At 40.9% G+C, this 121,896-nt stretch overlaps 1 protein-coding gene across 1 annotated transcript; it reads right to left on the bottom strand.

Annotated features, from left to right (window-relative positions):
* Positions 1-21,524: 21,524 nt before the first annotated feature.
* Positions 21,525-107,966, bottom strand: LOC126210122 (protein crooked neck). Its single transcript, XM_049939266.1, has 14 exons — positions 107,841-107,966; positions 107,616-107,705; positions 107,374-107,528; positions 106,788-106,990; positions 95,266-95,434; positions 93,198-93,330; positions 88,144-88,305; positions 80,527-80,655; positions 76,672-76,884; positions 58,307-58,453; positions 46,402-46,596; positions 38,683-38,943; positions 26,616-26,897; positions 21,525-21,723 (listed from the first exon to the last, which is right to left on the bottom strand). The coding sequence occupies exons 1-13, from the start codon at positions 107,877-107,879 to the stop codon at positions 26,628-26,630; spliced, it is 2,166 nt and encodes a 721-aa protein (XP_049795223.1). The 5' UTR covers positions 107,880-107,966; the 3' UTR covers positions 21,525-21,723; positions 26,616-26,627.
* Between the last annotated feature and the right edge of the window lie 13,930 nt (positions 107,967-121,896).

The raw sequence follows: 121,896 nt of genomic DNA on the forward strand, positions 1-121,896 counted from the left end.
ACATATTTCTGTAGTATTCAAAGTTTGCTAACAGCTCTCTGACATGTCACATTTTTCTTCTTTTTTTGTATACTTGTTTAACAAATTACTGATGTGCAATAGTGGTTTCAGGTATCTGCAGTATTTGGATATACTGCTAATAGACCCACAGAACATTCATGCTCAAAGCTTTGGGGGAAGGGTGACATGTAAGGAATATCAATATTTTGTTGAGAGCTCTGGAAAGTCTATGGCTCTGATGGCTTAATATGGAAACATGTATTTTTAATATTATTCAGTAGTGAGGAGATCCAACCTGTTCCGAACATTGCACATTGTATTTGGGGGGGGGGGTCTCTTAAACTGTGATTTCCTTGACTATATCAGAGAAATGTTATTTAATTGACATTTAGCAAAATCATTAAAATTCTTAAGGGATGTCTTCCTGCAAGAATTGCAAAGATTACTGTTGTTTCCATGGAGACAACAAAAAGCATGTTGCTTTTTCATATCCAAAACTTAACCATATGAGGAGGGGGGGGGGGGGGGGGGGGAAGCAAGCCCTACTTTTGGTGTAACCATTAACTACATATTTCCAGTAATATCAAATTAATTCAATGCTTTTGCACACATTCTTTACATACTGCTGTGTATGTGTATGAGTAGAGACATTGTTACTTTGAGTTGCTAACAGAATTTTTGTGAGCCCCTAACAGTGTATAGCATTATCACCAAGATTTAAATTGTTGCTATGCAGTAAAAGCTTCTTTTGATTAGGTGTCTCTGAAGAATTTATTTATCTGTGATCCTGTTAGCAGAACAGAAAGCAAGTGTCCCAGTTTACCATTTCGCTTCAGTTTTCCCAGCTGTGAATATGTTCTCAGGTAAGATATCATGAAAATTCAATTTAATGTGGACTCTGAAGCAACTCCAGAGGTGAAATTGATAGAGCTGGATATGAACTACAGACCAACTTCATAACCCAACACACATTGATTTACTACTTCTGTTCATCAAGGCTTGTGTAGTTGTCACAGCAGTTTCAGTAGGTCTGACATCCAATACTTGTGGTCTACCTAGACAGCAAAATTGTAAATTTAAATTCACTTCCTATAAAAATGGCAAAATAATTCCTTCGTGATGTGAATCACAGGAATATTTTACATGTACTAACCTGCATTTTGGCCTACTGTACTGGCATTTGCTTAGCATCTAACACCCTGAACTCCTTTGGTGCTCTTGTCAATTTTACTGGTGGACCACCACCATCATTTGCATGACATCTTCCTCATAAATTTATTATTTGTGTAGACTACATGTAAGCAATGCAACACCTCAGCAACAGCAAAATCTGAAGAAGTGGTGGATCACTTATACTGTCCGTGGGCTGGTTCTGCCTCTCATAGCATATTTTCCCAATACTCTATAAAAGAGATCCACACCACTCATGTGCTGAGTCAAATAATTAACCACATTTGGGGACAGTTTTGTTGGTTCATAATCACAACCTGTTTCAGGCAATTACAATTCCGTACTCAGGTGTATAAGACTGCAAAACGGGAAAAGAAGAAACACTAATAAGAGATTGTGTACTCTTGTTATAACAACAGTAGGGATTCACTGTCCAACTATAAATATGAAGTTGATATGAATGGATAAGTAAGAATGAAAACGTGGGTGTCACACTGGCCACAAAGTAACGTAGGAGAAGTGAGCAGTCAAAGAAAGCAAAAAGGGAGAGAACATCGCCGAACAGTGTGAGGCATATGGCATCCACGCACTGAACAGGTGACATATGGAATGACACAGTGACAGAAGGCATGACACAGTGACAGAAGGCAGCTGCACACAAAAACTAGTGATAATCATATTATAAGATAAAGTGATGCCTTCTTGTGCCAAATAGCATCAGAGGTGACTGACTAGTCTGAATGTTAACAAATGGTTAATACATAACTGAATATAATTAAATGTACTTCATCAAAATATAAAAAGTGGAAAATTGTGTACTTGGGCATACAATGAGTGCCAAACCATCCGTTAAAAATTATATAAAAGAATTTAAAAAATATAAATAGCCACAAATGAACCAGTAGTGTTGAGCTGCATATAAATAAAATTAGCATTATGACATTAAATATCCATAAAGAAAATACAGTATCAATTTGGTAACTAAAAGAGATGAAAAGAAAAAAATAAAATTACTTTGTGAGGAATATTGATGACGTTTGGATACTATTTCAAAAAGGAATAATTGTTTAGAAGATACATATTCTTCGACACTGTTTGCTTGTTAATGGCAACTGAAGTTGTCGGAAATTAGGCACAGCGTAAACCAATTTCCTCTAATAAGAAATTAAGGATGCAACATTTATGATGACTAATGCCCATTACCTTTCAAATAACTACATAAAATGGACTTAGAATTATTAAGGTCCATGTTCTCTGAATCTGATGCTAATAGTATGTCCCATCTGACTGATGTAGAGGCATTGGAAATCATTACTTACCCCACATCATCAGTCAGAGCACACTTTTAACAAAAGATTCAAGAAAGATCAGGACCTTAATAATTCTGAGACCACGTTATCTACTCACATGAAAGCGAAGGAGCACTCTATTGGTGACATAAATACCAGTTCAAGTATCCTTAGGCACCATAAAGGTCACATTGCAAACCACTCTGAAGCATGTGTATCTTCTAAAGAATTATTCCTTTGTGAAACAGTACCCAAACGTCAGCCATATTCCCCTCACTTTCCTCTCAAAGGAGTTGTATTTTATTTTTATCCCTTTCATTTTAGTCATCTGATTGATACTAATCTTCCTGTGTGGATACTTAAACATTATCTCCAGCTTGCTACTATTGGCTCTTTTGTGACTTTAGTATATTTTTTAAATGTTATCTTCTATGTCAGTTTTAACAGATCGTTGGGAACTGAAAATTTATGCCCAAGTATCTGATTTTTGTAAAGGTTTTTTTAAATTACTGCTACCAGTCACGAACTTTAACTATTGCATTACTTATTTATTTAGCGATATGTTTAGAGGGAATACCTCATCTTCAGGCTAAATGGCACTACAAAAACAATTTTACTATTATGTCATACCGATGGTACATTGTTGTCGCATCCGTAGTTTCCTACGAGCAGATCAGAATGGGAGCTAGATGCTAATCCCAGTAATGAGGCGGCTTGCCCAACTCGAAATCCTGGTGCTGGAAATTCTTTGCAGGTAAGGGAACTTGGTGGGATAAGGGACATATACTTCTGACGAAATAACTGAGACAAAACACGAGGTAGGATAAGACCACTGTTGAACCCTAAGCGGCACCAACAAATTGAATGTAAGTTGTGCAATCCTGCATGTACCCTATGCAGCTAAGTGTCACGAGAAACAAAAGTCCCGTCCCAAGGGCAGAGTAACTCAGGTCCAGCATCTGAGGCAGGTGTCGAAGGAATCTCCCAGCGGCCCTGCTTATATAGGCTCGTCTGATGCAATCCCCCATGATCATGCACATCTTTCGTGTCCTGTCAACCTTACAGAACAGTCTGTCATAGCTAGCCACGTAGCTCCAGCGTCCCTTGCCTCAAAAACACAACCCCTCCTGCTTCCCAGCGCCCTGGATGACTTTAGGTTGCTTTCCTACATTTTCATCTTATGCATTATTATGCATTTCTACTCACATTCGCGACACTTCCCACCACGAGGGGAAAATTTTGTAGTCTCTCTCCTCAGAGACTGCAAAATTGTGCTATCAATGTGTTAGCTTACGCCTCTAGCATTCGACTTTTTATTAAATTGTAAATTTACATTTTCTTTATACATTTGTTTTTCTTTAAAGTGTATTCATGTTTTTTAAAACCATTTGTTTAGCAAGAGGCACCCGATACTTACACGTTTCAATGGTATTTTACAAAATCCTATTATGAATATACAAATTCATTAACTCAGTAATTCCTTTCTTTTCAGTAGCATTTAAAATCATCTTAAAGTTTACATATAGTTATTCATCCTCCACATCACAATTATTTAAGTACATAACACATTATCTAGTCATAACACACTAGAAATTTCTACTTTCTGTACAATCATGAGCACATCATAATTTCTTTGTTTACAAGGGCCACACAAACAATATTTTCTCAAAGGATCTATACAAATCATGGGCACATCTTACTTTGTTTTCAAGGGCACACGAATGATTACATCTTGAGGCACACACATAATATCATCTCCATTATTATATTAATACAATCTTATTCTTTTATCTCTTGTCTGATCTTGACATTAACATTACTGGTGATCGTCTTTTGATCTCTTCCAAATATCTTGTTGCTACTATCCTTCTTCCATAACTCATATGGACACACTCTCCTGCCTCGTATCTGATAGGCATTCTTTCTAAAATGATTTCCTCATTCTCTCCTACTTCCCTATGAGCAGGTTAGTATCTAACCATTTCTCTACTTTGATACTGATTTTATAATTTTATTTCTTACACAGATTTTACAACAATCGTCTCTCATACTCTTAAACATAAATTTATATTTATCTACAACATTTACAGTATCTGCAAATACATAAAAGGATTATTACAATTACGATACTTGAGTCCATATAACTCCACATGGACATACTGCTTAGTGAAAATCTGCTAAAAGTGGTATTTTGCTGATATAAAATTTCATTCTCCAATTCATCTAACTTATGTCTAGCGGCATTTGAGTCATCTAACTGTCTTACATGTTCGACTGGCAAATTTAAGGTAAGCTCTTATATTTTGCTTTTCTTCGTTAAAATGCTGTCTCCGTATTCAGATTTGGAACAATATCATCATTTGTTACATTTGTTCAAATTATGTGCTCAGATTGTATTAATATTTGAGCACCATAACCTTTACATTTTCCTAGAAATTTTAACTTGCCATGAACAACTACATCCCTGGGCTCATTATCACTACATAACACTGTAAGACCTTCATCTTTAGGTGCTACAAATAACCATTCGTTACCTCTGATTTGTGTCTGTTGTTGTTGTTGTTGTGGTCTTCAGTCCTGAGACTGGTTTGATACAGCTCTCCATGCTACTCTATCCTGTGCAAGCCTCATCATCTCCCAGTACCTACAGCAATCTACATCCTTCTGAATCTGCTTAGTGTATTCATCTCTTGGTTTCCCTCTACGATTTTTACCCTCCATGCTGCCCTCCAGTACTAAATTGGTGATCCCTTGATGCCTCAGAACATGTCCTACCAACTGATCCCTTCTTCTAGTCAAGTTGTGCCACAAACTCCTCTTATCCCCAATTATATTCAATAGCTCCTCATTAGTTATGTGATCTTCCCATCTAATCTTCAGTATTCTTCTGTAGCACCACATTTCGAAAGCTTCTATTCTCTTCTTGTCCACACTATTTATCGTCCATGTTTCACTTCCATACATGGCTACACTCCATACAAATACTTTCAGAAATGGATTCCTGACACTTGAATCTATACTCAATGTTAACAAATTTCTCTTCTTCAGAGACGCTTTCCTTGCCATTGCCAGTCTACATTTTTTATCCTCTCTACTTCGACCATCATCAGTTATTTTCCTCCCCAAATAGCAAAACTCCTTTACTACTTTGTGTCTCATTTCCTAATCTAATTCCCGCAGCATCACCCGACTTAATTCGACTACATTCCATTATCCTCATTTTGCTTGTGTTGATGTTCATCTTGTACCCTTCTTTCAAGACACTGTCCATTCCGGTCAACTGCTCTTCAAAGTCCTTTGCTGTCTCTGACAGAATTACAATGTCATCGGCGAACCTCAAAGTTTTTATATCTTGTCCATGGATTTTAATACCTACTCCTAATTTTTCTTTTGTTTCCTTCACTGCTTGCTCAATACACGGACTGAATAACATCGGGGAGAGGCTACAATCCTGTCTCACTCCCTTCCCAACCACTGCTTCCCTTTCATGTCCCTCGACTCTTATAACTGCCATCTGGTTTCTGTACAAATTGTAAATAGCCTTTTGCTCCCTGTATTTTACCCCTGCCACCTTTAGAATTTGAAAGAGAGTATTCCAGTTAACATTGTCAAAAGCTTTCTCTAAGTCTACAAATGCTAGAAACGTAGGTTTGCCTTTCCTTAATCTTTCTTCTAAGATAAGTCGTAAGGTTAGTATTGCCTCACGTGTTCCAACATTTCTACGGAATCCAAACTGATCTTTCCCGAGGTCCGCTACTACAAGTTTTTCCATTCGTCTGTAAAGAATTCGCGTTAGTCTTTTGCAGCTGTTAATTATTAAACTGATAGTTCGGTAATTTTCACATCTGTCAACACCTGCTTTCTTTGGGATTTGAATTATTATATTTTTCTTGAAGTCTGAGGGTATTTCACCTGTTTCATACATCTTGCTCACCAGATGGTAGAGTTTTGTCATGACTGGCTCTCCCAAGGCTGTCAGTAGTTCTAATGGAATGTAGTCTACTCCCGGGGCCCCTTGTTTCGGCTTAGGTCTTTCAGTGCTTTGTCAAACTCTTCATGCAGTATCATATCTCCCATTTCATCTTCATCTACCTCCTCTTCTATTTCAATAATATTGTCCTCATGAACATCGCCCCTGTATAGACCCTGTATATACTCCTTCCACCTTTCTGCTTTCCCTTCTTTGCTTAGAACTGGGTTTCCATCTGAGCTCTTGATATTCATGCAAGTGGTTCTCTTTTCTCCAAAGGTCTCTTTAATTTTCCTGTGGGCTGTATCTATCTTACCCCTTATGAGATAAGCCTCTACATCCTTACATTTGTCCTCTAGCCATCCCTGCTTAGCCATTTTGCACTTCCTGTCAATCTCATTTTTGAGACGTTTGTATTCCTTTTTGCCTGCTTCACTTGCTGCATTTTTGTATTTTCTCCTTTCATCAATTAAATTCAGTATCTCTTCTGTTGCCCAAGGATTTCTACTGGTTCAAATGGCTCTGAGCACTATGGGACTTAACATCCGAGGTCATCAGTCCCCTAGACTTAGAACTACTTAAACCTAAGGACATCACACACATCCATGCCCGAGGCAGGACTTGAACCTGCGACCGTAGCAGCAGCGCGGTTCCGGACTTAAGCGCCTAGAACCGCTCGGCCGATTTCTACTAGCCCTCGTCTTTTTACCTACTTGATCCTCTGCTGCCTTCACTATTTCATTCCTCAAAGCTACTCATTCTTCTTCTACTGTATTTCTTTCCCCCATTCCTGTCAATTGTTCCCTTATGCTCTCCCTGAAACTCTGTACAACCTCTGGTTCTTTCAGTTTATCCAGGTCCCATCTCCTTAAATTCCCACCTTTTTGTAGTTTCTTCAGTTTTAATCTACAATTCATAACCAACAGATTGTGGTCAGAGTCCACATCTGCCCCTGTAAATGTCTTACAATTCAAAATCTGGATCCTAAATCTCTGTCTTACTATTATATAATCTATATGAAACCTTTTAGTATCTCCATGGTTCTTCCATGATTCTTGAACCAAGTGTTAGCTATGATTTGTGTCCATATGCTTTCATTTAATACTACATACCTTTGGTTACAATCTTGGTAACTGGTTGTAGCATTCTAGCCTCACACATCTCATGATCATAAGTAGACAAAAGAACAAATGTTTGCTTACATATTCTGTGACTTTGGTCTACTTTTTTACATAACAATCGCTCATAGGTTAACTTTACATATTGTCTTTTCACATCATCTATTAACAGTACCTCTTTCTCTGGAGATACACGAGGGCTATCCACAAAGTACATTATATTTTGGGATTAAAAATAAGTATTGGAATTTTTTTTATTATATACAGATGAAAGCCACACTTAAATACTACTTTTCTACATAGTTGCCATTTAAATTAAGGCACTTATCGTAGCGATGGATGAGCTTGGAAATTCCTTTCGTCGTAAAATTCGGCCGCCTGCGCCTTCAACCACGTGGTTACTTCTTTTGGGACAGAAAAGGTGTGATGTTTGTGGCTTTCCTGGAAAGAGGCACTACAATAAACTCTCAAAGGTACTGCCAAACTCTGCACAACCTCAGAAGAGCAATACAAAACAAGCGCAGGGGAAAGTTGGGCTCAAAGATCTTGGTGATTCATGACAACGCCCGGGCCCACATGGCAAATGCCACTCGTGAAGTTCTCGAATCTTTTAAGTGGGAGTTGTTTCCTCATCCGCCGTACAATCCCGACCTGGCACCGAGCGACTTCCACTTATTCCCAGCAATGAAGAAGTGGTTGGCTATGCAACGTTTTGATGACGACGCACAGCTTCAAGAAGAGGTAACCACGTGGTTGAAGGCGCAGGCGGCCGAATTTTACGACGAAGGAATTTCCAAACTCGTCCATCGCTATGATAAGTGCCTTAATTTAAATGGCAACTATGTAGAAAAGTAGTATTTAAGTGTGGCTTTCATCTGTATATAATAAAAAAAATTTCCAATACTTTATTTATTTTTAATTCCAAAACGTAATGTACTTTGCGGATAGCCCTCGTATATGTTAACAACTATTTCTTGGCGTCTACTTCAACTGGTAGAGGCCACATTTTATACATATCAAATATACTGCTATCTATCGGGAATGTTTAATACATAACTTAATATGTTACCGGCTATAAAAACATCAAGGTCAATTACCTTAAGTAACTGATAACCGTTGTTCCCTGTTAGTGCTATTGGGAATCTTTCGTCTTTTATATAATCTTTTATTAACTCCAAATATCTAACTACTCGCACAGGATTAATCAAATGCGGTTCTAAAATACCTTTCTGTGTGTTTACAATTGCTGTGATTAACAAATCATATTCCCATTCTAGCTCATTGAAAATAGACAATAGCTGAATCAGCTGCTCATTAATGGTTATCAAAATAACTGCTCTCTGTAGCTGCATATCAGTGCTATTTTCAAACTGTAAAATGTTCTGACTGAGCCTTTTCATTCCTCGAGTAATTACCTGTTCATTTCTGGCTATTGAGCTGACAGTTTGATTAAAACTTGTTAACGTGGCCTTTACTATTGTGACTTGTTCTCGACTTAATTTTAACAGCTGTTTCTGTTCTCCCTCTAACACATCAATTTTTTACTTGAAATATGATACGCCATCTTCATCTAGAGTTGCAAATAAAACTTTACTTATTTCTCCAACAAACTTTAGTACTCCCTGTTTTCATATTCTTCACTTCTGTCCAATTAGACTGAGATTTTTCTATTTTTCCGATGCGCCATTCTAATGCATGTTTCGCACTGGCACATTCTGAGGCACTCATATTAAGTAAAACGAATCTTCTCTCACATAATGTCACAGCTATGGTAGCTAATACTTCAGTGTTTTCAAATTTCTTTTGTAACTTTAGAAAGTTAAAATAACTTCCAGTTCTCCATGTCACACTATGGAGACTGACAATCCTGGTGATGGTTGGTATTTTGTAAGGTGCAGATCCAGATGAAGTGCCACTGTTTGGACCGAAGTAATCCCGAAGGCTAATATGGCCATTCCAATTATCAGCTGTGTCATTGCCATCCTGTAATTAGAAAAATTCTTTCAAGCGATTGGCGTGTACCGTAAGGTACTTATTCTTTCTTATCTGTATGACCACATTTGGTCCTTTAGTTTCTTTTACTATGTATGGGCCTCGCCATTGACTATCTAATTTCCTTGACCTTCCTCTTCTGACACTTTCATCATATAGGAGGACTTTGTCTCTGAATTGGAACTCTATCGGATGCTGGTTTCTGTCATAATATTCCTTGTTCTTTAATCTAATTTGGTCATTATAGCTTCACACACACTGGTACATAGCTTGCATTCCCTCTTTTAGTTCAAGTAAGTAATTGTCATAATTATTTGTTATTTCTGCTGGGTTCTATTGTAGTACTCCCAGCACATTACACAACCTCACGAAGAACAACTCGTGCAGTGTGTACCCAGTTGCAGTATGCAGTGTTGTGTTAGATACAAATAACGCATATGGGATCCCTGTATCCCAATCAGTTTGTGCCCAAACTATGTAATGGTGGAGCATTTCAGTTAAGGTTCTGTGTGTTCTTCCTAGCGCTCCATTAGTCTTCGGACAGTAGCAAATGGTTTGAATTTTATCTGTGCGCAACACTCTGTATTGTTTCACTAACAAAGTAGCTGGCCATATCACTTAGTAATATGGATTGTATGCCAAACTTCAAAATGATCTTTTCTATTAGCACTCTTGCTACCGTTTTGAAATCTTGTTTCTCCATAGGTTCTGCGACCAGAAATTTTGTTAGTGCATCTTGAAAAGTAAGGATGTACTTATTGCCCTTGTCTGTGGGGGTCATTGGACCAACAATATCAATGTCACGCTTTTCAAATACAAGCTCAGGGGTAGTCGTAATTTCCATGGGCATTTTAGTTTTGTTCTGTGTAATTTTATTCCTTTGGCAGCTTTCGCATTTGCGAATATACTGCTCTATATTGGCTTCCGTGCCTTCCCATGTACAATATTCTTTTATTCTTTCATAAGTTCTTCCTATCCCCTGATGACCACCAATTGGTGAATCATGAAACTGTTTGAGAATTGTATTCTTCTCCTCTAAACTCAAATTAGCGGCCGATGCTTGCACAGCCGCCTTTTTTTGTGACTGCCTGTGTGTCTTTGCCTTCCACATGGCCTGAGTGTTTGGCCCTGCTTATCTCCCCTCCTGCAGCTGGCTCTTTTACGTCACCACATGCGACCTCAGAGACCACTTCTAAATTACTGCTCATCCCAGCTGTTTCAGCTGTTCCTGACCCCCTTTCAGTTGCATACCTGTCATCATCTACCTCGGTTGTTGCCCTCAAATTTCGTATTCTGGATAGGGCATATGATACCTGGTTTCCTTTACCACTTTTATACAGAATTTGGTAGTCATATTCTTCTAGTTTCAGTCTGAATTTCATTAACCTTGACGACGGATGGTAACACTGCTTACCCACATTAATGGCTTATAGTCTGTGCAAATTGAGAATTTTCGACCAAACAAGTACGGTCGAAAATATTTCACTGCCCAACATATAGCTAACATTTCTCTCTCTATAGTGCTATATGATCGCTCAGCTTTACTCAGTGTTCTTGAAATATATGCTACAGGTAAATCATTACGCATTGTGCCTTGACTCAAAATGGCTCCAATGGAAGTTTGGCTAGCATCTGTGGTTACTATAAATTCCTGTCCAAAATCTGGATGCTGCAATATTGGGGGATTTATCAGGTTTTCCTTCAACTGATGAAATGCTTCCTCCTGTTCCATTCTCCAATTATATACGAATCCTTTCTTTAGCAGTTCATAAAGGGGTTTTGCAATTTTACTATAATCACTTATAGAACACCTATAATACCTGCTGAGTCCGGGAAAACCTTTTAACTGTGTAGAAGTCTTTGGCTGCGGATATTGTCTCACTGCTTCGACCTTTTTTGGATCTAGCCTTAATCCTCCTGCTGTAAAAATGTGCCCCAAATGTGTGTGATCTCACACTTGTTGACCTGTAATTTTATATTATATTTCCTGAGTCTTTCAGATGTTTCTTCAAGTCGACTATTGTGTTCTACCAGTGAGGATCCAAATATTACTACATCATCTAGGTATATAAACACCTTTTCTCCCTGCAGTCCCATTAACACTGAATTCATTAGTTTTTGAAACTTATTTGGAGAGCTGTCTTTAGACCCACTGGCATCCTTTTATACTCATAATGACCATAGGACATACTAAACGCCGTTTTCTCTTGATCTTGCTCATCTAATCGCATTTGATAGATCCTTTAGCTAAATCAAGTGCCGAGAAGTATTTTGCCTTTCCTAGTCCGTCTAAGATCTCTATTATCGGAAGAGGATACACATTATTAATTGAGATCTCATTCAGGCGCCTATAATCGGCTACAATTTGCCATTTCTGTTTCGCACTAGCATCCATTTTCTTAGGAATCATCAATAATGAGAAATTCCATGCATTCTTGATTGGAACTATATCATCGTCTTGTAACATTTTATCAATTTCCTCTTGCAAGACCTCTTTTTGCCCGTACGGTATTCTGGAGGGCCTTGAACATACTATTCACCCTTCTGCTTCTGGTATTAATTTAATTTCATGTTTTGTAACATCTGTATACGTTAAATTATCTCCTGCCAAGTGGAAGATATCATTATATGCATGCATATTTCTGAAATGGTATTCCTTTCTTCACTATTTAAATGTTCAACTGTCAGGTTTCTCTCTCTCCACTTGCCGTATCTTATACACCACCTCAGGTGGCACTTTCTTTGTCACTAATACCAGACACTTCATAGATAGTCTCTCATGCGTTTTGTTTAGTACACTTATACAAGTGCCCTCCTTAACTCGTACCAGCGCTTCTGGTACATAAACACCAGGATTTTCTTCCTGTTTAGGATTAATCACCCCTGATTCATTTCTTGCATTGACTTTGATTCTAAGAATTCTCTCTTCTCAACGACCCATTACTATTCTTTGCCCCTTTTGTTCCACTCTTGTGGTTTCTCGTCCGCACTGACTTAACCTCTGTGTCACGGCACCAACGGTAACCGTATTTGCGCACTGTTTCGCAGTTCCATCTGCCATCGAACCAGCTCCAACTACATTCGTTAGATGTTTACTTCCACAAATGAACATTTACACTTTTGCTTGGTGGCTCCAACCGCCTTCTCACTTAATAGCTATCTCTCACGGCTACTGTCGCCATTGAACTGGCTCTGACCGTGTTCAATCTGACGTCTCGGTTTCGTGGCTCCAACCGCAACCGAACACATACATCTCTTTTTCTGCAGCTCCTACAGTGCTACCATTATAACTGTTTCTACAGGATTCCCTCCCTGTAGACTGACGTTCCCATGCTGTTCTTAACTCCGCCTCCCACTAATCAATACACATTTTGCTCCATAATCTATCACGGAATCCTGTCTTGTTAGGAAATCTTTCCCTAGCAAACCTTCAAACTGCAGATCTACCTCTGTCCCTATAACATGAACTGTATGTTTTACAGGCAGATCCCTTGCAATCTCCAATGCCAACTCTACTGAACCTTCAGTCTTTGCTATGGTATTACCGATTCCCCTTATCCTAATACTGTCTTGGGTTACATTTCAGTGTTCCATAAACTTCCCTTTTTTACTAAACTTATTTGTGCCCCACTATCTATTAAAAACTTCATTGAATTTCTTTTTCCTTTTGTGCACCCTAACTCTATAAAATTGTTTCTATTTGTGCAGTCTACAGTAAACACCCTACTGGAAGTGGCGCAATGCGACTGCCTTATTGCGCCTCCTTGTAGTTTACCGGCCTCTTATTCTTTTGTTTCACCAACCATGGGCATTCATTACACTGTCTCGCGTAATGGCCTCTCTGGCTGCATTTAAAACATATTACATCACTTGAATCTGTACATGGTGCTTTGTGACCTGACAAATTATACCGAGTACACTTAACCAGTATCAAACTTTCCATTTGTCTACAGTGCCCCTTAAATTCTCTATTTATCTCTGCTAGCCTGTCCGCCCTTTCCCGTTCCAAGTTCGCTAGCCTGTCTGTATTTTCTTTCTCTACCCGAAGCTTTCTATCCGCGTCTTTTTCGAAAACTCATACACATCTGTGCACACGACAGTCTTTTGCCATGTGCCCCTTTCCACAATTATAACACAATGGACTTTTAGTCTTGTCCATCCTTGGTGTTCTAACCATATTTCTCACGGTTGGCTTCTCTTTAGCCAATGCTATCGCGCTTCCCTCCATAGCAGCAATGTCAATGGCTTCAGTGTGTGTCATGGACTCTCCTCGAGCCCTCACTATTGTTTTGATTCTGTCGTCATAGAGTCCCTGTATGAACACGGCTCTTCCTAATTTCAACACTAGCACAATACTCCCAGCTAATTCAGCTTCTGCCATCACACCTCAGATGGCTTCTCTAAACTGACGCTGAAATGCGTCAATACGTGAACCCCACTGTGCAATGCTTTCACCTCTTTCCTGATGACTTGCAAACAGTTTACATGCAAAGTAATCGGTGTGTTTACAAGCATAATTTTCAACAAGTATAGCACATACATTGGACCAAGTGGTTGTCAAGTCTCTAACTAATACACTCCTGGAAATTGAAATAAGAACACCGTGAATTCATTGTCTCAGGAAGGGGAAACTTTATTGACACATTCCTGGGATCAGATACATCACATGATCACACTGACAGAACCACAGGCACATAGACACAGGCAACAGAGCATGCATGCACAATGTCGGCACTAGTACAGTGTATATCCACCTTTCGCAGCAATGCAGGCTGCTATTCTCCCATGGAGACGATCGTAGAGATGCTGGATGTAGTCCTGTGGAACGGCTTGCCATGCCATTTCCACCTGGCGCCTCAGTTGGACCAGCGTTCGTGCTGGACGTGCAGACCGCGTGAGACGACGCTTCATCCAGTCCCAAACATGCTCAATGGGGGACAGATCCGGAGATCTTGCTGGCCAGGGTAGTTGACTTACACCTTCTAGAGCACGTTGGGTGGCACGGGATACATGCGGACGTGCATTGTTCTGTTGCAACAGCAAGTTCCCTTGCTGGTCTAGGATTGGTAGAACGATGGGTTCGATGACGGTTTGGATGTACCATGCACTATTCAGTGTCCCCTCGACGATCACCAGTGGTGTACGGCCAGTGTAGGAGATCGCTCCCCACACCATGATGCCGGGTGTTGGCCCTGTGTGCCTCGGTCGTATGCAGTCCTGATTGTGGCGCTCACCTGCACGGCGCCAAACACGCATACGACCATCATTGGCACCAAGGCAGAAGCGACTCTCATCGCTGAAGACGACACGTCTCCATTCGTCCCTCCATTCACGCCTGTAGCGACACCACTGGAGGCGGGCTGCACGATGTTGGGGCGTGAGCGGAAGACGGCCTAACGGTGTGCGGGACCGTAGCCCAGCTTCATGGAGACGGTTGCGAATGGTCCTCGCCGATACCCCAGGAGCAACAGTGTCCCTAATTTGCTGGGAAGTGGCGGTGCGGTCCCCTACGGCACTGCGTAGGATCCTACGGTCTTGGCGTGCATCCGTGCGTCGCTGCGGTCCGGTCCCAGGTCGACGGGCACGTGCACCTTCCGCTGACCACTGGCGACAACATCGATATACTGTGGAGACCTCACGCCCCACGTGTTGAGCAATTCGGCGGTACGTCCACCCGGCCTCCCGCATGCCCACTATACGCCCTCGCTCAAAGTCCGTCAACTGCACATCCAGTTCACGTCCACACTGTTGCGGCATGCTACCAGTGTTAAAGACTGCGATGGAGCTCCGTATGCCACGGCAAACTGGCTGACACTGACGGCGGCGGTGCACAAATGCTGCGCAGCTAGCGCCATTCGACGGCCAACACCGTGGTTCCTGGTGTGTCCGCTGTGCCGTGCGTGTGATCATTGCTTGTACAGCCCTCTCGCAGTGTCCGGAGCAAGTATGGTGGGTCTGACACACCGGTGTCAATGTGTTCTTTTTTCCATTTCCAGGAGTGTAACTTACTTCTAGCCGCACCCACTATGCATGCCTTGACAAACTTCAGTTACACACCATGCTGTTCAGGGGCCACTAACTCTAATGCACTATCACAGTTGTCTAGAAATTCGTTCAGCTGAAATTTATTACCATCAAAAAGCTGAGGCAACAACTTTAACGCATCACTCAAAACTAACGTGTTGCCTGATTGGTAATGATTGTGCAATATTATTACTGGTTGATTTTGCCTGCCCTGACTGCGGCATTTTGTACAAACAAGGTTTGTCTTACGTTATTAAGTGTCTTTGTAATCTGAGCTGATTTGTGCACCACTTCTTGTTGCTCGTGTTGGCTCGGCAGCCACGCGCCTCGTTATCTACTTCCAGCAGCCCTCCCGAGGACCGATAACGCCGCCTCCCTCTCTGGAGCTGCGTCTTGTTTACGCCTTGTTGTTGACAGCTTCCTGCATGTCGAACCAGTGCCGTGACGGACCTTCCCACCCTGTCAAAGTTGTCTTTTTCTTTCTTCGCCTCAGTATGCACCTCGTCTCAGTTTGATTGCTCAAAGCCATTAGTCTTTTCTTGACTTCGGGCTGAGTACTGTCAAAAGTTAAAATCGTCCTACACGTATTCCTCAAATCCGTGGCCTGGTTAATCCCAGTACTGTGTGTAAGAACAGCAAGGCTAAGGCTTCCACAAAAAGTCAACACCCATTAGAAGGGATGCCCAATTTGTTCCAACCCCACACCTGGCACCGAAAAGTGTGGATCGTCTGTCGTGTCTATAGTTTCCTGCAAAAGCGGATCAGGATGGGAGCTAGATGTTAATTCCAGTAATGAGGTGGCTCGTCCAACTCGAAATACTGGTGCTGGAAATTATTTGCAGATAAGGGAACTTGGTGGGATAAGAGACATATACTTCTGATGAAAAAACTGAGACGAAACACAAGGTAGGATAGACCACTGTCGGACCCTAAGAAGCACAAACACATTCAATATAAGTTGTGCAATCCTGCATGTACCCTGTGCAGTTAAGTGCCATGAGAAACCAAGTCCCAGCATCTGAAGGAACTGTCAAAGGAATCTCCCAGCAGCACCAGCAGCCCTGCTTATATAGGCTCGTCTGATGCAATCCCCCGCGATCACACACGTCTCCCGTTTTCTGTCGTCCTTCCAGAACATTCTGTCATAGCTGGTCATGTAGCTCCAGCACGCCTTGCCACAAAAACGAAACCTCCCATGCTTCCCAGTCCCCTGGCTGACGTTAGGTTGCTTTCCTACATGTTCATCTTATGCATATCGACTCACATCCGTGACCCATTCGCGACATTGTCTTTTCATAAATTTATGAAAAGACAATGTAACATCAGTATGACCTTATTGTAAAATTGCTTTTGTAATGCCATTTAGTCTGAAGATGATGTATTCCCTCAAAACATGTCGCTAAATAAATAAGTAATACAATAGTTAACAAAGTTTGTGACTGATAGCAGTAGTTTTTAAAAACCTTTACATATTTCTTGGGACAATCATGGTCGAAAAATAGTCAAAATGGCGCCAAATACATAATTTTCATCTGTATTCACCATTTGTTAATGTTCAAATGGTCAGGCAACTCTTACACTATTCACCACTAGATTGCTTCACTTTCCCTTGTAATACCATGGTTGCTAGTTTTGTGTTTGGCTGCTGTCTACCACCACGTGCCAAGTGTGTCTCACAGTGTATCTGACATTGTTCGATGATGTTCTCATAGTATTTCTCTCCCTCTGACCACTCACTTTTCTTACTTTATTTTGTGGGTACCTCGTGCAACACCCATGTACTCATTCTAACTCAAAACCTCATATTTATAGCTGGACATTATATCCCCATATTGTTATAAGAAACAAGTGTTATACAATCTCTTTCATGGGTCATCCTTGAAAGTAGTGAACAATAATTTTTAAATCTCTTCATATTTATGTTTAGAGAAATCAAGTAAGTCATTGTAATCCAAACTTTCTCACTTTTCAAAGTAATCTCCATTTCTTTGCACTTATTTTCCCATTGTTCAGTAAGTATGAAAATACACTCACAGTGGAACTTCATTCCAGCTGCACATAAACACTGACACATTGCTATCTGAATATCCTCCACCATCTCATAGTGTTGGCATCACACTGGTTAATTTACAGCTTCCATCATCTGTCGCATAACTTGTCAAGAAATCATCAACTTCATTTTGATATCTCTGAAGAAGATTTTGCCAAATGGTTCTTCTCGGAAGTTTGTGGTCCTTGGTCAATAAATGTGAGACCTAAAGAGCACAAACTTTCCAATAACTTCCACTTTGAGTCATTACTTGCACCGCATTGTGTCCTACTGGAAGCTTAGCAGCGATTTCATTCACTGTGACATTCTTATCTTCTCTAATGAGCTCACCAACTCTTTCCTTGTTGCGTTCTGTGGACACAGTTGGCTGGCAACCACTATGAGGCTCATCAAGGATATTCATTTTCCCATCCTTGAAATGCTTTTCCCATCTCCTAACAGCTAGCATCCAGACAGACATCCCCACAGGCAAGTTGAAGTCTGAGGTGAATTTCAGCAGCAGATTTTCCCTCTTTAACATGGAATTCAATAACAGTGCACTATCGAAATGAATCATCAAAGTCCACCATTTTGGACGTACTGTCTGTGGTGCAAAGTCTTTAGATTAAGATACTGCAGTCATTTTCTTACATTGTTGGAATCTGAATCCAAGAATGGGTAACTCAAGACTTTCAGTATGAACCTTATATTACAGTTTTCTTGGTTCCCCTTTTGAAGTCTTGTACACCTAAAGTTGGGCTTATAATTGCCCGAAACAGGTCATGATTTTCAACCAATAACGCTATTTGCAACTGAAGCAGTTAATTATCTCGTTCTTACGAAGCTCAGTTGTAGATGTCCCAATCAAACATTGTCCACCCATATGTGTTATACTTTGTAACTGCATTTGTTGAATATGGGCAGTTGGATGAACACCGGAATCAGAAGATGCAGTGTAAATAGGTTTATTATCAAACAATTTCATTAAAGCTGATTTTTCATCAGTCCTTTACCTGCAAACGGTATCATCTGTTCATCTATACATGAACAAATTGGTAGGGGATGATTTTTTACTTTGTCAAGGAGTGGCTATACCTTCCAATAATTGTCACTTGATTTGGCTTTCTCTTTCAAAGCATTGGCATCAACCAGTTTTAGGCTATTTTGTAACAGGTAAAACAATCCCTGCTAATAGTATCTGCAGTCAATAGATAGTGTGTTCAATTTTCCCAGCATGTTCTCAGTCTATAGTATACCAGTAAGGCTATCAACATACTGACCCCCCAAAATTTTCTTAATATTGCTCCACTGCCAGCCATTGATGTTATTGTTAGTGTAACACAATGTAAATTCATAAAAATAAGCCATATCATCAGTGTTTGGTCAATTTATTGTGTGAAATATTCAGGTGGTGACTTCACAGTTTAAATCTCAGGCTTGCAGTTTCTGGTACTTCAGGATTAAACTTAAAAATAAAGGTAAAATATAATAAAGCTACGTAAGCTATCTCTTAAATATGCCACACAAGTTTGCCTCCAGCAACTGCTTATTCTGTCTTGTCTCCATTTGGCACCTCTGTGTTGGATCTGTCAGAGGCACCCCATCAGCATCTTATGTTTGTGATCTGAGAGCTTGCTCAAGCTCATCTTCTTCAGGTAACACAAACTCAGAAATATTTGGAACTTCCACTGGCAATAGTTCCACTATTTCTTTATCAGTTAGCACTACAGCAAACAAAACTGGGGGGGGGGGGGGGTTTACTGCGTTAATTTTTTTCGTTATTGTGATAAAATAAATGCCTAATTCATTTATGTGTAAAGAAACGATGTAATGTAACACAGAAAAATGAAAGCTCACAAAAGAACATTTAGCAAAGAGGGAAGAACTCACCACTATAACCAAGTAAGCAATAACAGATTTGTAGTAATGGGCCTGAGATATCAGGAATATTATCTCCAGGTGATCAGTTTGATCAATAAAGGCAGTTCCTATGTAAAGATACCTTTACATGGTAAATGAAACATTTGCAAATATAAATATGCTTCTAATCTAAATGTGTGAATATTTATCTTTCTTGTGTCCTGACATGCTGCATGCCTTTCTAACATTCAGTTTCAAGCTGCTGCTGCCACCTAGGGATATCACAAAGAAGTCTGAACAAGTGACAAAACAGAATGCACCAAATGTCTACTCTGATGCCTCCAGCATTCAGAAAACGCAAAAATAAATAAAATATAAACTGGAGGTATTATTATATAATACCTATGGACACTACAGGTTAGGCACATATTGGGTAGTTAAAAATTTAATACTAACTGTGTGGTTAATTTTATAAAAGGCCAGAGAGTATTTTAATGAGACATGTTCAATTATTTTTGGTTGTTGAAGATATACCAAACTGTTCATTACAGATAGTTTAAAGTTCTCTTTCTTGATCTGCTGCTAGGTGTTTGTCTGAACTTTCTGACTGCCTCCCAGAATTCTTAATGGAGCAGTTACCTGCACTGATTAAACTTTACAGATAAAAGATTTATTTTGAACATAAGCTGAATGGGAGCATCAATGTCTTTATTATTTCTCTTTTAACTTGATTTTGTGCAAAACAAAATCAATTCTTTTGTGGTGTCACTAGGATGTAAAATGGACAACTGCAACTGCCCTGTGAAACAATGAGGTGAATGAAAGATATTTACAAATTCAACTCAAGAGTTAATTTTTTTTTTGCTAACCTAAGATTAACTGATTTATACATATGTCCTTGGACCAATTATGCTTGTTCTGAGAGACCAAACACACATGCTAGTAACTTCGCCAATATTGGTAACAATAAAAATTGGATTTTATACACCAAAATTACATATTTTTGGCAATTTAATATTAGATACTGAGAAACACCAATTGTTTATAGAGTGGAAAAGTGTTACTTCACATTGCATTTGTATCAATAAAGTGTGGATAGGGTTAACTCAGAACTAAAAATTTATTGGACATTTAAGTACAGTGGACTAAAATTCTTCAAAATATGATCCTTCAGCATCAACACGGCGCTGCCAGCGCGCCTTCAACTGTTGGTTTCCGGAAAGCCTCGGGTGTCATGCTGTCAAGAGCTCTCATCGAAGCCTGCTGGATGGTGTCGATGGAGTCAAATAGCTTCCCTTTTAGGCCTGTCTTGATTTGGGGGAAGAGGAAAAAGTCACTTGGAGCCAAGTCGGGGCTGTAGGGTGGCTGCGGCAGTGTTGTCATGTTAACCTTACCAAAACTTCGGCGGTGGCGCGCGACATGTGAATGGGCGCATTGTCGTGGCAGAAAATCCAATCGCTCTCGATCGCCGGGTGTACACAGCGAACTCTATCCCTCAAGCAGCAGAGCACTCACACTAACACGATGGTCATTGTTTAAAAGTTCCTGACTTACTCCACATTTTCATCCGTTCGGCTTGATGATTGCCCCCCAGAGCGGTAGTCGTCTTCAACATTTCCATGGCGATCTTTGAAACATTTGTGCCGCATGAAAACCATTGCATGGGACATGACTTCTGCCTTAAAGGCCTCTTGAATCATACAGTGTGTCTCTGTGGCGGTTTTGTTCAGTTGCACACAAAACTAAATCACATAATGCTGCTCCATTTCCGCCTCTCCCACTTTTCGACTGAGGTCAATGAAACGCACTCACGCTGCAAGCGATGCACACTCTCCAGGGTTCCGGGGGCAACTGCCACAGCATCAGTTCATTCCCTGAGACCCCCCCACTACTTCCCCCACCCATCAGAACCGGTCCGCATGTGCTCCCCTACTCCGAAACGAATCAGTCTTGAAACTTCGGAATCATACCTTGTACATACACTTTCTTTTTTTTTTGGTATTAGGACAAATTTTGATTTTGAGGTACTACAAATAGGATTATCGCTGCCCCTTACATGAATGTGGTCTCACTTCACTCTATAAATATAAAATTTTATTTACAGTACACTTTTCTTTTCAGTTCATAAATAACATTAAATTTACTGCATTATAAAATTTGTACATCAATTCGTGCAATCAGTGCACAATGGTCTCCATTACATGAAGAGTCTGCCGAAGAGGTCAGCATGGCCTTTCTTTATAGTTGAGTTTTTCTTCGATTCTTCAGTGCCTAGAAAAACAAAAATAAAAAAAAAAACTTGAATTCTGAACTAATAATGCAGATTGATACATATTTAGAAAATAAGGGGGGGGGGGGGGTCCGATTTCTTCTCTTACATTCCTCTATTGGGAGAGGAAAAAGTGATGTCAAATTGGACAATTCTATTTATCCATGAGAATCTGACAAAATTCTTTAAATTGGAGATTCAGTCCTCTTAATTTATATCCACATTTTTTCCCTTTAAGCATCTGTGAGGCAGGCATGCTTCTGTCTAAATATTTATTTAGTTTGGCATAAATTGTGAGACTGCATATAATGGTAAAGGATCAGTTTTTGTGAAGTAGAGACTACACAATTTCTAATCATAATCATCAGCTTTCTAAGAGATGATCAGATGATGTGAAGTGGAATGATCTCATAAATTTAGTAATGTGGAAGGATGATCCATACTGAGATTTATTGATAAAGTTCTAAGGATGGGTAAATTATTCATGAAGGTGGTCACTTAAAAACATTGGTTCTACAAATTCTTGAGTATTATTTGTTGTTGTGTACTTAGGTTACTCTCAGATTTATTTACCAAGTGCAAGATGGAGAAAGTTTTACTCTGAGTCACAAAATGTTACTTTACCCAACGTGGCCAAAACAGTCATGCTGAATGTGAACACTATGTTGTAAATATAGGAGAGGGGGAGGGGGGAAGGAACTACACTAAAGGGATAAACTAAGACCAATGTGTGAACCATAAGAGGAAAAGAACCATGAAGCATCTGGATGTGTGGAATGCTGGTTACTGAAGAAATCTGCAAGTCAAAAATGTCAAGTTCTCATATTCTGGCAGAAGATATCAGTATGCAATTTGAAGAGACTGGTAACTGTGACAAATTGAATGCCGTGACAATGCTCCCATATATAGTTGACAGAAACAAACTCATATCACTAAGCAAATCTGAGAAGCAATGTTGCCTGGTGATCTATGACATATTACTTCTCACCACTATTTCGGAAATAAAATAAAATAAAAATTGTGATGCTGATGCAAAATCAGGACAACACACAGCCTCAGATTATAAGTAAAAGAGAATGCAAGACAGAAACTGGATGTGTATGACAGTTAACTGAAAAATACATACAGCAAAGTGAACACAAAGCTGACATGATTAGGCCGTAAGCAACCAGTTCTATTTGATGATTTAATTTCAACTGGTTGTGGCACTTTTTTGCTACTGGTGAAACTGAAGTACACAGAGAGTTGTGTGGGTTAGTATGGACAGAGGTTGTATTTGACAACTGGAAAAAATTATCAACTGATTTCTTTTACTGACCCCTGACTCGGGTGATATAGTTGCAGAAAGGTTCCAAGAAAATTTAAAACTCATTTCTACTATGTAGCCATCACATATAAAAATAGTTGGTGGTGACTTCAATCTAACCTCACAGTGGGTGAGAATACAAGTTCTAAGTCGATGGTAGGCATAAAACATCATTTTAAATTTTACAAAATGTTTTCTCCAGAATTATTGAGGAGTTAGTTCAGGACTCCACACAAAGTGTAAATGGTTGTGATAATATGCTAGACCTTTTAGTGGCAAACAATCCTGAATACTGTAACATCTAAATCCACCAAAAAGAAATGCAAAATATATCGATTAAAAAAAAAAGTTTTCAGTTCAAATAAATACCTAGCGGCTAAAATTATGAACAACTGAAATTGGATGCATCACATAGAAAAGCTTGTGGGGAAGATGGAACAGATCTGTTAAAGACAGTGCATACACTTTTTCATACATTCCATCAATCCCATCAAGAAAAAGAAGAAACTTCAGGGGTGCATACTGAGTCAAGGTTCATGTTTATTTCAGTTCAATTTAATCAAGTAAATCAGAAAAAGAGGCTGCTACTTTGAGGAGGCAGCAACCTTTTTATTATTCACTTATGCTAGATAGTTACTGTTGGTGGCTTAATAGTTACTTGATTACAATGATATTTTTCAAATCGGCTATTTAATAACTGTAAATAATACTGAATTCTATTTACAGTGCATTCCTAATTTTCATGCAGCTTTGGAACAAACACTGCTACTTGCCATGTCACTAACTTGGCCTCAATCTATAATTTGTAGACAGACTGGCTTATGAGGGATGTTTATAACATCTTTTCAGTTGGTGTGGCTTCGCAATGTCCTGCTCTGTGTTAAACAGAAACTTGCTGAATATCTTCTCATTAGAGCACATAACTCCACTCTGAACCCTAGACAAAGAGGCAAAGACTACATGAGAATTACTTTTGTGTCTTGTATTTTGATTGTGTACATCACATTTCAAATTAAACTAATTGTGTCAGCAACAAAACCCATTCAGGAGTGGCTGCAATAATTCCAGAATCCTTAAAAAGGCTTCTGCAAGATGTGGTATTATCTACTTTACACACTGCTGCTCTCTTCTGCAGAATGAACACTTTTCTTTAGGTGCACTGCTCCGCAAGATAATTCCATACAACACCAGGGAGTGGAAATATGTAAAATTCTTGCCTTTAAGTCCGCACAATGACAGATGCTTGTAAGGGCAAAACACAATTAACTTTAGCATCTTGATTAGTTTGTCCATGTGTTGACTCCACTCTAGCCTGTTATCCAGCTGGATACTAATGAATTTTACACACAATGTTTCTTTTAGTGTACGACTCAACTTCTTCTTCTAAAAGGTCAGAATTACCTGTTTAGAACCGAGTCCTTGTGAGATTAATCCTTTAACTGTTAGTTGTGATCCACTTACACCCCTTTTCAGCCATTATCTGAGCTATGTCTGCTAAGGCTGAGTTTGGATCCTTGATTGGTACAAGGAAAACATTAGTTTTTTAAACAACCTTCAAAATTTCTTGAATATCATTTGTGCACATTACAGACAAAAGGGGGCACATACTGATCCTTATGGAATCCCCACATTTTACATTTCTCCATTGTGAGGTTAGTTTTATGTCTGTGACACAGGTTGTCAATGATGTCCTGCACTTTCTGTCATGTTTGGTAGCTTAAGGGTAATCATATCTAGTCCGCACACTCTTTTAATACTCTTTAGAAACACCATTGTAGCAATCAGAATTCCTAGAGTTCCATGATATGGTGGATTCTGAATCCCCTTAGGGGTTGTAGTTTTGAAACCAGTGTCTGTTGGTGATGCCTGCAGTATCTGCACAAGTAAATCAGATTCATCTGAATTGGATTGCTTATTAGAGGGTGCATTATCTGCTGCCACTGTGAGAAAGTAATCACTGAAAGTGTGTTATCAAGGAACATGTCAATATACCAGCATCTTTAATGAAAAATTATCATTAGGTCTTATATTTCATTATACTTTCCCTAGTACATAATTCAGTGGTGTGTGTTTACCAATCTCACTGTAACACAGCAAGAAGGAAATACACTATGTGATCAACAAAAGTATCCGGACACCCCCAAAAACGTGCATTGTGCTGCCAGCCACCTTACTGCCAGGTACTCCATATCAGCAATCTCAGTAGTCATAGACATAGTGAAAGAGCAAAATGAGGTACTCTGTGGAACTCATGGACTTCGAACGTGGTCAGGTGATTGAGTCACTTGTCTCATATGTCTGTATACGAGATTTCCACACTCCTAAATCTCCATCTCCACTGTTTCCAATCTGATAGTGAAGTGGAAACATGAAGGGACACGTACAGCACAAAAGCGCACAGGGCGACCTCGTCTGTTGACTGACAGAGGCCGCCGACAGTTGTGTAATAGGTACACATCTATCCAGACCATCAAACAGAAATTCTAAACTGCACCAGGATTCACCGCAAGTACTACAACAGTTAGGCGGGAGGTAAGAAAATTTGGATTTCATGGTTGAGCAGCTGCTCATAAGCCACACATCATGCCAGTAAATGTCAAACGAAGCCACACTTGGTGTAAGGAACGTAAACATTGCACAATTGAACAGTGGAAAAACATTGTATGGAGTGACGAATCACGGTACACAATGTGGCGATCCGATGGCAGCATGCACGTGTGGTGAAAGCCTGGTGAACGTCATCTGCCAGTGGGTGTAGTGCCAACAGTAAAATTTGGAGGCAGTGGTGTTATGGTGTGGTGGTGTTTTTCATGGAGGGGGCTTGCACCCCTTGTTTTGCATGGCACTTTCATAGCACAGGCTTAGATTGATGTTTTACACACCTTCTTGCTTCCGACTGTTGAAGAGCAATTCAGGGATTTCCAGTTGCATCTTTCAACACAATCGAGCACCTGTTCATAGTGCACAACCTGTGGCGGAGTGGTTACACGACAATGACATCCCTGTAATGGGCTGGCCTGCTCAGAGTCCTTACCTGAATCCTACAGAACACCTTTGGGATGTTTTAGAACGCTGACTTCGTGCCAGGCCTCACCAACCGACATTGATACCTCTCCTCAGTGCAGCACTCCATGAAGAACACATGACTGAAGGTATGCCTGCGGGAGTGGAAGCTGTCATCAAGGCTAAGGGTGGACCAACACCATACTGAATTCTAGCATTACCGATGGAGGGCACCACGAACTTGTAAGTCATTTTCAGCCAGTGTAGTTTTGTACTTTATCAAAACATTGCAAACTATGCAAGCCAAGAGGTCGCCCCAAAACTCTTTTAGGTAGTTTCACATAAACACAGATGAAGCTAAATCATTGTTTGTTCAACATCTTATGACTAGGTAATATTCTGGGAAACTAAGACCAAGAAGTGACATCAGTGGCACCTACAAAGAGAACACTTACAAAGTAATTGTGGCAGACAAAATTAAAAAGAAGGAAAGGTATAACGAATATAGACTGAAACAAAATTAGCATATGTTCATCATCTTCTAGCAAAGTTCACATTCACTGTGAGGTGTCAATGGCTGCATACCTGCAAACACTTTCACGATTCATTTCGTGGCCCATCGCTGTCCTGGTCGCCTTCCCGTTCCTCCTCTTCTTCACTATCACTGTCACTGATGCTGTCATCAGCATCCAGGTTAGGATCATCAAGCCCTGCTTCCCCTGCTCCCGATTCGGCCTCCTCCTGTTGCTGCTGCTGTTCTTGTTTCCTCTTCCAGGCCTTTGCCATCTCCAGCAGCTTAAGGTTCGGTTTCGTCGCCTCATCTTCAGGGAAGATGTAGTCGAAGAACTCCTCCCAACCTTCCTCAGACTGAAAAAAAGGGAAAATCAGATCTTCCTCTCCAAAACTGCTACAAACAAGATAAAAATTGTTCCTTTTAATGTAATATGTCAACATTTTTGGGCACATTTTGTTTCACAAAATGCATCCTAACAGCCACAGAAAAATGAGGCTTGATTGATCCAATGTTAGCATACTGGAGAATATATTAATCACTGTTACAGCTACCATTTGACTTCCTTCAGATACTGAAGATTTCAGACTTAAAAGAGGGGTCAGCCATTCCATGTCACCAAATATTCTCAGCAGCCTTAGAGGAAGTTTTCAGATCCTTAAATCAGAAAAAGAACCATTTCATTTAGTTGCTGACATTGGCACTTTTGATGCAAAGATAAACTTCAACAACAAATGGGCAACCTTAAATGGTACTGTTTGAAAGCAGACCTGCGAATCAATTGAAGAGTGGAAATGAAAACTATTCTAAGTACTCTTCTGTTCTCGGTAGTCTGTTACATGTTTCTAGAATTGTTCCAACTATAACAACCATAGACAACAGATATGCATTCGATGAGTCAGTTGTGGACACCTAGCAGTGGACATGCAGCCACAGTGTGTCAACACTGTCACAAAACACAATGGAGCAATGAATTGAACATCAGCAATGAATTGAACATCTCTAAATAAAGTGTTGAAGACATTCTCCAGAACATTTTAAAGAAGAGAAAACTGTGAGAGAGGTTTATGCTACACACCCTCAACTCTTGAACAATTGGATATAGACACTTGTCACAACTTGCTTGAATTAAAAAATATGGAAAATTCTTTTCTGATAAATGTCACCACAGGTGACAAAAGTTAATGTCATCAATACAAGCCTACCACAAAATGAAAAAGAGCAGAACGGGTCCCTGATGGTTCGTCAAGACCAAAGAAGTTGCGAATGTGATGTGCAAGATTAACATGAAGCACTTTTTTGAGAGTTTCTCATTGGTGTATGAATGCTCTGTGCATTGCTCACATGGGAGAAGACCAAAGTCCCAAAAGCATTTTGACTGACAAGATATAGAAAATCCTAGCAGTAATCCAAAAGAAACATGTGGAACTCACATACACACAGACTGATGAATTCATGAAACTCTTCCAGCCAACCATAAGTTGCAACTATTTTACATTTAATGGTAACATTTATAAGCAGTCAAATGTTCTAACAATGGTATCATAATAGGGTCATTTCAAAAGTCCTGCACAATGCACATATGCGAATGTTACAGTGCCATGATAAAGCTGAAATTTAGGTCCGTTGTGATCGAGAGTTTATGTGTGATGGTTGCATATGTGTTTGCTCGTTCATGTGGCTGTATCATGAGTAATTCAGTTTTAAAATGCAAGCTGAAATGAGTCAGACTGCTTACACATAGTGACCAGCATTCCTATATGAAAATCAAATCCCTACATGGAAATAACCCAAAAGAAATTTACAAAACTTTAAGAGAGGTGTGTGGGAATAGTGCAGTGGATCATAGCACACTATCAATATGTTCTGCTCGTTTCCATGAAGGTCATGTCAGCACTGGAAAGTCATCAATTGCAAAAGACTATGCCTCTCAGATTACTGTTGTTGAGAGAGGACAGATGAAAAACATGAGAGGAAATTGAATATGAGGCCAGAATGTCTGTCAGTAAGAAAAGTTGGAGCAGATGGCAGGTCACAAAAGAATTGCTTCAATGTTACCAAACAGAAGAACAGTTTCTGAAAAGGATTGTGGCACTTGATGAAACCTGGATTCGAGATTTTGAGCCTGAACTGAAGTCTCAGTCAGCACAATGGAAAATAATCTAAATATATCCATCACCAATAATAATAGGTTAAACTGATTATGATGTTTGCGTATGACACAATTGGAGTCATGGCTACAAACAGAGTGTCCCAGGGGACATCTGTAATAGGTGCATACTACAAGCTGATTCTGCAAAATATTTTGCTCCCACAACTTTGTCAAAGAAGACCACACACACTTGTGGCTTATGTCCTCATTTTGTACGATAATGCATGACCGCGTACTGCCCTCCCAGTGAGAGAAATGCTTGATGAATATAGGTGAGAAATACTTCCATATCCACCATACAGTCCCGATATGAGCCCACCAGACTGATTTGTTTCCCAAACTGAACTAAAAACTCCATGAAAAACATTTTGATACAACTGATGAGGCTTCCACTGAGTCGACCCAAGTAATGTGACAGCTCGACAATGAATGTCCCTTATCTGAAACACAGAAGTTGTCAAAATGTTGGGCAGTTGTCATAAGCAAGAATGGAGATTGTACTGAAGGCCTCTAAAGGATTTTGTAAAATAAATTATTCTCTTCAATTCTATCTTACACTGTGCAGAACTTTTGAGATAAACCTCATGTGTGTGTGTGTATATATATATATATATATATATATATATATATATATAAAAAACGAAGATGATGTGACTTACCAAATGAAAGTGCTGGCAGGTCGACAGACACACAAACAAACACAAACATACACACAAAATTCAAGCTTTCGCAACAAACAGTTGCCTCATCAGGAAAGAGGGAAGGAGAGGGAAAGACGAAAGGATGTGGGTTTTAAGGGAGAGGGTAAGGAGTCATTCCAATCCCGGGAGCGGAAAGACTTACCTTAGGGGGAAAAAAGGACGGGTATACACTCGCACACACACACATATCCATCCACACATATACAGACACAAGCAGACATATTTAAAGACAAAGAGTTATAATAGAGGGAAACATTCCACGTAGGAAGCACTTCTGCCTCGACTGACATCTCTGCCCAAACTCTTTGTCTTAAATATGTCTGCTTGTGTCTGTATATGTGTGGATGGATATGTGTGTGTGTGCGCGCGAGTGTATACCCGTCCTTTTTTCCCCCTAAGGTAAGTCTTTCCGCTCCCGGGATTGGAATGACTCCTTACCCTCTCCCTTAAAACCCACATCCTTTCGTCTTTCCCTCTCCTTCCCCTCTTTCCTGATGAGGCAACAGTTTGTTGCGAAAGCTTGAATTTTGTGTGTATATTTCTGTGTCTATCGACCTGCCAGCGCTTTTGTTTGGTAAGTCTCATCATCTTTCTTTTTAGATATATTTTTCCACGTGGAATGTTTCCCTCTGTTATATATATATATATATATATATATATATATATAGAGAGAGAGAGAGAGAGAGAGAGAGAGAGAGAGAGAGGGAAACATTCCACGTGGGAAAAATATATCTAAAAACAAAGATGATGTGACTTACCGAACGAAAGCGCTGGCAGGTCGATAGACACACAAACAAACAAAAACATACACACAAAATTCAAGCTTTCGCAACCAACGGTTGCTTCGTCAGGAAAGAGGGAAGGAGAGGGGAAGATGAAAGGATGTGGGTTTTAAGGGAAAGGGTAAGGAGTCATTCCAATCCTGGGAGCGGAAAGACTTACCTTAGGGGGAAAAAAGGACAGGTATACACTTGCACACACACACATATCCATCCACACATACACAGACACAAGCAGACATTTGTAAAGGCACATTTGTATGTGCGGATGGATATGTGTGTGTGTGCGCGAGTGTATACCTGTCCATTTTTTCCCTTAAGGTAAGTCTTTCCGCTCCCGGGATTGGAATGACTCCTTACCCTCTCCCTTAAAACCCACATCCTTTCATCTTTCCCTCTCCTTCCCTCTTTCCTGACGAAGCAACTGTTGGTTGCGAAAGCTAGAATTTTGTGTGTATGTTTGTGTTAGTTTATATACACATATCATCTTTATCTCTCCCCATATATTTTTATTTTCATTTTCATTTCAGCCTCATGTTACACTTTCCACCTTCTAATACCATGTCACCCTCGCAACATCCTCCCAACGACCCCATTAAGTTTTATTTACATTCCCTCCGCAAACATGCCTTCGCCCTAGTCAGATTACACTCCCATATTCTATTTTCTCAGTCTTGTCTGACATTTGGCATCACCCCCAAAGGCCTCTCACTTAAAGTTCCCATCTCTGGCTGCAACCCTTCTTTCCATCAGTCCCTATACCAGTTCCAAACTGAACAATCCATTGCCCTCACCCACCTAATCCTTCACCTACACATCAACTCAGCCAATGAACACACCCGTCAACTCCTATCCTTAATAAAAGCCCTCAATCTTTCCTCTGCCACATCCACACCGGCTGTTCAGAGCATCCTCCTACAGGCCAACCGCAAATTAGAACAGCATGCCACCCTCCACCTCAAAAAACTATCCAATCTCCTGGTTTCCCATCTTTGGAAAGGCAACTCACTCACCCTTCACAACCTTTCCAGCAAACCTCAACCTCCTCTCATTGCACACAGACCCAGTCTCTACCATCTACTCAATCTCCCACTTCCAGCTCCACTGCCCCCAAAACCTCAAAATTCACTGCTTGCGTCAGTGTATGTGCGGTTAGATATGGGTGTGTGTGCGCGAGTGTATACCTGTCCTTTTTTCCCCCTAAGGTAAGTCTTTCCGCTCCCGGGATTGGAATGACTCCTTACCCTCTCCCTTAAAACCCACATCCTTTCGTCTTTCCCTCTCCTTCCCTCTTTCCTGATGAAGCAACCGTTGGTTGCGAAAGCTAGAATTTCGTGTGTATGATTGTGTTTGTTCGTGTGTCAATCGACCTGCCAGCGCTTTTTTATGGTAAGTCACATCATCTTTGTTTTTAGATATATTTTTCCCGTGTGGAATGTTTCCCTCTCTCTCTCTCCCTCTCTCTCTCTCTATAGAGGGAAACATTTCACGTGGGAAAAATATATCTAAAAACAAAAATGCGTGACTTACCAAAACGAAAGTGCTGGCAGGCCGATAGACACACAAACAAACACAAACATACACACATAGCTTTCGCAACCAACGGTTGCTTCGTCAGGAAAGAGGGAAGGAGAGGGAAAGACGAAAGGATGTGGGTTTTAAGGGGGAGGGTAAGGAGTCATTCCAGTCCCAGGAGGGGAAAGACTTACCTTAGGGGGAAAAAAGGACGGGTATACACTCGCACACGCACACATATCCATCCACACATATACAGACACAAGAAGACATACTCAAAGACGAAGAGTTTGTGCAGAGATGACAGTCAAGGCGGAAGTGCAGAGGCAAAGATGTTGTTGAATGACAGGTGATGTACGAGTGGCGGCAACTTGAAATTAGCGGAGATTGAGGCCTGGTGGGTAACTGGAAGAGAGGATATATTGAAGAGCAAGTTCCCATCTCCAGAGTTCGGATAGGTTCGTGTTAGTGGGAAGTATCCAGATAACCCGGACGGTGTAACACTGTGCCAAGATGTGCTGGCCGTGCACCCAGGCATGTTTAGCCACAGGGTAATCCTCATTACCAACAAACTCTGTCTGCCTGTGTCCATTCATGCGAATGGACAGTTTGTTGCTGGTCATTCCCACATAGAATGCATCACAGTGTAGGCAGGTCAGTTGGTAAATCACGTGGGTGCTTTCACACGTGGCTCTGCCTTTGATCGTGTACACCTTCCGGGTTACAGGACTGGAGTAGGTGGTGGTGGGAGGGTGCATGGGACAGGTTTTACACCGGGGGCGGTTACAAGGGTAGGAGCCAGAGGGTAGTGAAGGTGGTTTGGGGATTTCATAGGGGTGAACTAACAGGTTACGAAGGTTAGGTGGACGGCGGAAAAGACACTCTTGGTGGAGTGGGGAGGATTTCATGAAGGATGGATCTCATTTCAGGGCAGGATTTGAGGAAGTCGTATCCCTGCTGGAGAGCCACATTCAGAGTCTGGTCCAGTCCCGGAAAGTATCCTGTCACAAGTGGGGCACTTTTGTGGTTCTTCTGTGGGAGGTTCGAGGCTTGAGGGCATGCGGAAGCGGCTCTGGTTATTTGCTTCTGTACCAGGTCGGGAGGGTAGTTGCGGGATGCGAAAGCTGTTGTCAGGTTGTTGGTGTAATGGTTCAGGGATTCCGGACTGGAGCAGATTCGTTTGCCACGAAGACCTAGGCTGTAAGGAAGGGACCGTTTGGTGTGAATGGGTGGCAGCTGTCATAATGGAGGTACTGTTGCTTGTTGGTGGGTTTGATGTGGACGGACATGTGAAGCTGGCCATTGGACAGATGGAGGTCAACGTCAAGGAAAGTGGCGTGGGATTTAGAGTAGGACCAGGTGAATCTGATGGAACCAAAGGAGTTGAGATTGGAGAGGAAATTCTGGAGTTCTTCTTCACTGTGAGTACAGATCATGAAGATGTCATCAATAAATCTGTACCAAACTTTAGGTTGGCTGGCCTGGGTAACCAAGAAGGCTTCCTCTAAGCGACCCATGAATAGGTTGGCGTACGAGGGGGCCATCCTGGTACCCATGGCTGTTCTTTTTAATTGTTTGTATGTCTGGCCTTCAAAAGTGAAGAAGTTGTGGGCCAGGATGAAGCTGGCTAAGGTAATGAGGAAAGAAGTTTTAGGTAGGGTGGCAGGTGATCGGTGTGAAAGGAAGTGCTCCATCACAGCGAGGCCCTGGACGTGCGGAATATTTGTGTATAAGGAAGTGGCATCAATGGTTACAAGGATGGCTTCCGGAGGTAACAGATTGGGTAAGGATTCCAGGCGTTCGAGAAAGTGGTTGGTGTCTTTGATGAAGGATGGGAGACTGCCTGTAACGGGTTGAAGGTGTTGATCTACGTAGGCAGAGATACGTTCTGTGGGGGCTTGGTAACCAGCTACAATGGGGTGGCCGGGATGACTGGGTTTGTGAATTTTAGGAAGAAGGTAGAAGGTAGGGGTGTGGGGTGTCGGTGGAGTCAGGAGGTTGATGGAGTCGGGTGAAAGGTTTTGCAGGGGGCCTAAGGTTCTGAGGATTCGTTGAAGCTCCGCTTGAACATCGGGAATGGGATTACCTTGGCAAACTTTGTATGTGGTGTTGTCTGAAAGCTGACTCAGCCCCTCAGCCACATACTCCCGACGATCAAGTACCACGGTCATGGAACCCTTGTCCGCCGGAAGAATGACGATGGATCGGTCAGCCTTCAGATCACAGATAGAGTGGGCTTCAGCAGTGGTGATGTTGGGAGTAGGATTAAGGTTTTTTAAGAAGGACTGAGATGCAAGGCTGGAAGTCAGAAATTCCTGGAAGGTTTGGAGAGGATGATTTTGAGGAAGAGGAGGTGGGTCCCGCTGTGACGGAGGACGGAACTGTTCCAGGCAAGGTTCAATTTGGATAGTGTCTTGGGGAGTTGGATCATTAGGAGTAGGATTAGGATCATTTTTCATCGTGGCAAAGTGATATTTCCAGCAGAGAGTACGAGTGTGGGACAGTAAATCTTTGACGAGGGCTGTTTGGTTGAATCTGGGAGTGGGACTGAAGGTGAGGCCTTTGGATAGGACAGAGGTTTCGGATTGGGAGAGAGGTTTGGAGGAAAAGTTAACTACTGAATTAGGGTGTTGTGGTTCCAGATTGTGTTGATTGGAATTTTGAGGTTTTGGGGGCAGTGGAGCTGGAAGTGGGAGATTGAGTAGATGGTAGAGACTGGGTCTGTGTGCAATGAGAGGAGGTTGAGGTTTGCTGGAAAGGTTGTGAAGGGTGAGTGAGTTGCCTTTCCGGAGGTGGGAAACCAGGAGATTGGATAGTTTTTTGAGGTGGAGGGTGGCATGCTGTTCTAATTTGCGGTTGGCCTGTAGGAGGATGCTCTGAACAGCCGGTGTGGATGTGGGAGAGGAAAGATTGAGGACTTTTATTAAGGATAGGAGTTGACGGGTGTGTTCATTGGCTGAGTTGATGTGTAGGTGAAGGATTAGGTGGGTGAGGGCAATGGATTGTTCAGTTTGGAACTGGTATAGGGACTGATGGAAAGAAGGGTTGCAGCCAGAGATGGGAACTTTAAGTGTGAGGCCTTTGGGGGTAATGCCAAATGTCAGACAAGCCTGAGAAAATAGAATATGGGAGCGTAATCTGGCTAGGGCGAAGACATGTTTGCGGAGGGAATGTAAATAAAACTTAATGGGGTCGTTGTGGGGGTGTTGTGAGGGTGACATGGTATTAGAGGGTGGAAAGTGTAACATGAGGCTGAAATGAAAATGAAAATAAAAATATATGGGGAGAGATAAAGGTGAACTGGAAAGTAACTGGAGATCTGGTGTGAAAAAAGGCGAAAAGGTGTTGGTTACAACTGGGCTATGTTGGACTTGGGATGGTAGACAACGATGTGCACAAAGGTTAGGTGGTTGTGTTGCCGCCAAAACACGTTAAAGGACGGAGAAATTAGGGAAAATTTCGAAAAAACTGCGTGTAAATATATAAAAAGGAGTGGTTTTGTGGTGGCAGATTATGAAAATGAGGCTAACAATTGTCTGACTAAGAAATAATGACGTTAAAACCTGTGGGAAGCAGCTAAAAATTATCAGTGATGTGGGAAAAACGGAAATGGAAATAAAGCGAAAGTTATTAGAACTAGCCGAAATGGTTGTTTAATAGGTGAAAGGAACTGTTTGTGAACTAGAAATGGTGGATTTTATAGCAGCAGTAGTGTTGAAAGCGGAAAAAAAATTTTTTGGTTATGGTTTGGAAGTAGGTTACGTATTATTGAGTATATATAGGCGGGATAAAATTGTATAGTAGATTACGGTAAAAAGGAGAAGGTGAATAGAAAGTGAAACTACTGGCAAAAACAGAAAGAGAAAATAAGACAATAGAAAAGATTTCGAAATGCAACAGTGACAATAACAAACGTAATTGTTGGGGTCAAATTAATGATATGAATATAATAGAGGGAAACATTCCACGTGGGAAAAATATATCTAAAAACAACGATGATGTGACTTACCAAACGAAAGCGCTGGCAGGTCGATAGACACACAAACAAACACAAACATACACACAAAATTCTAGCTTTCACAACCAACGGTTGCTTCGTCAGGGAAGAGGGAAGGAGAGGGAAAGACGAAAGGATGTGGGTTTTAAGGGAGAGGGTAAGGAGTCATTCCAATCCCGGGAGTGGAAAGACTTACCTTAAGGGGAAAAAAGGACGGGTAAACACTCGCACACGCACACATATCCATCCACACATATACAGACACAAGCAGACATATTCAAAGACGAAGAGTTTGTGCAGAGATGTCAGTCGAGGCGGAAGTGCAGAGGCAAAGATGTTGTTGAATGACAACAAACTGGTTCCATCATACAAAGTTTGCCAGGGTAATCCCATTCCTGATGTCCATGCGGAGCTTCAAGGAATCCTCAGAACTTTAGGCCCCCTGCAAAACCTTTCACCTGACTCCATCAACCTCCTGACCCCACCAACACCCCGCAACCCTACATTCTACCTTCTTCCAAAAATTCACAAACCCAATCATCCCGGCCGCCCCATTGTAGCTGGTTACCAAGCCCCCACAGAACGTATCTCTACCTACGTAGATCAACACCTTCAACCCATTACATGCAGTCTCCCATCCTTCATCAAAGACACCAACCACTTTCTCGAACGCCTGGAATCCTTACCCAATCTGTTACCCCTGGAAACCATCATTGTAACCATTGATGCCACTTCCAAATACACAAATATTCCGCACGTCCAGGGCCTTGCTGCGATGGAGCACTTCCTTTCACGCCGATCACCTGCCACCCTACCAAAAACCTCTTTCCTCATTACCTCAGCCAGCTTCATCCTGACCCACAACTTCTTCACTTTCGAAGGCCAGACATACAAACAATTAAAGGGAACAGCCATGGGTACCAGGATGGCCCCCTCGTACGCCAACCTATTCATGGGTCGCTTAGAGGAAGCCTTCTTGGTTATCCAGGCCTGCCAACCCAAAGTTTGGTACAGATTTATTGATGACATCTTCATGATTTGGACTCACAGTGAAGAAGAACTCCAGAATTTCCTCTCCAACCTCAACTCCTTTGGTTCCATCAGATTCACTTGGTCCTACTCCAAATCCCACGCCACTTTCCTTGACGTTGACCTCCATCTGTCCAATGGCCAGCTTCACACGTCCGTCCACATCAAACCCACCAACAAGCAACAGTACCTCCATTATGACAGCTGCCACCCATTCCACACCAAACAGTCCCTTCTCTACAGCATAGGTCTTCGTGGCAAACGAATCTGCTCCAGTCCGGAATCCCTGAACCATTACACCAACAACCTGACAACAGCTTTCGCATCCCGCAACTACCCTCCCGACCTGGTACAGAAGCAAATAACCAGAGCCACTTCCGCATGCCCTCAAGCCCTGAACCTCCCACAGAAGAACCACAAAAGTGCCCCACTTGTGACAGGATACTTCCCAGGATTGGACCAGACTCTGAATGTGGCTCTCCAGCAGGGATACGACTTCCTCAAATCCTGCCCTGAAATGAGATCCATCCTTCATGAAATCCTCCCCACTCCACAAAGAGTGTCTTTCCACCGTCCACGTAACCTTCGTAACCTGTTAGTTCACCCCTATGAAATCCCCAAACCACCTTCACTACCCTCTGGCTCCTACCCTTGTAACCGCCCCCGGTGTAAAACCTGTCCCATGCACCCTCCCACCACCACCTACTCCAGTCCTGTAACCCGGAAGGTGTACACGATCAAAGGCAGAGCCACATGTGAAAGCACCCACGTGATTTACCAACTGACCTGCCTACACTGTGATGCATTCTATGTGGGAATGACCAGCAACAAACTGTCCATTCGCATGAATGGACACAGGCAGACAGTGTTTGTTGGTAATGAGGATCACCCTGTGGCTAAACATGCCTTGGTGCACGGCCAGCATATCTTGGCACAGTGTTACACCGTCCGGGTTATCTGGATTCTTCCCACTAACACGAACCTATCCGAACTCTGGAGATGGGAACTTGCTCTTCAATATATCCTCTCTTCCCGTTACCCACCAGGCCTCAATCTCCGCTAATTTCAAGTTGCCGCCACTCGTACCTCACCTGTCATTCAACAACATCTTTGCCTCTGCACTTCCGCCTTGACTGACACCTCTGCACAAACTCTTCGTCTTGTGTCTGCTTGTGTCTGTATATGTGTGGATGGATATGTGTGTGTGTGCGCGAGTGTATACCCGTCCTTTTTTCCCCTTAGGTACGTCTTTCCGCTCCCGGGATTGGAATGACTCCTTACGCTCTCCCTTGAAACCCACATCCTTTCGTCTTTCCCTCTCCTTCCCTCTTTCCTGATGAAGCAACCGTGGGTTACAAAAGCTTGAATTTTGTGTGTGTGTGTGTGTGTGTGTGTGTGTGTGTGTTTATTTGTGTGTCTATCAACATACCAACACTTTCTTTTGGTAAGGTACATCATCTTTGTATTTAGATATATTTTTCCTGGCTAACACCACAATCCCTGCAACTGCATATCATCTGAATATTCATAAAAAACGTGGCACACAGGTCAGTGCTGCACAGGGTAAATAAAATATCTTTTAGATGACCATGCAACAGGAAATAAAAAAAGTGGAAATATTACAGTTGCCAATGACTACACAGCTTTCATGGTTGACTTACTACTAGGCACAGTAAACACAAGACCCTCACACAACCGCATCACAGAAGAAGATAAAAACAAAACATTAATGTACATACATACTGTACACTGGCAATATATTACAAAAGGTATAAAATGTCCACAAATACCACAAAGAAATAATGGGATTTTCTACATCTAATAAACTACAACACAATCTAACATAAAACAAAGAGTAACAATGACTCATATTCAAATTCTGGAATATACAAAGAAATTGATTTGTGTGACAGGTCTTAATGCAATTATGAAAAAGCGAAGTATCTACAAGGACAGGACGCTGCTCACCCCGTCATCAGCCTGCACACGCTGCCGCTTCTTGACCCTGCGTGGCATGCGCGCCTGCACCCCAGCTACAGAGTCTGCATCACCATGACGCTTCTCAAAGTCGCGCCACGCCTCCAGCAACATCACCCTCTCCTCCTTGTCCTGGGCACTCCGCAGTGCCTGGTTTGCTCTCTCGAACACGCGGCGGGCAAGGGCTACAGCTGCCTCTGGATCTTCACCTCCGACAGCCGACATCTCAAATTGGGCATAGCTCATCCATACCTATAACGGCCGGAAGCAGACTGTATGATGCAGAAGGTCTCATACATTATAAAAAATAATATTTCAGTTAAAAGCTACTGGATTACTGATAACTGTGTGCCAAAACATGTAACAAAAACTAGGACACATTATGCACATGAAGAGACAGGAATAAATTGTTTTATTTTATGACCACTTCAGTGATATTTTTTGGATTTTAGTATTATTTATTCCCAACTGTGTTTTTACTTTTCTACAGCCAATTTTCCTTTCTTTCTATTTGTTTTTCTATAAAAAAGAGACAAGAAAGGCAATAAGGAAAAAAGTTTCACAAAAAAGTAAGGATGTTGAGATCACACACACAAGAAATTATGGCAGGATTGTGATCTAAACAAATGAATAACTAAATTAGCGTAGCTGAGAACAAGTTCATGTGAGTGAAAGAGTCATGTAACAATCAACATTGATGTAAATGTATTTTCAGTGAGGTTGCTCAATGTGTTTTGCGTTGTCAATGTCAGTGAGCAGTGTCATTTTGTCTACACAGAATATCTGAATATCTGACACTGACATTCAGTTGCATGTAAGCTAACTCCAACACTTATAATGGTTGACAATGAATCACTTTTCTTAAAGGTAAGGAATTTACCTTCTGTATTTTTGGGTGCCAATTCAATCACATGGAGATTTATATAAATTGAAAATTTCTTTGAAGTGTGCAAAACGAAGGTATTTAATCTTTATAATAAAGCCATTATTGTTTCATGAACATTTGCAATGTTACTTGCTAAAAAAAAGTTTTCTAGTCTACTACAAAGCCACCCATATATAGGATGTGCCTTCAAACCTCTGACATTTCAAAGTCCCAGGAGAACAAACTGCAATAGATATGATAATGACACTGCATGCACTATATGCTAGAGGATCTCAAAGAATTTATACTCCCTTGTCAGATGTGCTAATTATTGTCACCAGAGCACAGCATGATCACATGAAGGGAAAATGGCAACTCCACAACAGCATGTACACGCAGTAGCATTGTTAGCAGAAACAAAGTCACCAATTACTATGCAAAGAAATCATTGTAGGTTGTATGGATGTCATTCACCTGATGTGGAAACAGTGAAGTGCATGTCATAGTGTTTAGGAAGGGACAGTGGAGGATATCAGACAACAATTTCTCAGAAGTTCATGCAAGTCAACTGTTTAGGCATCTCCGCAATTTAAGGTATCCCGAGTAACATTGTTTTATTTAGTATATCAACATCTTTATATATGTCTACAAAGTGCAAATTCTGCAATATCTGATGTTGAACAACAAACCATGCCAACAACAATTTGCTGTGGATATGCTGCTGAATACTGACACAAATACCAGCTTCCTGGAAAGATGCTTTTTTTCATGTATCAGGAATGGTCAGCATAATATTTGGATTTGGGGCTCACTGCACCCGGATGCTGTCATTAAACATGTTTGTGATAGGCCTAAACTGAACGTCTGGTGTGTGGGCTAATGAACACATGACAGGATTGTTGGACTGTTCATCTTCATAGAAAACACAGTTAATGGGTCAGTGCATCTGGACATGTTGGAGCAGCTTATATTCCCTCAGATACAAGACTTGCAAACCATCATCATCTTTCAACAAGACAAAGCTCCACCACATTGGTTAATGGCTGTTTGCAAGTTCCCAGATATTAAATTTCCCAATTGCTGGATCAGACGCAGGTGATGCAATGCATGGCTACCACATAACACCAAACATTACCCACTGGATTTCTTCTGACATTCGTGACAGACCATGTGTATGTGACCAGAGCAAATGATATTCTTATGTTAAAATGTTGCATCACTGAGGCGATTGCAACAATGACTGAGGACATGCTATAATGAACTACGAAAGAAATTGGATCCAGGCTGCTTCATATTACATATGGTTCACATGTAGAGGTGTACACATGGTTACTAAATGAACTCTTCCGAGATGCTGAAACATGATGCAATTTCATTATCATAAATAGTGTAGGTTTTTTTCTGGGCCTTTGAAATGTGAGGGATTTGAAAGGGATACACTGTAATTCTATTAGATAGTAATGTCAAAGCCTTACATTTGTTTTGCAGGCCACTTCTCATGCAAATCTTAACAACTGATGATAAACTGACTGGTACCGGCTTTTGCAAATTTCATGGCTTCAAGAGATGATATTAATGCTCGTGACCACTTCTGCTACATCTGCAGTAAAATTGCAGTGAAAAAGCAGCAGCAGACAATCTCAAACTTTGTTGAAGTGTGTTTTTGTGTAGTTTGGCATAAAGACTGCTCGTCACAACATGTCATGTCATGTCATGTCATGTCATGTTATGTTGTACTTTGAGGTGCCAATGGTACGGTGGAAATCTTGAAATCACCAACATGAATTACTAACAATATTATGAAAAGGCTAGATGCCACTCACCATGTAGCGGAGATGCTGAGTTGCAGATAGGCGCAGCAAAAAGACTGCCACAAAATAAGCTTTCAGCCAGCAAGGCCTTTGTCAAAAATAGACAAAACACTCACTCGCGCATGTGCGCATGCGCCCAAACGCACGCACGCACGCACGCACGCACGCACACACACACACACACACACACACACACAAAGTGTGGCTTCAGCTGCCAGACTGCAGTCTGTCTGTGTGTGTGTGTGTGTGTGTGTGTGTGTGTGTGTGTGTCGTCTATTTTTGACAAAGGCCTTATTGACGGAAAGTTTATTTTGTGACAGTCTTTTCGTTGTGCCTACCCGCAACTCAGCATCTTCGCTATATGGTGAGTAGCAACTATCCTTTTGATAATGATGTTACATTCCATCCTGGATTTTCCATTGTTTAATCATGAAATACTTTCATTCTTGTAACAGACAAAGAAAACTTTAAAAGGAAATCTGTTATCCAAACACCGGATCTTCATTGTGTCCTGTGTCTCACGGATTTGATACCTGTACCTCTGTCACCTGACAGTTTTAGGGAACATGACATGTCACTTTTCTGATGAAGATTATGCAAGTCAAGACTGCCATTGGCCACAATTGTTTGTACACTCTGACTAAAGACCTGTCATTCCTAGAAGATGCTGCACAGCTGTTAATCTCTAGGCTGCATGAAAAGAACTTGTTGGGCTCTGGAATTTCTTTCTCTTGGTTATAAGAAACAGAATAAAATATTCTTCCCTTTCTTCTCTCATCACAATCACCTTTTATACTGTGCTGATGTTCCTGATCTGATACATGTGTTTGGAATTTAGCAGAATGGTAGAATTAATTCTCCAAATAGAAGTCTCACAGCTGTCCTCCTCCACTATGGGAACAAATGTGTTTCCACACCTGTTAGATACTCAATACATTCGAAAGAGAAGAATGATTCTTTAGCCTTTATTGTGAACAAGCCTAATTACAAAGAATACAGGGGGACATATGTGAGGATTTGAAGGTACTCTCCATGACCTTGGTCAATAGGGTGGCTACACCAAGAACCCATGCTCCCTGTGCAAATAGGGCAGTCAAAAAAAGAGGCAATGGTCTCAGAAAATTTGGCTCATTAGAAAAATGTAGTAATCAATACTTTAGGGTATCCAGGGAAAGCTTCTGCCACCACTTCACATAAAACTTTGCATTATGAAACACTTTATTAAAGACTTACCAAAAGACAGTAACATTTTCAAGTACGTGGCCACTAAGTTACCACAGCTGTTAGGATCTATTTTGGCTGTATGTGTTTTGTATGAATTTTCTGGATCTTCATTATTATTTTATATCTGATGTGACAGAGGGAAGCCCTTAGCCACAAGTTTCCCAAGGTGAAATTCCCTGAATTCCAGATAAGTTTTAGAATTTTTCCATAACAAATTTTGAGATCTCAAGGGTAAGTAAAGACATAAACTGAAAAAAAATAAAAAATAAAATAAAATTGTAAGGACTGCCGCATGTCTCCCTGTGTGAGCAAAAATCTTAACGACATCTTTTGTAATGAACTGTTGTTAGGCGGAGAAAGCACGCCAAATGGTGTATGGGTTTCATTCAGATCACTGTTGTTATTTTATTTCAATAAAACAAAACACATCTGGTGACAAAAGTACACATTTCCTTGGAATTGCAAGACAGATTTAAAATACCTTCACTGATTTCAGAAATAACCTCAGACAAAAGTAGGCCTCTTGAAAGATGTGTATAAGGCAGGGAAGAGTTGCGTAAACCAACACTATAGGTGACCACCAATAAAATGTTGGTTCTACTATGTTCGTTATTGTCGGTTCTTAGTCACTGTGTTATGACTATTATTTTACAGGTATTGTGTGATTTTTCTTTTGAGAAATATATGAGCACATAGCGTACAAACGGCCAGCGACTGCCGCAATTTTCTTCTTATCATCCATAATTTCTCATATATAAATTATTTTTGAAGTGCCAAACTGTGACAGAATAAATAAAATGTCTATAAAACACCACACTCTACAATGTACTTCTGGTGAGGCAGTTGCAATTCCTGAAATCCACTGCCCGTGACCTCCGGCCTGCCGAGGAGCTCTGCAGTCCTGGGTCCTGCGATACACCACGAAAATCCGCCGCATTGTGTCACACACAAACAGACCACTTCTGCACACAGGTCAGTGGGACTAGACCCAATGGGAAGAGCTTGCACATTAGTGGGAAATGATGGTGGGCTTCAGATTGGCAAGCCCGATCCGTTATAGACACCTGTAGAAATGGCCTGCAGTCTTGACACATCATGGGAGTCCACTCATGTGGCCAGCTACTCATGTGTCACAGACACCATGTTGATGAAATGAGACCCAGGTGATCAATCCATACGACAGATAACTTGTGCAAATACTCTGAGAATCAATACTGATGAGGATAGGTAGCAATTCACCGTAAAGATGATCACTAAGCCGCAGACAGGCATGTAGAAAAGACAGTCACACTCTCACAACTAAAATTTTGGCCACAGCCTTTGTCAGAAAACCAGAGCATACACACATTCAGTCACTCAGACACAACTACGCCCACATGATCAACATCTCTGGCTGCTGCATCAACAATCTCTGAGAATCAGATGCAAACACCTCCATACCTCTCGTCAGCAGCTGCTAGGCCAGTGGTAAGAAGTAGTGGCAGCACTGTCTGCAAGCTGAGGGGAATGGCAGGAAGTGGAGAAGCAGTAAGAATGAGGGAGCAGGGAAGCGCTGCACGTACTCAGCTGCACCCAGCCGGTGACCACGCATGACATCTCAGGAAACAAACAATTTCATCTACTGAGACAAAAACGAGATTTCTCCTGTGGTTTTTTTTCTTTTCTTTTCCTAAATTTTCCTGACATCTTTGGAATTCCCTCATTTCCAGAACTTGTGGCAACACTGTTAGCACTTCATACCTTAACATATCAGAATCACCTACAGTTATTAAGAAAAAATTGCACTGTATAAATAAGTAGACCTGTGTTATTGATCACATTTAGTAATTACTGGAATTCAATCACAGTAATATTTCACTGCTGGTCAAATGGATTTCTTTCGAACCAAAGCTATTGATTCATGTACACTATTTTCATATTGTAACAGTTCAGCTGCACATTAGGAAACGTGAAACATAACAACATTACTTGAGAGTCTTGATTGTGCTGGTTGTGCTTTCATGTGTGGCATACAGCAGATGTTACCAACACATCACCGGGTCAGTTTGACACAGTTAACACTTGTGAGGATCGTATGGGGCAGCCAATGATCAGCTGTTAACCATCTTTATGCCAGAAATTGTGAATTATTTGCACTGTGTGCATGGTCCTGCCCCCACAATCTGCTTTTGCCACACACTGATACATACAGCACTCACGCATTCTTTATACTGAAACAGTTATTAATAAATCCGTCTCAAATATGGAATCTCATTGTGCGTGACAGACCGATCTGTTGTGTCTGGTTTGCCTGAGGACTAGGCTAGATTGGAAGGTGACAGTTTACTTTTCAGTTGGCAGCTGATGAAGCCCTTGAATGTCAATAAAGAATTGAGAAGGAATATTAGACTTGATTGTTTTAAAATTCAATGAAATCTGCAGCTTCAATGAAATCTGCACCTACCATTTATATGCCTCAATAAAATTGATTTTTTGTTCCAGATGTCATTGCTTTTAATGAAAACTCAAGTATTACAGCATTTGATATGTGTTTCTTTTCTGGGAAAACTCTGATTGCACTCTTGTACCTACAACATTAAGATTATTGTCATGTAAAAAACTATTATTTATTTCACGATAGCTGAAACAAAAACATAGCTCCTCTTCACACCTCAAGCCACTTTACGGTGTGTGGCAGAGGATACTTTGTGTACTAGTATCACTTCCCCCTTTTCCTGTTCCAGTTGCAAATGGTTCACTGAAAGAATGATTGCTGGTAAGCCTTTGTGTGTGCTCAAATCTCTCTAATTTGATCTTCATGGTCTTTTTGCAAAATGTATATAGGAGGAAGCAATATATCGACTGACTCTTCTCCGAACATATGCTCATGTAACTTGAACAGTAAACCATACTGTGATGCAGAATGCCTCTGTTGCAGAGACTGCTACTGAAACTGGCTGAGCATCTATGTGATGCATTTGCACATTTACGAAAGGAACCTGTAATGAAACCTGCTGCTCTTCTTTGGATCTTCTCTATTTCCTCTATCAGTCCTATCTGGTACGGATCCCAGACTGATGAGCAATATTCAATTGTTGCTCAAACAAGTATTTTGTAAACTACTTCCATTGTTGACAGACTACATTTCTTGAGGATTCTTCCAACGAATCTTGGTATGGCTTCTGCCTTACCCACGATTCATTTTATGTGGTTGTTTCACTTTAAACCATCTTGTACACATATTTACAGAAGTAACTACTTCCAGTGATTGTTATGCAATTGTGTAACCATACAATAAAGTTCAATAAAGTTTCTGTATTGCCAATATGTTACACTGTTTACGTTGACGGTCAACTGCCACTCTCTGAACCCAGTGTGAATCCTCAGCAAGTCTTTTCACATTTTGCTATGACTTTCCAGTGTTATGACATCTCTGTATACAGCAGCATAATCTGCGAAAAGCCTCACGGGACTTCTGATATTATCTATTATGTCATTTATATGTATTATGAAAACCAATGATCTCTGCGAAAAGCCTTAGGGAACTTCTGATGTTATCTGTTGTGTAATTAACATACACTGTAAAAAGTAGTGGTCCTAGAACACTCCCCTGGAGCATGCCTGAAGTTACATCCTTGGCTAAACAAGTCAACTGTTCCATCAGCTTAACTATCCTCGATACTGCGTGACAGGTGTTACAATCATACACTTTCAAGTAAGAGTACAGATGGCCCTTCTTAAAGATTTACCAAATTTTCATGTCCAGTATATAAGATTTGCAAGTGCACTAGCTGGATGCTTGCAAATTAATGGGTAGCATTTTGGACTGACCTTCACATGCAGCGTCCTCTCCAGAAGGCGCTCGTACAGTTCACGAGCTCGGCCCATCTCCTCCTGGCCTACCTCAAAGTCAATGTATGCCTTCCACAGAATCTCAGGCATGTCCAGACGGGGCTGATTTACGGCCAGCTCGTAGATAGCCCGCGCACGGTCAATGTCACCGAGGAGTGTTTCCAGCTCTGCAAACTGACAATTACTACACACTAGTCACATATACATATGTAAGGCAGTATCTTATACAAGGCTATAATGCCCCCTCTTTCTCTTCCAACACACACACACACACACACACACACACACACACACACACACACACACACACACACACACACACACACACAGAGAGAGAGAGAGAGAGAGAGAGAGAGAGAGAGAGAGAGATATATATATATGGAGGGAGAGGGATGGTGGGGTGTGGAATGTATGCAGTAACTGAAATACGCGAGGGCTATTTGTTTTCCAAAATGTGATCAGTCGCAAAATGGAAACTACAGTGATGATAAAAACTGTTTTATTTGCAACATTTAGCTACAACTTGCAAGTACTTCTTTACATAGCTGCCAATGCAACTAACTTTCCAATACCATCATTGTAAAAGGCAGCTGCCTCTCTTTCGTGCAATTCTCTATGCTGGTCTGTAGCTCACTGTGTGTGCCAAAATCTTGTCCTCACAGCCAGTGGTTCATGTTAGCAAATCGATGAAAATCAGAGGTGCTGCCAAGTCCTGGCTGTATGGTAGGTGATCAAACACTTCTCACCAAAATCACTAGGAGCTTTTTGTTGCAGCTGCAGTGTGCGGCCAAGCAAGTCATGAAGAACAACAATGCCAGATGACAACATTAATCTTCGCTTGTTATGAAATGCTCTTCACATACAATTTTATAAAATTGCCAGATCCACTCACTGAACAAGATCATTAGTTGCCAGTTACTTTCTTCCCTGACCGCCTGCATCATGAACGTCTGTACATCCTGCTTTAAAATTCCTGGCACCACTGAAGCATTTTGCTGTCATGTATGACAGTTATGTTATGGGGGCTGCATGATAACAGGTGGTACCCCTCAGCATGAAGAAACTGAATGACAGCAAGCACTTCATACTTGGTTGGAAACACTACTGTCCTAAACAACTTTATACACTCACTATGCATCAGAACTGAAAAATGTTATGTGATGCAATGTGATCGACAGGAGTACTAGAGATGCTGTGCAAAGCTTCATCAGATTTTCCCTGTAGTTATAATTTTGTAACTGAGTGAACCTTGGAAAAAAAATAGCCATCATACTATTAATACTTCGCATTCTGAAGAAGCAATATGACATTGTAGTTTTTTTTTTTGGGGGGGGGGGGGAGGGGGGGCACATGAGATTAAAGGATAAACAAATAACAGATGTGTTATTTGTACCCTACAGAACACATGTATTGGGAAATAAATTGTGGTTATATTTTCCCACACGAATTAATGACACCATAAAACCAAATGGGAAACTTTTTACTACTCAAATAATAGAGAGTAGAACTTCTTGGATCATAACTACAGGAATAGAGCCAGAAGTGGAGATACCAAAAGTACAGACATGAAAACAGAGAGAAATATGCCTGAACTAACACAACTGAAGCATAAAATGGAACATGATATCACAGTAGAGCCCAAAGAATGCAACATTAAAATGAAACCAAAATTTGGGTTTTAAAACATACATAGAATGTACAGGCAACTTACTAAATTTCTTTCTTACTGCTGATCCACACATGTAAGCCATACTATCTATTTGTGTTTCCAACTGCAGTGACTGTGTTGTGATGTGATGATGATGATGATGATGATGATGATGATTGGTTTGTGGGGCGCTAAAATGCACAGTTATCAGTGCCCGTACAAAGACCCAATTTTTACACAGTCCAATTTTTTTTCACAGACCAATCTAGGCACTGTCACAAATGATGACGATGATGTGATGATAATGGTGGTGGTGGTGGTGGTGGTGGTGGTGGTGGTGGTGAAATGATGAGGACAACACTAACACCCAGTCCATGGGCAGAGGAAAATCCCCAACCAGGCTGGGAATCGAACCTGGGACTCCGCGATCCACAGTGACTGTGATGTGCTTACAAAACAGAGGTATTTAATGGATTAATGAGCATGTTAAAATAGTACATGTTAGATGTGAATTTAAGTAATTATGACTGAGTAATACATAGTTACGAAAGAAACCTATCCCTCAGTAACTCAATGAAATAAAGCAAATTAACTGTAAGCTAACGCCAGAACCATTTTATTCTGGACTTTGTTTAACTTTAGTGAGTAATGATATTTCAACATTTTCTTTATAGCTGCAATACATCTGTGATACGAAAAGGACCGTGTCCTTCAATACAGAGTATTCACATTCTACAAGAAATTTCCTATGAAAAGAATAGACTGCTACTCACCATATAGAGCGGGCATTGAGCTGCAGACAAGTGTGTGTGCACGCGCGTGTGTGTTGGTGTGTGCGAACTTGCACTTTCTATTTCAAAAGAAGGCCTTTTGACTGAAAGCTTAAATGTTTAGTAATCTATTTCATTGTACCTGTCTGCAACTCACCCTCTTGTATGTGGTGAGCAGCAATCTATCATTTTCATATTATTGTTGTTCTTCCAATCTGGACTTTCCATTATTTGTAATACATCTGTCCAATATAAACTCTGTGAATGGTTCCTTGGGACTGTATATTGTTGACTGATGCTGTTTCAAACTTGAGATAAGTCTCCACTAGATGGCAGTACCGGAAAGACACATACTGCAATATTAGAGACACACTACTGTCTGAGCCATTTCTGTTGCCTTTTTCAACACTGGAGCTCCTACTTGGAGTTTAAGTAAACATTCAGTCATCACAGACTGGGCCCCATTCCAATCTTCCATCAAAATCCATCACAGTATCAAACTGAGGTAATCTGTGCATGAACCAGCACACAGTCGGAGACTTCAATCACATCTGCCATGGACTTCAACTCAGGCCTGATTTTGTTTACTACGGTGGTTTGTTAAGTCTGGTAAGATAGCAACAAAAAAATGTTTGTTTCGTAAATAAAAAAATGTTTGTTTCGTAAATAAAAAAATGATTGTTTCGTAAATAACTAACCTTACTTCTCGGCACAGTCTTCTTTGAGGGATATACGCTTGGTCCAGTGATCCTCCAGCTTTTTTATCACATCAGAAAACTATGTTCTGTCAAACTTTGCAGCATATTTGTTGACTGCAACTATCACTTTCCAATTTCGTGAAACTTTCTTCCCAGCAAGCCAAAGTTTCAAGTTAGGAAACTGGAAGAAGTAATTTGGGGGCTATGTCTATGAATATGGTGTATGAGGTACCAACTCAAAGCCCAATTCATGCTCTTTTGCCACTGTTAATGTTGATGTATATGATGGTGCATTATCCTCTTTTTTTTCAGCCAACAAAAGTTTCACACACTCCAACAATGAAGCATCATAGGGTCCAGTAATGTTGTGACTTTTCCAAGTAATTTACAAGGATTATTTCTTGAGAAACCCAAAAAACAGTGGCCATCAACTTATTGGCTGACAAAATGGTCCCTGACTTACTCAGTGGACTTTCAACAGCCTTTGGGCATCGTTTTGACTGCTGTTTTGACTTGCGTGTGTGGCAAATGTAGCCAAGTTTCATCAAAAGTCACAAATCAATGTAAAAACACATACAGACTGTGATAGAACATCGGCAGCTACAGTGTTGAAGCGTTTGTGCTTTATGCGCTTTTGTTGGGCTGTGAGCAATTGTGGTGTTCACCTTGCACACAGCTCCTTCATAGCCAATTCTCCAAGTAGGGTATTATGAACTCTCTCAGTTGAGATGCCTTCAGTCTCAGAAATCTCAGGCATTTTTTTTATTTGGTGGTCTTGCATTACCATACCATGGATTTTGACAACAATGAACTGTACACTGCAGATTTTTGAAATTCTTTATATGACCCTTGGAATAATCAAACTTAACAACCATGAAGGCACAACAAAAATGTTCCATTTTTCAATGCAAATTTACCAGACTTACCAAACCCCCTTCCTATATTTGGAGTACCTCATTGCTGTACGAGAATTCATTTCTGAAGTATCTGAACAACTTGTTTTTGTTGAATAAATGTAATAATTTTCAAGATTTCATAATTAGCTTCTTATAATATCACTGGAATTGCACCATATGCATTTTCATGCACATGTTTCAATGGAAGTTGTGTAGCCATGATTTCAGCCACGTACAAATATTCTCTCCCCCCCATGAACCATGGACCTTGCCGTTGGTGGGGAGGCTTGCGTGCCTCAGCGATACAGATGGCCATACCGTAGGTGCAACCACAACGGAGGGGCATCTGTTGAGAGGCCAGACAAACATGTGGTTCCTGAAGAGGGGCAGCAGCCTTTTCAGTAGTTGCAGGGGCAACAGTCTGGATGATTGACTGATCTGGCCTTGTAACATTAACCAAAACGGCCTTGCTGTGCTGGTACTGCGAACGGCTGAAAGCAAGGGGAAACTACAGCCGTAATTTTTCCCGAGGACATGCAGCTCTACTGTATGATTAAATGATGATGGCGTCCTCTTGGGTAAAATATTCCGGAGGTAAAATAGTCCCCCATTCGGATCTCCGGGCGGGGACTACTCAAGAGGACGTCGTTATCAGGAGAAAGAAAACTGGCGTTCTACGGATCGGAGCGTGGAATGTCAGATCACTTAATCGGGCAGGTAGGTTAGAAAATTTAAAAAGGGAAATGGATAGGTTAAAGTTAGATATAGTGGGAATTAGTGAAGTTCGGTGGCAGGAGGAACAAGACTTTTGGTCAGGTGATTACAGGGTTATAAATACAAAATCAAATAGGGGTAATGCAGGAGTAGGTTTAATAATGAATAAAAGAATAGGAGTGCGGGTTAGCTACTACAAACAGCATAGTGAACGCATTATTGTGGCCAAGATAGACACAAAGCCCATGCCTACTACAGTAGTACAAGTTTATATGCCAACTAGCTCTGCAGGTGATGAAGAAATAGATGAAATGTATGACGAGATAAAAGAAATTATTCAGGTAGTGAAGGGAGACGAAAATTTAATAGTCATGGGTGACTGGAATTCGTCAGTAGGAAAAGGGAGAGAAGGAAACATAGTAGGTGAATATGGATTGGGGGGAAGGAATGAAAGAGGAAGCCGCCTTGTAGAATTTTGCACAGAGCATAACTTAATCATAGCTAACACTTGGTTCAAGAATCATGAAAGGAGGCTGTATACATGGAAGAAGCCTGGAGATACTGACAGGTTTCAGATAGATTATATAATGGTAAGACAGAGATTTAGGAACCAGGTTTTAAATTGTAAGACATTTCCAGGGGCAGATGTGGATTCTGACCACAATCTATTGGTTATGAACTGCAGACTGAAACTGAAGAAACTGCAAAAAGGTGGGAATTTAAGGAGATGGGATCTGGATAAACTGAAAGAACCAGAGGTTGTAGAGAGTTTCAGGGAGAGCATAAGGGAACAATTGACAGGAATGGGGGAAAGAAATACAGTAGAAGAAGAATGGGTAGCTCTGAGGGATGAAGTGGTGAAGGCAGCAGACGATCAAGTAGGTAAAAAGACGAGGGCTAATACAAATCCTTGGGTAACAGAAGAAATATTGAATTTAATTGATGAAAGGAGAAAATATAAAAATGCAGTAAATGAAGCAGGCAAAAAGGAATACAAACGTCTCAAAAATGAAATCGACAGGAAGTGCAAAATGGCTAAGCAGGGATGGCTAGAGGACAAATGTAAGGATGTAGAGGCTTGTCTCACTAGGGGTAAGATAGATACTGCCTACAGGAAAATTAAAGAGACCTTTGGAGAGAAGAGAACCACTTGTATGAATATCAAGAGCTCAGATGGAAACCCAGTTCTAAGCAAAGAAGGGAAGGCAGAAAGGTGGAAGGAGTATATAGAGGGTTTATACAAGGGAGATGTACTTGAGGAAAATATTATGGAAATGGAAGAGGATGTAGATGAAGATGAAATGGGAGATACAATACTGCGTGAAGAGTTTGACAGAGCACTGAAAGACCTGAGTCGAAACAAGGCCCCGGGAGTAGACAACATTCCATTAGAACTACTGACAGCCTTGGGAGAGCCAGTCCTGACAAAACTCTACCATCTGGTGAGCAAGATGTATGAGACAGGCGAAATACCCTCAGACTTCAAGAAGAATATAATAATTCCAATCCCAAAGAAAGCAGGTGTTGACAGATGTGAAAATTACCGAACTATCAGTTTAATAAGTCACAGCTGCAAAATACTAACGCAAATTCTTTACAGACGAATGGAAAAACTGGTAGAAGCCGACCTCGGGGATGATCAGTTTGGATTCCGTAGAAATGTTGGAACACGCGAGGCAATACTGACCTTACGACTTATCTTGGAAGAAAGATTAAGAAAAGGCAAACCTACGTTTCTAGCATTTGTAGACTTAGAGAAAGCTTTTGACAATGTTGACTGGAATACTCTCTTTCAAATTCTGAAGGTGGCAGGGGTAAAATACAGGGAGCGAAAGGCTATTTACAATTTGTACAGAAACCAGATGGCAGTTATAAGAGTCGAGGGGCATGAAAGGGAAGCAGTGGTTGGGAAGGGAGTGAGACAGGGTTGTAGCCTCTCCCCGATGTTATTCAATCTGTATATTGAGCAAGCAGTAAAGGAAACAAAAGAAAAATTCGGAGTAGGTATTAAAATTCATGGAGAAGAAGTAAAAACTTTGAGGTTCGCCGATGACATTGTAATTCTGTCAGAGACAGCAAAGGACTTGGAAGAGCAGTTGAACGGAATGGACAGTGTCTTGAAAGGAGGGTATAAGATGAACATCAACAAAAGCAAAACGAGGATAATGGAATGTAGTCAAATTAAGTCGGGTGATGCTGAGGGAATTAGATTAGGAAATGAGACACTTAAAGTAGTAAAGGAGTTTTGCTATTTAGGGAGTAAAATAACCGATGATGGGCGAAGTAGAGAGGATATAAAATGTAGACTGGCAATGGCAAGGAAAGCGTTTCTCAAGAAGAGAAATTTGTTAACATCGAGTATAGATTTAGGTGTCAGGAAGTCGTTTCTGAAAGTATTTGTATGGAGTGTAGCCATGTATGGAAGTGAAACATGGACGATAACCAGTTTGGACAAGAATCGAATAGAAGCGTTCGAAATGTGGTGCTACAGAAGAATGCTGAAGATAAGGTGGGTAGATCACGTAACTAATGAGGAGGTATTGAATAGGATTGGGGAGAAGAGAAGTTTGTGGCACAACTTGACTAGAAGAAGGGATCGGTTGGTAGGACATGTTTTGCGGCATCAAGGGATCACAAATTTAGCATTGGAGGGCAGCGTGGAGGGTAAAAATCGTAGAGGGAGACCAAGAGATCAATACACTAAGCAGATTCAGAAGGATGTAGGTTGCAGTAGGTACTGGGAGATGAAGAAGCTTGCACAGGATAGAGTAGCATGGGGAGCTGCATCAAACCAGTCTCAGGACTGAAGACCACAACAACAACAACAAATATTCTCAGCAGATCATTCTAGGAATAACATGTTTTGTAGCTGGTAGCAACCACTAAATAGTGGTTGGTAGCTTTTTATAATACTTACTTAAAAATGCAAACACAGATTCATCAAATTGTCCTCTATGTTTTACAACATAATAAGCCCCAAATGTTAAAAACCCAGCATTAAATAGATGTTTCATGTGAACAGTGAAATGACACATCAGCATTGCTATAGTGAGTCTTCAGTTTTTCCTGACATATTTTATAACAAAATGATCATTGGGTTTACTAACAGTTGTTGGTGTTGAAAAAATACAATATTTTGGTAACTGATGCTGTCACCATCATCAAGTGAGCTATGAAACAACCAACTGATGACTTTGGAACCACATATATCGTCATCCCCCCCCCCCCCCCCCCCCACACACACACACCCTCCTCCCCTCTGCTGATGTTCTATCAACAGCCCGCTCTCAGATGTAAACTGAGTACTGCAGAATTCAGTGTTCTGTACACCATTTGCTCCCTACAGTGTGTGTCAGTGTGCTGACAGCAGCAGTTCTATCAATCCTAGGAGTCAGTTCCCTTTGCTTGTGGAAACTACCGATGTTGTAGCCAGTGTTGCAGTTGATTAATTGGTCCATGGTATAAAATTTCAATAGATTCCTTGATAACAAAGTTGCAGTAATGAGGTATTGGAACCAGACTCTGGTGCATTTGAACATCATGCCATGTACTTCCAAAAGGCAACATTGTGCAATGGCTGACTTGTTGGGCTGCAATACATACATATGTCAATGATGTTCTCAGCAGTGGTGTCAGATGGTTTGTATTGGGTGGGCAGAGCTTTTGAAGTACCACACTTTGCCACTAGGAAAGCATAGAGCGAACATACTAGAGTCAGTAATACAAGTGCGGAGGTCAAACTAGTTTTGGCAGGATTTATAGTGACAACTGTTTTGTGTGATAATCGTTTTTGTGACAGGTAATTTTTGTGAACAGCGTATGTTGGAGAAATTCTGCTTTTTGCTGGGAAAAAGGAGAACAGAAACTCTTGAAATATTAAAAATGGTATACAAGGACACTGCCATAGAAAAAATCAAAGCGTTTGTGGTTTTCCTTTTCAAAAATGGTGAAATATCAATTGATGACAAACCCAATACTCATCATCCTTCCACAACTCAGACACACAAAAATGTTGAAAACATTCATGCAATCATCAATGAAAATCTACAACAGACTACTGAAGACACTGGAGAGCTGTTGTGAGTGACTTTGCCAAAGTCATGCCTCAACTGCTGACTGCTGAAGAAAAACAAGGTCGCATGGAAGCATGCTGTCCTTTGAAAGAATAGTCCCAAAATGATCCAAACTTTTTTCTTTCAAAAATCATTACAGGTTACAAAATTTGGTGCTATGCAGACAATCCTGAATCAAAGCAACAATCAAGCCAGTGGAAGACTTCAAGTTTGCCTCACCTCACGAAAGCTCATCAGGTGAAATGAAACATTAAAACAATTCAGATTTTTTTTTTTAAATTTGAGAGCAGCCGTCAATTCAGATTTTGTTCTCCAGGGTCAGACAGTTAACCAGACTTTCTACTTGGAAGTTTTCAAAAGATTGCACAACAGTGTGCAGCAGAAATGGCCTGATTTGTGGCAGTTGGATGACTTTTCCATGATGACGATGTTCCTGCTCACACGGCCCTGTCTGTACAATTCTTATCCAAAAATGGTATGACCCCTGTTCCTCAACCCCCCCATACTCATCCGACCTTGCCCTGCGTGACTTTTTTTTGTTTCCTAGAATGAAAAGAGATGTGAAAGAAAACTGTTTAGCTGATGTTGCTCAGGTGAAGAAAAAAACAATGGAGGTGCTGTCAAATAACACAAACAAAGTTTTGAAAAAATTGACTAAAAGATTACACAAGTGTATTAGTGCAAGTGGATAGTACGTTGAAGGGGATTGAAGGTTTGTGCTAAAAAAAAGTTCAGTTTCTTTCAAGTACCACCTCATACAGTTTGTTTGATGTATGATTTGGCATAATGGGAGGAGATATGGTACACACTAGCCTTGTGAAGTGTCAGACTGTTCTTGACACTCTCCAGTATGATTCAACAGAGGGGTGGAACCTGATGGGCACTACAAACTACATCTAAAGCATTCTTCTTAAAAAGAATGGAGGAACAGGAACAGAGCACTGCCACTGCATTTTTATCATACACTAAGGCTGTTATTGGGGAAAATAGGTATCATCATCCCAAAACACAACTTTAAGATTTTGTTCTGCACAACCCCTACGCCACAAGTGTTACTGGGAAGTGTAAGGTTGAAGTATGTTACCTAAAATGCTTTGTCAATATGGTCTATACTCCCAGTCGAAAACTGCTACCCAAAACATCGACATCATACTTGTTTAATGCATTCCAAGTCAGCTGCCACGGAACACTGCCTTTTGGAAACACATAGTATGCAGTGTGAAAACACTAGAGTCCTGGCTCTGACACCACATTCCTGAGACAGCATCACCAAGAAACCTATTGAGAGTTGACCAAGGATCAACTAATTAACTGCAATGCTGGCTACAACCCCAGCAAAGCTTGGAACCCCACATCTGATGTAATTAGGATCATATGGAACACTGGCTGGGAAGAAGGGGTGGGAGGGGGGGGGGGGGGTGAGGAGGTACAAGCAGTTCCTTAGGCACCAGACTGTCACTTCATCCACACACTTGATAGTTCTGACACAACTGATCACTGAAATACTGCACCACTTGGTCACCTACAACATACACTACACCTGAGATTTAATTTGTTAATATTAGTATTATACTTCCTTCGTCAGTCTATTCTCAATTATGGTTATGACCCCAAGTAGCTATTTCTAAAAATGAAGTTACTACAGTCTGCTAGTGTTGAATGGTGGAAGATGAAACAGATAATATACCAAGAATAAGAGAAAGTTGACAGCAAAAAAATTAAATAAATGGAAAGCTGGAATTACTCGTAGAGCAGAGAGGGATAGGAAATCAGCAAGAGAAAGACAAGCTATAATTGAACAAAAGAAGAAAACTTAATTCATGTCCACAAATAGTTCCTCAAATCAATGGCACAACTATCTTTAGGAATGGTTGTTGAACGTGAGGAACTATAATCCAACATCTACAAAAATTTATTATAGCTGTCAATCCCCTGCAGTCAAATGATAGCTATTGACTAGGCCCACTTACAGATTGGGTACTGACAGTAACTTTGGCTGTTCTATGTCTATCTTTTGTTCATACATGAGCAAACTATGAAGCTACTGTGATCACCTGGTCTTTTAAGTGTGCCTTGGTGTCAGACACGATTCATCAACAGGTGATAAACTGCCCGACATTTTGTTTTGCACGTTGTCCCCATCCTAGAAAAGCCATTATCATAAATAATGCATTTATCCAGACACCCCAACCCAGTTCTGGATTGTCAGTTTTCAAACAAAATGTTATCAAACAAAAATCAGTAGTTATCTAACGAAAAGCATAGTTGTTACTCACTATATAGCAGAGATGCTGAGTCGCAGAAAGGCACAACAAAAAGCTTAGCTGTCGGCCAATAAGGCCTTTGTCAAAATTGGACAACATACACATATGCCACATTCACACAAACACAACTCACACACAAGGCCACAGTTCTGGCAGCTGGAGTCAGACTGCGAGCAGCAGGGCATTATGTGAGAGGCAACTGGGTGGGGGTAAGGAGGAGACTGGGGTGAGAAGGGAGAGGGATAGCAGGATAGGGGAGGGAGATGGTAAAGTGCTCCTCGGAGAACACAGGGACACTGTGGAGAGCAGGACAGCTATGTCCAGTCGGGTGTTTAGACAGAGGGGAGGGGAGGGGAGAGGGGTGTTAGCGGATAAGGAGAGAAGTAAAAAGACTGGGTGCATTGGTGGAATAGAGGGCTGTGTAGTGCTGGAATGGGAACAGGGAAGAGGCTAGTTGGGTAAGGACAATGACTAATGAAGGTTGAGATTAGGAGGGTTATGGGAACATAGGATACATTGCAGGAAGAGTTCCCACCTGCGCAATAAAGAAAAGCTGATGTTGATGGGAGGCATCCAGATGGCACAGGCTGTCAAACAGTCATTGAAATGAAGGACATAATGTTGGGAGGTTTGCTCAGCAAAAGGGTGGTCTCGTTGTTTCTTGGCCACAGTTTGTCGGTGGCCATTCACTGTTGTGCCTTTCTGCGACTCAGCATCTCTGCTATATGATGAGAAGCAACTATTTTTTTCATTATGTTATTAATAATCATCCTGGATTTTCCATTGTTTAACAATCATTTTTTATAGATATAAATCTTTACCTTCATCCACGTGACACAGTTTTCAGGTCCAAATTCTAAGAACTTCTGGTACAAAATGCGACAACGGTCAAATTCTCGGAGCTGGATTTCGAGATCGATGTAGCCCCGGAAGAGCTTGTCCTTGGGACACATTCCAAGAGCCATGCCCTATAATTAAAAAGATATAATGTAAATGCTTTAATTACTTTTTCTGTAATCACTGGAATTAAGAAAAGAAAAGAGAAGTAACCTGAGACCATGTGTATCTCACTAGAGACAAAGCAATAATGTTTCCTTTGATTAACTTTATGCGTAATTCTTCATGTAACCACAATATTTACACTATAGTCTAAATGAAGTCATGTTTAATAAAACAGTTATCAGAGATAATGGTATTCACTACCACCTGTCAGTGTGAGACTTTTTCCCTACAAACTATTTCTCATTTATTTAAGAATATGCTTATAATTTGCTGTTACTGCAATATAATATCCACAGACAGCAACAATGGATCACATTCCAAACCAAACTTCCTCCACACTTTGGTCATTGTTAGCTTCAAGCATGAGATTGTGAGAAAGTTGGCACAGTGCTACTTTGCACTGAAATAGGTAAGAAAGGAACTAATGCTCATCTACAAAACAAGCATATTCAAATATGGAACATTATTTTTTTAATAGTATTAAACACCGACCTCTGCTTTTGTGTTGATGACAAATTAACAACTACATGACATAGTGTCACACACGGGTTAGACTCCATCACACAATAGTGGAACGGGTCAGGGAACTAGACCGTGAACCCACGGGCAATAATGAAGTTTCCCAAGGCCAGCAAGTGTGATGGAGGCAGCTGTAATCAAGCAGTAAACAGTTTCCTTAAACTATTTCACAACCAATTGTTTCCAAAACAGAATCTCCAGTTGACTTCAGACAGAAGTACTCAAAACATTTCTTTCTGTCAACAAACAGTTCAGTTACCCCAAGAACAGGAATGGGCATGAGAGATGTTCACCTGGTGGCTTGCAGGCACTGGGAACAGGCAAGCTGGCATGAGAACATGACACACACACACACACACACACACACACACACACACACACACATTTTGCCTATGGGAACGGTTTTGTAACAGCTAAGGCTGTCCTGCTCTTCAGAACTACAAAACAGATACCTATTTCAGCCCCTAGTTTTAGTCCACTCACTTTCAAAATGTTAAAATACATTTTTAATTTCATGGTGACGAACAGAACACATACACAAAGTACATGGTAAGATCACATGCTACTTCTTAAGCATCTATTAACATATTTTATTTAATCTTATACTGAACCTGAAGATCACAGCAGGCCTACAGTTTCTGAAAAAGGCTCAACAATTTCTTGAAATGTCTTTTGGTTAATTAGAATCCCTGCCAGCAGACATCATGATAGAGGTTGTGCCGGTAGCACAGTGGACCAGTGCAGACAACTGCTATGGGCAGGCCAACTGACAGAACAGTTTACCTTTAGGTTTCCTATTTCCGTGTGCTTGGGCACCAGGCACCCCTCACCTGTCGTGTGTCACATTCACCCCCATGTATGTCTCTATGCCGTTTAGGACTTTCTGCTTCCGCTTAAGATTGAAACGTATTATGAGTTTTCATTTCCTCCTGTGGGACAAATATCGGCCCATACAGTGCCTTAAGCTTACAGTTGTTGTTTAGTGGTGTTGTCACACTTGTGCATATATTAAAGTTAATGCCTCAATGTTTGAAGTGAAACATATGCTCATTAAATGACTGGCTCCAGTCAAGTGACCATCAGCTACTCCTATGTCTTGATTTAATTACTGAAAAAGCACTTTCACACAAGTATATGGTTCTGAACATACTGCAGACTTGAGCAGCTATTTTAAACAACTGAGGGTACTGTTCACGAGGAAACTTATTTCTAAATATTCTGCACTGTAAAATCTCTCTCTTTCCATACAGTTAGGCTGGAGGTCAAGTAGTATTTCAGGAAGCAACTCTTTAATGTACACTGCAAAAAGAGTTGCTAAAATATCAAAATCCAATTAAAATTGATATAAATTACTAAATATATTGTCAAAGCTCTCTCTCAGAGCTTGTAAGTTTGTAATACAGTAATATGTACATTTAAATGTTTGTTCAAAGTTCTCCCTTCTAGATTTTTTCATTATAATCAGGAACGTTTGGAAAGCACTTACATGAACAGTAGTTTCAAGGGCATAATGATCTGTTGACCTTGTTGTGGTGTCACAGCCAGACACCACACGTGCTAGGTGGTAGCTTAAATCGGCCGCGGTCCTGTAGTACATGTCGGACCCGCGTGTCGCCACTGTGTGATCGCAAACCTAGCGCCACCACAAGGCAGGTCTCGAGAGACTGACTCGAACTCATCCCAGTTGTACGGACGACAGAGCTAGCGACTAGACGTACGAAGCCTTTCTCTCTCATTAGCCGAGAGACAGAATAGCCTTCAGCTAAGTTAATGGATACGAACTAGCAAGGCGCCATTAGCCTTACAGTGATTGTAATTAGAGTCTCACTTGTGTTCACCATAGAGATGTACAAGAAGAAATTAAAGATAAGTATATGAGAAACTCCGTTCTTTTCTTCATGGCATTAATTACGTATCCTGTTCCAGTACTTCACGCCCGTCTGCGTTAGTCTCGCGTGCCTTTTTAAGCCACCTCTATCTACAAGGTGTTGGCCCAGCTGCCGACACATCACTTGTGCCATTAGCATTGTCCAAGTTAAGGTTACATTTTTGCTAAAAAGCCATATTTTTGAGAATGAAACAGCTGAGGAGGATTCATGGTCTGAAAAACAAAAATCTAATGAATCTTTGCCATTCAATCCACAGTGGGAAGAAATTTACTTGTTTATTGGAACACAAAGGAGCCCACTGTGTGTGTTTTGTAATATAAAATTATTGGAGGCAAAGAAATGTAATCTGAAGTGACATTTACAACCATTTCAGGAGAAATTAGTCATCAGTTAGAATACTGAAGGAAGCAAACCAACCACCTTGAGCTGAGACAGAACTGAGAGAAAGATGCAAGTATTCTTGTGCATCAAAATATGTCATTTTTTAAAATTGTTACTAATATTGATAATGATTTGTGTGATTTTGCATTTGATTTTACTCTGTCCTTGTAAGATATTTACAGGAAGAAAATCACACTATTCTTAATCATGCTGCTATGAAACTCAGCTGTCACACAGCTTTTAAAACAAAGAAAAAAGTGTGTCCTTGAAGTCATGGAGCATTTTCTGTCTGGGTGACGTTCCTCTTCTCAAAAAAGACTGACTTTTATGGAGAACAGTTTTCAGTTGTGTTGAGGAAATGGAGACACAATGTAGCAGCACAGTTGCAAGATGGGAATAAAGATTTGTTTTCTTGTCTTTGGTTTTGAACGAAACCACTGATGCAACTGACATGCTCAACTTGCTGTTGCATTCAACATCATGGAGGAATGCCTTCATTTTGTCCCAATTCATTTTGTAATAACAGCAGACAATATATATTCTTGCTTAGAAAAGTAATTCAGAAACATGAGCTAGATCTGTATTTTATTTTGGTGAGAAAAAAATCCACCAGGAAATAGCAACAGTACAGTGTCATCACATTCATCTGTTGGAAAAATGCATTAAAACACATTGTGTTGTGGGTGTAATTGTAAAGACAATTAAAACATTCAGATTGCACGATTTGGGGCATCAATAGTTCACATCTTTTCAAGCACAAGTCCACTGTGTATGTGGCAATGTGCCTTGTTTATTTTTTTTTAAGTACAATGGTTGAGCAGAGATGGTTGAGTAGAGGTGTTTTTGGATGTTTTTTTTCAGTTTGCTTAAAGACATACTGCTGTTTGGGAATATGAAAGGAAACCCAGTACAACAGTTTGATGACTCAGTGGATATTAGATTTTGCCATCCTAACTGACCTAACAAAACACCTATATCTCACAAAACATCTTTGCAGGGCAAACATAATTACCAAAAATTTTGTATTTGTGGGGATCCACAGCCTCCAGGCCTAATAAAGTAAACATGGTTCATAGTACACTGTAATAATGTTTATTTAAACATAAGATTGGGTAATTTCAACCAAGCATCGTTGTCAAGTATATTTATAGCATTTCATGTAATTTTCAAATCACTCCCAATTACAAGTAAAATTACCAAGTTATGTTTTTGGTTTCAAGAGAAAAGAATTGTTGTGGCTAAACAACTTCAGGAAGTCCAAGTGTGAACTTTCTAAATTTTAGTCTGATTATAACTGGAAAAATCTGGAAGAAGGGACTTTGAATAAACATTTAGATGGACATATTACTGTACTAGAAGGTTTAGGCAGGTGGAGGAGGAACTCAATAACTGGCAGAGTGGAGTGGGCTAGGGTGGGGGATGGGGGGGGGGGGGGTCGGGAAGTGGGATAGTAGCATGGGGAGGGGATGAGGGGAGGGGGCGGGAGTTGCTGGCAACTGTTCCAAGTCACAGTGAGTGCCCATACTTGCATTCTTGCTTTGGCCAGTCTCTCTCGGAATTTTCCAAGTCTTTCAGAATCATCTTAGGTTCTCCTGACTTTTCCATCAAATTCAGTTTCCTTTGTCAGGTTTTCAAGACTAGTTGCCACTCTGAGGCAAGCACAGTGCCCGATGGTCTCAGAAGGTGTCATCACTTACTGATCTGCCTGCCAGAGGTCATAAACGATGCAGGAAGCATGACGGTGTGCAAGCTTGTGTTACAGCATCAGTTAAAGTGACCTAAAACCCAGGCAGCAAGAAACAGTAGCCGGCCATAGGGAATGGATGTCGGTAGGGAAGCAGACTCAGCTGAAGGCTCCCCATGGCAGGTATCTTTGGCAGGAAGCGTACCATCCACACTTGTCCCATACAACATCACTGATACACCTAGAAGGGTCATCAGAATCAGAATGAATAAAATTAGGTAGAAAATGAAGACTTATACAGGGGGTCAAGACCCTCAGGTTCACAAATATCGAAGGTAGAGAGGTAAGACAAGTTCAAAGCTTGTCTCAAATCAATGAGCAGAGCACACACTGGGAGTAGGGCTACCATGAGAGGACTACCACAATTGCATTGGGGGAGGGGATGGGAGGGTGAGTCGTCCTGATGAAAAGGAACTTGTGATTAAGGCGGGTGCGGACACTGTGTAGTCAGCACGGTATGACTGCATCTTTCCAAGAATCTTGAAGCGAAGTACAAAATGCCTTGGTGGTCTCTTAGAAGGCCCTGAGCTTATTCAGCTTATTGAGCATTGATTGTTGTAGCCTCCCATGCCATATTCCAGGTTTCCAAAATTTGACATCTCAGTTTCAATTGTAGGTCTGTGCCTAGTACTCTGATTTCAAGTGTCTCCCTCGAGGCTGCTTTTTCAGCTAATTTTTCAGTGAGTTCATTTTCTGGTACGCCCACATGGTTTGATATCCAGGTGACTGTCAGAGTGGTTCCAGAGTTGTGGAGGTCAACTAAGAGGCCTTAAATGGTAGCTACTGAAAGGCTTCTGGGGTAACACTAAGATGTTTCTTGTAAGATTGTCATGGAGTCACAACAAACCACAAAGTTCTTAGAGTTTTGATGTATTACTATGCTCAGGATATGGCAAAAAATTCTGCAGTGTATACATTGCAAGTACTTGACAGAGAATGCTTCTCGGGTCCCCCTTTGTATGCAAAAGCATAACCAACTCTGTCATTGGCTTTCGATCTATTCATGTGGATGTATTTCAAATTGGAGTAGTTGTGGAAAACTTAATGGAATACACATCTCGTAGTGTGTGGGTTCTGCGTTTTCCTTAGGACCACAGAAGAGGTCCCTATGAATCACAAGACAAGGTATACATCACAGGGGACACAGAGGGGGAATGTCATGTACACAGGCAAAAGAGGACAGTTGGAGGTCCTTGCGCAGAGCCTCCAATTGTACTCAGCTGGTCTATCTAGTTTTTCGTGATTCATGAAGTTTACACTGTTCGATGTGAAACACAGTTGATTCACAAGGATGGTTAGGGACCAGTCAGGCTGTCATTGCATAGTTTGCCAGGAGTTGCTGGTGTCTAACGCTCAGTGGTGGTACACGGGCTTCCAGCAGGAGGCTGTCTATGAAGCTTGTACAGAGGGCTCCAGTTGCCAACCACACACCATTGTGGTGGACGGAGTCTAGTAAGCTCAGTACTGACAGTGGTTTCGATAAGTAAGCAACAAATCCATTGTCCTGGAAGAATAAAATCAAAGATTTGTAGAATTACAGTAAAAAAATGTGTGAGGAATCTTTAGCCGATACTTATTGCCAAACAAAAGGCCTAAAAATTTTAAAAATTTAAAATTTTCTAGAAACTTCAAGTAATTAGTTACCTCAAGTAAAGTTCCGTGTGAGGATGTGGGGGTTGGGGGGGGGGAGGGGGGGGAGTATGACAGGGCCCAGTTTTGTATTTGTTTATGGCTCCTGTGCACAATGATGGAGAACAATAACACAGGCAAAGGTCGTCCACACACAGTGACAGTGAGGCCACGAGTCCTGCAATACTGTCACGTATGTGGACATCCACTGACTGCCGTGACGAAGGGGGTTATGCTGAAAACTGATCCCTGAGAGGTCCTATTGCCATGTACATATTGGTTCCTAAGGGCTGAACTTACCAAAACCTGGAACTGTCGGAGGGATATGAAAGTCTGAGTGAAAGTCCCTTTCACTAAATGGAACACTGTATAATTCAAAGCCTTGTGCATGGAAGGATAAGTAGTTTCACTCGCCAGACATTTCTAGATCAGAGAATTAGGGTAGTAGTTACCGCACACAGACAAATTTCTGAAACATTCAGAAATGACCATGGGATCAGTAAAGATGTCACCAGTGAGGAAGCAGCCAGGAACTACTGTGAACAGCTGGTCCACTGTAGGAGAAATGGTGCAGGCAGCTGTTCCACTAGCTCCACCAGCTCGTGAGCTTGTGTTATGGCATAGATCTTTCGGGGGGGGGAGGGGGGGCATTCACAGAAATTACGTATTGTTACTTAGCAGACATGCGGACTCTGACTGCCCCAGCTCTTAATCTTAAGTTTAGACACACCTGCGCAATAAAAGTACTCAAATGTACAAGTGGACAGACTCTTCCAAATGCCCTGTGAATGTTAATGCAGTTTTTACAGCAGGATTCATAATTTTTAACATTAGGGAGGTAGAACCATGTCTCAAGAATTGCCACACCAACTACAGAGTAAGTAGCAATCAGCTGATGGAGTTTGGTCGGGTGGCAATGAAAGCCATTAAAATTCCATTAAAAGAACATTAATTGGGAAAACAATGCCAAAGAAGAACAAGGCATCTCCGGCTGCACTGGAGGGGTGGTTACTACCGGTGCTGTAGATTTGAGGGTCCAGGGGGCTGATGTCCTGTCCTTTGAATGAAAAACAGGCTTTGACATAGGTAGTGCCAGCAGTTGGTGTCTGAGACTTTGTCATCATTAGGCTAGGTGCTGAGGGGATTAGATTAGGAAATGAGACACTTAAAGTAGTAAAGGAGTTTTGCTATTTAGGGAGTAAAATAACTGATGATGGTCGAAGTAGAGAGGATATAAAATGTAGACTGGCAATGGCAAGGAAATCGTTTCTGAAGAAGAGAAATTTGTTAACATCGAGTATAGATTTAAGTGTCAGGAAGTCGTTTCTGAAAGTATTTGTATGGAGTGTAGCCATGTATGGAAGTGAAACATGGACGATAACAAGTTTGGACAAGAAGAGAATAGAAGCTTTCGAAATGTGGTGCTACAGAAGAATGCTGAAGATAAGGTGGGTAGATCACGTAACTAATGAGGAGGTATTGAATAGGATTGGGGAGAAGAGAAGTTTGTGGCACAACCTGACTAGAAGAAGGGATCGGTTGGTAGGACATGTTTTGAGGCATTAGGGATCACAAATTTAGCATTGGGGGGCAGCATGGAGGGTAAAAATCGTAGAGGGAGACCAAGAGATGAATACACTAAGCAGACTCAGAAGGATGTAGGTTGCAGTAGTACTGGGAGATGAAGAAGCTTGCACAGGATAGAGTAGCATGGAGAGGTGCATCAAACCAGTCTCAGGACTGAAAACCACAACAACAACAACAACAACAGGCTAGGTGCAGATTTTATCACAATGTTTTTAACAGCTGACGATATGTTGATTGGCTGGAGCCATTCAAACTTTTTATTAGCATTTTGATATGAGAAACTGTCAAACATTTTATATTCCTGGATTTTATTCTCCCTTTTGAAAACAAAACATGCCAGCAAATGAGGGGGTGGTGTTCTGGGCAGTTTACCCATGTCGGGGGATGTACGCAAGGTCTGCCTTCAGGCGCTATCCTAATCACATGCCCCACAAGCAGACTCATTAGTACAGGACAGAACATGTGGTCAAACCTCTGGCACCTAATGCGTGTCACAGGTGGAGGAAAATACAGTTTCACACCACACTTATACACCATAATCTTAACTTTCTCAGTTAAAACAACTCAATCGAAGACTATGTTGAAAGCTCTGGTGCCTACCCTATTATTCTTCAGTCCTCTCGGAATCGAATGAACAGAAAGTGCTCCATGCTGCTCTACATTAGCGCGCGTTTCTTTATTTCTTTGTGGCATTTGGTCCCAATGGAAGATGACACTGTGGATCCTGTTAAGTCTTTTATAAGAAGAGTATACCAACAAGTTCTTTACAGGTCTGAAGTGCCTGCGATTAGTTAGAATTTAAAATTTTCATCAGCAGAGATCCAGTTCTCATTTTCTCTATTTCAGCAATTTCTCCAAACCTATCCTCAATATTTTCAAGGCATTGCAAGGAAAACGGTAGCTTCATTGTTGCAAAAGATTTTCCATCCATTCTGGAGCATACCATGAACTGGGTGAACTGTCTACTTTCAATTTTCCCTACCTGACTCTCATCCCATGGCATGGTCATTGATGGGAACACTGTGGCATTTTAAGTCTCTGTGTAGATATCTTGTTTTCTATCTGCTGACATGATTGTGTTGACATGACTATCTGTATGGGCAAGTTTGATCCTTTCATTGGGGATTGTTCACCTTCATGCCACTCGCTCCAATAAGAGGCTCTCTCCATCCATGGACGCGCACCATATTAGCAATTCCTGGCATCCTGGATAGGCATCCTGGATACATAGGAAGTTCGAAGCTCAGCCAGGCATCGGCAGCGTGATACCTGTGCTGTCAGAGGGCTCAAACCACCATTAGGAAACATGATGGAACACTTTCCCACAATGGATTAGCTACTGCATACCATATCAGAAGTGAACATAAATTCACTCAAATGTTATGTGCAGAGAATCACAATGTGCGGTCGATAGATTGTGCATGACATACAGCTTTCTCCCCAAAATGCCTCACACTTCTGTGAATTTTAGAAATGTGGAGGTCACTACACCCAACAAGTGACGTAAGCTAAAACTGACAGTTGTGCTGATAATACCCTAGTCCTCAATGTGAAACTTTGACTAGATATGACTCCTTTTCATTGTGTCTTATGGAGCTACCTTGGGTCTATTCAACGCCCCACCCCCAGATACCACAAGGTGCTTTTCGGTACACAACTTGTCGAGATGCTTAGCTTTGGATTACGGTAAGCAATGTACTAGTGCATGCTTGATGCTGGCATATCGTGGCCTAAAATGAACCGATTCCCTAACCACAGCAACAAGTTGTCTTGCCATAACTCCAGAGACTTTGTCGTGATTGAGCTGACTATTACATATTCAGTAATCACATTGGTTTTTGGATATGGAACCTTTATAGTGAATGGTACCAACAGATAATTTAAAAAGAGACAGCTGCCATGACAGAATCTACATACCACAGGTACTGTGACTAGAGTCATGGTACAAATTTGTTACAGATACCTGCACACATAATTGCTGCAGATGATTACAGAGATATTTGCTTTGGCTGCATGATTGGGATCACAAAAAATGTTGCATTCTTAATTACTGCTTTGTTAAGTTACAAAACTTACAGATTACAAATTGAGCACAAGTAGTGTATCAGCAAAGAGGACTGGCCTTCATCAATTACAAAGATTATGGTTATGATCTCACAAACTAAATGCATAGAGATGCAACACAAGAAAGTACGAAACCAGAAAAGACCTACATATCATTTAGTGGCATTCCAGAAACAAGGCACCATTAAATTTGTACAAGTAGACAAGGGAGGAATATTTGTAGTTACAAAGCAAATCTTATATCTACATTCCCTAGAACGTATAAATGGTCATTGTGGTGTAGGAGTAGCGCCTTTGCCTACTGTATCCATCCTGGGTCCTGGGTTTGATCCCAGCCATGGCTTTAATTTTGAATAAAAATCATTAACAGCAGCATCTGATGACTTCCAGAACAAGGAGTAACCCTTAAAATGCCAACAGCCTTTTCAAAGAAGGCAGAGGAGCAGATAGAGATTCAGGGCACCCTTTTGCCCTTGGTGTAGGAATCTGCTCCTAAAAGACAGACGAAGCAGCAATGACCAATAGCATGAGGATACACACGGCAATGGAAACCACTGCATTACTGAGACATATTGTGTGTCCACAGGCCATGTAGCCTGTAATTGGAAAAGTGTCATGATGATCTCTCCATTGGCAAGATTCCAGATTAGTTCCCCATTCAGATCTCCAGGAGGGGAGTGCCAAGGGAAAAGTGACCACGAGAGAGAGAGAGAGAGAGAGAGAGAGAGAGAGAGAGAGACTGAGTTATCAAATAAAGAGTAACCTTCTACAACACACAGTGTGGAACATCTGAAGTCTGAATGTGGCCTTGGCATTCGAGGCCAACATATTTATTTGGATGCAGACTCTTTACAGCAATACACCACCACTCACACCTCAGCCTTCACTGGATGTTATTACCCAAGCAGCCTAGTTCAAAAGCAGATTTCCCAGGCCATCACATCCAATCCTGGTACTCTGATCCCCCCCCCCCCCCAAAAAAAAAAAAAGTTCAGAGCACACCACCTGTCACTCGGAATTATCCTGGTCTGGAATGTATTAATCAGCTACTTGGATCAGGTCATGACTTCCTAAAATCATTCCCTGAAATGATATCCATTCTGTTTGAGATTTTCCTCACCACACCTAGAGTAGCTTTTCATCACCCTCCCAATCTCCACAATATTCTTATCAGACCCTGTGCTCCTCCTGCACCTATCTTCCTGCCCTATGGCTCCTACCCCTGTTACTGCTACTGCAAGACTTGACCTATGCACCGTCCTACCACCACCTATACCAGCCCTATAACTGACAAAACATATACTATCAAAGGGAGAGCCACCTGTGAAATGACATATATCATATACCAGCTGTTATATAAACACTGTTCAGCCTTTTATACCGACGTGACTACCACCAAATTATCAGTTACGATGAATGGGCATAGGCAGATGGTGTATACTGGCAACACACAATATCCTGTTGCAAAGCATGCTCTACAACATGACAGTTGTGACTTCAGTGCCGTTTCACCACACATGCCATCTGGATTCTTCCCACAGTCACAAGTTTCTCAGAACTCCGCACATCAGAACTAGCACTATTATATGTCCTTGGTTCTCACAACCCACCTGGCCTTAATTTACATTAATTTCTTCCGTCTCAGCATTTCTTCACAGTGACTACTCCTTTCTTCACTCTTTTTAGTTTTTTACATCTTTCATTTTCTTACCTGTCTATTTTACGTCATCCCTCCCCCCCTCCCTACCCCCACCTCTGTTACATACAATGCACTTAGCTTTTCACTCTATTAACTCATGCACTATGTTTTAGCAACAATCTCTGTCTTCCATATTACAATGTCTTCCATCTTTAAGCTCTCCGGTTTTCAAATCTCATCCAGCGCAGTCCCCAAAAACCAGTTTTTCCTTCTCTTCCCATCCGGTACATCTTCCCTGGCACATGGTTCTGGATAACTTTTCCGAAATCTACTCCTTTTCATAGACCTTTCCAGTCCTTCTCCTTCACCCCTCTTCCTTCACCTTCAACCCATCTGCCGGTAGAAGGAGCCAGTGGCATAATTATAACCTTCCTCTAGGTACCACCTGGTGAGTAGATTTCTTATCTATCCAAATACGGTATAGACATCTGAATGTGGTAGGAAATCTAGACAACATGAAAAGTGAAATGTAAAAGCTCAGTGTACATATAGAGTATGGGCCACTGAAGTGTGATAGAAAGAAGGTAAGAGTACCTTGTCAGCATAATATAGGGTAATATCAACCACAACAGAGAAAGGTTCAATGGTACTAGGGTTCATTATGAATAGGTAGGCAGTACAAAGAGTGAGTTGCTATGAATAGTTCAATGGAAGGACTACTCTCATCTCAATCAACTGCAAACCAACACCACCAACAACAGCGGTTCAGCTACACATGCCGACATCATAAGCACACAACAATGAGATGTGAGGACACTCAACAGGTAACTCACAGTGCGAAGGGAGATTAAAATCTAGTGATCTTAAATGAGTGCAATATTACAGTACAGAGACAAATAAAAGCCAGAATTATGGGAGAATACTCTGTACAGTCTTCGCAGGGAAAATGATTTGTGGGGGTTGAGGGAGGGATTTTTTTAGTTCTATAATATATTTCAGCTAATAATAGCGAATGCTCTGTTGAAGAATAACAAAAGAGTACCTGGAAAGGCCTGGAGATACTGGTAGATACCAGCTGGATTACATTCTGACAAGACACAGATTCCGATAACAGATATTGGATTCTAAGGTGACACACAAGCATATTTGGACTCAGATCACAATTTAGCAAAGATGAAGAATAGAGAATTGTCAGGAAGATGCAATGTGTAAAGAATTATGTTACTAAAGTATTGAGGAATGCTGGTGTGTGTGTGTGTGTGTGTGTGTGTGTGTGTGTGTAACTGTAGATGCTGTGATAATGAATACTCCAGTAGGCAGTACAGATGAAGAGGAATAGATATCCTTACAAAGTGTGGACACAGTAGTTGGGCAGATAAATACAGGCATAAGGAACGAAGCCATGAAGAAAGCTAGGATAACAGAAGGAGTAATTCAAACTAATTGATGTAACAAAGAAGTACAAATATATTCAGGAAAACACAGGAATACAGCAACTTACGTCACTATGGAACGAAATGCTGTATATGTGACTTGCAGGGAAGCTAAAGCAAATTCACTGTAAGAAATACGTGAAGGAATCAAAAAGGTAATTATCTTTGGCAAGACGGATTCAATATGTAGAAAACTCAAAATAACTCAGTGTGAAAGTGTCAGTATTTTAAGAGTACCAAGAAATTCCACAGTTACCAGCCGAGGAGAGAGTAGATACATCTAAAGAGTACACTGACGGCCTCTACAAGGGGAGGTACTGCCTGGTCATGAGATATAAGAAGAAATGTTCTTTGATTCTAACAGCATAGTGCTCCACGAGTTCTTGCCACAGTCATATGATCAGTAAGGAGTACTATTTATAAGTTCAATGCTATTTGTGTGAAACAATTCGAAAATCCCGTGGATTAGTAGCAAAAGAATTCGCGGTTTTTGTGTCACGATAATGCGAGTGCTCATATTTTATTAGTGTTCATGACATTTTCACCAAATGTAATACTGTAATGATCATACAATGAAGGCTTTCACAACCGGTATTGTCTTCACTTAAAACTTCCAGGCTGATAGGCCGTGGTTGATGTATAAAACTCCCCCCTGATGTTTTTGTCTCCGATTGCGGGAATCATCATCTGAGGTAAAGCGGCGAACTACAAAGAAAACTCAAGGAGGCGCCGATTACATAGGCAGTACAAAGGACGCCACTGTCCATCACGTGGCGTTGGCTATGAGACTATCTCTGGTAATGCCAACATTCTCGATTGAAAGTAATCGATCATTACACTTGTGGTGGAAGGCTGACATCAAAATTTTATCCAGTTTAACACTTTCATTTTTCCTGTTAAAATTATTACGGTGTTTATCAATCTTTATAACCTCTCTATAAATGCGTGCATAATAATGCAAGGTTTTAGATATGACACTCATCTCGCAGAATTTTATTTCATTATCACCTTCCTGGTAAACATATTCTGCTACGGCTGATTTATCCATGTGACCCAGGCGGCAATTCCTCTTATTTTCAACAATACGGCTGTTCACACTTCTCTTTGTGTATAAAAATCGTTGTGGTTGTGGACAGGTTTATATCGGTACCACAAGCAAAAGTGCGAACTCCTGTCTTGTTGAACATAAGAGGAATTGCCGCCTGGGTCACACAGGTAAAACGGCCGTAGCAGAACATTTTACCAGGAAGGTGATCATGAAATAAAATTCAGCAAGACGAGCATCATATCTAAACCTCACATTATTATGCGCACATGTATAGAGAGGCTATTGAGATTGATAAACACAGTTATAATTTTAACAGGAAAGACGTAGCTGTTAAACTGGATAAAATTTGGATGTTGGACGTCACCGTTGCACCGAAAGCATAACGGTCGATTACTTTCAATAGAGAATGTTGGCATTACCAGAGACAGTTTCATAGCCGACGTCATGTGACAGACGGTGGTGCCCTCTGTACTGCCTATGTAATAAGCACTTCCTTGAGTTCTCTCTGCAGTTCACTGCTTTACCTTGGAGGATTTCTCCCACAGTCAGAGATGAAACGTCAGTGGAGAGTTTTATACATCGGCCATGGCCTATCAGCCTGGAAGTTTCAAGTGAAGATAATACTGTAATGATTCCTCAGCCTCCACGTTTGCCACACATGGCCCTATGCCAATTTTTTCTGTTCGTTTTACAAGCACAGATGAAATTAAAAATGTATGACAGAGGGCTAAAAGCTTTCACAAGAGTATTTCAGGGAATGGAGAAAACACTGGAATATGTGTAGCAGAAACTTGAAATAAATAACTATCCCACACAGTCACAGTCCACAAACATAGCCATTATGACTGAAAATAATTATGATTCAACCAGCCAAGTTGTGAAAGTATTTCGTACACACAGAAACATTAGATTAAAGTTACTTAAAACATGTCTTGACATAAAATTCAACAATACCTGTCTATACGAAAACATAGTACCTAAATATGTGAACATTAAGACTAACTGTAAATCTATCACAGCACAACTTGCTAAAGCTAGAGGTGAGAAGTTCTGGCTAAGATGTGAAGTAAAACAGTTATATATAAAAAAAGAAGATCTAAACCGATTAGCTTACAGCACCTATCTGGAATTAATGTTATTAGCACATCCAGCACAGATCCCATTACTCCATGATATCCTTGGAAACATAATAAAAAACAAATACAATAAAATAAACAGCACTCATCAAAAAAATCTTGACAGTTTCAGAAAGAGAAACAAGCTGCCTATTGATAAATATGTAAATAATAATACTAATCCCCACAAATATTTCCCAAGAGTTGTAAATTCAACCAACATTGAATTCAGTCAGACAGAAATGACACTACTAAATAAGGGTTTGAAGCATAATATAAATCCAAGCATCAATCACAAAAACATAAAAACACCATATGCTCACTAAAGATAGCCAGTGACTGCAAAACTTAATGACAATGAACAAACGGTAACAGGTCACAAGGCTAATAAAATTATACAGAAACACATAACCACAAAAGCAACAAAAACAAACAACTTTGAAATAAATGTACTCCAGTCAATCAATAAGAAACTACAAAACCATAATGCCCTGGCAGTAAAATCTGATAAATGTTCCACAACAATTATTGTGTTTAAGGATGATTATATACACAAAACACTCGAATTCTTTGCAAACAACCACATACTGGAAGTCCAAGTTGACCCCATACCAAAGTTTCAAGCTAAAATAAGAAAATGCCTCAACGACAGTAACTTCCTTTTCACTAAGAATGAAGTATGAGACTTTATTGTGATGAACCCAACAGCCCCCAAACTCGGAGCACAACCAAAAGTCCATATAACCAACACACCTATCAGGCCTATTGTGAACTCAATTAATAACCCAGCCTACAAATTAATGAGAGAACTAAATGACATACTTGTAGAAAAATACACATTTGAAAAATCATATTCCATAAAGAACAGCTATGAACTTATCGTCAGTTTGAAAGATTTGACGGTACCACCTCAAGCCAAGCTTCTATCCCTAGATATTGTTAACCTTTACAGCAGCATACCTGTAGATGAAACAGTTGAGATAATAAGAATGAACCTATTGAGAAACAAGACAATGAACAAACCAGAAATCATAGAACTTGTAGATGTACTTAATCTAGTGCTCTCATATAATTACTTCTCTTTTAACAATAAAATTTACAAGCAGGACCAAGGACTAGCAATGGGAAGCCCTCTCAGTGGCCTATTAGCTGAAATATTTATCAACCATATAGAATATAAAATTCTAACTCTAAATGATAACATCACAAGCAAAGTTAAATTCTATAAGAGATATGTAGATGACACCCTCATTCTATATGATGGCACAGAAGATGAGGTGACAAACCTCTTTAACAAATTCAATAGCCTACATAAAAATATTCAATTCACCCTTGAACAGGAATAAGACAACACCATACCTTTTCTTGACACAAAAATATCAAAACAGAACCAAAAGGTAGCTTTCAATGTTTACAGAAAACCTACTGGCACTGACACCACTATACCAAACTCCTCAACACATCCCTCCTCCCACAAAAAAGCTGCTTATAGATCAATGCTGTGCAGAGCACACAAATTTCCACTTCAAGATACAGAACTCCAACAAGAAATAGAAACCATAACATATACTGCAATAAACAATGGATATGACCCTTCTCTAATTAATACCATGTGACAACAGATAAAAAATAAACTGAACAAACAACATCAAACTACACTCACAACTGACAGTGCCCCAACAGTCAAATATGTAAAAATGCCATACCTCGGAATAGTATCTGACAAATTAGCAAGACTATTCAAAAACACAGAAGTAAAAATTAGCTTCAGCACCAACAACAACCTAAGTAGGAAGCTTATTCACAATATAAAACCACCAGATACAAGTATTGATGCATCTGGCAGTTACAAAATTACCTGCAGCCAATGTAATAAATATTATATTGGCCAAACAGGCAGAAATTTCAGAACCAGATTCAAAGAACATTTAGACTGCTACAGCCTTGATAAATGTAACAAATCAGCAGTAGCAACTCACATTAAAGACACAGGCCACCCTTTGAAAATCGAAGACAACCTCGAAATTTTACATAAAATAGGAAAAAGTAAAAGAATGGATATCGTGGAAGAAATGAAAATTTTCATACATAACACAAAGAATGGAGATAACATTCTTAATGAAATAACCGTATTCAAAAACTCAAAATTCTTCAACAGTCTTCAGCCAGTTCTAACTCAATAGATTCAAGAAATGTCAACGTAAATAATTGACTAGAACCAAGAATATCGATACAAAACCTCGATAATCGATACAGACTCACATGTTACAGTCCACCATCTCGTGTTGTGTGTATAACATCAAAGCAATTTGTGCAGTGGCAATCAGTGACAAAATATAATGTGCAAGAGTGTAATGTCAAACAACAGCTCCACCATTACACCAGTGATGCAAGTGAAGAAGCAAGAGGATGAAATTGTAAGTGATCAACTGTCATATAAAAACCTTTCACATTATTTTCGTAACACATAACTGAAGCAAATCTATCTACATCCAATACAGGCTGTAATATACATAGTCAACAACAAAGAAGAAAACCAGCAAGACATCACTGATTTCGGTTTCTAGAAATACACTGCCCCCTCCTTCCCCCCAAATGCCACATCAGCAGCTACATTAAAAAATTAAAAAACAATGGACATAGTATTCTAGTTTAAGACTGTTTATTTTTAAGTAACATTTCTCTATGTATGTATGTATGTATGTATGTATGTATGTATTAACGCTTGAAAATGAACAGAATATGTTCTAAACGCATTGCATTATGTCAGATTAAGCATAAAATAAAATAAAAGTGACTGGTAGGAGAAACTTGAAATAATGTGTACAACAGGTAAAGGGTATTATTTTCAAGAAGTTAACATTGATACATGTGAATAACTAAAATTCTTTTCCAAAACACAAAAATTCCAGTTATTTTTTTAATTCTTCTCATGTGTCAATGACTTGTCACAGTTTTCGGACTCGTGTGAATTTATGCACTGAAGTCATTCAATGCACAAATTCAATAAATCCTCAATATTTTTATAAAACAGAAACTGGGATAACAGCTTGAAAGCTATATTAAAATTTAATAAACATTATACATCACATACCAGTTATTTAAATGTGTGACTGGAGAATATGTCAGAACTCACCAATGTTTTCCTCGCCATCTGCAGATTCTTGCACCTAACTTCAAACTGGGCATAAAGCAACCATATCTTCGAAAAGGTAAATATCTTATGAGGCAGCAACTGAAGACATGCCCTGTAGACCTGCCTCGTCCGTTCTTCATCTTCTGCTTCCAGCTCTTCAAACAGGGCGTAGTTGATCCAGAGATAAATATATCTCCGCCAAAATTGCTTCTCCTGGAATGTACCACAATGCAAGACCATGAAGGCTAATCAAGGAATGTTAGAGAACCTATTCCATGTGAAAAAATGCAATTTACACTTTTTAATTCTTATGTCTCTCATTAACTGCTAGCCCAAATTACACTCTAGTGACTATAATGATGTTAAATGGTTAACAGTTCTAAACCATGGACTGGAAGAACAGAAGTCCATTAAAACCTAGAAATACATGCATTAACCCTTTGACTGCTGGGGATATGTTAACTCGTCATGCCTCAGCGTTCCCCTGGCGCACCCGATGTGTTTAAGTGCGGCCCTTGGTCTTCCCTACAGCGCTAAGGACACGTTGACGCGTACCATACCACCGGCCTTTCCATCGCTAGGGATGAGTTTAAGTGTGCTGAGTCACAGCTACCTGAGCACAACAGATGTGTAAACATGCAGAACTGTCTTTTTGCCTTGCTCCTCTAGTAGCTGTTCCGTGGTCTGACTGTATTGTTCGAGAGTGCATGTATGTTTGTTGCTCTATTGCCTCTTTGCAGAATTCGACTTCGCTTCCCGTGTTTTCATTAATTTTCTTGTGTTCTAAAGGAGAAATGTCACATCACTGTGGTTGCACAGATTAATAGATCCTGGATATGCTCACTAGGAGTGACAGCGAGTATGAATTATCTGATGTTGCTAGCAGTTATGAGTCTTCAACAGAATCTCAAAGCTTTAATCTTCAGCCTTTTATATCAGAGGGGAGAGCAAGAATTACAGTCAGCAGTTCTTCTGAATCCGAGAAATCAGAAAGTGAAAGTGAAACGGTTCAGAAAATAGTGCGCTTAAGTGACACATTTGACTGAAAAGAAACCAATTTCACCTTTAAATCATTACTCTGCAGACTCTAGTTCAGGACACAAATGCAAATTAGATACTGACCCACGCATTCTTTCATTTTTTGCAATATTTAGTCTGAAGAACAGTTGCAATTTATTGCAGACAAATCAAATCATTTATACGTTTACACCAGACAAAATACTACAGAATCTTTGAATTCTCGACTGTCAAAGTGGAAAGACACTGGATTTGAGGAAATGTATTGTTTTGTTGCTATTTGCCTTCTAATGGCGCAAGTTAAGAAGTTAAAATTAAGTGATTATTGGTCCAGAGATACACTTTTGAACACACCCGTTTTCAGCGAAATTATGTCCCGAGACCGTTTTTGTCTACTTCTGAGAATGTTACACTTCAGTGATAACTGTGTGAGCGCTGGAGGCAACAGTCTATTTAAAATTAGACATGGTTCGGAAGACATTTCGTAATTCATTTCATCCACATCATAAGCTTTGTATAGATGAAAGTCTCTTGCTGTTCAAAGGACGATTATTTTTTAAGTACTTTATTCCAACCTAGCGAAGTAGATTTGGAATAAAGACATCTGTTCTGTGTGACTGTAAGAGTGGGTATATTTTCGATTTTATTGTACATACAGGCACAATAGAAATTGGGTTCCACCATTTAGGAAAAATTGGCGAAGTAGTGGCAACTCTTATGGGACTGTATTTGGAACAGGATAACATTCTATATATTGATAATTGCTACTCCAGCCCGGACCTGTTCCTCTTGCTGCACAACCATGGAACAGCTGCATGTGACACTGTTCGTAAGAACAGGTGCAACATGCCAAAACTGCAGAAGAAAATAAAAGAGGAGAAACTGAGTTTAAGTCCACTGACATGACCCTTGCTATCAAGTGATGCGATATGAGACAGGTGGGCATGTTGACCACAAGTTACACAACACAAACAGAGAAGACTGACAGAAATACTGGTGAAAAAATAAAGAAAACACAATATATTGTAGATTGCATTTCGAGTATGGGTGCAATTGACCATTGTGACATGTTACTGAGCTCAGTGGGATCAGTGTGTAAGACTGTGAAATGGTACAAGAAATTTTTTTTTTTTCTCCACATTCTGGATTTGTACATTATATGTTCATGCTCCCCGCCGTTTGGTAACACGGCGAAAAATGGCACTCACAGAGTTTCATCTTTCTCTCATAAGGGAGACTAGAAGGAGACTAGAAAAATAATCGCAGGGAGACATTTTCTGGCTGTTATCGTGAGTGAACATTCGCAGAAAAGTACGTTAATGTGCAGATGCGTGGTTTGCACGAAACAGAAAGTGCACCACGAAACTAGATACCAATGCAAAACTTGCAATGTTCCATTATGTGTTGTACCCTGCTTTGAGATTTAACTTACAAAGAAGCATTACTAATCATTGAGAACTAAATCTGAGAAAATTTATTGACACTTTTGAATGAATTACAAATAAAAGAAAAGGCAAAAATGTAAAAAATATATAAATTTATTTTTAACTTCGCCAGTGCTGGTTCAAAGCCCAGATCGAAAAGAAGGATGGGAAATAGATGCAACAGGTGTAAATTTATTCAAACAATGCCTGACTACTTCGTGTGTAACAGATCACAGGCAAGTGAATGGTCTTGGTGATTGAGATAGCACAATAGCTGTACTGTGGCAAATGTAATTACACCGAGTATGTTGCACCAGTATAGCAAACCCCATATATTAATCTACATACAATACATTGAAATTATTAACATGTAACATAGATAGTTATATTCTTTTATCCTTAGTAGTACAAATATGGATGACATTCGACTCACTGTTCTGGAGAGGGTGGGGGGCTTAAAATTGGTTGTTCGAATGAGACTGGCTTTGAAGAAAATAGTACTTGTAAAAGTAGTATCGAATATACCCTGATTTTATCTTCTCATAAAAATCAATATCATTTCGGCTAATTTGTAGATTATTGGAAAACAGTAGGAGAATAAAAATTTTTAATCCATATCATTGTGATATCAATCTAGTCCACCTAAATTTCATTTTCATCATTGTTCGCTCTACGAGATATGCAAATCTGAAGTTTACATTGTTTTCGGGCATGATTTTTGTGCCCAACTTTCATTCAAATTGTACAGCTAGGAATGTTTTATGGAGTGTAGTTTTTTTTAGCAAAATCAGAATGAAAATACATTTTTTATGTTTCTACAAAATCTGCAATTTTGCATTTAATTCCTTCAGTACTGGAAAGTGCTACAGAAATGAACTTTATATTTAAGAAAATTGTGTTGTTAGATTACTACATGTCAAGTTTCACGTTCGTCATAGCATTAGTCCAGGGGATGCAAAAAGCCAAACTTCGAAATTTTTTTGGGCACTTATGTTTTGGCCAATTTTACCTACAATTTTCAGACTCAATACGGCTCGTAAAATTCTTTTCATTATTATTCTTAAGAGAACGCATAAAGTTGTAAAAGATGGCTATATTTGATTTCTTTGCAAAACTACTGCCCGAGATATTACAGCTCAAAGTTGCCAAAAATTCAAACTGGCTTTGTGCGGATCGTAATCAGCCCAGAAGTATTCAGCCACAGGGTGGGTTGGGCAGCATAGGTTGCTCCGGTCCTGGCGGTGACTCCGAAGGATGGGCATTTAGTGCAGGTAGTCAGATTATGCCACAGGCCGCGGCGCCTCAGCACGCCAAGCAGATGGTGCACCTCCAGCAGTCAAAGGGTTGGTGCATCAGTTCTACTGAACTGTAATTGTAACTGAAATCAGTCAGTAAAATATATCATTATACTAACCTTTGTAGGTGGAACATTTGCTATGGCTCTCTCATACGTATCCCGAATAACATCTAAATTTCCTTCACTCTCAACTAGTCGCAAGTAATCAAACCATGCATCATAGTTAGTTGGATTGGCTTTCACTTCCTGAAAATAAACATGTCAGACAATCATTTCACTTATTCAGGGTTACAGAATGCTTGCTGTACAAAAATGTTCAGGGCAATGAGATCAACAATATAACATGTCCTTTACAGCATTTATTCATAAAACTATAACAAAGTGCTATAAGTCATTTTTTTGAAAACTATAATTCAGCTGCTACATAAAATGAATACAATAATACACTATTCAAATGTAAAAACAAAGTCCAAAAAATCATATTTAATCATATAGACTATATAACACTAAGTAAAATTTGTGTCAGTGCAGCTTTGCAAGTGAGACAACTGTTATTTCTTGATAATATAGTCTTACCTCCATAATATTTCAACAGCACTTATTGCAATAGTTTTGGCTATGTGAACATAACAGCAAGTCCACCTGCTAAAATAGTGTGTGGTCTACGAGTGACTTGAGAGTCATACACACCAAAAATACTAAAGAAGATAGCAAATTTCTGCTTTGACACTGAACAATGCATGCAAGGGTTTTGTCATTTCAGAGAGGCTGAGTAGCAAATGCAAAAACGTTCCAGAATTATTCTTCTGAGCAAGCATAGCATGGAGAAACCCATGGACATACACAATCATCATTAGCTGAACGCGTATTCAGATATATCACCTCCATGAATAAAAAATTAATATGCTGATCACCCTCTGTTTCCACAAGTGGTGGAGCTGTTTGCATACAACTGTACGGATATCAAACCAATTGTAAAATTTGAGAAGGATGGCAAAATATAATTTTTTGATATCATCATAAAAGACTGAAACATGAAAGACACTGAAATCCCTGGAAAAGACACAATCATCCCCAAGTACCAAGCAACAAAGTAACCCACAAGTCTTGTAAAAGCTCCCTTTTATTATCACAAGATGATCAAAGAGCCAGCAAGGACTTGGCATTTTAAATTTTTAGGACTGAAGATAGATACATGGCATTCTTGGAAGTTTCACATTGAGCATCTTACCGTATTTACTCGAATCTAAGCTGCACTTTTTTTCCGGTTTTTGTAATCCAAAAAACTGCCTGCGGCTTAGAATCGAGTGCAAAGTAAGCGGAAGTTCTGAAAAATGCTGGTGGGTGTCGCCACAACTAACTTCTGCCATCAAATACATCTAGTGCAACACAGGTATGCTTTGCAGGCACAAAGATAAACACTGGCACCAAAACCTCTGCATCAGTAAATAAATTAAAAGAAAAGGTAGAAAAATGTAAACATTATGCCACGTATTTTTTAGTGTTTGCTGCTATCTCATTTAAATCCTATCTGCCTAATAAACTACAAAACTAGAGTGAGACAACAGCAAACGCAGAAGAATATACATATCATGTCATGTTTATATTCATATTATTCTTATGCTGAATAGTGATACAGTCAGAAATGAAGCATGGCAACTGACTAGATTTTTAAATCTAAGATGACTTTAATTTCTATGCAGAATGTAATGTACCAAAGAGGCGTCTGCAAAGATTTTCAAACGGAGAAAAATTTTCACTAAACTCTCGTTCAGAACATCATCTATCATACGCAGTCTATTATTTGGTTCTTGCTGATCATTATCAAAGAAAGCAGCAGTGCAAGTAACAACAAATAGCAGTCTCTTGCCATTGTTTCGCTTATGACACAATTCTTCTCTTTTTGTTGTTATCGTAAGCCACAGTAGCGTGCACAAAAGCAAGCCATGCCGCGAGAGGCGACAGGTCATAAACACTCATTATCAGGATGCGACAAACAATGCGTGACACAGTTCAATAATGCATTTTCAGCTTAGAGTGACGTAAACCCCTATAACAAAGAGAACAGCACTTATCAGATCAAAGCAAAATAAGCAATCGATTCAAACCAGATGAAGCATGCGAAAAAGGAAGAGTACCTGTATAAATACGGACGGAGCGCCTGACACATAGCAATGGCTACTTGGTAAAGCTTAACTGTTAAGCTTACGATTTGAACCAAACTACTGCAGCTATATCTTCATCCATTCGACCTCAATTGTGTTTCACGTTACAATGGACCAACTTTGTTTCGATTTGGAGAGGCGGTCTAAAACTTTTCTCTCACCTTGAATTTCGAGTCTCAAATTTCAGGAGCGGCTTAGATTCGGGAAATTTTTTTTCCCTTGATTTTCAGGTGTGGCTTAGATTCGAGTAAATACGGAATTTAGAAACTAAGTATTGCAGCAGTTTCAGCAGTCAATAAAACTTCAATTTGACAGCTTTTAAATTTGGCTTTTTTACTGCTGGATACCCACATATTCATGAAAAATATTCTTAGCCCAGCAAAGTCATCTCAGAGCAGTGTACAAGCTTCATGCAGGTCGCTGTTCACTTGCCTTTAAATTTGAATACTGTCATCCCAGTGGACATGGGGATTTGCAGTTATTAACATTGTCTTGTCTGAAATGTAGTGTAGTGCTCACTGAACAGTATATAGAGGATATATTTTCACATGGATAACATTTCCTTATCAGGGAAGTAGACAACACACAGACATTCATGCAAGCACAGCTCACACACATATGACCATTGTCTCTGGCCACCAAGGCCAGACTGTCTCTCCGGCTAGAGACAACAGTCGTGTGTGTGTGTGTGTGTGTGTGTGTGTGTGTGTGTGTGTGTGTTTTGTCTACTTTAAAAGAAGGCCTTTTGGTAGAAAACTCACTTGTTTAGCAGTCTTAATGTTGTGCCTGTCTGCAACTCAACATCTCCACTATATGGTGAGTAACAAGCTATTCTTTTCATAATACTGTCACTTGAACTATGTATTTTATATTGAACCACACTAAACCTCACTAACTACATTAAAAAAAAGAAAAAAAAAAAAGAAATAGGCTGCCTGTTCACTGAAAAGGCCATAAATCTGATCTGTATAAAGAATACAAATTTTCATTGACTGCACAATAAATAAGATGAAAGTTTTTAAGCATTAAAAATCAAATTTATTCAATTAAAATCAAAAGACAATAACGTAAATTAGCTGTTCAAAGATGTTAGGTCAGTTCCAACCAGTTCATCACAAACGTGTGCACAGTTTCACAGGGGGAAGCAATGCTTTCTTGTTCTGTGAAGTACAAGTGTACATGCTCACAAAAGGTATAAATAAATGATTAATAGATAACATACATTATTAGCACTGCTTTCCTCCTCCTTTCCATTATACTTTATCCAGCCAACACCAGATTCAGACTGGTATATGGCTCTTCTCTGATTTCATTAGCATTTATACAGGTTCTAATTACAATGGAGTCACCTTTCCCATCAGCAGTTTAAAGCTACTGCCAGCAACTATCAAGGGAGGAATCCATGTATCCCTCCCGTCTGTGTCTGGTGTAATCAGACAGGTAAGTGTCGCACTGTTTTCCAAAACATACGCAAATTGCCTATCTGAGGCGGGATGCAGAACTAGCCCTACATTTATTTAGGTGAATGTCAAAAACCACAAAAAAAACCACATCCATTCTGGCTGGCACACCAGCCCCCGTAGTTAATTTGTAGGCCACATTCAATCCTGGGCCAGTTCACCTCCCCTTATCTCACAAGCTTGTGCTTTAAACAAGCTCAACTATTCGGGCAGGTAAATGATTAGCACTGTTTTATGATATTAATTTATACAATACGAGGTGTGGCTAGAAAAAAATTAATTTATACAATACGAGGTGTGGCTAGAAAAAAACCGGACTAGTACTGGTGAAACAATAAAACGAATGCAATAAGGCTGAAAGTCGCGTGGCCTGTCACGTGACTCTTGCTCCGCCTACTGCTCGAGTTTCATCTGCCTCCTGCACTCAGTCTGCCCGTGGCGTCTGTTTTAAGTAGTTGACGTTTTGTCTGTGTGTCGGAAAATGTTGAGTGTACAGAAAGAACAGCGTGTTAACATCAAATTTTGTTTCAAAGTAGGAAAATCTGCAAGTGAAACGTTTGTAATGTTACAACAAGTGTACGGCGATGATTGTTTATCGCCAACACAAGTGTTTGAGTGGTTTAAACGATTTAAAGATGGCCGCGAAGACACCAGTGATGACACTCGCACTGGCAGACCATTGTCAGCATAAACTGATGCAAACATTGAAAAAATCGGTAAACTTGTTCGACACTTTCCTTGTCAACTCCTGTTAACTCGGACACTGCTCTGATTGTTAAATGGCGATCTTGTCGAACAAGTTTACCGATTTTTTCAATGTTTGCATCAGTTTTTGCTGACAATGGTCTGCCAGTGCGAGTGTCATCACTGGTGTCTTCGCAGCCATCTTTAAATCGTTTAAACCACTCAAACACTTGTGTTGGCGATAAACAATCATCGCCGTACACTTGTTGTAACATTACAAATGTTTCACTTGCAGATTTTCCTAGTTTGAAACAAAATTTGATGTTAACACGCTGTTCTTTCTGTACACTCAACATTTTCCGACGCACAGACAAAACGTCAACTACTTAAAACAGACGCCACGGGCAGACTGAGTGCAGGAGGCAGATGAAACTCTAGCAGTAGGCGGAGTGAGAGTCACGTGACAGGCCACACGACTTTCAGCCTTATTGCATTCGTTTTATTGTTTCACCAGTACTAGTCCGGTTTTTTTCTAGCCACACCTCGTAGATTTAAGGTTCCCAGATATGTAAATGGCTCAAAGACTTCTTAAGTAATAGTACACAGTACACTGTCATCAATGGTACATGTCCATGAGAAACAAGGATACCACCAGGAGTGCCCCAGGGAAGTGCAATAGGACCACTTTTATTCTCTCTACAAACAAATGATCTGATGGACAGAGTGAGCAGAAATTTATGTATGTTAGCTGACGACTTTTTTTTTTCTTTTCTTTTTTTTTAGGGCGCACAACTACAGTGGTCATTAGCGCCCAGACAGTTATGAATGCACTGCAAGGCACAAGGTTAAAACAGCAACTAAAAAGGAAAACACTATAAAAGGCACATTAACAGGCAAGGGATTAAAAGAAAACAGCATAATCAAATGTCCTTACACAGGTTTGTCAAGTGGATAAAACGAAGAACGCAAGCAGCTGCTCCTGGGTCATCCGCTAAAATGGCATCCAGAGTACACGGCAGGCCAAGATCAATGTGCAGTGTATTAAAATTCGGACAGGACGTTAAAATGTGGCGTACCATCAGCAATTGCCCACACGGGCAGAACGGCACCGGCGCAGCCGTCAGCAGATGGCGGTGGCTGAACCGGCAGTGTCCAATTGGTAACCGGGCCAAAACGACCTCCTCCAGCCGAGAAGGGTGTGAAGAGGTCGTCCGAGCCGTGGGGAGAGGTTTCAAGGCCCGAAGCTCGTTTTCAGTAAGTGTAGACCAATCGGCATGCCACAGCGATAAAATGTGCTGACAAATGACCCTGCTAAAATCAGATGAAGGCACACAACAAGAAGCTGTCCGAAGCTGGAGGACCGCAGCTTTGGCTGCGGCATCTGCAGTTTCATTCCCAGGGATACCGACATGGCCAGGAACCCACATAAAGGTGAGCGGAGAACCGTCATCCGCCAGCTCCTGAAGAGAGCGTTGGATCCAGTGCACAAAAGGGTGAACCGGATACGGATCACTGAGGCTCTGGATGGCGCTCAGGGAATCAGAGCAGATGACATAAGCAGAATGTCGGTGGCGGCGGATGTAAAGAATAGCCTGGTAGAGGGCAAATAGCTCAGCTGTGAAGACCGAACAATGGCCACAGAGCTGGTATTTGAAACTGTGTGCCCCGACAATAAAAGAACACCTGACACCGTCATTGGTCTTAGAGCCATCTGCATAAATGAAGATCATATCAATGAACTTCGAACGAAGTTCGACAAACCGGGAGCGGTATACCGAAGCTGGGGTAACCTCCTTTGGGAGCGAGGTGAGGTCAAGATGAATGCGAACCTGAGCCTGGAGCCAAGGTGGCGTTTGGCTCTTGCCCACTCTAAAGGTTGCAGGGAGTGAAAAATCAAGGTGCTGAAGGAGGCAACGAAAGCGAACTCCAGGGGGTAGCAGGGCAGATACATACAACCTGTATTGACAGTTGAGACAGTCGTCAAAAAAGGAACAATAAGACGGGTGGTCGGGCATTGACAATAGCCGACAGGCATACTGACAAAGCAGTACATCGCACCGGTAGGTTAGTGGCAATTCACCGGCTTCAGCATGAAGACTCTCGACGGGACTCCGATCGCAAGACGTAACCCCCGATGCTGTATAGAGTTGAGGCAGCGTAAGATGGACGGCCGTGCAGAGAAGTATACAAAGCTCCCATAATCCAGCTTCAAGCGGACTATCGACCGATATAGGCAAAGTAGGACGGTTCAATCTGCTCCCCACAACTTACCGCTGAGAACACGGAGGACATTTAGAGAACGGGTACAACGGGCAGCCAAATATGACAGATGTGGAGACCAGCTAAGTTTCCTGTCAAATGTAAGACCTAAAAATTTTGTTGTCTCCACGAATGGGAGAGCAACGGGACTGAGATGTAAGGTCGGTGGGAGAAACTCTTTGTAGCGCCAGAAGTTAATACAGACCGTCTTCTCGGCAGAAAACCGGAAGCTATTGGCGACACTTCTGACGACACTGTGGTGTATGAGGTGTCATCATTTAATGACTATAGGATGCAGGACAACTAAAGACAGAATTTCTAATTGGTGTGGTGAATGGCAGCAAGCTTTAAATGTATAGACATGTAAGTTAATGTGGTTGCGTAGGAAAAACAATAGAGTCATATTGATTAAATATCGAAGCACAAAACTGCAAAGCAATATAAAATAGAATGAGCACATCAGGTTAGTAGTAGGGAAGGCGAATGATTGACTTTGTTTTATTGGGAGAATTTTGGTAACTCGCGGCTCACCTCTAAAGGAGTCATCATATAGAACACTACTATGACCTATTCTTGAGTACTGGTAAAGAATTTGCAATCCCCACCAGGTTGGATTAAAGGAAGACATTGACGTGATTCAGAGGCTTGGTGCTAGATTTGTTATCAGCAGGTTCAATCAGCACATACACACTATGGAGGTTGCTCCATAGAGGAAATTTAGAGAACCACCATTCGAGGCTCACTGCAAAACAGCTCTTTTGCCACCAACATACATTTTGCATAAGATAAGATAAATTAGGGCTCATACACATACTTATGGACAGTCATTTTTCCCTTGCTATGTTTGCAAGTGGAACAGGAAAGGAAACGACTATTAGTAGTATGCGGTATCCTCCGCCATGCACCATGTGGTGCCTTGCGGAGTTTGTGTGTAGATGTAGGTTTCCTTCGGTCAGGGGTATTATTTTGTTGCCTACTACATTTATTTTCTTATATGAATGGTTATTAGCCTAAAAATACATTTTAAAGCTACTAATTTTCCACTCAAAGCTGCTAATTTAATTCAAGTTTGATTATAATTAGCAGCTATAAGTGGAAAAGTACAGCTTTTAAATGTAGCGTGAGGAACACACAAGACCCAAGAGATCACGCAACTGTGCTCTCACCTCCTCATACTGGAACTTGCGCTTGCTCACAATCACATCCTCGATGCCCGTCCTGTCGCCGTACTTCTTTTCGTGGATGGTGTATGCTTTGTACAGCTCCTGAGCACGGTCTTTTGGTATGTGCTCCAGTGCGTACTTGTAGATTACACGAGCTCTGTCATGCTGGCAACAAAAAAAAACTGATATCAACCACACTGCATGTTCTGTTGAAACTAGGTTCACAATTGCATCAGTCTAAGAAGAGACAAATTCACCACCCTAAGCAAACAAGCACATACACAGAAAAGACAGACAAGTACACAATCATAAAAATACACACACACACACACACACACTAATTACTGTTCCATAATAAAATGTAATGGCAGACAGACTAGATTCGTGACTCAACTCGTTTTCAATAACACACTCCTATGCAATTTCATCAGAGCAACATGCAAATGAAAAGACTAGTAAATTATTAGACATAATTGCTAAATAGCACTTAACTTCACAAGGTGAAATGTTTATTGTTTTCAGCATGATTGCTTAATGCTGTACTTTCGGGTATAGCCTTTAGTTATTGTCACCGTCAATATACTCCCCTCTTCCGTCCCTACAATGCTATATGCAAATTCTCCACTGATGGAAACAGTGCTGGATGTCTTCCTTGGTGAATACCTTGATGATGCTCGTCACTTTTTCTTTCACTGCTTCAGGGGACTGAAATCTTGTTCCTTTTAACGCAGATACAACTTTGAGGAACAGATGAAAGGAACATAGGTGTTAGGTCAAGTGAATAAGATGGGTGGTTTGACATTGTGATGCTGCACTTCGCTAGAAACCTCTTAGAAGACAATGCACTAAGACACAGTGTGTAGTTTTGATGCAGAGCCCATAATCTGTTTTTCGACAGTTCGAGTCATTTTTTTCTTATTTTCTCACAGAGTTGATTTGTAGTTTGACCTTCAGGAACCCAGTGAAAATACACAATTCCATGTTTATAAAAAAAATAGTCATTGCTTTGAATATTTTATTTGTTCATTTGAGCTTTTTTCACTCTTGGTGAAGTTCGACGTTTTCAGTGCATGGACTGGCTGTTACTCTCTGGATCACAAGTTAAAAACCAGGATTCATCACATATTATCACTCTTCCCTAGAAATTAGGATCATTTTCAGTGATACTGAAAATATCACTACAAACATTATCATGACCTCCTTTTTGTTTGATCGTGAGAACTTTTGGCACCAGTTTTGCACACACTTTTTTCTTCTTAAACTGGTTACGCAGAAACTCTTTTATGGATTATTTTTCAGTTCCTACAGTTTCAGCATTCAATCAAATACTCAACCCATTGTCAGATCAAATCATATTACCTAGTTTTTCGATATTTTCTTCCATTTTTGATGCTGAAGGGCATCCTGGGGGTGAGTCATCTTCAAGGTCTTCTCGGTCATCTTGGAAACATTTGACCCACTCAAAAACTCACTTATGTAATAAACAGTCTTTACCATACACTTCTCTGAGTAAAAGATCTCAGTGGCACCTTTTCCAAGTTTCATATGAAACTTCACAATAATTCTTGCTCTGTTATTACACTTACCATTTTTCTGGCGAAACAAAACAGCAGCTCTTACACAAATGAAGGCCATGGCTACAGGCTTGTCTACAGACACAAGAGATGCTGCATTTGATTGAGAATGTTTCATGGGTCACAGCTATTGGGCATTCACCTTTGGCACATGCATGCTTACTCTGTGACAGGATCAGTCCCGTTATTTTATAGTGGTGGTGGTGGTTAGTGTTTAACGTCCCGTCGACAACGAGGTCATTAGAGACGGAGCGTAAGCTCGGGTTAACGAGGGATTGGGAAGGAAATCGGCCGTGCCCTTTCAAAGGAACCATCCCGGCATTTGCCTGAAACGATTTAGGGAAATCACGGAAAACCTAAATCAGGATGGCCGGAGACGGGATTGAACCGTCGTCCTCCCGAATGTTATTTTATAGCCACTCCTCATACAGCCAAGCCGTTTCCATGAAAACAACTCAGATGTACAGCCAGAAGTACACCTTCATATTAATACTGCTGATAGACACCTATTATTGTTGTTGTTGTTTTCATTCCAAAGACTGGTTTGACACAGCTGTCCACACTAGTCTGTGCTATGCAAGCTTCCTCATCTCAGCATAAATGCCACAACTTACGTACATTTGGACCTGTAGCAGTATCCAAGCTTTGGTCTCCCTCCCCCCCCCCCCCCCTCCTGCCCAAATACACTGATTCCTTCTTTTAGTCAAGTTGGGCCATAATTTCTTCTTCTGCCAATTTGAAACAGTACCTCTTCATTTGTTATTCAATGTACCCATCTAATCTTCGGCATTTGTCTACATTCTCTTATCATCTAAATTGTTTGTCGTCCATGTTTCATTTCCATACAAGGCTACACTCCAGGTAAATACCTTGAGAAGAGACTTCACTACATTTAAATTTATATTAGAGGTTAACAAATTTTCCCACTTCAGAAATGTATTCCTTCCTACTGCCAGTCTGTGTATTGTATCCTCTGTACTACAGCCTTCGGCAGTTATTTTACTGCCGAAAAAGGAAAACTCATCCATTACTTTTAATGTCTCATTTCCTTGTCTAACTTACTCATCACTGCCATATTTAATTTGATTACACTCCACTGTTTAACTTTTGATAATGTTCTTCTTACATCCTCCTTTCAAGACATTATCCATTCTGTTTAACTGTTCTTCTAAATTCGTTGCTGTCTGTGAACAGAATTACAGTGTCATTGGCAAGCTTTAAAATTTTTATTTCTTCTCCAAGAACTTCAGACTCCATTCCCAAATTTCTCATTGGTTTCTTTTACTGATTGCTCAATGGACAGACTGAATAACTTTGGGCATAGGTTATAACCCTGTCTCACTCCCTTCTCAACTACACCTTCCTTCTCATGCCCTTCAACTCACAAAACACAATCTGGTTTGTGTACTAGCTGTAAATAACATTTCCCTCTCTGTATTTTACCCCTGCTACCTTCAGAACTTTAAAGAGTGTATTCCAGTCAAGATTGTCAAAAGTTTTTTCTAAGTCTACAAATGCTATCAAGATAGGTTTGCCTTTCTACAATTTATCTTCTAGGATATTCTTCTTCTACTTATTTTCCATTCTTCAACAAATAAACTGTGTGTATTCTGCAAATATGACTTATTACCTGATGGTTCAGTAGTATTCAAACTGGCAGTTCTTTCAAATTGTAAATATTACTATCTTCCTATAGACACTTATGAAAGCAATGGTGGCAACAATATTCTAGCTTTCAGAACAATTAGTGCCTTTCTTGAGGAGGAGATGATTAGGTTGCAGAAGACTGAAAAGGACCAGCAGCTCACTCTCACACAAAATGAGAGGGCCCATTCAACCTGTAGTGAGTTCTCTCCTAACAAGCACTATCACCAAGAACTAATAGTTCCAAAAGCTAGGATAGTGTTGACACTTTTCCTTTTATGTGTGTCTCTCAACAATACTAAACACATCACCTCCTGAAGTGAGTACTGGGGAGTAATTCTGTCTCATAATTTCTTAAACTTCTTTATAATGCTAGTAACACACAAAAGCTCATTCTAACATAAATTACAGACACATAAAGCGAAACTAATAGGCATTCAAATTTATTCTCAATTAAACCGAGATGAACATATTTTCATGTAAAAAAGATGACATCTCAAGTGACCTACACCATGTTGACACTGACAAATGGTCATTAGTGGTATTCCAATGATAATGCAGTTTGAATTTTTTTACATAATGCAAGGATACCACCTGTCGTGTCAGTAACAGGTGTGAGGGGTACTTATTATCAATAGTGAGATGACACGGTCGCTCGTTCCCCTTATGCATCACTGGTTCTCTGGAACATTTGGAGCTAAGTATGTCTTTTCTGGCAGATGGCACCGACCTATTGTTTTGTTCAACAATGCCTAACCACTACTGCTCACATGCCTTTATCTGAGGCCAAAGAGTTGTCATTAAGGTCAGGTATGGAATGGACATATGCAGTCGAGTTACTCACGATTTAAAATTGTAAAAAATAATAGCCCGCAAGTGTTCTCCAGTCATATTCATTTTTTGGTACACACAAAATCTTTAAAAGATGATAATTAAGAAACTACTGAACAAACTATACGGCAATCAACTCATAAAATATTCGACAGTAGCTGCGAAATACAAATAAATTTCATTGGTTTTAAGAATCGTGGCATTCTAAAAATTTCCAGTGCCTTCCTCATATCATTGGTGGGTATGGTCTGGTGATCATAGATCTTGTGCAGAAGAAAGTGTAAAGTGTTCTGTTGAATTTAATGTGTACTGAATGGTGTTAACTGGGACACGGCTGCAGCTCTCATCGTGGACCTCTTTCGGCAACGATGAATAACTGCAGTCTGTTGTGATATTGTCTGGTGTAAATACAGCTCGTGCAAATCCAACATTCCCCACTAATGCTTGCACCATTTTGCCAGACCAATGATATCTGTAGTAAAAAGTCATGTCCGTGTCTTTTTCAGAGTGAAAGCAATCTTGGAAACAAAGATTTGTTATCATAAGACTGAGAATTGTTCAGTGTTTTTCAAGCACCAGTAACACACACTGTTCCAATAAACAGACTGTGTCATTTGCTTTCTTCGGAAGACACAAACTGTCCATTACACTGCACCAGGGAACTCTGTTAATGCTCATTTGGTGATGCAGTGGGGACTTTTACGTGGCAGGCACTGTACGGTGACTGCAGAAACTGTTGCCACCTGCTGACGACATTTGGAACTCACTCAGCAAATTGTGTATTCACTTCATATGGTGTTCTCAACTGAAACACCACTTGCTGGAACACCATGTCATTCACTGTTGCCAAGTTCTTTTATCTCAGTGTTAGTAGGCTCTTTGTGAAACACACTTTCTTGTAACAATGATATTAATATCGGCAATTATAGAGGCACGGCTAAGTGTTACATTCCTTAGTGCCAATTACTGATGACAAAACGTAAATTTGAATGTTAAAGCTGTACTTACTTCTTTCTGGCCTTCCTCGAACTTGGCAAATGCAATGTACAATTTCTCATCCATCATTTCTTCACCATAGAATTCCACTGCTCTTTCATATACTTTTCTTGCTCCACTAATAAATCCATGCTGTTCTTCAAACCTAAACATAAAATTATTATGTACATAGCTGTCTCTATAGCAAAATCAAGAAAGAAAGCTGCATGTTTTATTTAACCAGCTGAACAGTAAACTAGTGTCAATATTCAATGTTTAAATTTCATGAGAATGTGCAAAAAAAGGTGTAAATTTGGACACCAGGTAAGTAGTCTGTTTGCATTTAATGTCTAACATAGTGTCCAATACTAAACTTTACTCATGAGTTCTCTTGCAATGTTCAATAGAAAGAACTTTCTGTCATGGTACTAAACACACTCTCAGTCAACAACTACTATGACAATAGTTAATGTGTGCCTTTTCTGATGAAAGAGTTCACATTTTTAAAATTTGTTTTATTCTGCAAGCCACAGCATGGTACGTAGTGAAGTGTAAATCATATTACTATTACTTGCCTACTTTCCAGTTTTTTAGGAAGGAAATAACTTTAGAAACTTCCTGGCAGATTAAAACTGTGTGCCCGACCGAGACTCGAACTCGGGACCTTTGCCTTTCGCGGGCAAGTGCTCTACCAACTGAGCTACCGAAGCACGACTCACGGCCGGTACTCACAGCTTTACTTCTGCCAGTACCTCGTCTCCTACCTTCCAAACTTTACAGAAGCTCTCCTGCGAGAGCTTCTGTAAAGTTTGGAAGGTAGGAGACAAGGTACTGGCAGAAGTAAAGCTGTGAGTACCGGCCGTGAGTCGTGCTTCGGTAGCTCAGTTGGTAGAGCACTTGCCCGCGAAAGGCAAAGGTCCCGAGTTCGAGTCTCGGTCGGGCACACAGTTTTAATCTGCCAGGAAGTTTCATATCAGCGCACACTCCGCTGCAGAGTGAAAATCTCATTCTAATAACTTTAGAGTTTAACATCCTGTCGACAATGCGGTCAGTAGACAAGGATCACAAGCTCGGGTTACAAAGGTATTGGGAAGGAAATCAGCTGTGGCCTTTTCAAAGAAACAGCACTTGCCTGGAGCAATTTAGGGAAACCACGGAAAACCTAAACCTGGATTGCAGGACAGGTATTTGAAATGTCATCCTCCGGTATGCGAGTCCAGTGTGCTCAACAGTGACACCTCTTTCGGTCAGTTTTAGTATGAGGGTACTATTAGAAAAGAAAAATATTCTGCGTATTTCCTCACTCAGGGAAAAGCAGCTAGAGATGATGAGAACTTGATTAACCAGTTAAATGCCTCAGAAACAAAGCTGCAATATGAAAGAAGTGTATTTCAGATGAACAGGTACACCTCATCTTAATAAATTCTTACTATTGGCAGTTTCTAAAAATTTTAGTAAGTTTTAGTCAACAAGTCCAGCATGCAGAATGGACAGAAATGCATTCCAACTCCAGTCGACAAATTACTATTTGCCCACAATAAGAAAACTGTTCTTACTGGTGCTGTCAGTTGCAGAGAAAACTGGTGTTAACAAGAATATACTGTATTTATTTGTCTCTCAGTACTGTCAACATTTCCACGAGTGTCACCTCTGCTTTCGTATGAACAGGGAACATGGGTGATGGGGTCAGCACTGAGGGAAGGAGTCTGTGCAATTCTCCGCTTACACTCTCCCCCCGTGGCAGTCCTAATGCAGGGACAGGGCACACTTTCTGCCATTCCTGACAGCCACCACACAAAAGGTCTTATTATTGTGACCAAACAGTAAATTATACAAGAGCAGCTCGTATTTATGTAGTATTTCTAGCTTGAAGAGAAAAGTGTGTATCTAACAAGCAGCACTATCTTTAACTGAGTAACTGTGGGTTGACACAACTGCTCTGAAATCACTTTTATTCAATTTTCAAAGTTTCTAATAATGTCTTTTTAATAAATGCTACACCTAAGGAATTCTAGTAGATACTGTGCTATGCTTTCATTGTTAACCACAGAGGTAAAATGTCATATTCTGCAAGAAATTCAGCCTAGCTGTCTCTTCTTACCTCGCATATTTAATCCAATTTCTGATTTCTGCATGCACATAGACAAATCGCTCATATATCCCTCTTGCGCGATCTATCTCCTTGTACCGCAGTTCAAACTTTATATAAGTGAGCCATGCCTGTTCATCAGGTTCCCATTCCATCCACCTTTCGAATACAAGTCTTGCACCTGTAGTCAGAAAGAAAACTGCATTACTCACACACATACACACATGAGTTTGATCAGTTGTATCAAGTTTTTCTGATAAAAGTAGTAAAAGGTTTATACATAAAAAAAGCTGTATGTATCATATAGGATGTGTGTGATCTGATTAATCTTTGTTGACTGTCATTATTTCATTACAGTACTGAAACAAGCAAATCTTTAGTATATAAGGCAGGTATGGTCGTGTACATGATTCCAACAAATTCTCCCATGAACTTCAATATTAAAATTTTTATTGTTCAGAATGCAACAGACACTTGCCTAATGACAATGGTATTAATAGATTGTGTAAAAAGAATGTATTTAAGGAAATATTCAAATTTTTTAATGTTCAAAAATCATGTGCGCTTGAAAATTTAATCCCGCTAATAAGTATTTGTTTTAGGATTGGCATACGTCATTTGAAAGTCCAGATTCTCTTCAATGCAAAGAATATCTTGTATGTTATTTCTAAATTTTAAAATTCAGTAAATATCACTACTCAAAAACTCATTCAATTTTAGAAAATAAATCTTTCAAAATCTTTTTCTAATAGTTCTATTTTTTCTGTTTCTAAAAATGTACACCTTTACTTTTAAAAAACCACTAGTTAGTTAATAAGATATCATGACTATAAAACTGGACTGCTAGAAAAATCTTGCCAAGCTTTGCTAGGTAACTGTTTGCCTACAAATCAATTCCAAACTATAGGTCACATTAATGCCTTTTTAACAACATACAGTTGATAATTGAATGAACTAACTCTACCGCAAGACGTGTATAAAAATTATCTATTATCCTCACCTTCTGTGCTACCTTCCTATGCAGGTCTTTAAGCAGGCACAGTCAGTCTCTGCTACGGTTTCAATGAGAAATTTTCTGTAGAACTAGTCTCTGTTAAAATGTCATCAAATAAAACTGAAATAAGCAATGGGCATAAATATGGGACTGAACCAGCGTATCTGCACACAAACATCCCAGATCCGAGGTCTCAAGGGGACATTATTACCAACAGTTAGATGCTTTATTAAAATTAACAGTAGCTTTTTTAAGATAAGTAAGGGAAAAAGGTAATTACAAGACACACACACACACACACACACACACACACACTCTCTCTCTCTCTCTCTCTCTCTCTCTCTCTCTCTCTCTCTCTCTCTACATGGTGCCAGCTGAACTAATAATGCCAATGCTAGTTTTTGGCAGATGGACTGGTTGTGGTGAGGGCAGTGTGAGGTGGGTGGGTAGAGGGAGAAGGAGGTGGCACGCACAAAGAGCGACAGTAGATGAATGGCTAGCAGCTGTGACAGAGGTGGGTGGCCAGTTTTTCACCTAGGCACCTAGGAATGCAGGAGGGAGGGGTTGCAGGTACATAATATGGTATGACTGAAGTGGCCAGAGGGAAGCAGTGCACAGTGAACGTGACATGGAGACGTGAATTTGGAGAGGGTGACAGAACAGAGAAAGGGGAAACTGTTGGGTGGAGGATGCAGGGACAGGGGGTTACCTGAGATAGAGGCCAGGATGATAACGGGTTGGTGGGTTGGTTTCGGATATAAAGGGACCAAACTACTGGGTCATCAGTTCCTTTTCCTGATGCAAGCAATGGTAAAATTGGGGAAAATGTACACCACAAGGAAAAGCAGAAGAAGATATTAAAACCTTAGAGCATATGGTCTGGGCTGGATGATCACAATAACAAAAGAGCATGAGCGAGCTACTCTGCAACACATTAACATGTGCACCCCAAAAAGACAAGGTGAGATGGACACATGTAGGGAAAAGATGACCACCAAGACAAACAAATGCAAAGAAAGTGCGACATAGTTAAAATGGACCGAGGGTGACAACCTCAGAGAGAAGGCTAAATTCCCACCCTTAGATGGTATGATAAAAACTCCCCTCTTGAACAACACGTAAAACTAAATCTGCTGTTGAGTTATTGTCGCCCAACACCAAAGGTGGGGTGCTGGAAAGGTTAAAAGTCCGCCACAGAGTGGCTAAAATTGGGCAGTCCAGCAAGATGTGAACAATAGTTATATGTGAGCCACAGTGCCACCAAGGTGCGTCCTCACAACGGAGGATGAAGCCATGTGTTAGCTACGCATGGCCAATAAGGAGCTGGCAGAGAACCACAGAGTCCCTGCAAGAGGCCGGCATGGAGGTCTTCCACACATTCGTAGTCTCCTTAAGGGGCATGCAGTTTGTTGTGCATACTGAGATTCTGCCATTTCGTCTATCAAAGCTGAAAAACCTTGTGACGTAATACTGATCGCAGGTCAGTTACAGGGATGCCGATCTCCAGAAGTGGTTTCTGTGTAGCCTGTTTCCTAGCCTGTTGGCACGTTCATTTCCTGGGATTCCGACGTGGCCTGGGGTCCACACAAACACCACGGAACGACTGGACCATTCCAGGGCATAGATGGACTCCTGGATGGTCACTACCAGTGGATGGCGGGGGTAGCACTGGTTGATAGCTTGTAGGCTGCTCAAGGAGTCAGTACAGAGAAGAAACTACTCGCCAGGGCATGAACAGATGTGCTCAAGAGCACGAGATATGGCCGCCAGCTCTTCAGTGAAAACACTGCAGCCATCTGTTCAATAAGTCTTCCATGAACATATGTGAAGCCAACATGACCATCAGCTGTCAAGCCATCAGTGTAAACCACTTCATGGTCGCGGCACATGTCAAGAATCGAGAGGAAGTGACAGCAGAGAGCTGCGGCGTTAACCAAGTCCTTAGGACCCTGTCAAAGGTCCAAGCGGAGCTACGGACTAGGTGTACACCATGGAGGTGTACATGAATGGACTCTAGAACAGATGGTAAAGGCAAGGATTCCACTTCAGATAGAAGAGATTGGACGTGAACCACAACCTTAAGCCCTGACCTGGACCTCCAATGTGGGAGATGAACAGCCATGTGTGGGAAAAGGAGGTGGTAATTTGGATGCTCAGGAGAACTATGAATGGGTGCAGTGTAGCTGGCGAGCAGTTGTGCACGCCAAACCTTCAATGGAGGGACTCCGGTGTCCATCAGGACGCTGGTCACCAGACTCGTCCTAAAAGCTCCTGTTGCCAGTCAAACGCCACAGTGGTGCACTGGGTCAAGCAAACGCAATGCTGAGGGCACCGCCGAACCATAAACCAGACTCCCATAGTCAAGGCTCTGTAGAACTACAGCAGCATAGAGCGATCTGCACCACAGTTGGTGTTGCTCAGGCAGCGGAGGGCACTGAGGTGCCACGAGCACTTCTGCTTCAGCTGACAAAGATTAGGAAGCCATGTCAATCGGGCGTCTAAAACCAGTCCTAAGAATCGATATGTCTCCACTACAGTGAGTGGATTGTCATTAAGGTAAAGTTCTGGTTCCAGATGATCGGTACGACACCAAGACTTCACAGCTGAAAACTGGACGCCATGGGCTAGAGCCCATGACTGCACCTTGGAGATGGCTCCCTGTGGGTGCCACTTGGCAACACCAGTACTGGAGGAGCAGTACAAACTGCAGAAGTCGTCTGCATACAGAGAAGGTGAGACCGAAGGCCTAAAAATAGAGATACACTCAATATAGAGCCCTGCAGGACCCCATTCTCCTGGATATGGGGTGAACTACGGGAGGCACCAACTTGGACACAGAAAGTACAGAGCGAGAGGAAATTTTTGATAAAAATTGGGAGCGAGCCCTGGAGACCCCAATAATATAATGTAGCAAGGATATTATGTCACCAGGTTGTGTCGTAAGCTTCTCGTAAATCAAAAAAGACGGCAACCAGGTGTTGGCGTCTGGAAAAGCATGTTTGAATCGCAGACTCGAGGCAAACTAGATTATCAATGGTAGAGCGACCCTGGTGGAAACCGCCCTGGCATGGAGCCAGTAGGCCACGTGACTCCAGGACCCAACACAATCGCCGACTTACCATACATTCTAATAGCTTACAAAGAATGTTGGTGAGGCTGATGGGTCGACAGCTATCCAGATCAAGCAGGTTTTTACTAGGTTTGAGCACTGGAATGAACGGTCTCTCTCGCCACTGCCATGGAAAGGCACCATCGCACCAAATCCGGTTGAAGATGATGAAGAGATGTCACTTGCAGTTGGGCGAGAAATGTTTGATTATCTGACTGTGGATCCAATCTGGCCCAGGAGCTGTGTCAGAGCAATGAAAGACACTGAGGAGCTCCCACTCTGTAAATGGAGCATTATAGGGTTCACTGTGACATACAGTGAACAAAAGGGCTTTCCTTTCCACCTGCCATGTGAGGGTGTGAAATGCTGCGGGATAATTCTCTGACATGGAGGCTCAGCAAATTGCTTGGCAATTGCATTTGTGTCAGCAGATAGCACACCATTTCAGCAACCACCAAGGTATTGACTTTCACCAGGGGCACCCTAAAGAACAAGGGATCATGTTTCATGCCGCAGAAACGATCATTCTAGGGACCTGCTCAACTAGCACATAGATGTTACCATGAGGGGGAGATTCAACGGTGACAGCAGAAGTGAAAGCTTCCCAGTCTGCCTTGTTTAAAGCCCATCTTGATAGACGTCCGGAGGAATTGCGCTGGGGGAGGACAAGAAGATGGGAAAGTGGTCACTACCACACAAGTCATTGTGGGCTCTCCAGTGGACAGATGGGAGAAGTCCTGGGCTGCAGAGGGATAAATCAATGGCCAAGTAAGTACCATGAGCCACACTGAAATGTATGGGGGCCCCAGTATTTAACAGGCAGAGGTCGAGTTGAGACAGGAATGTTTCGGCATCTCTACCTTGGCCAGTAAGCACAGTGCCACCCCACAAGGAGTTATGGGTGTTAAAATCTCCCATAAGTAGGAAAGGTTTAGGAAGATGATGATTCAGTGCAGCCAACGCGTTTAGGGGTACTGCACCATCTGCAGGAAGATATATGTTGCAGACAGTTATTTCCTGCATCATCCTTATCCTGACAGCCACAGCTTCAAGAGGGGTTCGAAGGGGCACAGGTTCACTGCATCCCATTGTGGATGAGGCATTAGTGAGATCCAGGTCCTCAGGGGACGCTGAAATCTCTACCTCACCCACAGGTGCAGAATTGGTAGGGAGTGTTGGGGCCACCGGAGGGTCCTTTTTGGCTTCTCTGTTCGCTTGCCCTCTCATTTCTCATTAGGGGGTTGCTGGGAGGACTTCTCTGAAGTAGCTTCAGGCACAGAGGAAGACCGGGAAGCTCTTTGTCCAGCAACTTTTGGCTCCTTAGCCACTGGCGAGAGTCTGCTGTGGCATTAGTGGAGACCTTGGGAGAGAGGATCCCAAAGGACCCCTTCGGCGAGAGGAGCCGGAGGAGGCTGTTGCTTCTCCAGCTAGAGGGACGGCACCGATGTCCCCTGCAAATTTTTTTTTTTTTTTTGGGGTGGGGGCGCGGGGGAGGGGGGAGGCTTGCTGCCGAAGTAGGTACTTTGGAGGCAACGGAAGGAGATTTTCGCTCTACCACCAAGGGGGCAGATGTATTCTGGAGGCCCGGAGGGGCCACTGTTCATGGCACAGAATGTGGTGCAACCGGTACTTGTGATGGCAGTGGTAATGTAGCTGTAGCGTACGTGGACATCAACCGAACAGGGTGTAATCATTCAAATTTACGATAGCCTCTTGTTACGTCAAACGGTCCAGAGTCTTGTACTCCATGATTTTCCGCTCCTTTTGGAGTACTGTGCAGTATGGTGAGCAGGGGAAGAGCTGCTCTCCACAGTTGATACAATTGGGAGGAGGCGCACAGGGAGTATCTAGATGCAGTGGATGTCCGCAGTCTTGACATGTGGCGTTGGAAGTGCAGCGGAAAGACGTGCCCGATTTTCCAGAACTTAAAAGCGCCACATGGGGGAGAGACATATGGTTTAACGTCACAGCAGTAAACCAACACCTTGACTTATTCAGACAATGAATCACCCTTAAAGGCCATGATGAAGGCACCGGTAGCAACACTGTTGTCTTTGGGTCCCCTGTAAACGCGACGGATGAAATGAACACCCCACAGTTTTGGATTGGCGCGGAGCTCGTCGTCAGACTGCAAGAGGAGGTCATGATGAAAAATAATCCCCTGCACCATGTTGAGGCTTTTATGGGGAGTACAGAAAAAGGAATATCACCCAGTCGCTCACAAGCGAGTAACACCCGGGATTGGGCTGGAGATGCTGTCTGAATCAAGACTGCACCACTTCTCATCTTGGACAGCGCTGTCACTTCTCTGACCTTATGCTCAAGATGTTCAACAAAAAATTGAGGCTTCACAGGTAGAAAGGAGTCCCCGTCCATTCTGCTCCAGACTAAATACCGAGGCGAATATGGCTCTCTTCTTTCTTTAGTCCTACGTTCCTCCCATGGTATAGCGAGGGAGGGAAACGATTTAGGGTCATATCTGTCAGCACTATACTCAATCTTGACCTTCTTAGAGGCTGCTGGCACCTTATGGTCACCAAAAAGAGATGACTTAGTCCCCTTCATTGCGGGTCATCTGCCCTGATGCCAACCACTACAATCAGGGGCTCTCCCCATGGGCGCCTCCCAGCCACAGCACAGGCCACCTGGCATGATGGCTGTTGCTGGGAGTCCTGACACCCCAGGAAGACAGGCATCTACTCCTTGCCATACGTGGGGAGTTTACATCTCAGGCATCAGCAGTGTGATCCCTGTGTTGTCAGGGGGCTACCACCAAATGCGTGCATGACGGCCCCACCACAACGGACTGGCTACCGTGCTTGATATTGGCCGCAGAGAAATCCAATACTATCATGGGGCAAAAGAGCACAGTAGACAATGGAACAAGACGACATACCCTGAAAAAGTGTCCTCGCCCAAATAGTTGAATTTCAGGTGGAGGTGCGAAGCCATGACAAGAGGTTCAGCAAATCAATTTTAAGGGCAGTATGGATAATCGTGTAAGGCGTCCTTCCCCATATAGCCAGCACTTCTGTAGAATTTGGAAAGTGGCAGGTCAAACCAGAAAATGGGATCCGAACTTATAGGGCTGAAAAGTGTGAACTCCTTTTAGTTGCCTTTTACAACTGGCAGGGATACCTTGGGCCTATTCTAACCCCCAGACCCGCAGGGGGAGATGATAATGGGAGCGGAGGATGTGTTGAAAGGGTAACTCCAATCTGCATACTTCAGAAAAGCTAGTGTTGGCTAAAAGATTCTGAATGTGAAGCGGCCTTTGAAATTGAGCAGATTATGTACAGCTTCATGTTGTTTCACTGGATGGTCAGCTTTGTTCTTAACAACAGTTTGGCAGTGGCTCCTCATCCACAGGTGGACAGCTGATTGCAGTGTTTGGAATATGGTTGGTATATGACATGGTTGCTTTCACAGACCTGTGACAGAATTAGAGTACGAAGTGATGGATGAATGGAGTGGGCAGGTCTTGCACCTTTATCTGCCACAGGGTTGTGATACCTGTAGTGACAGGGTGGGAATGAGAGTGACATACGGATGGACTATGATATTGTGGAGATTGGGTGGGCGACAGAACAACACAGACAGGTGGGAACGATCTCAGATAGGATGGTCCTCATTTCGAGGCAGGAGAGAGAGAATCAAATCCACAGCAAAGGATATAATTCAGTTGTTCCAGTCCAGGATGTTACTGGGTGACGTGAGGGTGTTCCTTTGTAGCCGATTCTTGGGGGTAGTGTGAGGACTGGGGGTATGTGAGATATGGCACAGGAAATCAATTTGTGGACTAGGTTCAGAAGTTATTGCCTGTCGGTGAAGGCCTCTGTGAGGCCTGCAGCGTACTGGGCAAGGGAGTTCTCATCACTGCAGATACATCTTCCATGGGTGGCTAGGCTGTATGGTAAGCATTTTTTGGTTTGGAAGGGATGGTAGCTGTCGAAATGCAGGTACTGCTGGTAGTTACTCGGTTTAATGTGGTCAGAGGTGTGGATAGAACTATCAAAGAGATTGAAATTAGTGAGTGTTAAGGAAGGTGGCACATTAGGTAGCGGAGGACCAGGTGAAGATGATGGAAGATGAGGTGTTGAGGTTGTGAAGGAATAGGGCAACTTGGTTCTGAGTCCAGATCACAAAGATATTATCAATGAACCTGAACCACAGCTGGAGTTGGGAGTTTTGGGAGTCTAAGGAGGTTTCCTCTAGATAGGCCATAAACTGTTTGGCAGTGGGTCAGGATATAGTTGGTAAAATGTATAAGGGATGAGGTAGTGGGTTTGGAGCCTGAAGGATGTTGGGAAAGGTGGCATTCGATAGTGGCAAGCCCATGGGCATGAGCAATGTTGGCGTACAATAACAAGTAGGGATCCAGGAAGCGAAGGAGTGGGGATGACGAAAAGTTAGTGAAGGAAGTGGCTAGTATCTTGATGTGGGAGGTTAGGTTTCAAACAATTGATTGGGGGTGTTGGTCAGCAATGGAGGAAATTCTTTAGTGGGAATACAACAGCTAGCTACAATGAAACATTCAGGGTTATTGCATTTGTGGGTTTTTGGGGAGCACATAGCGGGGTGAGAGGGAGATGGACTCAGGTGAAAGGCTCTGGGAAGGTCCTATGGATTCCTGTAAGGATTGAAGGTTATGTTGCACTTCCATGATAGAATTACTTTGACAGAGCTTGTAGGTGGAGGAGTCAAAATTGTGGCAGATGCCTTATGTCAGATAGTCACAACAACTCATCTTGACATTGGTGCAAACTTTGTCTGCAAGGAGGATGATTATGCCTCGATCTGTTTTCACATTGTATATGATTGTCCTTTCTTCTGCTGAAAGGAAAGGGCCTAGGAAAGGATGGAAATGCTGAGGATTTCCTGGAAGCTGGCTATTGTCCATTTCTTAATGATTGACCCCTGACTTGGAGCACATTTCTGGTCACATTGCATGACAAACATCAATGTGTTATACCTCACCAGAATCATGGGAATGTCTACTTCTATTTGGCATACGAATATTACACTTTAGTTGAAAAGGGGGCAGCATACGCGATAATATTTAAGAGAATGTGTGCTTTTCTGACCATTTTTTGGTGAGTGTCAAATTTGAGGATACATAGAAGTCAATGACAATTACGAGAAAAAGTTCTTTTGCACAGTTTAGAGATAAAACCATACTCAACTTCGAGACGAATTGTCGTTCCTTTCCAATTAGCTGTTTTGTCCTAATAACTGTGGGTGCAGATTGCTGCAATTTGCCTAATGGTGATACTTTTTTACAAGACAAAAAGCACAAATGCAAGCTCTGTTGCTGCCTTTCACAGCTATTATGTTTTTGTGCACTTAAATCTACATCTTTAATTTATTTGCTTTGGCATTTCTCTGCGCTGTATGCTCGTATCTTTATGTTGCCAGACCTCTGTACAGTGCTTCCACTTTACTGCTCATTGCTGCAGTGTTTACATTGCGGCTTCCTATCAGACAGGAAACAATCATGCTCGTTTTTGTGTAACATGATTAGTCATCTTGTACTTGTATGAAACCATGCATCATTTACAGAGTTGGGAAAACTCTACTGTGATCAGTGTGCATGCTTACTTCGAGGCCAAAAAAGAACACGGTGAAATAAGTTCCGTATCACAGCCAGTAAAGAGAACTTCTGAAGTCTCTATTAGTGAAAGTACAAAGTAGAGTGAAGCAAAATTACAGTGAAGCAAATTTCAGGAGAATATACAAAAATTTCATGTCTTATTAATAAATAAATAAATAAATAAATAAATAAGAGGAGAGAGAGAGTGTGTGTTCTGGCAGGCGACAGAAGTTTGGACGAGTTTATACAGGGAGTCACAAGAAGAAAAATTCATAACTTTTATGTGGAAAAGCAGTTTCCAACAGTGGCAGCTGTGAAGGAAAAGTTGAAGGTTGAAGTGGATGATTTTCCCAATATGAGTGAAACAACCTTTGGGCGTGCTATTTGAAAATTGGGTTGCAGATACAAAATGTTCAATGAAAAACCTGTGCTGATGAAAAATAATCAGGTAGCAAGAAAAGAGAAGAATTTTTGTGGAAAATAAGACATGTCCACAACACTGGATGGCCTATGTATTACACTGATGAGAGGTGGTGTGGTGTGAATTATTCCAGAATGTTTGGTTGGCAGGAATAAAAAATGCCTTATGCACCGGAAAATGGATATGATTATCACAGACCAACTGTTCAAGAGTGGAATGGCTGGGAAGGAAAAATTCAAACACCGTCTGGTTCTAGAAAAAGGATTATAATGGGCCCACATTGGGAATGAAGATCGGTTCAGGCAAAATGCTGGCTTATATTTTACTGGGCAAAAGGAGGTGCACCCATCACACTGAAATGAATGCCACAACTACAAAGAGTGGTTTAGGAGTGCTGTCGAAAAATTACCAAACAGATCTGTGATTGTTTTATATCAGGCTCCATATCACACAATGATAAATTCTACATCACAAAATCCATCTACAAAATGGAGAAAGGATTCTATTATTGAATTGCTGGAAAGCAGTAATATAGAGCTTCCATATAATGCCATATCATATGAGGAATTTACTAAAGCTGACCAACTGGAACATATGCGACTGCACTTCAGGGAGCAGGAATACCTTCTGGAAAGCATATTGCGACCAGTGGACAAGGAAATTAAACTTCTGTGGTTGCCTGTAGGGCACTGCGAACTGAATGCCATTGAACTTATATCGGCATCTGTCAAAAACAAGGTAGCAATGGAGAACAAGAATTTTAAAATAAATGGTACTTTACAGTTGTGTCACTTTGCTTTGGAATGTGTTTCTCAAAGTGCCTGAAGGAACTCGGCGAGTCACATACACAAACACAAAAACAATTATATAGAAAGAGTCCACCATCTTGACACAGCAATAGAAACATAGCTGATCCACGTAGACGAGTAGATGACTGCAATAGCAGCAGCGAGACCTCAGCTGGCAGCAAAAGTGATTAAGATAGATTTTATTTCAGTCATCATTCTTTAGTGCAAAACTGATTCGAGTAAACTGACTTTTCCATTTACTGTTGAAATGTGCTATACAAATTGTGAGCTGCTTGGATATCGAGCATTTATTTGGAATTTTCCATATTATTTCTCTCTACTTGCAACAAAAATTGAAAGCAGCAATGCTGTCCAGGAATGAAGCTATGAAGTTGCCATTCTTCTCTGATGAACAGGCACTTATGGTACTTTACAACACTGGTGGCATGCTGATGTGGAAAGTACACTCCATCACAACTTCACATATATTGCAGCTACTACAACAATTGCTTTATGAACTCTTAACTAAAAAACACAAAATTCTATGAAGACAGTAGTATACTGCCAATTTTTCATGACTAGAAAAAAAAAAGCCGTTCTCATAGATTTCTAAAACATGCACACACACGTACCCGCAATGTTTCCCAGCATTTCTTCCATATATGTGTATTTGTACCAAAACTGATTGGCACGAGGTAGTATAGTGACTGCTCTGTCCCAGAGATTGCGTGCATGGTTTACTTGTCTGTTCCGCATTTCCATTTCGGTATACTTCAACCAAAGGGTAATGTTGCGATGATCTACATCCAATGCACGTTCGTAAATGGAGCGTGCTCTGAAAACAAACATTTGTGTGTCTATCAGGATATGAGAGAACAAGTATATTCAAAGTCTTAGAATAATTACTTCGGAGAAGTGTAAAGTAGGCTAATATAAAACTCACATTACAATATATATTTCTACAGACATGTTCATAGGTATTCAAAATTGATACCCACTAATGAAAACTATTTCTTGCAACAATGATGTAATTCACTTGAATGCTGTAGATTAGCATCTAGCATAAAGGCACAAAACATACACGTTGGAAAGAAGCTGTTGAGGGCAGGAAACAGAAGGTATTTTTTTTAAATTGTTCTCTGTAAAGAATGTCCTGAGTCACATTTCACTAACACATGCAACAAACAGGTTGTTTCCTGAAGATAACGACATTGGTACCTTTGGATTTCCTTCTGACTTTCTTCCCATTGTGCGTATTTTATCCAGTTGCTGATAACTGTCCTGTTCTTTCTTAGGCTGTCTTCAAAACCTCTTCGCTTCCTATGCTGGTAATCAGCTAATTCTTCTGGATCAGAGATTTTTTGTTTTGGAGGCTAAGGAAAGAAATTAATGGTTTGTTATTAATACGCACACAGTACAAAATACCATTTGTCATAATTCAAATTTCGCTGTCGACGTACCGGCGGTAGTATCTCAAGATCCCTTTCCTTCGCTTCACGCAGAAGTTGTTCTGCTGTAATCTGGATTTCTGCTGGTGCTTTATTTTTTACCTGAAACAGCAAAGCGCATGCTGAACATCAAACAAGTATGTAAACATTGGTTAAACAACTTAAATACCAGACGGCAAATGTTCAGTTTCTCAAATTTACTTTCAAGTAATTCAAAAACAGATCGAAAACACTCACTTTTGCCACTTTGGGCATTTTCTGTGGTTTGGTTTCCATGTTTTTCTCCGTGGCCTACAATACACAAATATCCCCCACAACACTACTCAAGTACTCACTGTCAACAATCTCATAGATTCTACACCTGTATGCCTGCAAGTCAGAGATCACTGCTGTAAGTAGTAGCTAGCTGTCAGAGAGTATTAAAGAAGTTTCAAAGATATGACAACATATACCAAAGCTACAGATACCATCAAGGTCGATTTATTTAATACAGTTGAATATGTGCAATGTTGTTTAGAATAATGTTATGGTTACAGCCAGCGTGAAATTAACTATTCTCGAATGTCAAGACCCACTAAAATCTGTATGTTGATATAAACAATAACCAACGTATTATTTGCACTTCGCACATATTATGTGGATCTGCTGGGAAGGGATGTCACTTCGCTCTCAAGTTGTACTATACGTGGATCTTCCACATATTTTACTATCTTTTCGATAATATTCGACACAGAGCATGCTAATACTGATTTGCGTCTCCACATGGTGTGGAGACAAATTGGTCTGCACGTCACAGCACATGCAACAGGGTGCATAAGTTACTGCAAATGAGCTTCTAATGGCGCCCAAGTCGAAACTGGCCAATAGCACTCCAAATAAATGACAAATTTACAGCTATGATGAACTATGTTTTCTTTTATCCTAGACTTCTTTCCTCATCTATTGGTTGGTTGGTTGTTTGGGGAAGGAGACCAGACAGCGTGGTCATCGGAGTAGGGAAGGATGGGGAAGGAAGTCGGCCGTGCCCTTTCAGAGGAACCATCCCGGCATTTGCCTGGAGTGATTTAGGGAAATCACGGAAAACCTAAATCAGGATGGCCGAACGCGGGATTGAACAGTCGTCCTCCCGAATGCGAGTCCAGTGTCTAACCACTGCGCCACCTCGCTCGGTCCCTCATCTATTGTTTTTAGTACTATTCACCGCATCCTTCACTTGACCAGTAGTTCTTTAACTTGTGATAACATTGATTTTAAACTAATTTTTATATTACACGTTACCTGAACAAATTGTGTGTAAATCAAGTAACATTGTAGAACAGCGACCAACCATATGAGACAGAGCAGCTCTTACGATACCGACCTCATATTCGGGACGACGTTCTTCCGTCCAGCAATCCTGATTCAGATTTTCGTGACTCACTTAGGCAAATGCCAGGATGGATCTTTCATCAAGGCCACGGTCGATCACCTGTCGTATTCTCATAGACCACTATCCTGTTCTCATAGACCACCTGTCCCATCCTCAGAAAGTGTTTCACTTGAATGTATTTTGTGTGTTTTATATTTTGAGGTATTGATCAGCGTTGTGTTACCTTGACAATCCCTATAAAATTGTGAGATAATCCTTGGCTGAATAAGGAGAAATAAATAAAGTTAAGGTATTCTAATTTTTTCTCACCTGTATTTCCACAATACAGGTTTAACTTCCACACAGTGTTGTGCTCTAAATGCACTCTTTCAGAAACTGGTTTCTCAGTGCTATATAAATATTTGATACAACATGGATTCCTTGTTTCCCTCAGCTCTTCTTGTCTTTGGTCATCATGTGTTTTACTTTTTAGATTACAGGATTCTTTAACTTCTTCTTTGTCATTGTGAGCTTTAATGTTTTACTGCTCAGGATTACCTTCGATTAATTTCAGCATGTGTTTTGTCTAAAGTACGTAACTGTCCACCTCATACTTAAATTACGTCTATAAGGCAGTGACGTCCGCTACACTTAACATTGGTGTCTATTTCTATGCACTTTTAATTCCCTTACAAAATTTTCTTTTGTTGTAGATCTACAAAACGATCCACAAACCAGTACTATAAAGCTATCCTGATTTTTTTTCTATTAACAAGGTCAAGTCAGATTTTCTTCATCCAGCATCTCTATTTTCTACCTGTTGTTTGGTCTAGGCCTCCAATAGAACCCAAGATAGGAACCCCTGAAAAATCACATTTTTGCGCGGCAGCTTTTTGGAACACACTGGTACTGTGCACAACGAAACATGATGGCACCAGTATCGTGCAAGGTAACAATATGTTCCAATATGCCGTGCACGAAAGCACGATTTTCCAGGCGGTCATATCTCTGGTTCTATTGATACTCAGAAAGATAAAGGGTCAAGTGTATGGATAGCCCTTTGTATACTTATCGGAAGAAGTGGCATAGTGTAGCTATCTTACAGTAGCTACAGTATCAAAATTTAAACATCACACATTACCTTCAGACCAGGAAAATTGAGCAAATCTTTTGGTTCTTTTGGATTTGGTGCGGTCTAGGATGGGCTTTTGGTGGCATATAAAATAATATTTTGTTCATGGGTGGTTGCTCGGAAAAATCTTGATTTTTGGTTATGAAAAGTATCTTTTGTGCACATGGCCCCTTCTGTCATTTCTACTCATGGCAAATCTTCGAAATTTTTTACCATATGTTCTTGAGATGATGTTCTCCGCGAACCTCCAAACGTTTTGCAATATCGTAATCTGTTACTGTGATCCAGAGGTTCAAAGCTACTGTCCTTACACACATAAAATATGTAGCTACGTAATATCCCATCTGAGGCGTAAATGTAGTTTTAAATGACGTAATGAAGACATGGCAAAGATTCTTGGGTCATCACTAGGGTTCTTAGTCGACCAAACTATGTTTTTAGTCAGCTTTTTTTCATCAATAAAATTTTTTGACGCACTGTCAGTGTATAATGGGCACTTTACAACTATACAACCTAAGTGGTACCGTACTGCAGTGACAAAAAACGGGCTAAGAACTTAAAATTATGACAAAAATTATCGAATACTGGGAAGACTACAAATTCAGTAAAACATTTCTAATAAAATTTTTACTTTTTCAAAATACAAATTGTAAGCCTGGTGCTTTCAGTAAATTGCGATCGACGAGTGAAGCATCCCAAAAAAATGTAAATAAAACGATATGGTGTTAACCATTACTCTAATTTGTTGTTCATATGTGTCAAATTATATAAATGGGTAGATGTACATAAATAAACTGTCAAAACTTTACTGGCCTACACACTTCACATTATGAGGGATATTCAATAAGAAATGGTTCAAATGGCTCTGAGCACTATTGGTCTTATCATTTGAGGTCATCAGTCCACTAGAACATAGAACTACTTAAACCTAAATAACCTAAGGACATCACACACATCCATGCCCGAGGCAGTATTCGAACCTGCGACCGTAGAAGTCGCGCGGTTCTGGACTGAAGCACCTCAAACCGCGGCCACCAATAAGAAATACAACACCTTTTTTTCTCAGTTAATTTTGGTTGAAAAAATTGTGATATGTGGCATTCAAAATGGCATCTTTAATGGCATTGCATTCAAAGCAGAGAGCAATTATTGAGTTTCTTTTGGCAGAAAACCATGGCATTGTAGATATTCATAGGCATTTGCAGAATGATAGTAAACAGAAGCACGGTGAGTCATTGGACGAGACGTCTGTCATCATCGCAACGAGGCCGCACAATAACTGTACAATCTCCCATTTGCACAGTTGTGACTCCTGCAATGTTGGAACATGTGAACACTCTCATTCGAGGTGATCAATGGATCACAGTCAAACACTTCACAGCTCAAATGGAAGTGTGTGTTGGTAATGCTGACACACTCCTCCACCAGGTGGGATATTCAAAGGTGTTTGCCCACTGGGTTCCTTGCCGCCTAACAAAAGACCATAAAGATTAAGGAAGGACTATCTGTGTGGAGTTGCATGTGCATTTTGAGACTGATCTTCACAATTTTTTGTCGAACATCGTCACAAACTATAAAACACGGACGGGTTCATCACTTTGAACTGGAAACAAAATGTTAATCCATGGAGTGGCGCCACACCACCCCTCCTCTGAAGAAAATGTTCAAAGCCATACCCTCTGCTGATAAAGGGCACGACGACGGTCTTCTGGGACTCTCCTTCCTCCTGGTGCAATGATCGACTCTGAAGTGTATTGTGCTATCCTGAGGAAATAAAGAAACGACTTCAGTGTGTTCATCACTACAAAAATGCAAACAAACTTCTCCTTCACAATGACAATGCAAGGCCTTAAGCAAGTCTGCATACTCAAGAGGAGCTCACGAAACTTCACTGGGCTGTACTTCCTCATCCACCTTCCAGGCCAGATCTTGCACCATCTGATTTCCATCCGTTTATCCCAATGAAGGGCACGCTCCCCGGGAAGCCGTATGCAGATGATGAGGAAGTTATTGATGTACCAACACATTGGCTCCGACGTCCAACAGTAGAGTGGTACCGTGTGGGCATACAGGCCGTCCCAGTAAGGTGGTGAAAGACCCTTGCATTGAATGGAGATTATGTTGAAAAAATAGGGTTTTTTAGCCAAAAGGGTGGGAAATAGTATGGTGTATTGGAATCCTCAACAAAACGAACCTGCTTTCAGAAAAAAATGTGCTTTGTTAATTATTGAACACCTCTCATACTATGTAGTACAGTTATAAAATTATTAAGGTCTATAGTTGTGATGATTGCCCATGTTATTACATAGGTCAAACAGGCAGAGCTATAGCAGTAACGTTTAAAGAACATCTTCCAATAAAGGGCGTAGGAAGACGGGGGTCAGCCTTTGCGGAATATATGGTGCAAATGGCTCATACACCTAAACCTTTATGTGACATAGAGCTACTACATCATGACGTTATGGGCTATAGACTTGACACGCTTGAGGAACTACAAATTTATGCACACCTAATTACAGATAGAGGCAATTTACTGAACAATCAACTGTATCTAAAAAATAGGGCATACTTCGAAGGCTTACAGCCTATATTAGGTTTACAATAATTCATAATGCATGTGACCATTGCAGTTTCTGTAATAACAGAACCTTTCATGCAGATGTTCATAGGAGATTTGTTGGTCAGTTTATAAGGCTCTGTAGTAGAATGTAAAACATAGTCATGCTGGATACTGTAATTAACTTACAATAGTAAAGTGTAAAATTAATTCATAGCAAAAATGTTATCTGACACGTGCGTAATAAGAGTTTGATTCTATACGTCTCGCGCATGTGCGCCGCCCTCTGTGAGGCAGACCACGAAACCCTTGCGGTCCGCAGTCTCTAGTCACACGAAGAGGCCCATACAACGGGCTTAAAGTGAATTTGCTACAGCTTGTTTAATAGAAGTGACAAAACCGTATGGTTATGCATCAAGTTTTATAAAGTTAACTTAGGACATGGCAAACATTTAAATAATATTTTATGTAAGTACTACACTTTGCATCCTGTAGGATGACCATATCTAATATAATTTACTAGCACATTATAATATTAACTTTTTGCAGGTTCTGAAGAAGACGTTATTACTAACGTTGAAACCTGGTAAACGATAAAGTTAACCTGCAACTGTAGGCTGTATATTCTTATATAAATAATATCAGTTGCTGTCACTGCATAAAAATGTTAAAAATTATGTAATTTATAGGTACATTGTATGAGATTTCAGTTATACTAAAAAGTGGAAAACAAACAAACATTGCATAAAGCTTCTGTCGTTATTCATTTCTAACACAGGATTACACTAAAGATTCTCATACTCATAACAAAGAAAGCACACTTTTATTTAACACAAAGCCATTACAATAGCAATACATCTTCGCATTCAAACCCCATTTGACAATCCAAAGGTGAAAGATTGTGCAAGTAGTCTAGGTCAATCGGCAGCGACGTGGGAAGGTGCGTGGATTATTGGTGGAGGTAATGTGGAGACGGTATGGTTGTCCATGTACCTCTGTGTGAAGACAGTGGATATGTTGTTGACAGCTGCAGGTTCAACACTGAGTGGAGATGTACACTGAGAGGAGATGGAATGCAGCTGATACTCATGAAGATCTGCCAGCATGTGGAAGGGGCAACTGAAGTGTAAATGTGTGGTGGCATCAGAGGTTGTACTGGGTCATCGCCAGAGGCGGGTGGTGCCACTGATGATACATGTCTAGAGGGTGTAGATGTGGGGCCTTAGTGGCGATAATACCATCAGGAGAAAAGCAGGAGGAGAGAGAGATGCTTTCAGTGCCTTGTGGTAACATGACTGCTTTGTGGAAATGACAGGTGGTAAAGCCGTCCGAGGTCTGAATGTTATTCATCAATGGAAAGGTCATTGCCAATCAACTTGATGTTGAGGTCTTCAGGGAGAAAGTCGTGGACATCAAGTCAGGTTGGAGGTACATCGGCAGCAGTGGGAGGGTTATTGGATGAAGTAGTGGGGCGAGCTTGGCAGGAATCCTCAATTGAGAAAACTTTTTGCAGTGTCCACACCAGCTTAAGATGGTTAATGGATGCTATTATGGGTTTCCTGTATAGCAGTATCTCAAAGGTACAATTGTCCCTTTGAATTACATTGTGAGGTGCAATGCTGCTCATACTGTGTTGTCACATAACATCACAATCTTTGGGACCTTTATGAATGAAAACTTCATACGTTAATTGCAGAACAGGGGGAGGTATTCGAAGGTGAGCGGTGTCTTGCTTAGCTCGTGAGACTAGTTCAGACAGATTCTTTGAGCACAATTCTGCATGCAGGGGTAGGGCTTCACAGCATAGAATTTCAGCAAGCGAGGCTCCCAAATGTGTTTGTGCGCCATATTGACTCCCAAAACTGTGCAAGGTAATGCCTGTGTCCATAGTCCACAGTGGCACATGGGAGCAGCCTTTAATGTGTGTTCCCACCCCTTAGTGAGTCCATTGCTCTGTGGGTGATATACAGTCATTCTAAATTGCTGGGGGCTTACCATGTTGCACAGTTTAACGTAGAGGGTGGATGATTCAAACTACTGACTCTGCTCAGTTGCGATAGACATGGGACAATCAAAGTGTGAAATCCACATGTCAATAAAGGCTTTGGTGGTGGACTCAGCTGTTGTATCCTTAAGTCCTACTGCTTCTCATCACTGCGTGATGTAGTCAATACGAATAGAATATAGTGATAGTCATTGAAGATGGGTAGGGATGCCAAAAAGTCAACATGCACATGTTGAAAACTTCCTTTTGGGGTTTCAAAGCATCACTGAGCTTGTTGTGCTTCACGTGACGCTTTGGTCTTTTGGCACGGGACGCAGACACGAGTCCAAATCTTGCAGTCCTCCTCCGCACTAGGCCATATGAGATGGTCTGCTATTAGGCACGTAGTTGGACATACACCAGGATATGCCACATTATTTAACTAGTCAAAGATGATGTGGCAGAACAGATGGAAAATAAGAAGTTGTGACCATTTTTGCAAAATGTCACAGAGGACTGAACAGGTGTCACCTGGGATAAATCGTTTGATCGTAGGTTAGTGGAGGGGTCATGGAGAAGAGCTTGTAATTGCTGATCTTGCTGCTGCACTTTGGCAAACTGTTTGTAGTCAAACTGGAATGACTTGGCATTGATGCTCAAGAAGTAATGTGCCACAACATTTTTCACACCTTTCAGATGACGTATGTCAGTGGTGAACTGTACAATGTAATCCGAGTGCCGAAAGTGTCAGGCGTAAGGGTCCTTTGGCATGTTTCAGAAAGTCAGCAAGCAGATGGTGGTCTGTATAAAAAATCAGAGGACATTCTTTGATGTCCTGCCAGAAGTGACGTACTGTTTTGTAGACTGTTAGTAGCTCTCAACTGTACGCTTACCATTTGCACAGCAAAGATGAGAACTTGCACAAGAAAATCTCAACTTCTTGTTGCAGGACAGTGCCAATAACAGAACCACTTGTGTCAGCAGTTGTGATGAGCTGAGAGTCAGGGAGGGTGTGCACCAGTGTATGGTAATGGCTGGGACAAAACAGTCTTTAATGCGCTTGAAAACATACTGCATCTCTGTCATCCATGTGAGTTTGCATTTCCCAGAAGTGTTCTTGCTGGTGAGGGATTGAGTGAGTGTTGCCTCTGACAAAAATTTAGCATGCCTAAAAACTGGCATAGTTCTTGTAGTCCTGTGGCAATGGTAGTTGTTGTACGGTCTATGTGCTGTGGTGCACAGTGAAGTCCAGGAGCGCTTACTGCCTGACCAAGGAAAATGACTTCCTTTTGTCAGAGTTGGCATTTATCCTCTTTGATCACAACTCTGCCGACAGGAAGCATGTTGAGAAATTGTGTGAGATGCGAGTTATGGGAGCCATCATCTGGAGTGAAAATTAGGATATCCTCCAGACAGGCATAACAGAACAGAAACTTGATAGTATGTCATCAATAGAGTGCTTCCATATTTGAGAGCACTTTTTTTAAGTCCATATGACATGAACTCAAACAAGCTAAAAGACATAATAAATAATAGCAATTTTGTGATTATTATCTGGGCACACAGGGATTTCCAGGTATGCTGTTTTGCAGTCAATGACATTAAATGCAGAGGTGTTTACCAAATAATGAGTGAAATCCTGGATATTCAGAACTCGGTAGTTGTCCAGTATAGTCCGAGTGTTGGGAACTCTTCAGTCACCACACAACCATAGATCCATCTTTTTTGGAAACTGATTTCATGGGTGAAACCCAGGAACTGTTGGAGATCGTGTAATGCCCACTTGTAGGAGTTCATCTACTGCTGCTTTGGCAATCTGGAGTAAATCTGTCAGTAGTCTATATGGTTGGTGGTGTTGTGATAATCTTGTAAACTGTTCCATTTTTAATGGTTTACTGCACAGACTAGTCTTGCAGGGAAGGGCATGGAGACATGCCAGAGGAGGGAGGGAGAGCAAGTGAAAAGCGCAGTACTGACATCTGTGTCAGTAGATCAGTGTTGTGGCTGTTGCTACAACTGACGAAAGAGCCTTGGAGGTTATGATGGTGCATCAAGGCCAATGTGTCATCAGAATTGAGCAGAGGCAGTAAACACAGCTGCTCAAGATACCACGTGGAGTTATTGGTCTGCATCATGAATTGTGCACTGAATAGTGTGATGTCATGCTTCAGGTGGATATTCATCACATGTGTTGAAGCAGAGCTGTTGTACTTGCTGATAAGGTCCACGGTGAAAACAGTCCTGAAAGTACTGATGACCATCAAGCATTACCATGGGTGGTGGAAGATGATGTATAAAGTGGGTGGCTCCATTGTGTCAAGCTGCTGAGGGGGCATGGTTAATGATACCTGTGACAGGTTGGCTGCTAGCAGTGTGAGCCGAAATGCTGTCATGCAGATCAAGAAGCAAACGAAAGTCTTGAAAGAAGTCTGTGCCGAGCACTGGCTCGCCGACATTGGAGACAATGAATTTCAGGCAAAAAGTCATCAAAACTGTGCTCCAGAATGCAGGGTTGAGATCCACAAACTCGGGCTGTTGAGTCGTTAGCTGCATGAGGTTGGATGGCTGAGGATGCAGACATCAGGAATGAAGAAGGAGGTGGCGAAGTACTTACTTCCAAGCTGGAGTCTACTAGGAAGTGTTAGCTGCTGGCACTGCCAAAGCACTCACTTCCAAGCTCGAGTCTACTAGGAATTGTTGACCACTGACGCGATCGTGAACAAAGAGTCTATTGTCGGTGATGAGAGGGAGATGGGAGAGAGCTGGCATTGCCATTCAGAATGTCTAGGTGACTTAGTTATCCTGCACGGTCTGGTGTGCCTCCCACAAACTGTGCACTGCATCTGGGAAGTCACACGGAGACTGCACTTATGTCCAGATTTACCAAATTGTGTGTGGTACCAGCAGATGCAGTTCTGTGTAGACACGGACATGACATGAACGGGGGGATGTTCTGTGCAGACACAACATGGCAGGTGGGGGTTTGTTGTAGTGGCACAAAGGTCTTCGCTCCAGCTGGGCACAGTGACATTAGGGTTGGCAGGGGCTGAGCGAGTTTGGCTCTGCTCGTGGTAGGAGGAGGGATGACTCAGCTCCTACTGTACTTGCAAGTCACGTTTGACACTATTGTTGACAGCATTGTTAATAAATTGTCAATGTTGCATTATGTAAAATATACTGTCCACAAGTTTATGTTGCACATGTAATGGCTCTTGTTTATGGACAAACATGGCTATTTGCACTAGTGTGTCCAAACAGAATGATCAAGCATTAAGTGTAAACTGATTTGAATTTGTAACCAATGTCATAGTCATGATGGAACCCTGACCTTTAAATCTTCATCATAGATGATGTGGTGTAATAACAGGGTAGCAGGAGAGGCAGCTGAGGAGTGTTATTTTAGTTAATACATATTTATTGCTTGAGGGTGGGGCGAGGATGATATCTATCATTGACTGTATCTGTGTGTTCATTCAAGTAACTAAGCAGTGTGACAAATTTTGTGCTGTCACTCACAATGTCACTCAAAGCAAAAATGTCATCCACAATGACAGAGCACAGGCTGCATTGATATGGACAAAAATATGACAGCTTAAGATGAGCCCCAGTCCAGTAGGTTGTCATAGTGACATCCGCACAGGAAGAATTGCTGTGTAATTTGGCTCTGTGCATGGCATGATTTGGTGCTCATTAGGGAAGTCAGAAGATAATGCAGCTGGTGGCATGAAGCCCACAGAAAATGAGTTTGCACATGGCATGGATGACACTCCAGTCAAAGCATGCAAACATGTATCCAATCAACTGGATCAATGTGGCTGGGAAGTAGCTCAGTTTGTGAATGAAGTGGAATCCACTGCAAAATCACAGAGTAGGTTGTCCAACACAGTCCATTGTTCAGTAACACTATTCACTGTCTGAGCATTGTCATGTAGAGTTTCACTATCAATTTTGATAACTTGAGGTGCATGGAGGATATTGTCCATTATCCCGGGTACCATAGCATGAAAACTGCTCCCTAAAATCATCAATTGTGCAGCACAATGGTGATACTTCGGCACGATTGTAGTAGAGCGATAACCATAACTTTCTTGAATAAAATGTGAACACCATTCTCATAAGTCACCAGTGTAGTGCTTCACTACAGGTGTATGTATGATGTATAGTAACACAACCCAAAACTGAGTACGCACACTTTCTTTTAGTACTACGGTGTTCCAATAGTGATACATCTGTAAATTCAGAAAGCATTCAACTGTCAAAGATTGCATGTGTGGTCTCGAGTGATTGCCAGTGATGTACTTTGTAGTTGTGGATTTCCCACTCTCTGTTAAGTTTTGTGATGGTAACTCTCTTATAGAAATCTGAGTGTAAGTCACACGTTTCTTACATTTTTATAGCAGTTTAAATTACCTTTTATTTCATATACTTATCACAGTATTTAGTGGCTCTGAAGTTAGTGTTTACAGCAGTTCAAATTACCTTCTATTTGCTATACATAGCATAGATTTCAGTGGCTTTGAATACATATATTTGACTCCTGTTGACTTGTTTGGCCTCAGATCATGCACAGCTGTGCAAAACTTTGATCACTTATTTCTTTCAAATTAAATTCTTCCTCCTCTTCTGTCATTTTTTGGAATAGTTGCTCTGCATCATAACAGGCCTTTGATGCAGTATTCACAATCATCTAGTCTTAACGAAAGGTTTTCAGCTGCACATTCTTTTACAATTCTATTCTTTTATTCTATTCTTCTATTCTTTCTATTCTTTTAATCTTCCTGTGCATTATTTTTATTTATTGTATAACCATCTCTTTCTTTCTCTTCCATACTGGTTTAGCCTGCTGGCATTTTCTGTTAGTTTCACTTCTAAGCAACCTGTGTAGCTAGTTTAATGTTGTTGTATAGCTAATTTCTTATATTGCTCTCAGTATTCTTTTATTTTCTTCTTTTATTGATAAGTTGGAGGACTTCTTGAATTATCTGTGGCTGTTGTACCTCCATTACTGCTGTAAGTATGATGTCCTGCCCTGCCTTAATCATTTTCTTTTTTGGTACATGATGCTTGGCGAAGAGTAATTCAGTTGCTATGATGCTCATAAATATTCCGCTGTTATCTATCTTTCTATTTATAATTATACAGAAACCTGTCACACTGTTCTCTAATGCCATTGTTAATTGTCTGTTGAGAAATCCCTGTCCCTTTCCATTTAAGTTCACTATTTCTGTTGTGTCTAAGCCTAACTTGCTCACACTCTTTTCAGATTCTCCAGTTTCCCTAAAACATCTATTCTTTGACTATTCCAGTACTTCAATACTCAGAATGTTGACTTTATCCATCTTATTCCTGACAATACCCTCCTAGGCAGCTGGCACCCACAGATCTGATCAGGAGAACTAATTTACCTTAATTTTGGACAGGAATTGTGCACTATAAGAAGACTGTGTATCCTATGAATAAGCTTTTTGTAGCCTTAAACTGATTCTCACTATTTTCCACATCCTCATACCATCACCACTTAAAAATCTGCAAAGAACAGTGAATACTAGTAGCACTACTTTTTATATTTTACTAGTGACCCCTCTGGCTTCATATAACTAGCACTAGGTACCTATGGCCAGATGACTTGTCTGATGCAGTGATGGTAAATTATATAAACAAACCTTCATTGTGACTCAATCTGTCTATTAGTGAAAACCATATCAAAATCCGTATTGTAGTTCCTGGCATTAGCCTTCACATACAGGCAGAAAAATGTGGTGGGTTGCCTTAATTTATCACATGTAGTGATTTAACAAGAAATCTGAAGTACATTTATGTTCAGTGTCATGTGTAGTGGGTAATCTTCCACTAGGTGACATTACAACTTTATTACCCACTGGTCTTACAGAAATTTTTGAATATCTTTGAATGACATAAGCCCTGATTATATGCTGGCACATCATCCACCCTCTCAAATTATGAGGCACTCACCTAAAGTGAAGTAGAAGATACTTATACTCTACTATGCATATTATCCTATCTACATTTATTTTAAATCCAAAACTACGTGTGGTGGTTTCACAAACTCATGCATTTTTGTGAGTGAGTAGTATGGACTAAGTACAGACAATATCTAAATAACCATCATCTTGTACAGCTTCCTGTCACTGGAAGAGTCTGGTTGACCAAAAAGCTGTCCATCTTCTCACCACTTCTCTGAATATTTTCTTCCACTCCTTTTAGTCACTTGTACCTTGGCCTTGTTCTTTTGCCCCTCCCCAATCTTTATCATACACACTTTCCTTGGCATCCTACTCACAGTTCATTCTCTTCATATGCCCATACCATTTTAATTTTTTTCTGGAATTTTTTCTTCTAGCAAGTTCCTCAAGTGTTATATCACCAAGACATTCATTTCTCATATTTTGCATTCTTGTTACACTTAATTGACTTTTATAAAATTTCATTTCACATACACGAACCTCACTTTTTTTTTTTTTTTTTTTTTTTTTTAACAGGTTTCCACTGCAAGCAAAAGAATTGATACCTCATACATTTGGTAATTTGGCAGTAGGAAAAGGGAGTGAAGGAAACGTAGTAGGTGAATATGGATTAGGGGTAAGAAATGAGAGAGGAAGCCGCCTGGTAGAATTTTGCACAGAGCACAACTTAATCATAGCTAACACTTGGTTCAAGAATCGTGAAAGAAGGTTGTATACATTGAAGAAGCCTGGAGATACTGACAGGTTTCAGATAGATTATATAATGGTAAGACAGAGATTTAGGAACCAGGTTTTAAATTGTAAGACATTTACAGGGGCAGATGCAGATTCTGACCAAAATCTATTAGTTATGACATGTAGATTAAAACTGAAGATACTGCAAAAAGGTGGGAATTTAAGGAGATGGGACCTGGATAAACTGACTAAACCAGAGGTTGTACAGAGTTTCAGGGAGAGCATAAGAGAACAATTGACAGGAATGGGGGAAAGAAATACAGTAGAAGAAGAATGGGTAGCTTTGAGGGATGAAGTAGTGAAGGCAGTAGAGGATCAAATAGGTAAAAAGACGAGGGCTAGCAGAAATCCTTGGGTGACAGAAGAAATACTGAATTTAATTGATGAAAGGAGAAAATATAAAAATGCAGTAAATGAAGCAGGCAAAAAGGAATACAAACGTCTCAAAAATGAGATCGACAGGAAGTGCAAAATGGCTAAGCAGGGATGGCTAGAGGACAAATGTAAGGACGTAGAGGCTTATCTCACTATGGGTAAGATAGATACTGCCTAC

Source organism: Schistocerca nitens, chromosome 10 (assembly GCF_023898315.1).
Source record: "Schistocerca nitens isolate TAMUIC-IGC-003100 chromosome 10, iqSchNite1.1, whole genome shotgun sequence".
In the NCBI taxonomy this organism is placed as follows: Eukaryota; Metazoa; Arthropoda; class Insecta; order Orthoptera; family Acrididae; genus Schistocerca; species Schistocerca nitens.

What these genes read in the sequence shown, in the direction of transcription:
- LOC126210122 (XM_049939266.1), bottom strand. Translation starts at nt 107,879, where the DNA reads ATGGAAACCAAACCACAGAAAATGCCCAAAGTGGCAAAA. An exon ending in GCAAGTTCCAGTATGAGGAG is followed by an intron (nt 80,656 to 88,143) that starts GTGAGAGCACAG and finishes GTTTATTTTCAG; the next exon opens with GAAGTGAAAGCCAATCCAAC. An exon ending in GTGTGCAGGCTGATGACGGG is followed by an intron (nt 26,898 to 38,682) that starts GTGAGCAGCGTC and finishes CCTTTTTTTCAG; the next exon opens with TCTGAGGAAGGTTGGGAGGA.